Here is a 103,741-nt window from a genome sequence, read left to right as displayed (position 1 = left end):
GTCTATCTGTCTTTGAGACATTTGATTCAATTCTACAGGAGAAGCAAGAGACTTCTGTTTTGGGCCTACCCAAAACTGACCTCACGCAGTCTACATACCCGGAGTAGTAAACCAGGCAGCCGATCTCTTCTCCCGATCTGGGCCTCCCCCGGGGGAATGGCGATTACACCCAGAGGTGGTGTCTCTGATATGAGCCCGGTTTGGAAGAGCCCATACCGACCTGTTTGCATCAGCCGAGACAACCCATTGCAAGATGTCTTTTTCTCTGAGCGGCCAAGGTGGGCCTTTGGAAATGGATGCACTGTCTCACGAGTGGCCGGGACGATTGTTATACGCTTTGTTGGGACATTGCAGGATCTTTCTGATTGCCCCGAAGTGGCCAAGTAAACATTGGTTCTCACTTCGCAACGTCTGGTTCTAGACCTTCCATGGCTGCTAGTGCTACCAATCAGAGCTGACCTTCTCTCTCAAGTGGAGTGTCAGATCTGACACCCGAAAGCAGCCACGCTAAAACTCTTGAGTTAGAGGAGGCAGTAGTGAAAACCATAAACCATGCTATAGCACCTTCCACTTGGGATAATTACTCAAACAGATGGAGTGGCTTCTCTAATTGGTGTCAGGACAGAAACCTGGACCCCATTAATTGTGGTCTTGATTCTATTCTATGCTTTCTTCAGTCACTTTTAGATTCAGGAAAACAAGTCAACACAGTGAAAGTTTATGTTGCGGCTATTTCTCATTTCCACGGTATTGTGGAAGGCTTATCAATTGGTAAACACATGTTGGTGTCTCAATTTCTTAAAGGAGCACGTCGCCTCTATCCTGAAAAAAGTTAAGATCACCACCCTGGGATATTCCCATGGCTCTAAAGTCATTGACTAAATCCCCGTTTGAACCATTGGCCCAGGCAGATCTTAAATCACTAACGTGCAAAACAGTTTTCCTTCTTGCTATCTGTTCAGCAAAAAGAATGGGCGCAATGCATTCTTTAACAGTAAGTGAGGACTGTGAGGTGGAAAGCAGATTATTCAGGGGTCTCTCTTTGGCTGAACACGGCTTTCTTGCCTAGGTTCTTAATCCTCGCATGAACAAGTAATTCTCTTTTAAGTCATTTTTTTAACTCTTTTAAGTACAGGGCTTGATATCTCTACCTTGTGTCCAGTTCGAGCACTTCGCACTTACATTGAGCACACACAGTCGTTGCAACATTCACACGCTTAGCTGTTTGTGTGTTTTGATAAGAACATGATGTTGGACAACCTGCCTTGAAACAGCTCCTATCACGTTGGATAGTAGACAGTATTGTACAAGTGTATTCCAGCCAGAGCTTACCAGTTCCAGGGAAGTTAGTGGCTCATTCTAAGTGTCTGGCCACTCGGCACTGAAGGAAGAGGCACTTACGGACATATGTGCAGCGGCCTCATGGAGCTCATCTTGTACCATTGCCAAGTATTACAGGGTCAATGTGGCATAAAGAAGTATTCAGTACACCCGGATGTTATAAAGGGAACCAACCACTTAAGGTCAGTCATTTGAATTAGTTTACATTAGGTCTCGAGGAAAGGCAGCACAATAGCACAAAATATGTGTTCTGCAGAAGAAAAATGCATAAAGGTTTGGAGCAACATGAGGGTGAGTTAATTTCTGGTTAAATATCCTTTACATTGTAATTTCCACGGTCGTTATAGGGTTTATGTTTACGTTAAATCATGTAACAGTTGCACCAAAGTAAAATTGTATATAACTTGACAGAAAAAAGGGTTACACTTTATTTTACAGTATACTTACAGTGTACTTACCCAAGAAAGTATTGGTTATTATAAGGTTAATGGGTTAAGGTTAGGTTTAGGGGTAGGTTCAGGGTTAGTACCTAACCCAGTTATTGTAATTGCTAATAAGTACATAGTAATGGACATGCGGAACAGGACTGTAAAATAAAGCGCTACTGAAAAAAGTTACTAAGATAAATCATTTTGTATATCTCTTGTTGCTATACTATTGAAACTATTGAAATTTTTACCAATTGGCCCCATTCACTTCAATTGTAAATGCATCACTATAAGTTTTATTTTTAAAAAGAAAAGAAGGGACAAGTAGAAATTAAGTGAATACGGAATACTCTAACAATGCTATTTTATTAACTTTTTATTTTCAGTTGATAGGTTTTAAAATATTAAAAGTAATGAGTAAGCCTTCCTCTTTTTTCATGGTTTTCTTTGGTAAATCACAGAACTGACCATATGTGAACTTAATTGGCTTAGTATCTGCTCCCATTGTGCGTGTAACACCCATCCCCTCTCTTTTTTGTTTCTCTTTCTCTCTCCCCTTTTTCTTCTTCTTTTTTTTTTGTTACCCCGCAGGCTCACAATTAGGGGAAGCAATTAGTGTCTCTCTTCCGCCCCATCTCGTTCAGAAGGTCATTGTGTACAGCGGGACTCGGAGGGAGGGGCAGAAAGCTGATAACATCTGCTTCATCTCTGATTCTCTGATGAAATAGAGATAATAAATATATTGTTTTGGGTTTGTCTTATGTAACCTTTTAATGTGTTTAATGCAAATTTAAGCATGTAGAAAACAACTGTTCTGCTTCAGCAACAGGAAAATGATATGCTTCCAGATATCAGTCCAGACATATTAATCTAACAAAGTAGAACGTATAACTGTTTTTTTAATAGACAGAGATATTTTTTGTTCATGAATGTTACATTTCAGACAAGATATATGACATGGAATTACAAAAAGGACATGATAGTATACAGTATTTTGTATAATGATTTTTTTGTGGTGTCACAAAGAAATATTTGGTAAAATGCAAAATGTATTAAAATGCAAAAGCTTCTAGTAGACATTGTGCTGTGCCTGTATAGTGCACTGGTCTATTGCAATTGTTCTAAATACAAATAATTAAATAATAAGATATAGTATGGAGATTATCAACAAAGGAGGGAAAATCTATCATTTAAATTTGTATAACTTTGTTTTTAATTCATAAATGCACTTTTTCTGTCCTTTAGCTAGTAGGCCTACATCAAATTTTATTCCAAACAAGTGTTGTATTTAAATGAGTTATATTGTAAAGTTGTTGTCCGAGTCTTATTTGTAATTTGTGTTATTACATTAAACACTTAATGATGCATTTTCTTGGTATGAAATACAAAAGAAGAGACATTTTCCAAAGGTAAACAGGTGATTTTAAAATTGAAAATGAAAATTTAGTTTTTTTTCTTAATTTCCAAGATATTACCCAGAATGTATACAGAATGTACCCAGAAACATTAATCATATGTCCGCTTAAAGGAAGAATGTGAACATTGGTTTACAAATCAATAAAAATATATAATCTCAGAAGTCTAAATGCAAATTCCAACTACCAGCTCTTTATCAAACATACCAACAGAATCATTTATTCATGGCTTTTTATGCATCAGCTGATCATGAGAACTGAAGGTGAGCGGTGGACCAACCATGACCTTCAGAAGTTCTGTCAGCCACAATGCAAATGGATGTCACATTATAGGGTGGAAAGAATACTCAATGTTGAAGGTCATGTCAGCAAAAGTGGCTTGGGTGACCATTGAATTGAGCTTTTATAGTTATTTTGGGGATATTCAATTATAACAAGTCAAACCCAAATAGACTGGGAACTAAATGAAGCCTTAAACACCTCTTGTTTTGCTGCATATTTTCCCTGTGACAAGAGTGCACAAGCAAAAAGACAAACAGGGTTTTCGATGTAAACCCCTATGCCTAAATGTAACCCCACCCATAAGTTATCCCTAAAACCAGAGGGAAATGATATGCAATAACACTGATGTTGAAGCACCTAACCCTGATTACTTGACATAAACTGTAAGCTTGTCCTTCAAATCTGATTGGTTGATTAGAATGTTGTTCCAGGATCAACAAAGATATTGACCCAGGAACATGTTGCACTTGGTGAAATCAGGTTCTGCTGGTTACAAACCGGTTGGGATAGTGTAAAAGGCTTCCTTACAGTAAACTGTGGATTTTTGTCCTCCGTGGTTCTTATATGCATCTCGGAATTGAGATCAGATTTGCTTTGAGTTAAATATTTGCTTTCACAGAATTTCATGTAATTCGAAAAGTATAAAATCTGTTAGTTTTATAAGGACATTTACATTGATACATTTGATTACATTTACTATATAGGTTTCTACAAATTTATTTAAATGCACCGTTCAATGCGTTGGGACTCTTTAAAGTCTCTTCTGCTCACCAAAGCTGCATTTATTTGATCAAAAATATAGAAACAGTGAAATATTATTACAATTTAAAATAATAATTTTAATATTTTTAAAAATGCAGTGTATTCCTGTGATGATTTTCAGCATCATTACTCCAGTCTTCAGTGTCACATGATCCTTCAGAAATCATTCTAATATGCTGATTCAAGAAACGTGTCCGATTATTATCAATGTTGAAAACAGTTGTGCTGCTTCATTGTTTTTTTTTTGTTTTTTTTTGTGGAAAACACGATACATTTTTCAGGATTATTTGATAAATGGAAAGTTCAAAAGAACAGCATTTATTTGAAAGGAAAATCTACAATGCAACTGTCTGGAATTAAACTTTGGACATTGTCATACAGGGTTGTCTGATTGACCTCTCTGTTGCCCTCTATGTGAGTGAACGTGTGAAATCACATGTATTGATCAGCCTAATGCAAGAGGAAGAGCCTGCGGCAAGGTGATCAATGCGCTCTTAATTAACCCCTGTGAGTGAGTGTGTGAGTGTGTGTCTGTATGCTGGGGTTTAGGAAGGGTGCTAAACTTTGGACAGGGGTGTATAAATACACCCATCCCAGCTGAAACTTGTGACATTCATGCACATCATCTCGCTTACAGACAGCACTACATGAAAGGCTAACACACACAAACACACACATAGCTAAGCTGACAGTAGGTACTAACACACACTCCATATGATAACAGAACGCTTTCAAGCAAAATGTACCTAAAAATGACAACATTCCGTATCTGAACGATTTCATGGATGGAGCTTCAAAACAGTGAGTATATTGTGTGAGTCTGTGTGTGCTAATGCTCAATCTTTGTAAGTTTATGCATATGAAAATGTTGTGTATGTGTGTTACATCAACATCCTTATTGTTTATTCTTTTTAGAACCTTTTACCTGACCATTGGTCAGGTAAATTATTTAAAATATACACATAAATTACATTTACAAATTGGTAATTATAATTCACAGTGTCCTTTGTTACACGTTATATAGCAATAACAGAAAGCTATACATAGTGTATAATTACACTGTAACAAGGATACCTTAAAATAAACCTAACTTTTAGAAAAAGGGAATCAACCGCACAGCTGATTTGGCACGTTTTATGCCGGATGCCCTTCCTAAAGTTATTATATAAATGAACATATTAAATGTAAAAAGTGCTAGGTTTAGAGAGATCACTAGCTCAGTGTAAAAAAGAATAAGCAGTTAGTGTTGCCCTTTATTTCTTTCCCATCTAGTCTCATGTTTTCTAACTTAATTGCTGTTTCAAAGCTTCTCTGTTGTCTTTCAGACGCTGTAGAAGTTGATGGTGAGGTTCTGATAAGTCAGGGACTGTGTGATATGTTTGATATTCGGTTGCTTTCCTTATATCACGTCAACTAAATATCAGACATATTCCTACAGACTCTGGCACAAATCTTCACATTCGTGGCCTCTCTTCATTCATCATCTCGGGTTCATCAAATGTTTTGTTTTGATCACTTTCTTGATTGTTTCTTGAGCATGATTTCTAGCGTTTGAGCTATAAAATCTTACCTTATATAATGTTGAGAAGGACATGCAATAACAGACTAATTAAGTGAAGAATACAGTTTTTCATGTCTTTCATTTCTTAGTTAGTTACTTTGTTATAAATATAATTTTTTAGTACATCTTATAAAGTTTATAACTGCATGTCTTTAACAACTGATTCCTGAGCAATTAAGCCAAAATGTACAAATAAAGGATCCAAATGAGGGGTTTGAGCGGTGACATAAAATAACCATTTTGGGTTACAACCTTTAAGTGAACTTTTCATTTTTATTTTTTTAAAAGAACCATTTTTTTTTTGTGTAGAACAATTTAATAATACAAAGACCCCTTTTTCCACAACAAAGACCCTTTTGTGGAATAAACTGAAAGGTTCCATGAATGTTAAATATTCTTCATGGAACCCTAAGCCAAGAACCTTTCATTTTAACCCTCTGGTGCCGTTTGGTCATTTTTGACAGACAAATTTTACGTTTTAAATGTTTTTACTTCATCGGAATGGTACGAAACATGGTAAAGGTTTTGGCACCTGCTGGTTAAATGGTCCTGAAAAAAATAGTCACATATATTGTTTGTATGCATTGGAAATGAATGTCCCCTACTGGAAATGTTTGGTACTGCGCACAAACAAATTCTTACTGAAAGCTAATTTGTTTTTTAGATATCAACCTCACATTTGGAACACTTGTAGATTTATGGCTTTGATTTTCTCACAGTTTTAGAGTAAAACGTGTTTTGGAAAATATATATTTCATATACAAATTTAAAAATAGCATTTTTTGTGCCTTTTTCATAACAATAAATGTAAAATTTTATAACTTTTTTTCAAGTTCACTTTTTTAAACTCTTTTCACTTCAGCAATAATCTGCCAAGTGTCGTCTTTAAAACTAACCAAACTTTTAAAGCATTCAAGATTTATGACAGTTTAAGATGGAACTTTAATTTTCAGGTCTATGCTCAAAAAGTGAATAAATGGATTATAACTACTGCATAAATATAATTTAGTACCATACCATCCTCTAAAAATTAGAAAATATTGCTGAACACAAAAGAGGATATTTTGAAGGATGTGGGTAACCAAACAGTTAATGGGCCCCATTGACTGTGCATTAAATACTATGGAAGTCAATGGGGTCCATCAACTGTCTGGTTACCCACATTCTTCAAAATATTTTCTTTTGTGTTCAGCAGAAGAAAGAAATTCATACAGGTTTGAAACAACTTGAGGGTGAGTAAATGATGACAGAATTTTCATTTTTGGGTGAACAATCCCTTAAATTCTTACAACATACTAAAATCACATTTAAATAACTTGCATTTACTCATATAAGTTAGGCTAGACATGTATGTCAGGTTTCAATTGTCAATAAGTGAAACTCACATATGAGAAAAAACATGTGACAAACAGTTGTTGGTGTTCTCATATGCACAAATCAACCTAAATTAAAGTTATAATTGTTCAATACAAAAATATTAGGCTATATTTTCATTCAAATAGTCTAATTCAGGGCTATTCAACTTGGACCAAGTAATCAAAATGGCGTAGGTTGAGTTCTGTGACTTTTAGCATATTTGTCCACTATAAATTACCAGTGTTTATAGATTACATTTTTAACTTGTAATAAAAAAGATTTTCACCTATAGCAGGAAAACGGCCCACTGGCCGTCCATTTAATAATCTTGGACTAATTTATTAATACTACAATCTCACATCATTGGCATCGACTGTCTAACAGGAGCATTGGGTTTTACCAAAACTATAAAAGCTCACGATAGAATGACTCTATAGTTCAATTGCCATGACTGTCTTCGTTCATTTTTCGTTTGTTCTTAGCCAGTAGCGTTTGTGCGTGTGTGTGTGTGTGTGTGTGTAAGCGATGCTTAATGATTTTAACCTTTAACTCATGACTAAGCAAAGTCTCATAACTAAGCCAGAGTTTATGTGCTCAATTTACGTCAGCTATACGTTTTTAACAGGAAACTGCGTACATGCTATTTCAGTCTAAATAATGTTTTACATGACGCAGAGAAAGTACTGTATATGCCTCCAGGAACTGAACTTGGTCTTTTTTATTAGACATTATTACTGATAATTGGTAAAGATGAATTAACATTATCTGTTAACATATTTGCCAGTTTTACTGAGACTAGATGATGTGCACATGGAAAAAACTGCATATTTGAACATTTTTAGCATCAGATGTAGCCTATAAGAGCAGTACGTCAATAATTTGTTTAAAAAAGCACTTTATTAAATGTGTAAAATCTACTAATTCTCCATTGCAAAAATGCCACTGATGGGCAGCTGCATTACAGCACAAACAGATAGATTGTCATAACATTTCATTTCAATATTTTCATATCCCTAAGGATCTGTATGCTCGTGCAATTCACAACTTCTAGCACATGCAATATTTGTAAAAGTTATAAGTTACTATAAAATGTTATCGAAATGTCCTTTATGCAATATATTCACTATTTTTGGGATTATGAAACAATATATTTTAGCCCTGAATATGTGAGTGTATGATAGGTGAACACAAAAATTGTTAGAAAAGTATCTTTGCAAGTATTTGTTATCAATACACACAAAGATGAATTTATCATGTTCTAATTCACTGCTCACTTATGAGTATGGCTTGAAGGGCCAACATCATGCGATAGACATTTCCACCACAGTTACACATTAAATAACACCCAGATTAGTGTAATTACATTACATACATGATTACATCGATAAGATGAGGCCATATCGATTTTGACCCTGAGTAACTACTTGTCATGCTATATTTGACAAGCTTTTTTTTTTACTAAATGTGTTCATGCACAGTTTTACCTGACAGCTTGATACTTGTTTGACTAAAGAAAAAGGCCTTTACTCTTATTCCCTTCATTGTTGGAACCTCTAATGTTATCTGTGCATGAAAACACAAGAATAATGTGCATTGTCTCTTGAGATAAGTAACTGAATTCATTTCTATTTAAAGAAATAACGGTGTTGAAGAAATCGTGCTGTGTGTGTGTGTGTGTGTGTGTACATGTTTTTCTATCCCGGTGGGGACTTCAACCTGAATGCACACAGCCTCATGGGGACTCACCTAAATTGAGGTCCCCATGACGAAACAAGCTTATAAATCACACAGAATGAGTTTGTTTGAAAATGTAAAAATGCAGTTCAAGTGTTTTATGATGGGTAGGGGTAGGGGTAGGGGTAGTGTAGGGGATAGAATATACAGTTTGTACAGTATAAAAACCATTACAAAGATATAGTGAACCCGACACGCGTGTGTATGCGTGTGTGTGTGTGTGTGTGTGTGTGTGTATGCGTGTGTGTGTGTGTGTGTGTTTCTGTGAAGTAGGAGGGTCACAGAAGTATAAATATCAGAGATCATAGAGCATCATCACAATAAAACTGAAGAGACTCTGAAGGAATCCAGAGGACAAAACAGAAAACCTCTATTAAAACAAGATCCACAGGGTAAGGTAAGAACTGTATTTCCTCTTATCAAGTCTTAACTTTCTTTTTACATATCTGAATCTGTTTTGGATCCATTTCTTAGTGTGCCAGGGAAAACAGATAAAAAATAAAGATATATAATGATACAAGACGTAAGTATTGTATAAAGGATCTAAAGCAAAATAACTACAGTAATAATAATAAGAATAAAATAGTTTTAAAGTACATTTATTTTTGCTATATTTTTACTTTTCAATCCAAAGTCAAATGTAACTGTAAATGTAATGTAATACTATATTAGAGAGCGATGAAAGACCCAGTCAGTTACGGATGTAAAATATATTGTTTTTCATCAAGCAAAAGTATTCTCAGAGCATACGCTCAGAACAGTTAGATTTACAGTTCATGAATGTAAAACAAACAAACAAAAACAGAATGAAATCAAAGCTTTAAAACGAAGTGCGGTATACATACACTCTTAAAAGAAAGGATTCTGTCCGGTGCTTCATAGAGCCTTTTAGAGGTTTCCATCATGGAATCATTTTATGGATTTCGTTTTAATTAATTAATTTAGTTGTAATGCATGTTTTGTTTTAATTCCATTTTATGAAGCAGATTGTAAATACCTTATCACTAGAAAAAATCTGAATAACCCGTTAATCATGAAAGTATTATGCAAACATTTAAGACATTTCTCCTTAGAAACTTTGTGTTCTTTAAAACGGAGCTAGGGTTCTATATAAAACCCCACTGAACTTTGTTTCTGTACAAACATTATGGTTTACATCAATTATTCGTAATAAACACTGAATAATAATAATAAGTATTATTATTTTTATAGATGGGTTCAAATTTACTGCTGATTGCAGCCTTTCTGCTGAGCGCATTTGCTCCAACTCTCTGTGTGAACCGAGGTGGAGAGTGCACGTTCAACACCAAAGGTACTTCACCGGGCATTCGTGAGTTTGTGTTTAATGCACCACACGTAGAGAGATAAATCATCAATCGTATTTGTGTTATTTTTAGGCACCTGTGAATATCAAGGACAGGTCTTCGGCATTGGTGAGAGTTGGATTACTAAGGACTGCTACCAGTGCGTGTGTATGGAGCCCATTGGAGTGGGCTGCTGCGATTAGTAAGTACTGATAACTTATTTTTGAAATCTATACCTTATACTGTAAAAAAAAAAAAAAAAAAAAAAAAAATCTGTACAATTTACAGTAAAAAATTACTCCCAGAACTTTACCGTAAAAATTTAGTAGCAACATTTTAGGTTTTAAGGATGAAACTTAAATCTACAGTAAACAGTTTTTTTTTTAACTTTAAACTAACCTACTGAGGTACAGTACTGTTTTGTACAATGACAACCACCAAACAACACATCAGTTCATCACAGGAAGCTGAGGTACCTACATATTATGCAATAAACATTATTTAAATGCTTAACATGAAACCCTAACGTACATAACTGATTTAAAAAAAAAACTAAGAGACATAATTAGTTAAATAAAAAACGATCAAATTTTAAATGCCACACTGGAAATGTCACTTTTTCCACTGTAAATTATAAGATGGCTTGTTTTTCATTTCCAAAAACTGTATTTTACGGTAAAATTACATGTCCTGTTTGATTGCATTTTTTCACCGTATATAAGGAAACATACTGTAAACAGTTTTTATTTTTATCATACCATTTGTTGTCTTTTACGGTTAAAAGATGGAGCATATCTACCAGCACATATTCAGTGTGTGTTCGTTCTCACCCTGACAGCAACTCCCAACCATTAGATTATCCCGACTGGTGTGAGGTCATCAGAAAGCCTGACTCCTGCACCAGTGTGACTGTGATGAGAGCCAATCACAAACTCCCTTGTCTTTATGGGAAGTGGGGCCGGATGCGACCTGATACATGGAAGTCTGACAATGAATTAATGTTCTAGAAAGAATTTGAAATATCGCTAATTCACGTTTGCAATAATTGTTCATTTTATGTTTTGTGAATTTAAAAGGATGTACTGTTATACCATTTTTACCATTCTATTTCAGAGAATTATTAGTTCTCTGCATCAACATATTATTTAGTTTTAATGTTCAGACCTGAATTATATGTTGATATAGAGAAACAATAATGTTACTATAACTTTATGTTTAAAATCGGCATTAAACAGAAGTTGCAATAGTCTTTCTTCTCTATTGTGACATGTATAACCAAATGAAATGGCTTCTCGAACAAGAAAAATATGTAGGACGGGACTTGATTTTGTCTATCAGGATTTGTTTGGATGGTTGTGTTATTGCTGTGATGTCATGTGAGTGACAGGTTGCCTCGCCCTCGCACCAGTAAACATCATCAGAGAAGAGAAGAGATGTCACTGCAAGAGGGAGGGGAAGTTATTTTGATTAAAGATTATAAGGGCACATGCATTAAAAAATGTGCACAGATAAACAATTTAAAATAAATACTGCAATATTCCATAAAAAAAAACAGGTGTCAATTTTGATTTTATGTAACTTTAGATAAGGCTGCGATGCACAGTGATATAATTCTCAGCCATTTTAAAACTGAAAAGGTTTGCTTATCAATAAAACATGGCACTTTATAAAATTGCATTTAATCTATAATATCATTTTGATATTATCAATATTGATATTGGGAACGGCAGTTTTTTTCATGTGTGATATACATATTGGCAGCTGCAGCACTGAGTACAAATAGAATTGATCTATAATTGCACTAATTATACAAATTATAGATAAATATCACTGGATCGGTTCCATAATTGTCGATGCTCAAATATTTAACTAAACAACTGTTGATTTCATGTCACATTTGTATTGTTTTTCTTGTGGGTGTTTTATTTTCTAATCATTTTCCATGTGGTTTGCAATTTTTTAAATATGGGGTAGGTCTAAACACAGTTTGTGTGACCTTACAATATTTAACATTGAACAAACATTTAAATTAAATATACAAAATGTATAACATTTAGCCAAAATGGGTTACAGGGTTATAAAGTCAGCCTAAGCGGTCACAAAATATTAGCTCGTTTACTGATAAACTTTCATTTCCAAAAATATTTAAGCAACAAAATGGATTAAGGCTTAGCTTGACAAAAGCAGCCAGCATAAAAATTATAAATTGAGAAAGTTTTCATGACTAAATATGGCATTATTTTTCATTAGTTAACATCTCACTGCAATTAATTTAATATCAATTCAAAAATCATTTCAGAATTATTATATTGTTGTAAGCTTTTAATTTTAATATTGATCTAATATGTAATGGGCCAACAAAGTACCGTATTCGTCGAATGTGCCAATTAATATTTTTGTCTTGACTAGATGCCAGCAGCAGAAGATCTCTTTCGATTTCCTCTCCTCTGTCAAGCATGTGTGTTGAAATCTGATAGGGTGTCGATGCACGCTCACGCTGCCTGTGGTGGAGCGTTGCAATAAACATGAACGTAAACCTAAAAGCTGAAGGTGGTAAACTCGGTCAGAATAAAAACGTTCGACCTTTGATTACCTAGAACCTCTCGGACACACACTGGAATGCGAAATATTCAGCCAGGTGTGTTTTTCTGCCCAGGAGTCACATGATAAGCCTGAGCCATCACGTGTCAACGTTCAAGTTTCAGGAAAGTTTTCATTTCTTGGGGGGGAAAACACCTCCTATCTCTCGCCCCTTCTGCATCATTATTGGTTATTACTCAGCGCTGTTCTTTTTGATAGGTCCAAACTCACGTCAGTCAAGCGGCTGACGTTCTGACCACGCCTACTTCTTTAACCTGGTTTAGAGTAATTGATATCGTTTCTGAAGCGAAAGACTTGTAATTTCATCCGCATGAACTCATAGACATGGTGTCCGAGCCACAGTAATATGTAAAGGTGAGTTGATACATTTGCTATTACCATGATAAACGATCGTTTGGGGGTGAAATATCCCGTTGAAAAGACAAGTGTCAATGAACAGGCACACAGCGTTCAAGGTGTTTGCCGACGTTACTCACAGTTTTCTGTTGAATATAGACGTTTATGTTTGCACTTAATATTTATTAAGTGATGTTTTTTTTAGTCTGAGAGATGTGTTTGTCTTTCTGGGACTTCAAATGTGTGTCATGCATGTGTGTACACATAGTATGTGTCCTTGTGCTCATGACAGTTCTTGCTACAAGAGGCCAATTAACATGATGTTCTTGACAGTTGTTTTTATATTGGCCGCTTAAATGACATATTTACTAGCTTATTCACCGTTTACAGTGAACCACCACAGACACTAAAAGTGACAACAGAAATCTGCATAAAACGTATTTAATATTTACCCATATATAAAGCATTAAATTTGGGTGAGTTACAGAAAATATGATAGTTAGTTTTTAAACTTTAAAACTGCAATTAGACTTTGTTGAGCTTTGTTTAATTAACACATGTTTTGGGGTAGTTTACTAAGAAGATGGAGCAGATTTATGCTTACATATAAATGTATTGGAGAAACATATTTTAGATTGTGTAATCATTTTTCAGTTCAATTAAATAGCCCTCTATTGTGACAAATGAATGAATAAAAGTAAAAATATAGCTGGAAGCAGCAATTAAGGGGCCAAGCACCACAGAGGCAGGACGAGGAGCTAAAAATCAAGGCCGCAAGCATCAGACCAACTGGAAAAAAATGAGGAAAAACATTTGGAGATGGTTTTTAAAGCAAAATGGTTGAAAGCACACAAATACAATCACTTGTAATGTGACATAATTGCTTATTATTATTTGACCAATAGGTGGCACTGACACCAAATTGATCAGATGGGGTTCAGTGTTTGGTGACAATTTTTCGAATTTCTTTTTGTGTGTGAGATTTTTGGTCAAACTGTAGAAGCTATTAGAAAAAAAGAGCATATTTCGTGACTAACTATACAGGTATCCTCAGGTCATGGTTGTCATACACCAAGTTTGGTCAGAATACGCGAAAGCGTTGCGGAGATATAGCCTCATGTCCATTTTGGCGTGTTGTTCATAGAATTTTTTCTCACGTTAAATGAAAACGTAGGCTATTGAAAAATTGACTTGAATTCCATAGATTTTTTTCAGCAAGGTCTAAGAAGGATCTGATTAAATTTTTGTTAAAACCGGTGCAACAGTCTAGGAGGAGTGTGAAAAGTATGTTTTTCAAGAAAATCAAAATGGCAGGCAGGAAATTCACCCGACTATGGAAAAATTGGTATCTATGTTCTCACATTGACCCAAGGATTCCATTAAGATCCATTACAATATGAACAATTTATCAAAAACTATTAGCATTTTTAAAAAATCTCATTATAATTCTTGACCACTAGGTGGAACAGCCCTGAAACTTTTTCAGTACCTTCAAGGCATGGTGCCAATGACACATACTGAGTTTCGTAATGATATACGCCAATGCGTTTGTAAAATATAAGCCTGACTTCATCATACTCATATTCTAGTCAGAATGTGAGTCTGATACTGCTCCATAGGGCTTTGATTATGAGGCGTGTCTTAACCGAACTAGGAAAAAAAAAAAACTCTGCACTCAATTGGATATACCTACAACCAATCAGGGCAACGCAGTAAGTGTTTTTTTTATGAGCTACGCAAATTGTCAACAGAACTCAACTATACGCACGCTGGAAGAAGTAGTAAAATAATGAGTGTTGCTTATTTTTTACTCCTCCATGAGTGCGACCAAAGGAGAAACCACAACGACCACAGGGATTTCATTGTGTCCCATCTTCTTAGCAACCATTGGAGCCAGCTGATAAAATAAACTTTTGCTGAATCCCGTAGTAAGGACGGCAAACACATCTTTCCGATCGACAAATGCCTTGATTGCAGTTCTCTGTTCGTCTTTTAAGGTTAATGCGCTGTCGATTATTTTTACAACAGACGCGATAGCGGAATCTACCTTTCAGTTCTCCTGCTGCAGTCATCTTTGAGGGAAACCAGTTCAACCCAAGCGCTCTTTGATAACGTGATGATTACGTAACTGCAGATCATCTGTCCATCATCGTATAAAGCCCGCCCTGGCAATTTGATTGGCCCGACTAATTCTGAACCGATCATAATTACTCTTCAATGGATCGAGTCCAGACCGAACTTCCCGACCAAAAAATGTTGTGGGCGGGGTTCGGGCTGGCATCCAGGCTAGTAAAATATAGCATTTTACGACAAAATTATAAATGGGGTATCATCTATTTTCAATTTCAATAGCCTCAGGACATGGTTGTCATCATAACACACACCAAGTATGGTTAAAATTAGGGCTGCATGATTAATCGCAATCAACATGAAATCGAGCTTAAACCGATTTGGTTTATTGCGATTATGAAATCGCAAAGGCTGCGCCACTGTGATTATTTGTTATGCGCAGCTTGGCGGTGACGTATGGCTCTGTGATCAGTAGTAAATGCTGCTCCATCTGAAAGCACTGTGAGTTTGAGTCGCTTATAACGTGCATTTGAAAAAGCAACATGCATCATGATCAAACATATTTCCAAACATGAGAAGCATTTAGGAACCTCTTGACCAACAAAAGACAACATTTAATAAATCAATCAAAGCGTTTCAATCTTGTGTTTATTCAGCTACAGCGATAGTATGATGCCCATAAGGATTTCCTGGAATGACGTGCGTTGTCTACTTCTGCGGCGGGGCATATTTGGAGTGGCTGCGCGAGAGCGTCCTCTCAATTTCAGAAGGAACAGCATTTACTGCTGATCACAGAGCCGTACTTCACTGACAAGCTGCGCATAAAATAATCGCAGCCTTTGCCAAATTGCGTGCGGTTTCAAGAGTTAGAAAAAGTAGGTTTTTCAGAAAATTCAAAATGGACGAATAATTTTGTCACTAGCCTTTACGGTTCAAAAGTTATTAGCATAAATGTAAGTGAAACTTTGGACAGTTGGTGGGGCTAGAGGGATTGAGTTAGAGACTCCAAAATTGCTATGGTTAATGCTCAGACTGTTCTATATCTGTGTGCCAAATTTCACAACTTTTTACCATACGATTCTATGGGCTGTCATAAACTTCAAGAGTGGAAGAAGAAGAAGAAGGTGCTTTGCCCCTAAAGATTCAATGTAATTGTGCGGCCAATTTGGGGTTATAAATTGCATGCATAACAAGATGCTATTTAAAATGGTTTAGATGTACTAACACACATTACACTTCAACTTCTCTTTTCTCTCTTTTTACCAGAATGGACACCAAAATACCTCCAGACATGAACAGCGCCGACTTACCCCAATGACTTTAGTCAATTTAGTTTTTGAGAATGAATGTGAGACAGAAAACGAGAAGCATGGAAGAGGAGGAATTAACTGAAAATACCATGCGGCTTAAGAACATAGTTCTGTTTCTCAGGTAGCTATTTATAAGAGGAGGAAGAAATGTTTTAGTAGATGTACACGCCGTCACTAACACACTACCACTATTTTCATGCTTGATTTGGTAGACACTGAAACCATTTTAAGGTAGTGAAAACAGTGTGATAAAAAAGAAAGAGGTTTGGGTACAACAGCAAGGCTTAGTGTAGATTCAAAACATACTAATATTTAAAAAGCCAATCAGAAAACAAGGAGTTGTGAAACATGGATTTTGGTGAAAGCACTCTTTGTGGAAGTGGAGACCTGGAACTGGATCCAGATATCGTGAGTGAGGAAGCGGGGAAACTCTACTCTGAGCTACAGGTAACCAATCAAGAGTGTCCACCTTAACACGCTCGCCAATCAAAAGAACTTTAAGAACTTTATGAAACGGAAGTTGCAATAGTCTTTTCTTCCATATTGTGATGAATATCCGAGTGAAACGGCTTCTCGAATAAGAAAAAATGTAGGGTGGGGCTTGATTTGGGGAATTGTTCGGGAATTGATCGGATGGTTATGGTTTGCTATTGGTCGATCTGATGTGAGTGACAGATTGTCCCGCCCTCACGCTGAATAACACGTCATCAGGGAAGAGATGTCACTGCAAGTGGAGGGGGAGTCATTGTAGTTAAAGATTATGAGGGCACATGAATTTGTTCAAAAATAATATTTTTTAATTTATAATAAATACTGGAATATACTATAAATACTCGATTTCATGGGGACTTTAAAGCTTTAGAGCCATTTTAAGCATTTGACCCTCACTCAAGCATATAAAACAGAAGTTCAGAGCAGATGTTTTGCTGACTTTTCATAAGGGAAGTCAACCATCGTATTTTTTCCTTTACAAGCATAAGTCATAAGTACTGCTCTTCCTGTGAGTGCAACTGCCAACTAAGATAAGAGAATTAAATGTGATCGGGAGGGAAAAACCAACAAAAAACATCAGAAGCAAACAAATACAATTCAAACGTTTTTTTTTTCTTTGTAGTCAGTGGTGGAGACTCATGGAGCTGGAGTGGTGGAGTCTCTGCTGCCCATCCTCGTCTGGGTTCTGGAAGGGCTGGCGAGCTGCAGGGCTCAGCTGAGAGAGAGAGAGGACGAGGCAGAGAAGGAGAAAGGAGAGAGTGAAGAACTGCTGCAGAGATATCAGAGTGAGAAAACACTGAGGAGAGAGAGCCAGGAGGTGAGAGACAATCTGTGTGATGAACTGAAGCTCTTTTGTGAATTGCCTTTTTGGATTTTTAGAAATTTTAAAGTCCCCCTGTAGTCAATAACTTTATACCTTAAAACACATCTTTGATCACCAAAATGACATATTTAAATGTTGTTGTTTTTTATTGAAAAAAAAAAAATAGCTTGAATGTAACTCTACACCCTTGCATCATTTAGTATACGCGGTTCTATGAATATGCAAATTAGCCCCGCCTCCACTCACTCACACCAGTTCAGAGATCCACACCTTGACGTGATTGGTTACAAGGTAGTTTGTGACGTCAGAAACACCAGCGATTTCAAACTGCATTTTTTGAGACTGTCTTTGGTTCACTGCAGTGTTAAAGTCCCCCTGTGGTGAAAATCACGTTTTTAATGTTGTTTATATGTCTGTGTGGTGTTTTTAATATGCTTTAAGACAAATCATGTGTAAATTCACAAGTCAGCACCATTGCTGAGTGTTATAAATTGCCACTGCTGACACCTATTTGCATAGGATTAAATATATTTATTTTTCAATTTCTTTATTTTAAAACTTTTTGCAATGAGGAAAAATTGGACCTTTTAAATTTAAACACCTTTAAAACATTAAACCTTTCTGTGTACCGTCAGCGCTATTTGGAGTTGGATGACCAGTTTGAGCAAGAGAGGAGAGCAATGCGTGCGAGAGAAAAGGAGAGAGAAAAGAGAGAAAGAGAACTGGAGAAGAAAGCCAGAGAACAAGCTGACCAATGTGAGTCTCTCCTAATTAAACCTTGCACCCTTCTGCCCTCCCTCCCTCTCTAGACTGTTTATACACACATTAGCATGATGTATATAAATGTTTTAAATATATGACCTAAGTCTTTTCCATGTAGTGATGGCTTTGGAGGAGCAGAAAGCAAATCTGACCCGAGAACTAAACTCAATCAAACACACACATAACAAGGTCCGTCACCACTTAAGTCTGTGCGTCTGTTTTAGTTTTTGGTTACTTTACATTTCTATTTCTTAAAATAATTTTTTAATCCTCTCTTTTAAAATCCAGTTAGTACAACTGACACATCGAGATCTGCTGGAAAAGAAAAAGGAGTGGGAGAGTGAAGCCTCCACTTTCAGGTAACCCTTCCCCTTTTTTAACAGGTAATGGAAGCCCACAGTTTGGTACATGTTCCTTGTAAAAAAAACTATAACTTTCGCAGCATTTGAGTAGTTGGAAATGATCACTGTGTTGTCATGTCAGCAGGAATCACGTGCACGGCAAACACTCAGAAGCTGTTCCTACACAAGGCCAAACAGAAACCACCTGCACCGAAGAGGTGATTTTATTTTAAATTCAGTGGATAGACGCTTAACAGTCCAGAACAATTCTATTCTATTTACATTAATAGCTAGTATAAAACAATAAATATCTTGATTTTCACAAAGCATCTCTTTCAGCAACATGGTCCTAAAGCTGGCTTTGGCCCTGATTCCACTGTGTCAGAAACTACCATTACCAATGACAGCAACACGACTGATGCTGAGGTCAACCATAGCGATGAGCAATCCTTTGTCAGTGACATCATAAGCTCCACCCCTGAGCTGGCCCATTTGGAGGGCTTTATTGAAACAAGGTACAGTAATTTATAAGGGGAGACTGTATTATACTGTATCTTCCAGTTTTGATGATATTGAATATATAATTTCTGTATACTATATATATATATATAGGAATCCTGAAAAACAATTATCTATTTTTTCACAAAAGTATTAAGCAGCACAACTGTTTTCAACACTGATGATAATAAGAAATGTTTCTTGAGCAGCAAATCATCTTATTAAGGAATACATTACATTTTAAAATATATGTTTTTAAAATTTATATTTTTAATTGCTATAATATTTCACAATATTACTGTTTTTTTTTTTTTTTTGCAATATTTTTTATCAAATAAATGCAGCCTTGGTGAGAATAAGAGACTTCTTTCAAAAACATTAAAAAGCTTACTGAAAATCTTACTTGTAGAATTAAATGCCACAAAAATATTTGTGAATTCCATAGAAAATGTTCATACTGTAAAGCTCGTTTAAGGCTTGGGTGTCAAGTAAAAAGCTTTCTGGTTTTCTTTTCTTTCTTCTTTGTCATGCACTTTTCTTTTTGTCTTGCTGAATTCAGGAAGTGAGTGGGAGTTTGTTTATCTGTTAATGCCTGTAACATCCTGTGGATGTTCTTTTGATTTAATTTTAAGTCAAGTTAGATGATTTTTTTTTTTTGTCATTTGTCTCCTGCATGGCGGAGAAAAATATATAAATGCAGTCTTATCAGTTGATTGCATTTCTCAAATACCCATAATTAATCTATTTCCCTTAAACATCTGTTCTCTTTCTGTCATCTTTTCTGTTCGTCTGTTTGTCTTTGCTCTTTCCAGCTCCCCTGTTTGTTCGAAGACCGCGACCTCTGGACTAAACTCTAGTTTGTTTAAGGAGATGAAACATGCTCAGGAGGATAAGAGAGAGGTAGATGAAGACCAGAAGGTGAAAGATGGAGAAAAACCACAGGAGGAGGAAGAGATGGACAGCGACTCTGATTGCTTGGAGTGGGACTTGAGGAATACAGAGTCTGTGTTTTCAGAGTTATCTGAACTCAGCAGGGAATATGTGGAAAACGTCGACCAAGGGGCCAGCATCAGAGGTGTGTGTGTGTGTGTGTGTTAGAAAAAATTTTACATTTGAAAGAAGGAACAGGAAAAAGCATAAAATTCCTATCAACTGCAATCAAATGCAAAAACACATGAGGCTGGCGTGTACAATAATTGAGCAGTTGTGCTTAAATCTTTTTGCATATTTGTTTCGTTTGCAGATAGCACAGACCAGTTTGAGCAGATTCTTTCTCAGTATGAGGAACTAAAACACACTCAGTAAGTTTTTTTTATATATATGTCAATCTTTTTATTGTCAAATTTGAGGTTTTAATAAACCTCTGAATCTCTGATTTTGATCCATACAGTATGCGTTAACCATAACCACAAACGTTTTTTTTTTCCATGCATCCATCCACCCCTGTGCCTGTCTTTGTCTCTGTCTCAGTGAAATGGTGGATACTGCTCGTAAGGCCCTTATATCCCGTGTTGAGGAGCTGACCAATGAAAGATCTGCACTGAATTTGGAACTCGCTTCTTGCCTTGAAACCATCACTCGGCTGGAAGGGAAAACCAAGGAGATGGAGGAGGAAAGCAAGCGGTAAAACAAATGATTGATTCTCACGTAAAACCTTAAATTTATCATAACTTAATTTAGAATTAGCAGTTTACTGAATACTTAACCAAGCAGTTCTTTAAAACGGTGGGAATGATACCGTTTAAAGTCATAAACATTAAATGGCACTGATCCGTATTTTCAGGAACAAAGCATGTGATAAACATTTCATATAGGACTATATGTACTGTCTGGGCTTCTTCGTCCGAAAATGACCGAAAACTTTTACGTTTTGAATTGTTTAATTTTTTTTGCTTCATCGGATGGGGGTGAAACTCGGTGACTTTTGTTGTATTACCTATATGAACACACAAAAAAATCAAGGAGATTATTCTGATATGTTAAAGGGGACATATCATGCTAAATCCATTTTTTTAGCCCTTAAATGGATTTTGTTGTATATTTGAAGTGTTTAGAAGTACAGAAAAGTTTAAATTATTCTCTTCAGGTGCTTCGTTGATATCTTTATATTCTATTTTGGTCATATTTTTCAACCTGTTCCGATTTTTCTGTTCTCTATGACGTTTTTTGAACTATTACGTCACAGTATTTGCAGCGGAACTGCCAAATAAGGACATCGACTTCCGGCCCACCACTTCGAGCAATCCGCCATTTTTATTTCTCGCTGCAATTTTGTAGTCCAAGCTAAAGGATGCAGAACTTACGAGAGGGTAAGTTAAAATGTTCGGTTGTTGGATGTAGTAACCCACACGCTTCATTACACCGTCTAATGTAGATGAACGGCCGTGCTTGTGTTGTGACAGGGCGCATGTTTTTTAACTGAAAGAACGAGCAGAGAGAGAGACCCGGTCGCGCGCGCGCACTCTCTCTCTTCGGAGCCAGGCGAAAGTTTAAACAAGACTTCACCGTCTCCAAACTAGGCGCTGTCTTGCTCTCTCTCCCTCGCACATATTAATCAAAATAAATCGACACGGTGGTAAAAGGTCGGAAGACCAAAGTTTCATGTGTAAATACAGTAACACACCATTGCGATACATCCATATGAAGACGTTGTTCTGCAGGTTCGTCGTCTTCATTTTCATCTCGCTCCGGCTCCGACTCTGGCTAGAACATGTAAGGCTGGCTGGACAAGTCTTCCGTTGCTGACATTTTGTTAATAACGTGTGAATAAAACGTTTCTGTGCCGCTAGATAATCATATCTCTGCTATCAAACTACAAAAATGGCCGAACGGGGTGGAGTTGAACCGAGTGTTACCGCTACAACCTGGAGAGGGGGCGGGGTATGAAGTGTCTCAATTGTATTTAAAGAGACCGCACCAAAACGAGTTGCTCTCAGACGCACATCAGAAAAGGGGTAGAAAAGGGGCCCGTGGAGCTATAATAATGAGGAATTCAGACCCAAGCATTGCAGTTCCGCTTTATATAGACTACAAATGTATGATTTATGTGTAAAAAGGAACGATTTAAAAGCATGATATGTACCCTTTAAAGGGTTGTAAAAAAAAAAGTCACACTTAGCTTCCTCCTGGTCAAAAATGACCGACATAGGAAATTAATGGGAAATACTAAAAAATAGGAAAACTCAGAGAACCTTTTGATGATACAAGCTACAGATCAGCCACTGTGAAGAAAAAAAGTGTACAGCAATGAAGGGGTGACACTCTAAAACATCAAGAGTGCAAATACGACCCCCCCCCCCCCCACACACACACACACACACACACACACACACACATCCACGCACACATACACAGATAAACTGGCAAGACTGCAACAGCAAATTTGTAGAATATGCAAAATAAAATCAATAAATGAAAAAAAAAATCTTGCTCAAATACACACACACAGAGAGAGAGAGAGAGAGAGAGAGAGAGAGATTAACTGGTAAGGCTGCAACAGCAAATTTTGAGAATATGCACAAAAAAAAAAAAAAAAAAAATTTTTTTAGCAAAATGTCTGTATAAAGTGTTTTGAATTATCACTAACCATCCCTTATTTTGTTCAATTATTTGAATGATCAAATACGGAGTAAAAAAAATGTTTGCATTGTGTTCCCTTTCTAACCAAATGCTATAGTTTGATTTTAATCATAATGCAAAACCTGATACTTATCTAAAAAAAATAAAGAAGTAGTCTTTTAGAACATCTAAATGTATATCTAAATAAAAAAAACGAATAAGATAGAGAAATCATGTCTAAAACAACAAAAGAAATCAAAAAGCCTTTCTATGTATTTAAATAGGAAGCTATAGGCAGCCTACAGGCTGGTACAGGACATTGCACACATTTAACTATTTTTTAAAGCCACTAGATGGCGCTCTTCTACTTGAACATTTTTTTTTTAGGCTGGCACTCTATTTTGATGTGAAATGTTGCATTTATTGAAAACATTTTTTAATAAATATAAATTAAAAATATATATATTAATTCTAATGGAAAAAATACCTCATAGAAATTATATAATTAATGCAAAGTATCATAAAAAATTCTAAATAATAATTAGAAAATATTATAGAACAAAAATATATTTGATTGGTTATCCTGGGAAAAAATAAAGTTAAATTAAGGCTTCGCAAAAGGGAGGAAGCTAAGTGTAACCCATTTACAAAGAAGCCCAGAGGGTTAAAAGTTTAAGGTCAGAAAGATTTTATGTTTTTGAAAGTCTCTTATGCTAAGCAAGTCTGTATTTATTTTATCAAAAATGCAGTAAAAGCTGGAAAATATTATTGCAATCGCAAATAACGATTTAATTTATTGATGTAATTTATTCCTGTAATTTCTGCAGCCATTCAGCAGTCACATGATCTGCCAGAACAAAATATAATTTAAAACCGAAATCTTCTGAAACATTATAAATGTCGTGACTCTTTTTTGATCAATTTAATGCATAAGAGTGTTTGTTTCTTTATAAAAATGAAAAATGTAATAATGACCCCAGACTTTTGAAGTGTAGATTAATAGGAAACAGTTTGTGTTTTGCTTTTTTGGATATTTATTTATGAAATAGCCTTTTATATTTCACAACAGGTTACGAAAAGAGCTAGAGGCAGTCCAGTCAGAGGACCCTGATGTAAGTCTTTATCAAAGATTTCAGGTGCAAGGCACAGGATGCTTATGGATATTACTATTGTGAAAACTCCACTACTAACTCTACTTCCACTTAAAGAAACACGCCGACTTTTTGGGACTTTAGCTTATTCACTGTATCCGCCAGAGTTAGATAAGTCCATACATATCCTTCTCATCTCTGTGCGTGCCGTTACTCTGTCTGACGCACCCACCGCTAGCCTAGCTTAGCACAAATACTGGATGTAAATGGCTCCAGCAAACATACTGCTCCCAATAAGTGACAAAATAACGCCAACATTTTCCTATTTACATGTTGTGATTTGTATAGTCACAGTGTGTAGAAATAACAAGGTCACATGAGACACTGCCATCTTCTAACCTTATACATACATTCTCAGAAAGCGAAGTATTGCAACTAGGATGGAGTGATTTGCTCGCAGCACCTGAGATCACCAGTCACGTTCGCTACTAGCTAGCTAGTCACATTGGTTTTCTTGACGGAAGTAACAACGGTGCTTTTCAGGTGTTGTGCTAATCAAGTAGCAGTGCTTCGCCTTCTGAGAATATAGTTCCCAGTATGTATACGGTTAGAAGATGGCTGTGTCTCATATGACCTTGTTATTTGTACACGCTGTGACTATATAAATCACAACATGTAAATAGGAAAATGTTGGCGTTATTTTGTCACTTATTGGGAGCAGTAGGCTAGATGGAGCCGTTTACCTCCAGTATTTGTGCTAAGCTAGGTTAGTGGTGGGTGCGTCAGACAGAGTTACAGCACGCACGGAGATGAGAAGTGTATGTATGGACTTATCTAACTCTGGGGGATATGGTGAAAAAGCTAAAGTCCCAAAAAGTCGGCGTGTTCCTTTAATCCTAAAACATTGCCTAACTCCTGCCTCATTCTTTTTTGTTCGCCCCAGGCCTCGCTACCGACCTCCCTCCGTCGCTTCTCTCGTTCTGAAATGGCCCGGGTCGTCATGGAGAAAAACCAGTACAAAGAGCGACTGTTTGAACTGCAGGAATCTCTGCGGCGCTCTCAGACTCTAAGGTGTGTTAAAGGGGGGGTGAAATGCTATTTCATGCATAGTGAGTTTTTTACACTGTTAAAGAGTTGGATTCCCATGCTAAACATGGACAAAGTTTCAAAAATTAAGTTGTACGTTTGATTGAGTATTTCTGTTCTCAAAATACTCCTTCCTGGTTGTCACAAGTTTCGGAAAGTTTTTTTCGAGTATGGGCGCGTATGACGTCAGATGCGCCGGAATTTCCATATACGGTCCTAAGGGCACTTCTCTCGGAAGGGCGCGCGCGCAGCTGTAGAGCGATAGCCGTAACCTATGCCCATCAAAGCGCTGTGTGCATCGGCTGCGCTCAATATGTCACCAAAGAAGTGTGTTTTCGGTTGCCAAGGCAAGACAACACTGCACAGATTCCCAAAGAATCAAGCGTTAAGGGACCAGTGGATGGAGTTTGTTTTTCCAGAACATCAACACAGTTGTGCAAGTGTTCTTGTTTGCTCCATGCATTTCGAGGATGATTTTTTTTATAAACAAGGCCCAGTTCGAAGCCGGATTTGCTAATCGTTTAGTTCTCAAGGATGGAGCAGTCCCAACACTAAAGGTTAACGGTCTTGCGTTGAAACTGCAGGCGGTGAGTAGAACTGCTTCAAATATCTGTGTGTGTAACTTAAGCACAGCAAGTAGGCTAAACAACATGATAACGTATAGTTAATGTATCTATGGAGCATGCGATGTATGGTGTGTGTTTGTTTAAATACATTTGTTTAGGTGGCTACTGTAGGTGTCTGTTTGTTTATTGTAAAACCAAATCATGTCTTCATAAACCACGAGTAGACACACACAAATGATCTAAAACTCGCGCATGACATGGTGTTCTAAAAACACAGCGCTCAAGTTCAAATCATTTATAATTTTTAAAAACACTCGATCTGATTCTGGATCAAAAATGTATGGCTGAATTTGATTGTTAGCCATTGTTTGTTTTAGGATGTCACAGCTTCCAGAAGCTCTCAACGTAAAAGCTTCGCGCGCTCGTGATTATTTAGCTCCGCCCACACGGCACGCCTCCACCCGCTCGGCTTTTTCCGGAAAGACTCGGTACAGCCTATCTTTCTTTTATAAATATAATAAAACTAAAGACTTTTTGGAGATATGATGGATGCAATATTACTCTATAGGTAAGATTAACATGAGATTGACTGAAACTGAGTGTTTCACCCCCCCTTTAAACTTCCTCTCCCAGGATGCATATCTTCATCTTTAACAGGTCGTATACGGTTAAACATACAAGTTTGACCCATGCTTTTTTGCTTAAAGGTGAAGACCGAACTATATGCATGTTTTGTAAGATTCCCTTAACTGTTAAACATATTTTATTAGATTGTCCTGGACTTAATACAAGTAGAATGCTTTTTTTATGAAGTTACCTCACTTAAGGACTTATTTAGTAAGATTATGCCTGAAAAGGGTTTGGATTTTTTTTATCATATGTTAATTAAGAAAATCTTGTATAAAATGACTTGCTGTTTTTGTTTGTTTGGTTTTTATTGTATTTATATGATATTTGTATTTTTGTAATTTAATTTTTGCCATGAAAATAGCCTTGGATGCTGACATGGCACTAAATAAAACAATCTGAATCATCTTTAACAGAAACGTTCACCTGTCATTCAGAACTGTAAAGTCAGGAACAGGTCGGTTAACCTTCATCACAAGTGGTGCGTTGTGAGCATTAAAAATGCAACAAATCGTGTGGAATAAATCCATTTAGGTAAATATCTACCCAGACCTTCTGAGAAATGACATGGCAATGCTCTAAAAATCAGTCAAGTCAGAGCACACAAATCATGTATGGCCCTATCATTGTGGCAGTGACTTCTGCACAGGCAAACGCACATGTTTAACACAGAACATGTGAAAATGCAGTTAAACTAATTTGTTTATGTTGTCCTCTAGAGTTAACAAAGAAGAGCGCCCTCCTGTGGAAGGGAAGGGTAGTGTGTGGAGCAGGTGAGGATACTGTATATAATACAACCAGTACCTAACAGTCAGTTTGTGCATGGTATTTCCTTCTCTGAGCCCTTTGTTTTCTTGCAGGTTTAATCGTTTTCTAGGTTTGACAAAGGGTCAGTTAGCACCAGCCACAGCTTTAGCATTAGCCATCTCTCCCACGCCAGCGCCTGCACAAACACCAGTGGGGTCTCCACAGCATCTCTCCACGAGACCGCCCCAAACTGAGTGAGTCCTCTTGCATTGGCAGTTTTTTGGCATACTTCCTAATTGATAGTCTACCTGCTAATTTTTCTATGTATTATAAGTGATACATGATAGCTTGAATTTCAGGTCTCTAAGACCTTTGTTCATCAACAAATGACTTGTGGATCATTGACATTTTAAGAGCGTCCAAAAAAAAAAAAAAATTATCTCGATCTAAAAGTTCCAAAGTAATATGATTATGTTTTTGGGGAGGCGCAATACATTACCTATTTTACAACCTGAGCTAACCTCGCCGCCTTATGAAAAAAAGTAATTAGCTGATATTTTAAGAAACTTGTTGATACAGTCATGACGCTGTCTGTATTTCCTGTTTATACATTTTCTTTCTGCATGTTGGTTACACCATATGACTTTGATGATCACTCTGCCTGACTTGATATTTTTCAAAGTGAAGCATTTTTTTTTTTTTGCTGTTACATTTCACCCTGCGCGCAAAAAACTTCAGAGATTAAAAACATGACAATCACAGAAGAGATATATTCAAGTCATTGTATGTGTGAATTGCATTTTAATGTTCTTAAATGTAATAAATGTAATATATCTGTATGAATATAAACGTCATTGACTCAAACATACATTACCATTCAAAGGTTTTGGGTTGGTAAGATTTGTTAATGTTTTTGTAAGAAGTCTCTTATACTCACAGAGGCTGCATTTATTTGATCATAATACAGCAAAAACAGTAATATAATGAAATAGTGTTACAATTTAAAACAACTGTTTTCTATTTTAATATATTTTAAAATGTAATTTATTCCTGTAATGTAAAAAAAGCTGATTTTTCAGCATCATTACTCCAGTCTTCAGAGTTATAAAATCCTTCAAAAATCATTCTAATGTTGCTTAATATTTTTGTGGAAACTGTGATAAAAAAAAAGTCAGGAATCTGTGATGAATAGAAAGTTAAAAGAACAGCATATATTTTAAATATCCAAAGTTAAATATCATATTATATTATAAATGGACACTTTTGATCAAGTTAATGCATCCTTACCAAATAAAGTTATACATTTCTTTAATAAAAGAAAATATAATTGACCCCAAATTTTGAACAGTTGTGTGTATGTACTTAACCCTTAGTCACTGTTTGGGGTCATTATGACCCCACTGGACTTTTCCTTGATTTTTAAAAAATGTTCCCTTCATCTCAGGGCCATGAAACTCTGTGACTTTTCCTACATAATCAATCTAAATATGCACAAAAAAAGTCATTTTTTTTCATTTTGTTTGTCAAAAAAATAAAAGTAAATCCATTGTAAATCTGAAATGTTCTACATATAAACCAAGGTCTGGTCTTAGAGCATAAATAGATAGTAGAACAAACTTTCTATCTCATACACACACAGAGACACACACACACAAACACACACGTCATGACTGCAACAGAGAGCATTTTTACAGAAATTGGCAAATAAAATAAACAAAACTGGCATAAATCTAAAAAAAATAACATTTAAATCAAGGTCTGGTCCTAGAGCATAAACACAAAGTGGAACGAGCTTTCTATCTCCCACACACACACAAACACACACATGTATGCATATGTATGCATCCTGTTCATTACAGTTTATTGGTGCTGTTGTTTTGTATTATATTGGTTTATTTACTTGGTTTATTTAATTTATTTTGTTCTAAAATCTCTTGTTATAAAAAAATAAATAATTGTTGATAAATAATTTTCTGAAATAAATAGTGTGTGATTACAGTCATGTCATAGTGCTGACTTGTAATGTTTATGAAAATGTATGTATAATAATTTGCAAAAACAAATAATTCAAAATATATCAGACGACAACAACAAACTCTAACTTTGACATATATATTTTGTGAATTGCATAAAATATTTTTATCATATATATCAAGTTATGAGGGGAATTTGAAGCATCAATACAAATGAAGTGAAAATGAATGAGTCTCTATGGACCTCTATTGGACAGGTGTGGTCATTGCACTTTAATTCCTTATCTATAAGAAAAACAATTTTTCGACTAACCACCAGATGGTAGTATTTTATCCCTAACACATAGAGCAATGTCCAAAAACTATGTAGATTTAATTATCATCATCATTTAAGTGATTTTTTCTTTAAAAAATCATTTTTCATGTGCCAATTTATGGCCTAGTTATGTAATTGTGCAGTAAATATGTAGAAAACCTAAACATTTCCAAAAAAACACAGCATTATTGTATAGTTGAGGACTGAATAAAAAAAATGATATATAGAGTTTTCCATATAAAAAATTTATATTTCCTTATGCAATCACTCTTTAAAAGTTTGGGGTCAATACGACCCCAAACCACATAAGCGTTGTCCTTTTTAAACAGTGATTAAGGTTAATATAACTTTGATTACTTAGTGTGTTGTTGTTGTTTTTTTGCGCAGGACTTCTCCTTCTCCTTCTCCCAGGTTAAGGAAAAGAGAGTTGTACAGGGAGATCCGTTCTCATGTGTGGGGTAACCTGGGTAAAAAACAGCTCCATGGATGGAGCATGCCTCTCGCTGTTACAAACATAAAGGTAAACACACACACACATTATTCTTTAATTCAGTTGGTACCTATAGAAACAGAAGGACTAAAGCTGGCCGTCCCCAAAGTGTGACTTGCGAGTCTACTAATTGGGTATATGTCTAAAAATGTACAGTACATCATGAAAATGGCACTCTCAACAATACTGCTTAACTAAACTCCTCTTAGTGGGTTAATGAATCTGTTTGTTGTGTGTGTTTATGTGGAGCAGGACTCTGAAGCCCCTCCTGAGCCCAAAGACGTGCCCGTCCTCGTCCAGCTGAGACTGCTGGACCAGAGAGATGCTACAGCGAAGGTGAGGCTCACTCTTCACTCACTCAGGCTTAGCTTAGTGTTATTCATGTAATATTATTGTATTTATTATTATTTTGTAGGCATATTGCATAGTTGTGCTAGGAATTGAATTCAATTGCTTTATTTGTGAAACATGCAAAAACAAGAGAGAACCAACGAAATATTAATAATTGATTATGTTGCAGTAAATTTATGCTTTTTCCTGTTTTTCTATGCATTTAAAAAATAAGTTTTTTGCATAGTACAATAAAACCTTTTTTTTTTTTTTTTTTTGCCAAATCACTTTGTCAGATAAACACCTTAACCAAATTTAGAGTTTTGTTCTTCGCTCATATTTAAAATATTTTCTTCATATTTTGATGGTTTAAACTTTAATCAAACTTATCATTAAAAACAAATATCCTCTCTGAGTCTGGACATTACTGGCTACTAACTGTATATTTTATTATATTTTAGCTTTATTAAAATACAGATTACCGGTAACAGCGTTGAGCGCACCTACATACACACAGTTACTCAGAGTATTACTACGTTTTATGGCTGTCAATTGATTAAAACAATGAATCATGTTCTCTGCATTAACATGAATTGTCTTGAACCGGCTGAAATGTTCCTATAAATATATATTTTTTTCCAACTGCATTCTGAATAATAAATAAAAATATTTCCCCCACTAATCTGCAGCGGTCCAGTGCTCGTCTTCTCATTAACAGTGTTTTTCTCTTGACTTATTGATCATATTTCATACCTGTTGATTTTACATTTTTAAATGAATTTGACTGATAAAAAGGATTGCTTGTGTGCGCTAGTGCTCTTATTCCAGTCTTTTAAAATAGTTGAATGAATGAATGTGCTGAATGAATGAATGTGCTGTACATGCCTTAAATAAATGTAATGTTGTTAAATATTGAATTAATCTTAAACAGTAATGCACACAGTGTAGAGAAGAATGACAGTCAACTTCTTTGAACATGAATTAGGAATTTTGGCATAAACATGTCATTTTTATACAGTGAAATGATTGACAATGAAAAACACAGAATAAGGATTCAAATCTTTAATACAAATAAATAAAGTTTCGTAAGGATTGTATTCATCAGGTTTCACACAGTTCAGCATCATGTTCACTAGTTTAGACAAGCACTGACAGTGCTCAGATCGGCTTGGGTTGGATTCAGACTTCATGCTCTGTTGAGTTTGGAAAAATCTTTACACAGAATATCTCTTCTCCTGTCTCTAAACATGTCCAGATTTTTAAGTCTTCTTGCCGACAATAATTTTAAGTAGCATTTAGTCAACTAGGTGACTACAGCACATTGAAAACATAAATAACTGGAAGTAAATTAGTACTATTTCAAAATGGAAGTGCGTCACGAAGCTCAATGCAAGTAGTCCATTCAGGTTAACTTAGGATATGGTCAATAATGCTAATTGTTTCTCAGGTTGAATATATTATTTTTAAGGTGCTTAATGTCATACGTCACCATAATCTACAGTTTTACTATGTTTTCCACATTCCTCTGCTGCGTGTCTAGTCCTTCACTGATTTTAGCCCGTTGAGAGCAAGGGTCAGGGATTTACAAGACATGAATTTATACATTTTCAATTTTTTGCAGCTCACATGTGCTGTTGCGGTTCCTCCTGAGATATCAGGAGAGCAGACGGTATGTTCAAAAAAACATCAATCTTTTACGGCTGATTAACATATACATGGTTTCCACCCCTTCATTTTTATGAGTTTTATAGTCATTTGTAATTACTGGATAAGGGTTTTTAAAAATGATTTCATACACATTACACTCATTAAGAGCCAATTTTCTCGGTTTAAATATTTTAGAGACTGAAGTAACTAGAATGAAACTGTGGGGAAAGGTTTGACTGGAAATCCCAGTTTTAAAGTATTTTCAGGTTTTTATGAATGTGGGAACCTTGTATTACAGAGCAGGTTCTTGGCTTGTACAAAAATGCATTTAATCACCACCTTCATCTAATTACCATGTTGCGTCATGTCAGTCATTGTTGTAAACATTTCACCCCCCGCCTCCCATCCTCAGTGTTCTGTGTGGGCCGTCACTGGACCTGCTTCCAGCAGTGATGTCACTGTGATTGACCCGGCTCGCTCCAATACCATTCTGGATCAGTTCAGCCTTCCACCCACGTCCCCTGCATTATGCATCTGTGTTGTGCCCCCTACCGGTCAGTCTGAATTTACACTGGCGTTCACACCTGGACAGTTCTGAAGGCAGGGGTGTAAGGCGCTTTACTTGAGTATTACTGAAACTGAATGATTCGTTTTTGGTAGGGTCGGTAAGATTAAAAAAAAAATGTTTTTAAAAGAAGTCTCTTATGCTAACCAAGGCTGCAATTATTTAATTAAAAATACAGTAAAAATGTTGTGAAATATTATTACAATTAAAATGAACTGCTTCCTATTTTAAAATATAATTTATTCCTGTGATGGTAAAGCTGAATTTTGAGCATCATTACTTCAGTCTTCAGTGTCACATGATCCTTCAGAAATCATTCTAATATGATGATTTTGTGCTTAAGAAACATTTCGTATTGTTATCAATGTTAAAAATGTAAAATATAGTAAAAAAGAAATCAGTATTCTTTGATGAATAGAAAGTTCAAATGAGAGCATTTATTTGAAATATACATTTTATGTAACAGTGCAAAAGTCTTTACTGTCGTCCTTAATGCGTCCTTTCTGAATAAAAGTGTTAATTTCTGTATAAGAAGAACTTACTGAGCCCAAACTTTTGAACAGCAAGTGTACATATTTTCAAGGTCATTACGACTTAAATCAAAATCTTATTTGGTCTTTCTTACTGCTTTACCAATCAGTTTCATTTTACTTGTATGTAAAACAGCCAGTGAAGTCAATTTTACTGTAAAATGTAAAGAGTAAAGTGTCCTCCTGAAAAGACCCCAACATAGTATTTAACCTGAAGTAATACAGTAACTTTATATAGTGCATTTAGTTAGTAACCATAATTGGAATAAAATTTAACAATGAATCTATAGTATTAACAAATTCTTATTTTAACTACATTTATAGTCTGAAAGACATACAAAGTCTGGACTTCTGAGAAAACTATTTACAACAGGTTGCTTTACAAAGTTTATGTGTTACTTAAATGGCAAATTCTCCTCGGCCTCCTGATTTCTACTGTCTGATTTCTACTGTCCAATTACAACGCAATTACACTTAATTCTACAACAACTACACTTACCTTTTAAATACTTAAGAACATTTATTTTGTGGCTTATTTTTTTAGCTAGATGTTTCTTTGACATTTTTTCTACACTTTATGTATAATTACTATACCTTTTACACCCCTGTCTGAAGTTAATAGTTTCATATTTTCATGACATTTAGCTGCTTTATTAAACTTTCATGGCATATTGCTTAAAATTGTATTCATATCTACTGCCCCCGCAGTTTGATATTGTCAGAATGACGTAATGTTGGTGAGTTGTACTGATGAAGTCTTAACTCTTGTGTTAGGAGACACTGCAGGAACTGTGTGGATTGGAACACAGGATGGAGGGTAAGTGCATCTCATTTTGATACATTTGATCTTATTTTAGTGGTTTTGTTTAAATCTCTAACATTTAGTATTAAAGTTTCATACATAGCTCATTTTATGGAAATAAATAATAACTCGAATTGTCCGGCTTGTTGTGGAGAGCTATTACTATTCAAAGCAACTGGAAACAATTTTCACATGGTTGATAATGGAACGAGCAAAAAAACAAAAAACACCCAGAACATCTAGCATTTTCTTAAAGCTACACTTTGTAACTCTTTTTTTTTTTTTTTTTTTTTAAATCATAAAACCATCTTCCAAACCATGTTTTTGCCTTACCGTAAATCACTATGGTAAGTCTAATAATTATATATATTTTAGAGTTGTCAGGACATATTTATTGGGAATCTGCATACTTTCATAAATCGTCCCTGTTTTTACAGCATATCTGTAAATAAAGGAAAGAAGGTATGCAGTGAACTGAACTTCTAGCCAAAAATTGTTTGCAAGCAAAAAGGGAAAGCGGCAGACCCCGTAATAAAACATGAATCAACATACTTTGCATCACATTTGCTGTGCATTGACTAGGTTCACAAACAATGTATATGTTGGTAATTATGCCAATCTCTAAACAACTTACTACTTTGTTTTGTTTGCCTATAAATAGCCCAGGCAAGTTATAATAGCTTCCACCATTTTGTGAAATAAATAACAGTCATAATGTCTAATGTCAGCGTTGACAATCTTTTGTAAGGTTACTTTAAGTAACAGGTACAGCATGGAAGAGGGGGTTTTGGGCTCAGTTTAGCTCCTCCTAAATGGCACAAGGCAGGCCCAGCTCAAAGGAGGAAGCTGGTAGTCAACGAGGTGCGAAAGCAGGAGGAGAGGATGAGGTGTATAAAGGCCATTTCCCAGGCCAAGCAGGGAGAGTGGATGAGATGGGAGAGTGTGGAACAATGCAAGATGGGCTGGCAAGACCTTTGGTCAATGGAAGAGAGTAGGATCAGTTTCCTTATTAGGTCAACATATGATGTTCTCCCATCACCGCAGAACCTAAACCTCTGGGTAGGAGAGGATCCCTCTTGTCCTTTGTGTTCATCACCTGCCACATTAAGGCACATTTTGACAGGATGTAAGGTGGTTCTTAGCCAAGGTCGGTTTACTTGGCGCCATGACCAAGTACTGCGATGTTTGGCTTTAGCACTGGAAGGCAAGCGTAGTATGACCAATAAGTTGCCGCCTGTTCTAGCAAGACATTACACGCAGAAGACAATATTCCTCCGCCCAGGCGAGCAACCACCAAGAAAAGGTGCTAACACCAATTCTCGCCCAGGACAACTGGAAGCTGCTAGGGACTGGAAGATGCTGGCTGATCTTGATCAACGGCTTATTTTTCCACCTGAGATTGCCACCACTAACCTACGACCAGACATTGTTTTGTGGTCTGGATCAGCACGCATTGTTCAACTGATAGAGTTAACAGTGCCATGGGAGGATGCGGTAGATGAGGTATATGAGAGGAAGAAACTGCGGTATGCTCATCTGGCCACTGAAGCAGAACAGCGAGGATGGAGAGTCCAGGTTTATCCAGTAGAAGTGGGTTGTCGAGGTTTTGTGGCACACTCTACAACCCGGTTCCTCAGAGACGTCGGATTTAGCGGCCAAGAGTTGCGTCGCACAGTAAAGAACTTATCTGAAGCAGCAGAAAGGAGAAGCAACTGGCTGTGGTTGAGACGGAAAGATTCTGGCTGGTTGTGTGCAGGCCGCCACGCTACGGTTTCGTAGAATTCTTGAAAACTTGAAGAGTCTGTTGGTTTATTTGGATAGGTTGTATAGTATTTACAGTCATTACGTTCCTGTGGATATTGCGTGAATGACGGGTGGTTGGGCAGATATTGTGTTTTGCGGTAAGTGGTATGCCATACGGAACCGTTGTCCACTGAAACTGCATATTAACGCACCAGTGGGGCTCGACAGCCTTAGTCAAACGGGTTGGCGCCTATGGTCGGGTTGCGGAGAGATTGTGGTTAGGTCTCAGCAGCAGGAGGGATGTAGAGGTCAGTAAGCTGGACTGAGTTGAGTGGGGGACGGAGAGGGGTGACTCTGGGACGCCAGAGTCACTGTCGAGCCCTCTTGAGGTGTCGTGGGCTAGTCGACGAAACACTGAGGACGGAAGGTGCCCACTTGAAGACCCTAGAGATGTCCCCTACTCGGCTCAATCCAGACGTTTGTTGTGCTGGTCCACTAGGGAGACCACACTGTAGTTGCAGCCGTCGTGTGTGCTGACGCGCCAAGTACACTGCAGTCGTTAACGCCGGACAGAAGGGCAGTCACACCACCACGTGGAAAGAAGCGTAAATGGATGGAGAAGCATAGTTTACTGTAAAGCTACGTCTTAGTGTTGCTTATCTTGGCGAAAGCCGAGTACAAATCAGCATGAAGTTTTTAACATCTACTCTCGTGTAATGGAAATCATAAAATAATTGATTACAAGTTAAAAAAACACACAACTGCTTGCTCATTGGACAAATTTTTCAGATACATCAGATTCATATCAGATTCATCCGTGCAGAATAGCAGATCCAAAGCACAACTCACATAATGATCTAAACAATGTTCCAGCGCAAGTAACTTGTAGTTTTATGCTTCAACCACTAGAGGCCCAAAAGTATGGAAGCTTGTTTTCTCTACTATGGAATAATATATAATAATATCTAACAGTTCAGACTTTTTTTTTCAGAATTGCGAGATATAAAATTTCCTTCTGAGGAAAAAAAGTCTGAATTATGTGAGATAAAATGTCGCAATAACTTTTTTTTTTATTATTCTGACAAACTTCCATAATAGGGTACATATAGTAGCTTTAAAAAAAAAAGAAGTAAAATCTAGTTGTCATCAGAAGTTGTTTTAGGCAACATAGCAATTAAGATGTTTCATCATCTCCTGTTGTCCTCTTGCAGAGTGCTGATTCACTCATCCTCCAGCTCCAGGCGCCGCTGTCTGCAGTCTGCCAGTCTCTCTGAGGGGGTGCACTCTCTGACGTCAGTGTCTTCACAATGACTCGCATTTATTGTTATCTTTGATGTAAATGGAATGCTGGAGGTTCCTGATTGAATTCCTTCTGTGTATAAAGGTATTCTCAGGGCGAGGTGATCGCTGGCTTGGCCAATGGGACGCTTGCATTCTTCACCCATAATTCAGGTGTGTTTGTGCTTTCATCTGTCTGGGTGTGTTATTTAGATGTGAATTGTAATGGCTTGTATTGACCATATTTACAGCCATCTGGAATCTTCAGTCTCAAGAGGTGCTTTCTCTCGGCACACCACCTTTGCAGCCCATTCGCTGTTGCCTGGCAAAGGAGGGGTGTCTTTGGGTGGGATACTGGAATAAAGTTTACATGATCAGTACGAAAAATCGGAAAGTAGAGGTTGGTCACGAATGGAATTGTTCATCTTGTGCTTCTCATCCCTCACCCTCATCCTGACTCTTTCACTTACACTTGTTCTTTCTGTCCATTTAGAAATCGTTCACAGTGTCTGAGCGATGTGAGCAGCAGGTGCGTTTTCTGTGCGCAGCAGGAAGTGGGGTTTGGGCTTCCTGCCGTTTGGATCCCATACTTAGGCTTTTTGATTGGACAACTGGCCGTCCACTACAGGAAGTAGATTTATCATCTATAGTGACTAAAGCTTTAGGTATTTGAATTGTATTCATTCATTGATAGGGATATTTTATGGAATTTTACATGCATGGGTGTCACGTTTTTTAGATATACTGTATGCTACCATTAAAACGTTTCAGGTCATCGTTTGAGGTCTTTTCTTCTTTCTTTTTTTACCCCTCTCCATTTGACAGGTTCTGCGTTCCTGTCTCTGTCTCCTCTTCAGATCACAGCCTTGTCTGTGGTCAGCGGGCGGCTGTGGGTGGGCACGGGAAGGGGTGCAATCTTCTCAGCTCCCCTGTCACTCAGTAAGTGTTTTTTCACACTAAAATAAACTTTTCTTGTGTGGTTTTGAATGATAAAACTTCTACATTGTTTGAATTTACTTTTTTTTTTTTTTGTAGGTTCAGAGTCCTGCTCTATACCATATTGTTCTCTTGCATCAGCTCAGCTCTGTTATCATGGCCACCGACAAGCAGTTAAATTCATTATTTCTGCTCCAGGTTCGAAACTTGTTAACTTTCAGTAAAGCTGTGTGTCAAAAAAAGCAAAACCTTTTTTTCTTGAGGCTTGCCTATGTTTCAAAATGCTTTCAATTATGGGAGCGTCGTGTTTTTTAAAACAGCAGCAGCGTGACGAGGCGCTGAGCGCTCAGCGTTTTTTTACCGGTCGCCTAGAGTTGAAGAATGTCCAACTTTGGGTAAAACGCAGCACTCATCACTGTCACTTTTTATCCAGCCATCCAATCTCAGTGGAGAAGGGGCGGGTCAAATGCAACACCGACCAACCGTCACATTCTGCTTGTACAACGATAACAACAAGCACATCTCTTCATCTAAAACTAGTGGCAGAACAAGTGCATTACATTCAGACTTTTTTTTTTTAAAAGTCAGAAACAAACTATTTGCAAAATCAGATACTAGTAACTGTTCGCGGATACTCCGTATCCGCACATATAGAGTCTCGACTGAATAAAACGAGGGCACTTCGGCGGCGCAGCAAGCGTCCGCAGAGTGCTGGTGTTTTCAACTGGCTAAAAACGCTTTGGTGGACACATGGCCTTGCTCTGGCACTAGTTTTGGATGAAGAGATGTGCTTGTTGTTGTCATTTATTATTGTTGTACAAGCAGAATGTGATGGTTGGTCTGGATTTGTCCCACCCCTTCTCCACTGTGATTGGACGGCTGGAAAAAGTGACAGTGATGAGTGCTGTGTTTTACTCATAGTTGAACATTATCAACTCTCAGCGACCGGTAAAAACCAAGTGGCAACCTTCCGGCCGCTAGGGACAGGCTGCAAAAGAGAGTCAATCCCATATACTCCCTATGTTAAAATGCCCAACTTTACAGCAGAAAAAAACATGTTTACAGCCTGGTACAAAAAGTGGTTTTGGTCTATAAAGCTAATTTTGCCCTTCATGAAAACTGTGAGGGGGGTGAATTTTTTTTATTACTCATCGGTTTAAATTATATTTAGCCTTAAAGTTTTGCATAATTAAGGGCGTGGCCACTTGAGTGACAGGTGGATTGCCGCTGCTGTCACTACTAGCCGTTTGTCTGCTGTCTCAGCTAATCACGCCTTTTTGCCCATTTTTGCTTATCCAGAAGTGACGCGCGGCCAAGATGGCGATGGCCGGCTCTGCCCACTTTGGGCTTCAATAAATGCGCTTCAGAAACCTACGGGTGTCTATATTTTTTTTACAGTCTATAGTAAAAACCACCGAGCCTCGTCACGCTGTTGCCGTTTTAAAAACGTGGCGCTCCCATTGAAAACAACTGGAAAAATACGATAGCCACTGGGAAAAACTTTTTTTTTTGGTGAACACGGCCTAAGAGTAGATGGAAGACCAGTATTGACACCAGTTTAGGGTGTAATATTTACAATTGCCTATTTTTAACCACTTTGTTTCTTTCTGGCCTTTTTTAATCAATGCAGGCTGCCGTAGTTCCTCCAGTTCAGCAGATGGCGCTGCTACTACCTCTCTGCTCATTCTCAGTGGAGGGGAAGGATATATCAACTTCCGAATTGGTGCGGCTTTCCTCTTGGCACAATTATTATATCACAGCTTTATGTATTTATTTTATTCTTCCATTGAGAATGTTTTATAAAGATGAGAAGTATATAATTAAATATTTGTCCCTCTTTAGGAGATGATGGAAGTGATGGGGCCAGTGAGAGTGTCCTACAGAGATCAGAGCGAAGTCACATGATTATTTGGCAGAGCCCCACCCCCTCCATCCCAAGCCCCGCCCTCTGAAAGCACTTCAGCTGTTCACTCAAACTGTCTTTGAGCTCTGTCAATATGATCAAGCGCACTACATAGTACAATGCATTACTGTTCTTCTGTTCCCTTTCTATAGATGCTCCCAAAGGGAAGCCTGAAGTCAAAGTAAAGCAGTAACATAAAGCATTTTCTAAGAAATGTTATAATGTAACACTCAATCTGCACTTTTATTTTACTTGTTTTGGGGTGAACTGACTTTAATTGGCATTGTCTTTTTTTTAGGTTTCATAACAGCTCAACTGGCTTCTCTCCAGTGTGCCTTATTTTTTGTGGTTTCAAATTCTGCCCTGTATTTGGCCGGTGTTTTTTTTTTTTTTTTTACACAATCCTAAAATACTGGAACAACTGGTTGTGACTGTGATGCTTGGCCAGGAATTATTACTATATTTTTATTTATTTTTTTATTTCAAATCAAGGGGAGTGATATATTTAAACCAATATGCTGTTGGTCATGACATGCAGTGCTCTGAAAAATACTCAGTGTTGGTTGCTTGTCATGTGCATTAGATCAATTGGAAAATTTGCACACACAAAAAAAACAACAATGACAAAAAGCTGACCTAGATTGACACACTACCTACATTTTGACTTTTTTTTTTTTTAAACAAATTAGGTTTGGTGTTGAGGGTAAGGTTTTATTTTTAATTTTATTATTGGTTGTTGGTTTCTAAGTTTGTTGTGAAATGAATGGAGGCTTCTGTATGGCAATTTTTGCAGTATTTTTTGAATGAGGAAATATGTGGCTCTGCCTATTTAATGAAAGCGAGAGAAAGAGACTAAATGTTTAGTTAACTGGAAAACGTTGCATATTGTAATATGGAACTTTGTAAATAAATAAATGTTCTCTATAGTTAAAGTCTGAAAAGTGTTTCTGTATTGTTAAAATAACGCACCAAAGATTGAATGTATCATTTTAATTTATTAATTTATCAGTGTTTTGAATTTGATCAAATTTCATGTTTTGTACACAAGAAGAAATATTAAAAGTTTTACAGCAAAAAAAAAAAAAAGTTGAAATAGAAAAACAGTTTTCACTGTCCTAAATAGTATACAAAAATATACACATTTTCATCATTTTTTCTACAATGAGAGTTGCACTACAGTACAGATTCTATAAAATGACTAATTTCGTGGTAGTAGTAATTGGAAACACCACATTGTAACAAATCTGTCAACCTTCAGATTCTTTTCCTCCTCTTCCAACTGAGATTTTAGCCTAAATGTTGGTATCCCAGCCCTGTGTATGTGCTCTCTGCCATGCCCAGGGGTCAGGATGTGCGGTGGTCGCGGTGGGGTCTCCGTATGCGGCGACTGAGGCTGCGAGCGAACCGCTCCACAACAGTGTGTTTGTCTGTCAGCTCCTTCTCTGATATTAAACCATCAATATTCCCACTGTACCACATGACCCAAGCCCCCATAGACATCAACACCAGCAGAGCTCCAGAATACACCAACAGATCACCAAAGTCACGACCACCTATTTCAAGCGGGACGAAGATGCCGATCAAGAGGATAGAAACACCGAAAAGATCCATGAGGACTGCGAACACCAGGAGAAACTTACAGTGGGTCAGTCCAACGTGGTCAGTACTAGACATGGTGACCATCCCTCTGACATGTAGCCTAAATCAGAAATGGAAAGAAAAAAATATGTAAAAATCAGCAAGACTAGACTAAAGAATAATCTTTAAAAAATAATCACTATTCTAGAAGGAACACATTTAATATGGCTAAGGTTTTAACATTCTAAGTAGGCTATGCACTCTTTACCTGAAGGAACTCATTTTATTTTACATCAATATACATCTAAAAGTAAAGTAGCTAAAGCACTAGCTAATAAAAAAAGAGATCTTGGTAACACTTTAGGCTACTATAAGGTTAATTAGTTAATGTAGGCTATTAACGTTGTTAGTTAGTTAATTAAAATACAGCTGTTGTTTGTTCACAGCGCAATAACGAACGCTAACAAATACAGCCTTTGATTTTAACAATGTATTAGGCTACATGTTGAAATTAATATTAACTAAAGATCAATAAATGCTGTAGAAGTAGCCTATATTGTTCATTCTTAGTTAAGGTAGTTAACTAACCTTATTGTAGTTTTACCGATCTTTTATGCGAGAAGAAATGGGGTGGAAAACCGAGTTCAACTGTTGAACCAACCGAACACTGCTTTCCAAAAAGAATAAAACCAAGTAGCTACGCTAGCCTATACTAAATAACGATTATCATTCTACTTACCTTTTATCGCGGAAATTATGTTCGTTTGCAAAACTGACAAGGAAGACTTATTTAGATGATAAACATTTTGGTGGTTTGTGTTTTTCCTGGCTTCTTCACCTGCGCTCCAAATAACTTCGACGTCACGTACAGGTGATGTCACATGACAAGCTCGCTCGCAAGCGCTTTAACGGCTGCCATTTTACGCGTTTCATTATTCAGTTTTTTGCTTATTTTAATTGCAAAATATTTTTTTGCGTTTTAAATTAATTAACAATTCTTTAAATGATATCTATCTATCTATCTATCTATCTATCTATCTATCTATCTATCTATCTATCTATCTATCGGCTTAAATAACGACTCTTTGTGTGTGTGTGTGTGTGTGTGTGTGTGTGTGTGTGTGTGTGTTCTTGTTTTTCTATCCCGGTGGGGACTTCAACCTGAACGCACACAGACTCGTGGGGACTCGTGTCACCGTGGGGACCTAAATAGAGGTCCCCACGGGCAAAGCCCCTCAGGCACCTCCCAAACAGTGTTTGGACACGCCCCATGTAGTTTTTTTTGAAGTCCTCATGAGGGCCATTTTCAAGACAAAAATCTGTGTTAGTGTATATCTAGGCGCCCCTGGTGGTCACACAGAGTATTGCCGTCCCCACAAGTCACATTGTTCCGGAAAAGTGCGGCACTCTCTAGCTCCCTATTGGGGGTATTGGTCAATAATAGAATTACAATTTGGCAATCTATTTTAAAAATGTGTCTTTTTACTAAAGATATGAATTAATAGGGTTTTTAATTATTTATATTTATACATTAGTATAATATTTAGTTATTTATATTACTTTATAAAATAAACTGAATTAAATAAATGTGCTGTTGGTGCACTAGAATGAAAATTCTGGAAAGACTGAGTCACAAACAGAGAATTTTTTTTTTTTTTTTAGCAAATTCTTTGTTTTATTTATCGTAAGGCATCAAATGATTAGAATATAACTGATCTGTTAAAAATGCCATTTATGTAATTTATCATGGATCTGTCTATATTCATATAGTCATTATTGATGACAATAGGAAAGAAATCTAAACGAGGTTAGCCAACTCCAGGTGTTTCAGTCTCGCTTCTGTGGGGACTGGTTTATGTGAGAGGATCATCTACAAAATCTACATGAATTAATTGTCAGTTTAGGTTAAAAACACTTCAAAGTGATTTTGTTAAAGTAATTAATACATTATTATATCATTACTCTAATATATTATTATCATTTAATTATAATCTAATTAAATCATGATCAGTAAATGATATACAGATTTTTCACTCTGGGCTACCCCTCTGACAGAGCCTTTCTGCATACATTAAACAGAATTCAAAGAATGTACTTTCAACAGATCACTAATAAACTTTTATGAAATAAACTCATATGAAATTAATAAATGAACAGGCCCTGACTATATACAATCTTGTTTCTAAAATTGGCAGCTGCTGTTTATTTAATCTTCTGGCTTTCTTTTTAATATATCACTACATACAACTGAGATTCAACAGATTTGGTCATCTTTTTTAGTCATTCCTTTGCACAAATGGTGTAATATTTGATAACTACAAACATTCTACAAAGCTCTGTGCTCTCTCAAAAGCCTTAAAAGTGAACTACTAACACACTATTTTTATATAAATGTTTCATGACTTTATTATCTTGTAAATGCTACCCGCTAGGCTAACAGAGCAGCACATTATACCCTCATCATACATCATATCTCACAGTTTTAGCAGCCTTCCAATACCCTGTACCCTACAGATGCTGTGAGATAACAGAGAGACTGATATTGCTTTAGCAGGACCTGGAGAGAGCTCATTGTGGGAGAATGGGACCAGATACACCTCTTTTCATGAAGCTAATGGAAGTGAACAGTGCAGAGTGTGAGAGAAACAGATGCTGGATCAAAAGTTAAGAAATAATCTCCTGATCCAGCATCAGATGTGCTGCTAGTGAAGTAGAAGCGGGGCAATGATCACTTTCTAAAAACATGGCGAATGCCTGTGTAATTGCTGATGTAAGCATGTGCCAGCGTATGCACTCCAGTTCACAGTGTCACACCAGGAACAGCTAAAGGCCACAGTGGAGCACTGATCATCACCAATAGTCATGTTAGCAGAGCAGCTAATAGAGCAAGCATGGTATGAAGCAGAAATGCTATCAGCATCTGAGTGTGGTGGACCAGTACCTCTCAGAGCAGCTCCTAACACTAACCCTAACCTATCTATCAGCATCTGAGTGTGGTGGACCAGTACCTCTCAGAGCAGCTCCTAACACTAACCCTAACCTATCTATCAGCATCTGAGTGTGGTGGACCAGTACCTCTCACGGCAGCTCCTAACACTAACCCTAACCTATCTATCAGCATCTGAGTGTGGTGGACCAGTACCTCTCACGGCAGCTCCTAACACTAACCCTAACCTATCTATCAGCGTCTGAGTGTGGTGGACCAGTACCTCTCACGGCAGCTCCTAACACTAACCCTAACCTATCTATCAGCATCTGAGTGTGGTGGACCAGTACCTCTCAGAGCAGCTCCTAACACTAACCCTAACCTATCTATCAGCGTCTGAGTGTGGTGGACCAGTACCTCTCAGAGCAGCTCCTAACACTAACCCTAACCTATCTATCAGCATCTGAGTGTGGTGGACCAGTACCTCTCAGAGCAGCTCCTAACACTAACCCTAACCTATCTATCAGCATCTGAGTGTGGTGGACCAGTACCTCTCAGAGCAGCTCCTAACACTAACCCTAACCTATCTATCAGCATCTGAGTGTGGTGGACCAGTACCTCTCAGAGCAGCTCCTAACACTAACCCTAACCTATCTATCAGCATCTGAGTGTGGTGGACCAGTACCTCTCAGAGCAGCTCCTAACACTAACCCTAACCTATCTATCAGCATCTGAGTGTGGTGGACCAGTACCTCTCAGAGCAGCTCCTAACACTAACCCTAACCTATCTATCAGCATCTGAGTGTGGTGGACCAGTACCTCTCAGAGCAGCTCCTAACACTAACCCTAACCTATCTATCAGCATCTGAGTGTGGTGGACCAGTACCTCTCAGAGCAGCTCCTAACACTAACCCTAACCTATCTATCAGCGTCTGAGTGTGGTGGACCAGTACCTCTCAGAGCAGCTCCTAACACTAACCCTAACCTATCTATCAGCATCTGAGTGTGGTGGACCAGTACCTCTCAGAGCAGCTCCTAACACTAACCCTAACCTATCTATCAGCGTCTGAGTGTGGTGGACCAGTACCTCTCAGAGCAGCTCCTAACACTAACCCTAACCTATCTATCAGCATCTGAGTGTGGTGGACCAGTACCTCTCAGAGCAGCTCCTAACACTAACCCTAACCTATCTATCAGCATCTGAGTGTGGTGGACCAGTACCTCTCAGAGCAGCTCCTAACACTAACCCTAACCTATCTATCAGCATCTGAGTGTGGTGGACCAGTACCTCTCAGAGCAGCTCCTAACACTAACCCTAACCTATCTATCAGCATCTGAGTGTGGTGGACCAGTACCTCTCAGAGCAGCTCCTAACACTAACCCTAACCTATCTATCAGCATCTGAGTGTGGTGGACCAGTACCTCTCAGAGCAGCTCCTAACACTAACCCTAACCTATCTATCAGCATCTGAGTGTGGTGGACCAGTACCTCTCAGAGCAGCTCCTAACACTAACCCTAACCTATCTATCAGCATCTGAGTGTGGTGGACCAGTACCTCTCAGAGCAGCTCCTAACACTAACCCTAACCTATCTATCAGCATCTGAGTGTGGTGGACCAGTACCTCTCAGAGCAGCTCCTAACACTAACCCTAACCTATCTATCAGCATCTGAGTGTGGTGGACCAGTACCTCTCAGAGCAGCTCCTAACACTAACCCTAACCTATCTATCAGCATCTGAGTGTGGTGGACCAGTACCTCTCAGAGCAGCTCCTAACACTAACCCTAACCTATCTATCAGCACATTGACCTCTGTGGTTCCAAATGCTGGTGACAACAAGTGCCAAATCATTATGGCTACTCTGACAAGGTGAACTCAAATCCTGGAAATGATGAGCACTACAGTATATCATAATCATTAGTCTAACACATGCCAATGTATGGATGACGTAGGCTACATGTACGTGCATGTCCACAACACTTATTTCTGTTTAAGTGAGGTGTTGTATATAGTTTCATGTCATTTTGGGAGAATCTGAACCAGTAGCTAAGCCAGAAGGGTGTCCAGTGTGGAAAAACTGCATCATCATTTGTTGAATTATTTTTACCATGTGTTATTCTTACCCTAAATTAAATCATGTGCTAGTATTTGACAATTCATTTATATAGTTTGCAAATATAGTCTTTTCCCATTCTCCTCTAACTGGCGAACTGCTGTCTTGGTGAGTGCATTTACATTTATTAATTTAGCAGACACTTTTATCCAAAGCGACTTACAAATGAAATGAGGAATACAACAAGCAATTTGTCTGTAGCAAGAAAAGTGCTAGCAATACATGGTTTCAATCATTGTCTTGAACAGTACAAGCAAGGTGAGCAATTGTTGTGAAGATTGTTTATTTTAACAATAGTTAGGAGTATGCAGTTAAAGAGTTTCAGAATCAATATAGACAATTTCTAAGGACGGTAACATTAACAACAGCTCAACTCACTTTCTGTTTTGTACCTTTTGTAAACAAGCGGGGTCTTGTATCTATGACACCACAGTCTTGACATGTTTCACCCAGTTCAAATGCAAGAAACCATCCAAGAACAAAGAAGCATGGCGGGCCTTGTGTGGAGGCCTCATATCCAGAGTTTGGTCTCATGCCTCACTTCTTTCAAATCTATTTTATTTATTTTATCTCCTCGGCTCTCAGAGGGTAAACATAATATCTGTTCTGTTGATTACAAGGTCTTGTAATAGTTTATTTTTATTTTATGAATGTCAATCTCTCTGTGAGCTGTTTAATAGTTCCAAATTTGTTCATTCATTAATGTGTTGTTTTTTAATATTAAATATAATATAGGCCTAAATGTCTTTTTACATCTACACTCTGTCATTTTATTTGTACAAAAAAAAAACATAGGCTATCTGAATTTGAGCATAACATTTATTTATTTTATAACAGCATATAGCTTACACTATTTCAGAGCATATTATCAGAGCATATATGTCCATACATCATTTTATAAAGAAAACAAAAACCGCACAAGAAAAAAAAAAGAAAAAAAAAGCGCGGGTAATATTAATATAGCTATAGTTCGCCGAGTGAGTGTCAGTAATGGCTGATACATCACACAGAACCTGAGGCTTTAAGTCCCCACCGCGACTATCGCCTCCTCTCCCCGCCCCTCCCCCACCCCTGGACCTCTCACCTGCGAGTCACAGATGCTCGAGAGGGAGAGATGCTGCAGACACGGCGCGGAGGAGACGGGATCGAGATGGCCGACGAAAAAGTAGGTTTTTGACTTTTTGTGCAAGGCTCTCAATATAATATGGTGCTGTTTATTTAACTTGCATATTGTTTGCAACCTATATATCGTATTATATATCATATATCGTAACGTAAAGGTCACGTCACTTTTCACCTTAAGCATAACCACAAAGCAGCTTTGGAGAAAGTATAGATTAATGTACCAAAATGACAGTAATGATCATAATAATATATCCATTAGGGCTTTAGATTCCTAAGAGTCTTAAGCTGTTTTAAGGCCACAGTTAGGATTGCATAGGTGACTGCATTCTAGCGGTAATCCGCTTTTAAACTTCGCCGAATTTAAAATGTTGTTGTCTTTATGTTATTTCTGAAAGACATATTTTGCGTCCCTGTTACTTCACCTAGATGTTTAGCTCAATTTTGGTAACATTAATTAAAGATTGCCAGGAGTTGCATCTGTAGCGGCCTACACGTGCAGCCATGTGAGTCTGAGGCCTGCAGGACTCATGACGTTTTATCACTCTAAACACCAATAATGTGATTCAACAAAGCAAGAGGGAAGTTTAATAAATTCAGAACAAGTTTTTTCTACTTCTGTAATGCAGCTTTCAAGACCAGACAATAAATGGCATTTATTTTCAGTCAAAATGGTATGAAATTGTATTGGCTTATGTTACAATGTCAATTACTTTAATATATTGCCTAATTGTACCATTACAGTTTTAAATACAGTGCCATGTGATGTTAGACTATGATGTTTGACTGTCTATGACACTTGTGCTTGCAGGAAGATCAAACTAGGAATGGCAGCTCTGGATGCACAGGTGAGAATGAGAAGATCAAACAAAACACATTTTACTCATTTGTAGTATGTCAAATTCGTGTGCGTCATTTATTACTTAAAATAATTCTTAAAGCTTATATACATAGCTTAATGAATCCGAGTAACCGAGGTTTTTAAAAGCACAATCTTGAAGAAAAAGAAACATAGCCACGCTCCCTCCTTTCATTCTCTTGCAACACCATGCCAAATTCATGGTAGTGCATGAAATTTAATCTTTTAATCTGCTATCTTTTGTTTATAGGTAAATAATGTTTTAATTAATAACCGGTCAGTTTAAATAGAAGTTTAGAGGCCAATAGATTATTACAAAGTAATTAAGGGATGATTGTAGTAATTAATACAATCTAAGTTTAATTTATGTAAACTTAATTTTTTTGTTGCAACTTGATCTGTAACTTTTCTTTACGGTTTTATTAAAAAAGAAAACAGATCATCTGTTAGAATTTAAGGCAAAAACGTGATTATATCTGCATATTTTAGTGAAAATGTTCATTTAAAAAAACATTCCAGTATTTTTACTTTTTTGTTAAACATTTGAAACGCTTTCAAATGACAGAAAGTTTGGTATTGTGTCATTGAACAATATAAATATGTCTAGCCATATGATCATGTTATTGTGAAACCAAAAGTGTACTTCTCATGTTCAATATAAAGATAAAAAATACCTCGCTGATATCTTACATTTATTTTAACATGCATTCATCGTTGGTGAAAATTAATTTCTAATGGCTAAATAAATTTGGGTAATTATCCCTAAACTCTGACATGGTTCAGTAACTGGACAAAGATATAATTACTTAACTGTACGTGCTGAGTAAATACAACATGTTGTCCTGTGTGCTGTCAATTTCAACAGATACTGTAGTTAAGTTTGTTTTGTTGTAATTTTTTTATCATTGTATGAAATTAAAAGTCACAGATCACATTAAATTTAAGGTAACTACAGGTTTTGCCAAAATGGTGTCATTGATGTCAGCCTTATTTTGATACTTATTTTAAGTCTATTGGTTCGTTATTCAATTCTGGTGATTATCTTGGGGTTTAAGCCTAGAACTATAGTTAGGAGGAAGTAAAATGGAAAATTTACTTCTTTGTAATTTACATTTCAGTGGATGATGTGACAGATGCCCCCGAAGAGAAGAGAAAGGTAGGCTATATCCACACAGGGCTCCAGACTAACTTTTCCACTGGTTGCACTGGTGCTACCAATTTTCTCAGTTGGTCGCACCAACACATGATTTGGTCGCACTTTTTTTTTTTTTTTTACTAAAGCGTTGTCTTTAGCACTCGCAGCTCAAACGGCAATGCACGACTAATAATGACTATTATTGGGACTGTCATATTACGTAATATTATAAAGAGAACAATATTGTAATAAAACATTGTGAATTATTTGGGTTTTGCCGTGTCGCGTTGTTCCAGGAAGAGCGTCCACAACACGAGTCATTCTGAATGGCACGTATTAAGCCTAGTTCACACTACATGATTTTAAAACATCGGGCTGAACTGTACGGTTCACACTACATGACTTGCTCTCTGTGAAATCAGGAGTGTTCAAGTTGTTGAGCTGTTCACACCACACGACACAACGTGATTGATCCGCAACAGGAGGTAACGCTCTACACGAGTTGACAACAACTCTGTCACCCAACGATTCTATCTTGTCCACAAACCACGTTTTCTCACGAAAAATCACGCGATAAAATGAACCGAAAATGACGCGAAACAGCACGCGCGCCAATACCCAGGGAAGAAGAGCACAACACGCGTATGGGCGTCAGACAGAAACTAAAGCTGCAAACTGTTTGCGCGATAATTTGCTCTAAAAAAAAACACACACTCTACAACTTCATTTTAAAAAAGAACACCCAGAACATCAACATTGTGGACATCGGCAATATACAGTTGACTTTCCTTTTTCCTAAAAGTATTTTAGTAAAACCTATGATTACAAACAGGGATATTCTTCCCGAAAAGCATAAGTAATTATATTTTTATGTCTACACATACTTGTATGTTTAATCTCTAGTTGCTCTGATTGGCTGTAGCTCTCAACATCACGTGAGGTTGAGTCGCGCGACAGCTCTGGATATCTAGCATGCTAGATATTTTTCTGGGCTCGGTGACGCGTCTGCGAGCGTCTTTGATGCATTGTTGGCTCTTTCATACTAACAGATTGGCGAGCGTTCATCGCGCGCTAATCACCCGCGATTTGCACGCGATAACACCCTGACCTGTCGGCGAGCTCAACGATTTGCAAATCGGGCTCAAATCGGGCTTAAAATCACGTAGTGTGAACTAGGCTTTAGTTCAAGTTCACTTGTGGATTCACGTCATTTTGTGCAGATATGATTTGTAATATTATGTTTATTTTGTCTGATTAATCTCATATAGGATGCGTTTCTTTGAGTTAAATAACACGCTAGCAAAGTGCTCAACGGTTATTCATTCAGCGCGCTCCACTCAAGCAGCAATGCACGACTAATAATAACGATGAGTAATTTGGGACTGTCATATTTAGGGGTGGGGGAAAAAATCGATTCTTAGATGCATCGCGATGCGGATGTGGACGATTCTGAATCGATTCACAATTGTCAAAAATCGATTTTCAAAAAAAAAAAAAAAAAATTTAGATATATATTTATAATAACGTAATATTGACGGAACGCGAAAGACGGAACTCTGAAGCGCGGAAGTGCAGTGGCCGGACCGTCTGTGGCGTGCACATAACAGACGCGGACGCGATGGCTGAGCGCCAAATCCAAACACCCTCCTCGTTAAAAGCTGACGTGTGGAAATATTTTGGCTTCTGAAGTTGAAGGGGGAAAGGAGCTGGACAAGAGCCACACTAGTTGTAAGCTTTGTAGAGTAAAACTAAAATATTTCGGAAACAAGACACATATGAGAAGCCATATGACACGTTTCCAGCCAGAGGAGGAAAAACACTCGGCTGTAACGTTACCGGTCGTTGTTATATTATTAATTTACTACAAATATGCTGCTGCTAGTTCAGACACACATGTATTTTCCTGTTGGTTCTTTGCAATGTTAATAAAATATATTGTACGTTAATTCTTTATGGGTCATTACTTTGTACTTTTAAAGCAAAGTATTTATAGTCACACACACACAAAAAAAAGATTCTGATAATCGATTTAGCATCGAATCGCAGCCCTCTGAATCGTAATCGAATCGAATCGTGAGGTGCCTAGAGATTCCCACCCCTAGTCATATTACATAACATGAGAACACTATTTTATTAAATCATTGTGAATTCATTGGGTTTAGTTGCCGGGTTTAGTTGCCGTTTTCAGAGCGTTGTTCCAGGAAGAGCACGACCACAACAGTCACACATTCTGACAAGCACAAATCTGAGGCGGCGTTGGTGACACTTTCTATTAGTCGTTATATTTGATTATTAAATATTTAATTTAATTATTAATCACATCGAAACATTTTACAATCCTACTAGCTACTTCTCTCCGTCAATGTCTATGTCGAGTCAGGCAGTCACTGGGCAACTCCGCAGCTGAGCCGACCTCGGGATAAAATAGTCAGAATATAAACACTTATTATAGGCGTACCGTAGTGATTCAGGATAAGTCAAAAACACGGTTTGAAAAATGGATTCATGATGTACTCGTTCATTTTGAACATAAGTTACGGACTGCAGCAGCTGCTGATACAACGGCGTTCTGTTGCGCATGCGTGAATTTAACTGAGTCGTACATGACCATGCACTCGCACAAATGCGACCACATAAAATTTTAACTCGCACATTCTCAAAAAATGGTCGCAGTCTGGAACCCTGCCACAGATAAACATATATATTAGGGATGGTAAGATTCACAGATTCGCAATGGTGCATCGACATAAAAGCTAACAATGCGATGCATCGATTTAAATAAGTATGCATCGGATAAAAGTTGGCATTTGTATCGCGATGTATCTTTATGTATATTTCTATGTATATTTCTAACATATCTGCATTGGTAAAAAACTATTTGTTCATATATAATTATTAGTAGATGTGTTATACTTTTACTATTTAGAAAGTGACCAATCATTTGTGACCAATATTTTATTATGTAACTGCTGCGTTCACACCGGACGCGGATAGAGCGTCTGTAGTGGGGGACTTCCATGTTAAGTTAATAAAGACGCGTTGACGCGGGTCTGGAGGTCCTGATAGACGCGAGGATAGACGCGATTTCGCCTCATTCGCGCGTCCAGTTCGACTAGATTGATTTCTCCTTTCTGAACTGTTGCTGGAGCGTTCTCTCAGCACCACTGCTGACGCTGCTGTACGTGAATATGACGGATTACAACACTACAGAGTGCGAGGCGTGTCCTGAGCGTCACATACCGTTAATGTAAAGACACGTTGACGCGGGTCTGTATGATAAAGCAATAACCACTATCGTAATTCACGAGTTCACATTTACATCAATTAAACAGAGTAAAGATTATGCGTATTTGGCGTGCTGTCCAGGGGGAGGGCTCCGAGCTCGGAAATTTTTGCCCGAACCCAGAGTGCTCCCCCCTTGTTGTAAGAGTATTTAGGAGAAGAAGTGAGGAGATGGGGTGGTGGAGGGATGCTGTTAGACTGTCAATGAACTGAGTTAAGTTTGCTGAATATATACCTCTTACCTCATTGATTGGGAGTGTGCTCCACTCGTGTCTAATTAGGCTTGATTACCTGAATGTGCTCCACATGTGTTTAATTATCTGAACATGCTCCTCCCGAACTTTGTTAGGAAACATCATTAGTAGTGAATCGCGTTGCACCGCTTCATAATAATAGTGAATCGTGCTGCACCACGTCATAATAGTAGTGAATCGTGTTGCACCACGTCGTAATAGTAGTGAATCAAGCTGCACCACGTCATAATAGTAGTGAATCGTGTTGCACCACGTCGTAATAGTAGTGAATCAAGCTGCACCTCATCATAATAGTAGTGAATCGTGTTGCACCACGTCGTAATAGTAGTGAATCGTGCTGCACCACGTCATAATAGTAGTGAATCGTGTTGCACCACGTCGTAATAGTAGTGAATCAAGCTGCACCACGTCATAATAGTAGTGAATCGTGTTGCACCACGTCGTAATAGTAGTGAATCAATCTGCACCACGTCATAATAGTAGTGAATCGTGTTGCACCACGTCGTAATAGTAGTGAATCGTGCTGCACCACGTCATAATAGTAGTGAATCGTGTTGCACCACGTCGTAATAGTAGTGAATCAAGCTGCACCACGTCATAATAGTAGTGAATCGTGTTGCACCACGTCGTAATAGTAGTGAATCAATCTGCACCACGTCATAATAGTAGTGAATCGTGTTGCACCACGTCGTAATAGTAGTGAATCGTGTTGCACCACGTCGTAATAGTAGTGAATCAAGCTGCACCACGTCATAATAGTAGTGAATCGTGTTGCACCACGTCATAATAGTAGTGAATCGTGTTGCACCACGTCGTAATAGTAGTGAATCAAGCTGCACCACGTCATAATAGTAGTGAATCGTGTTGCACCACGTCGTAATAGTAGTGAATCGTGTTGCACCACGTCGTAATAGTAGTGAATCAATCTGCACCACGTCATAATAGTAGTGAATCGTGTTGCACCACGTCATAATAGTAGTGAATCGTGTTGCACCACGTCGTAATAGTAGTGAATCAAGCTGCACCACGTCATAATAGTAGTGAATCGTGTTGCACCACGTCGTAATAGTAGTGAATCAATCTGCACCACGTCATAATAGTAGTGAATCGTGTTGCACCACGTCGTAATAGTAGTGAATCGTGCTGCACCACGTCATAATAGTAGTGAATCGTGTTGCACCACGTCATAATAGTAGTGAATCGTGTTGCACCACGTCGTAATAGTAGTGAATCAAGCTGCACCACGTCGTAATAGTAGTGAATCGTGTTGCACCACGTCGTAATAGTAGTGAATCAAGCTGCACCACGTCGTAATAGTAGTGAATCGTGTTGCACCACGTCGTAATAGTAGTGAATCAAGCTGCACCGCGTCGTAATAGTAGTGAATCGTGTTGCACCACGTCGTAATAGTAGTGAATCGTGTTGCACCACGTGGTAATAGTAGTGAATCAAGCTGCACCACGTCGTAATAGTAGTGAATCGTGTTGCACCACGTCGTAATAGTAGTGAATCGTGTTGCACCACGTCGTAATAGTAGTGAATCAAGCTGCACCACGTCGTAATAGTAGTGAATCGTGTTGCACCACGTCGTAATAGTAGTGAATCGTGCTGCACCACGTCGTAATAGTAGTGAATCAAGCTGCACCACGTCGTAATAGTAGTGAATCAAGCTGCACCACGTCGTAATAGTAGTGAATCGTGTTGCACCACGTCGTAATAGTAGTGAATCAAGCTGCACCACGTCGTAATAGTAGTGAATCGTGTTGCACCACGTCGTAATAGTAGTGAATCAAGCTGCACCACGTCGTAATAGTAGTGAATCAAGCTGCACCACGTCGTAATAGTAGTGAATCGTGCTGCACCACGTCATAATAGTAGTGAATCAAGCTGCACCACGTCGTAATAGTAGTGAATCGTGTTGCACCACGTCGTAATAGTAGTGAATCAAGCTGCACCACGTCGTAATAGTAGTGAATCAAGCTGCACCACGTCGTAATAGTAGTGAATCGTGTTGCACCACGTGGTAATAGTAGTGAATCGTGCTGCACCACGTCATAATAGTAGTGAATCAAGCTGCACCACGTCGTAATAGTAGTGAATCAAGCTGCACCACGTCGTAATAGTAGTGAATCAAGCTGCACCACGTCATAATAGTAGTGAATCGTGCTGCACCACGTCATAATAGTAGTGAATCGTGCTGCACCACGTCATAATAGTAGTGAATCGTGCTGCACCACGTCGTAATAGTAGTGAATCGTGTTGCACCACGTCGTAATAGTAGTGAATCGTGCTGCACCACGTCGTAATAGTAGTGAATCGTGTTGCACCACGTCGTAATAGTAGTGAATCAAGCTGCACCACGTCGTAATAGTAGTGAATCAAGCTGCACCACGTCGTAATAGTAGTGAATCGTGCTGCACCACGTCGTAATAGTAGTGAATCAAGCTGCACCACGTCGTAATAGTAGTGAATCAAGCTGCACCACGTCGTAATAGTAGTGAATCGTGCTGCACCACGTCGTAATAGTAGTGAATCGTGTTGCACCACGTCGTAATAGTAGTGAATCAAGCTGCACCACGTCGTAATAGTAGTGAATCAAGCTGCACCACGTCGTAATAGTAGTGAATCGTGCTGCACCACGTCGTAATAGTAGTGAATCGTGTTGCACCACGTCGTAATAGTAGTGAATCGTGCTGCACCACGTCGTAATAGTAGTGAATCGTGCTGCACCACGTCGTAATAGTAGTGAATCGTGTTGCACCACGTCATAATAGTAGTGAATCGTGCTGCACCACGTCGTAATAGTAGTGAATCGTGTTGCACCACGTCATAATAGTAGTGAATCGTGCTGCACCACGTCGTAATAGTAGTGAATCAAGCTGCACCACGTCGTAATAGTAGTGAATCAAGCTGCACCACGTCATAATAGTAGTGAATCAAGCTGCACCACGTCGTAATAGTAGTGAATCGTGCTGCACCACGTCATAATAGTAGTGAATCGTGCTGCACCGCGTCATAATAGTAGTGAATCGTGCTGCACCACGTCATAATAGTAGTGAATCGTGCTGCACCACGTCGTAATAGTAGTGAATCGTGCTGCACCACGTCATAATAATAGTGAATCGTGCTGCACCACGTCGTAATAGTAGTGAATCGTGCTGCACCACGTCATAAAAATAGTGAATCGTGCTGCACCACGTCATAATAATAGTGAATCGTGTTGCACCACGTCATAATAATAGTGAATCGTGTTGCACCACGTCATAATAATAGTGAATCGTGCTGCACCACGTCATAAAAATAGTGAATCGTGCTGCACCACGTCATAATAATAGTGAATCGTGCTGCACCGCGTCATAATAGTAGTGAATCGTGTTGCACCACGTCGTAATAGGTAATAGTAGTGAATCGTGCTGCACCACGTCATAATAATAGTGAATCGTGCTGCACCACGTCATAATAGTAGTGAATCGTGTTGCACCACGTCATAATAATAGTGAATCAAGCTGCACCACGTCATAATAGTAGTGAATCGTGTTGCACCACGTCATAATAGTAGTGAATCGTGTTGCACCACGTCATAATAATAGTGAATCGTGCTGCACCTCGTCATAATAGTAGTGAATCGTGTTGCACCACGTCATAATAGTAGTGAATCGTGCTGCACCACGTCATAATAGTAGTGAATCGTGTTGCACCACGTCATAATAGTAGTGAATCGTGTTGCACCACGTCATAATAGTAGTGAATCAAGCTGCACCACGTCATAATAATAGTGAATCGTGTTGCACCACGTCGTAATAGTAGTGAATCGTGAAGCACCGCGTCGTAATAATAGTGAATCGTGCTGCACCACGTCATAATAGTAGTGAATCGTGTTGCACCACGTCATAATAGTAGTGAATCAAGCTGCACCACGTCATAATAATAGTGAATCGTGTTGCACCACGTCGTAATAGTAGTGAATCGTGAAGCACCGCGTCGTAATAATAGTGAATCGTGCTGCACCACGTCGTAATAGTAGTGAACCGTGTTGCACCACGTCATAATAGTAGTGAATCGTGCTGCGCCACGTCGTAATAGTAGTGAATCGTGTTGCACCACGTCGTAATAGTAGTGAATCGTGCTGCACCACGTCGTAATAGTAGTGAATCGTGTTGCACCACGTCGTAATAGTAGTGAATCGTGCTGCACCACGTCATAATAGTAGTGAATCGTGCTGCACCGCGTCGTAATAGTAGTGAATCGTGCTGCACCACGTCGTAATAGTAGTGAATCGTGCTGCACCGCGTCGTAATAGTAGTGAATCGTGCTGCACCGCGTCGTAATAGTAGTGAATCGTGCTGCACCACGTCGTAATAGTAGTGAATCGTGCTGCACCACGTCGTAATAGTAGTGAATCGTGCTGCACCACGTCATAATAGTAGTGAATCAAGCTGCACCTCATCATAATAGTAGTGAATCGTGCTGCACCGCGTCGTAATAGTAGTGAATCGTGTTGCACCACGTCATAATAGTAGTGAATCGTGCTGCACCGCGTCGTAATAGTAGGTGAGGAGAAAAACATTAAACTTGCCGCTGTTCTTCATTCAGCTTGTCTCGCCATCTGGCAAGTGGGGCAACTGGACATTTCTTCTCGGCTAGCTTGTTTATTAACAATAGCTTGTGCCACATTTGTGTGCTCCTTGCTCTTTTCATGTTTGTCAAATAAAGGATGGTTGAAATTCTTTGAGAATTTCCTTTATAAAACGCACCTGTTTTGTCTGCTAGATGTGGACTTGATCGGCAAATCTTGCACCACATTTCAGTGCACTCATCGTTAGCTTCAAGCAACAAAGTATTTTTTTTCGGCTCTGGCTCCAGTTGGCGTTTCTTTGTAGGTGGCGAAACGTCAAAGAAGCTGCTTAATGTCTGTTGCTTTTTGGACATCTCTGACAGTATAACTTAGTTGACAAGCAACATGTCATGTGTAAGATTAGATGAGAAGATCGGTTAAGTATGCAAAGGTGCGGAGTAACCGTCGCATTACGCATTCCTGATTTTTGTCGCACATGCATAGCTGCATACCAGTTATGTGCACCCGTGGTTATAGACAATATAAAAATATTTAGTTTGTTACCTATTAATTTTATCTGTATGGTTACTGTGTTTTATAGAGAAAGTACTGATGGACAGTGATGGATCAGACTCTGAAAATGAGACTGGAAATGGTGCTTCACCTTCAGATTCAGCAGGTATGTAGTCAGCTACTGAAAGGGAATGATAAGAAAGCTAGAAAAGGCTTCTTACGTCTTCTTAAGTCTCACCAGTTTAAACATTCACGTGATCTTAAACTATTCGGTAGGCTACTTGTGCGCTGTCGAGATTTCTGTCGGGTTTTTTTTCGTCACACATACAAGCCGCCTCACAAACAGCTCACGGGTAACAAACTTTATTTTTCGTGGATTATATCACTTTACCAGTCAAAAACATGCGAAAATCATGTCAATTTCGGTCTTGGTGAGTATCCTCTAAACACATTCGGTTATGTCTTAATAAGCATACATCGCACGTGACCGTATAATGTTGGTACTACAGGATCTGTGCACAAGCTCACAGTGACAGCAGCCATATGTCTAGTCTGTCAGTAATTTGGTTGTCAAAACAACAAAACATAGCTTTAATTTTAATGAATCAGGATTAATATCCTATGTATTTAATTTAGTCAGGACTAAAATACTACCCTGTGTTATTTTACATTTGATTAATTTATTCAGTCTCTGTAGTATTTCTGAATACTAGTGTCAGACCTAAGCAAAAACTTTTCTCTTTATAGGTATCTTTATTCTATTGTATTTATTTGTGCTACTTTTTTTCAATTTAATTCAAAGATTGAAATCAAGCTTCCTTGTGTTGTATAAATTCTTAAGAACAAAAATACCCCATTGTAAAAATGCAATGAGTGAGCATATAGGAGATAAAAGTAATTAAAAAAAAAGTCTAAACTCCCCCATCAAATAAAAAAAATATTTTTTAATTAAATACCCCCCCCCCCCCCCCCCCATAAGAATCACCTAAGGGGAGATTTCCAAAACGAAATTCAGGCCCTGGATAAAGACTGTAAAGACTGCACAATTTGTCAAGAAGAAAACACTGTGGGGTGCGGCAGCTTTAGTTAGGTCCTATAACTAAAATGTTTAGTTTCTAAAGGCTTAAACATGTAAAGAAAAGAATTTACTTCTTCAATTTCCCAAGCAGTATTTTATGGTTAAGACCAATAAAACCTAAATATTGTCACATTTTCAACCATGATAACTAGATTTTAGCAAACATGTATGTATAAAACTGTAAAGAAATGAGAGAAAAAACAAAGACCATGTATTTATTTGATATGTTATTCACGTTCATGTCGTGTGGGAATAAAATAAAAATAACTTTTATCCCAATCACAATTACTAATATTTATTTTTATTTTATTCAGTATCTTCACAAAACCCACGGAGAAAGTGGTCTAAAGAGGAGATCCAGGCTGTGGAAAACACTCTGATGAACAACATCCACTCTGGGAAGGTTCCTGGTAAAGCCCAATGCATGGAGTGCATTGAAAGGTCACCAGCAGCACTTCAGGGGAGAAGTTGGGAGGGGGTGAAATTTTATGTTAAAAATCATATGCTTTAAAGCGAAAAATGTAAAAGTCCTTTACCTAGATGGGGTTTTATTTTCTGTTTGGGCAACAAGTTCAAAATGTGTTTCAAAACTCGAGTGAAAACACTGGTACTTAAATAAATGTTCAAGAGCATTAAGAAAACATAGATTCTTGTTTTTTTTTGTAATAGCCCAAATGTCCAAACTTCTCTTGGGGAAGTTTATGGGGGTTCTACGTCAAATGTCTTCTACTCAAAAGAATTCGGTGTGGTCCCAAAATTGTGGCACACTTGCATAAAAAATATAGATGGATAAACAGACCGATATAAAGACATACAGATGCCAGATTGATAGATAATACAGATAGATAATACAGTTTTGTGTTGAGTTTAAGGATAAAAGATTTCCTCTTTTTCTCTTTTTAAGAAGAGAGAGGACAACAAAATCATCCTCACTGCTTAAAGACTGTTTTGTATTGTTTGGCGATTTTTTCCACAACGAATTAATACATATTGGACTCATGGGGCTTCCCAGGTTTCTGTACGTGACAAATTTGTAGTATTACGAATAAGAAAAACACAAATAGCAGTATATTTCGCAACCCTGTTGAATGCCAGGCATGTGCTGTTTTAATTCAGAGTTGATTCCAGTATGCGCAGATCATTATTCAGCAAACACAATTATACCCGTGGGATCAATGCCCCATGACCATTTCCTGCTTGTCATACAACATGACTGTCTTATTTATCAAAATGTGGACCTTTTCAGATTCTCAGAGTTGAAGAAAAATAGATTCCTGTTAATCAGGAAGTGAGGTGAGGCTGTTGTCACTTTTTACATCCATACAAATGGTCTATTCAAATATAGGGAATTAGTGAATTGTAAAATGAAGTAAAAATCCATACAAATATAAATATAGACAATTCTCCCTTTTAAACAATTCTTTAATGATTATCTAAACTTAATATTTATTGTTAATCTGGTACAGGTTTAAATTTGTGTAAAAAAATCGTTAATCTACAGATAACTCATAATAGTGCCACACAGTGGTGGTTTGTGGTAAGACACAATGGGGACGTCCCCACCAGAATAGAAAAACCTGACAAATATTAAGCTTTCTAAAATTAAGAATTTATGATAATAAAGTTGATTTTTGGGATTCAAAAATTCCCCCAGACACTTCTGACTTAAAATGATGGCTTTATTGTATTTAGAAATTGCTGTCCCCACGTGTCACCTTCTAGTCATGAGTCCCCACAACGTAGCAAAAACAAGTATGTGTGTGTGTGTGTGTGTTTTCGTTCCTGCAGTTTGGTTACGTCATTCAGTTTGTATACGTGATTCATTCAGCGTTTAGTCTGCTTCCCAATAGTGGTGTGACGCTATCTGGGTTGTTTTACCTGGTTTCATTTCATTGTAAACACCATTCATACCGATTTAGTGATTTCCCGAAAGCTAGAACAATTTTCTTCAAAACTAAACCAAAACCACTTACGTGGAAGCATAACAGATATAAGATAAGTGCACTTTCACTCATTCAATGTGAATCTCAAGTTTTACTTTCAGATTTAGGCTCAAATTTTTCACTCATTCAAATGTGTGTGAATCTCAAGTTTTCCTTTCAGATTTAGGCTGAACACACATAGCCTATTAAAAATGTGCCCTTTAAAGCTTGACACAGGCTATGAAATAAAGCAGAAAAGCATTTTTGGAAATGAATATATATTTTTTAAAATAGTTTGCATATGTGTTTCATGATTTACATCAGGCATACAACGGTCCAAATAGCATGATAGTGAGAACTTAGGGAAAAAACATCTGTTTAATTCAGAGGCCCGAACATACAAAAATATGAAATGCAGTTGTTATTTATATGTTAGTTGAAATTATGATAACTTGTCATATATATCAGTTGTCTCTATAGCTCCCAATAATATGTCTTGATGATCATGTTTAGATTCATGATCAAAGCTTTGCAAGTGCAAAACACACAACAATACAATACAATTATGATTGAGAGATGCACAAATAAACATTCTATCTGTTGTATCATTTGATACATACAATTTTCATAAGTTTTCTAAAATAATATAGCCTAGTAATAATAATATAAAAAATAATGTATACATTACTGGAAAAATGGCTGTGAAATCTACAGTTATTTACTGTAGATTTCACAGTAACATTACTCTATAAGATTTTTACAATAGAATATTGTAAAGTTTACAGTAAGACCTTAAAAATCACAGTAGTCCAAGTATTACAGTTGAAATCACAGTAGTCAAAGCATTACTGTAAAAAGATCACAATTTAGCCACTAGTACTGTAAATAGTAAAATAAACTACTGTAATTTTCCTTTTTTATCATATCTTTCTTTGTACCCCTTTCAACTATTGAATGACTAACAATTTGCTCTGTATACAAAACTTGTAATGAAATACCTCGTTTTGTAAAATTTTCTTCAGTCGTAAATTAAATGTAGCAACAGTAGAATAAGCGAGCTTGCATGTGGATTCTCTCTCCGCTTCGTCCTTGCCTCATCGTTACAATTAGACTATCCAAAGTTAACACACTCCGCTGGGCGTTGTGGCCACATTACAAACATAGAACGTGCGTCATTCCTGTTCACCAAATGTTTTTAAATAAATAACTGTTAACAATTTTCTTATTGTCTGCAGTTGATTGCAATGTTTTAGAAAATGGGTGATTATTTTAATGATGGCTAATATTAAATCACAGTGATACAGTATTTAAATTGTACAGTGAGAAACTGAATTTACAGTGATTAACTGTTATCAACTGTTTACTGTATTGCACACAATACATAAAAAACAGTGCTTAACTGTTTTTTTGTATATAAATGCAACTAAAATCACAGTGTTTAATTGTTTTTATTTTACAGTGAATACACAAAATACTGTAAATGTAAGTACAGTACCCTTACTGTAAAACGAATTCACAGTAACTTACTGGCAACATTTAGCCAGTAAGTTACTGTAAATACAACTAAAATAACAGTATTTAATTGTTTTTGACTTCACAGTGTATACATAAAATACTGTAAATGGAAGTACAGTACCCTTACTGTAAAAAGTATTCACAGTAACTTACTGGCTAATTGTTGCCAGTAAGTTACTGTACATTTTACGGTAATTCTTTTACAGTGTAGGGATAATCAAGCAAACCTACTTCAGTCTAAATGTTATAAACAATATAGGCTTTATGAAAAATAAATAAATATATTTATTTATTTCAGCACTTTTGTCAGAGGTAATTTTATTGCTTCATGCCAGACAGTGGTTAGAGGTAGACCTGTATACTTCAGCAATTACATTCTCACAATGTCTGGATTTTAGTCCTTTTCAAGGGCACACAATCCCATGAAATCCTGGATGAATCTGAGAACCCATCTAAGAACCGCATGCGGTGTCCTGGCTGACATCCACAAACTGTGTTATTTTGGTTTGTACATGGTGAAATCACCACTGCATGACCTGTCAGAGAACCAATCAAAGAAAAAGAGAAAAGGTTGAGTGAAGATCTAAAGAAAACCAACACAGCAAGATATGTAGTAGATATGTCATTTTAAGTCAAGTCATGAAAGGAAAAGAACACTGTTAAACACTTACGCTTGCTGCATTTCTGGCATCTGAAGCAGTTTGGGAAATAGTTCATGCTGTCTTGGTACGTCCCGTCTGAACATTTCTCACATTCAGATTGCATGCCACTAGAGCATTTCTTTATCAACTTATAGCCTGAAGAAAAACACATGACAGATGAAGAGACTGAACAGTCTATGTCTCTGAAAACGTTATGTTTGACTGTATTGGTTCAACATTTGAGACACCGTACCTGGAGCACATTTGTCACAGCAGAGCCCGTCACTCCAGTATTCATTTTTAGAACAATCCCTTTTGTTGCTGACACTGCGCTGCCCCGTCACAACGCCCACGATCTGTGGTAAAAGGTTTACACTTCAGGAAACTCAACTTTCGGTCTCATGTTGCTTAACTGAATGATGTCATCACATTGACCTTTATACAAATATTTATACAATGAATGCACATATTTGTAAAATTTGTTTCCAGTGACTCACCAATAATATCAATATACATGGCAGGAGTTTCCTCATGTTGTCCTCGGATGTGTTATATGGTGGTTACATATGTCCAATCATTCTTTTTTTCAGTTTTCTGGGAAATGAAAAATAGATTTAATATTACATATTTCAGGAGATAACTGGATGACTGCAATTCTGAAAGAATAAAGACCTGTGAAATTATTTATTTTATATATAATTTATATTATTATATACAAAATATACATGATTCAGATATAGCACAAATGTTAAGTACCTGGCACAAACAGTTAAAATAAATGATCATATAATCATGATCTTTAAAGTTATTTATCTTATTTATCAAGTTAAATGTTACATTTTGTTTGAGATATAGCCTAGTTGTATATAATTAGCTATGTCTTAATATAATATTAATATAATTGTAGAACTATTCTGACTGACAGAGAGAAGAGCATGATAACTTTACCTCTGTTCCACCCGGATCTATTGTAGAGTTGCTCCTGATTCCATCAAACAGAAAGAATGAATGAAGGAATTCCTTCCAGGTTTTCTTATATAGAAGACAGAGATTAGTCATTCACTACGTAACTACAAACAAACGACTATACAATTGCTGGGGCTCAAGTGATAATAAAACATGTCCAGTCAGGTTTAGTCATCATCACTTGCAAGAAACTAAAAAAAAAAAAAAAAAAAAAACTTCCCTAAAAAGAAGAATTAACGTGTCTAAGCTCTAATAATTCAAACATAAACAAAACGCACATTATTTGACATAAATTGTGTAAAAAGGAAAACAGTCACGAGGCATCAAAAAATAATAATTTTAAACATTGCCAAATATAAAGAAAAATAGTGCTTTTAAACATTGGTTCCACTACCCTTGTAAACTTAAAGGGATACTTTACTGGTTTTTCATATTAAACTATGTTATTCCCTTAACAAAGACGAGTTGATACCTATGGTTGATACATACCTCTCTTGTCTCAGTGCGTGCACTAATTCGCTGTCTTGCGGCGAAACTTTGTTCTTATCTCAGCCCTGTTCATTCAATACGGGCCAAGAAGAGAAGCGACCAAACACCTCCACGTTTTCCCTATTTAAATACAGTTACTAGAGTAGTGTAACTCGACCGAAGACGGTGACACAAAATAAAACGTTGCGCTTTTCTAAGCGTGTAAAATGGATAACTATATTGTATAGCAAAATACCATAGCAAGTGCTTGGGAGCACTTCGACTCGGCGCAGTAATATCATCACTCGTGAAAAGTCCGCTACCGTTGAAATGAGGGAGCGGGGGGAGATGACTTTTCACGAGAGATGATATTACTGCGCCGAGTCGAAGTGCTCCCAAGCACTTGCTGTGGTATTCTGCCATACAATATAGTTATCCATTTTACACGCTTAGAAAAGCTCAACGTTTTATTTTGTGTCACCGTCTTCGGTCGAGTTACACTACTCTAGTAACTGTATTTAAATAGGGAAAACGTGGAGGTGTTTGGTCGCTTCTCTTCTTGGCCCGTATTGAATGAACAGGGCTGAGATAAGATCTAACAAAGTTTCGCGGCAAGACAGCGATTTAGTGCACGCACTGAGACAAGAGAGGTATGTATCAACTCGTCTTAGTTAAGGGAATAACATAGTTTAATATAAAAAACCAGTAAAGTATCCCTTTAAAGATTTGTGGTCATGATATGTGGCTTATGAAATATTAAATATCAATTAAATATCAATCATTACATTAATAATGTAAAAGTTATTCATTTTGACCCCAACTATGGTTAGGCATTATAACTGGAAATAGAGGTTATTACGCATTCCCAAAAATCCCATATATTTTCATATTTCTTACACATTTCATGCCAAATGGAATGTACAGTAAGCCATAATGTGACTTATTCCAGTAAACCATTGACCCTAAAGGGAAGTTAATCTCTGATACCACACAAGTTCCCTTTTTAGAAATGCTGACTAAAGCCATATATTTGGGTATTGTGGATCACTGGTCTCATAATTTTCATGAAAATTTGAAAATTCATAATTATCTTCCCATCATTGTATGAATGATATTGTATGTCGAGGTCTTTGATGATAATGATGGATGAACAACACATGTTTCATTCAGCTGTGGATAGACCTCAAAAACATTTTATACTGTATCTTTACTGTTTATATTGTAACTTGTCTCAGTATTGAACTTATACTATTTATATTTATAATGTATATTATATATATTATATTATTCTACTGTATACCGGTATATTATAGTATTTCATTCCTTGCCATAGTTGCCTTATAGGGGACAAAAGATAAGAGTATCATGGCATGAATTTCAGTCAGCTTCAATTTATACACTTTTGGTGTTAATATAATTTTGGTGTTAACTTAATTTCCATTTTTATGAAACAGGGGTTGAGTTTTTGAACATATTCACTCAAAGAAAAAAAAAACAGAAACAGGTTTGATTATACCATTGACTTAAGTTGTATGGATCAAACGAGACAGACATTTCCCAGAATATCTTTTATGTCATTCCACAGTAGAAAGAAGTCACACAAAGGAATGAGGCATTTATAAGGTGAAAGTGACATGAAGTGAAGGCCAAATATGGTAATTCGGAATTTATCCTTTCAATTTAACCCATTCAGGTTATGCACACACATTAGGAGTAGTGAGTTTGAACACTCACACACACACACACACTCACACACACACACACACACACACACACACACACACACACACACACACACACACACACACACACACACACACACACACACACACACACACACACACACACACACACACACACACACACACACACACACACACACACACACACACACGCCCGGAGCAGTGGGCAGCCATTCACTGCGGCACCCAGGGAGCGATTGGGGTTAGGTGCCTTGCTCAAGGGCAGATCAGTCATTTCCTGCCGGAATTGAGAATCGAACCTGCAACCTTCTGGGATATTAGACCATGACTGCGCCTTACTATGTGCTACTGTACACCCAAAGCGCTTTACAATCATATCAGGGACTCTCCCCTCAATCACCACCAGTGTGCAGCATCCACTTGGATGATGCGACGGCAGCCACAGTACAACGGTTATAACGCTCACCACACGCCAGCTATAGGTGGAGAGGAGAGAGAGAGAGTGATAAAGACAATTCTGTGGATGGGGATTATTTGGAGGACATGATTGATAAAGGCCAATGGAGGGGATTTGGCCAGGACAATATTAATGTTTTTAATAGTTTGATAATTATGTCAGATACCTGCGGACATGACTTTAATAATGCCTTGAACACAATTAATTTCAGTTAAAACCTGCCTTAGCCTAATTGACTCTAGCCTGAATGTATGTTTATTATGTTCATGTTTTATCACTTGTTTAGGGTACTCAGCTAAAATAAAAAAATATTAGAATTTTGGTTCGTGGGGCAGAATAAAAAAAAAAAAGTAAAAAATAAATGATATAATATATATATATGTGTGTGTGTGTGTGTGTGTGTGTGTGTGTGTGTGTGTGTGTGTGTGTGTGGTCAGTATCTTTACTGACTTAACAAACTTTACAGAATTGAGCAAAGTATCCAGTATATATTAATTATCCTTTTGTACCCCTTGACAAGCTTCCTTGCTCAATTCTGTAAAGTTTGTTAAATCAGTAAGTCAGTAAAGATAATAAAATAGATTAGTAAAGATGACAAATGGTAGAAACGCACCAAATGTAGACAGATGATGCGATAAATCCAGCTCTGTGTCACACAGAGCTGGATTTATCGCATCATCTGTCTACATTTGGGCTTGACTCTTAGCAGCCAAGTTCAGTAACCATGAACTAAAGTTAACAAGTTTAAAAAAAAAAAAAAACTATCTAATAATGACTAAAGTAAATCAGTGAATTATAATGAGAGAATGCATAATCTGAACCATTTTTTGTGAGTGATGTGATGTTATTTATTTTTTTTTAATATGTGAAAGCATCTCTTGAATGTTAACATCTGACACAGAATGTGTTGGATAGGCTATTGTGTACAATAGCCATGTAGTAGCTTACGTGTGCATTCTCTGGAAGAACCCTGAAGAAAATCCCATAACCGTTTCCCACGAATTTGTGGTGATGATGACGTTCATGTGCGCGACGTGATATTTCCGACAAAGTCTATATGGGATCAACTCAGGGGCGTTGCTAGACATTAAGCTCTACTGGGGCACAGGCCCCCCATTGTTTGTCTGAGATAGCAAGCGTAACTAAGGAGGGCGGGGCTTACCGATAGATAAATTAAATTTGTTTGGTTCAAAAACACCATGCTGGGTATAGAGTAACTTAGGGGGGTTCGGGGGCATGCTCCCCCGAGAAAATTTGGATTTCTCGGACCTACATATGTGCATTTTAAGGTGTTTGAATGCCAACAAATTGGATAACAATAGCTTTAAAATCATGTTACACGAATTTCTTTTTTTTTGTGCCATAAAAGGCAACACTGTATGAAAATAGAAAACTTTAGAAAATAGAAAACGGAGAGAAAACGTTCTTGCACATTTGCATTCTTCTACATTGCACAATGTTAATAATGAATAATTAGCCTTTATATTTTTCAAGAATTTACAATTAGATCATTTCAATAAATCAATAAAGAGTTAATATATACTATATAAAATAAAGAGCATGTATATTCTAAAAGAAAACAAAGTTCCCCAGCCAAGTCCAAACTAAGTTGATTTATTTGTTGAGCATTAAACTGTAGGCTATACCGCCTATGCTTCATTTTGGCAAAACGGTCAATCACTTGACTCTGACTCAATTTTACTTTTAAGATTATTTGTATTATTTAGAAACTTTTGTTTCGTCATGTTTTCATAGCCTACCTCGCGTGCCAACACCGGACTTCGGTGTGCTCAGATGTGTGCGCGCTGCTGTTGCTAGGAAACACAGACGCGCGCGGATTTCTGTCGCGTGGGTCAGCTTCTGTTTCGGTTAAACTGCGTTGCTTTTACAAGCATTGATTGGTTTATTACTGCGTTGCAAATAGATCATTTCTATTACCCTATAATATAATTTATATTAAATACACTGACAAATAAAATAAATGCTTAACTCAAACTTCAGATTTACTGGGGCACAGCAGATTTATACTGGGGCACGTGCCCCAGTAAAATGGGTCTAGCAACGCCCCTGGATCAACTAATCCCTTTTGTAATTTCACCCAGATTTTTAAACAGTTAAATAGACTTACTATTACTATACTACATACTATATATTATACTACTGTGTATTTTGTGACATTAAAAAAGCACGTACCTTATAGGCTTTTATTTTGAACGTGACGATTTTAAGGTGCCGTAATAGTGACTTCCTTCCCGTTGTTTTTAGTGCTGCTGCTGAGGGTAATTTACTTGTTATTGTTCGCAAGCTGGTTCTTTCACAAACACAGACAGATGATAGTGCACTGAGACACGCTTCAAATACGTGCAAGGAAGCGCGCCCACGAGCGAGCAACGGTTTGTACATGTTTTGTCATCACGTGACAGAAATACTGCGCTTAATTGTATTTTTTGTCTGGAACGGTATAACGATTAGCCAGTTTGCTAGTCATCATAATGCAGAACAAATGGTGCATTATGCATGCATCACTACACTACATTTAAGAAGAATGCAGCCCATGTCATAACCTGGCTTGTTGTTATAAATGTTTTGATTGTGGATGGTGTGTGTTAAAGTGAATGGTAACGTTAGCTAACTTACTGACTGTTTTACTATGTTGCGTGCGTGTTTAAGAGAGAAGACAGATGCTGGTCATCTGACAGCTCGTTAGTTATTTCATGCAAGTTATATCATGTATGTGATATGTAGCCGCATTCGCATCTGCATTTGATACTCTGCAGAGAAATTAAAGTATAGATGTCATGAGTATGTTGGGCTGACAGACGCTCTCTGTGTCTAAACTCAGATCATAAACTGAACAGACGGAAATATGAACGATGCGGATTCAGCCACGAGGAAGCACGCGAGTTCCCGAGAGTTACAGAGTGAGTGCACGGGCTCTAATCGCAGTTGGTATTTATTGAACGTTACCTGTGAGCTGTGAATTATTTCCCAGAAGAATAATGTGCGTCCTACGTGTTTTTAATCATCATTCTTCAGCACCCAAGAACGAGGATTCCTATGAAATCTCCATTCCCTTTGAAGACAACAACTTTGAGCAGCAGGGAGGCTTCTACAACCAAAATGACCAGAACTTTGATGGTCAGTTCAGTTGAGTATCACTTCTTTTTGTTGCAAGCTGTGACCCACTATGTACACTATGCACTTGTCCTTTAACTGTTCACGCCAATTACGATAACTGTACCAATAAATTATTAATTAAAAAAATGGTTATACATTTTAATGAACATCATAATGATAACGATATTATTGACCCTTTTCACATTTCCTGGTTTCTCAGAACCGGAAGTCGTCATAGTTGGGTAAACTTCTATAGGTGACTGAGAGAATACATTAATATATTTTTTGTGTTTCCTTTTGGTCAAAATAGCAAAAGAAAAACTCCACAATAGTGTTTTCACAACTTTCAAAAAGAGAAAGAGAATAGGTAACAGCAGTCAGAAGAGAGAAAGATGCATTAAATCGTTTTTTTTGTAATTTGATGCAAAGGTAAATAATAAAAAGTATAGTGTTATAAATGTACATGCATTTAAAAAAAAAAATGTAAATAGAAAAAACTTTGCAAGCTGATGATCGAACGCATCATCACTTCAGATTTTTTTTTCCACCAATCAGAATCCACCTGATTTTAAAGAGATCGAGCATTTAAAGTGGCAGCCATCATAAAGCGTGCGCTTATAATTATTGTCCGTTGGTGTGGACTTTAATATATTTATCTTTATAAGGACCTTTACTAACCCGAATATCGTTCCAAAACTATAAAGGCCCATTCACACCAAGAATGACACCTCTAGGCTATAACGATAAAACCAATGTCCAAAACCAGTGTTCAAACCAATGTACAAAATGGTTCTGTCCATCATAATCACATCTGTTGCTGGATTCTGATTTGCTGTAGATGTTTTTATTGTTTATCAGCTGAAAAAAAAAAAAACATTCTGAAAGTGATTTCAACAATATTGTTTCTCTTTGCCATTATCCTAATAACTGTGGTGTAGGCTTCCCTATTCTCACAGGATTTAAACAATTATTAAAACTTTATTGTTGTAGATATCATTTATAGTTTTTGTCCGTGGTGTGAACCGTCCATAAGTCTTTAGTTCATCTTTGGGTACACAAATTAAGATATTTTTTAATGTTCTCTCATATTGATTTTTAATATTGAATGTCATAGGTTCTGGCACATCAAGCACACACAGTTGAGCTTCTTTGTTTGCCATATTTAATATGCCCTATGTATGTCCGTTAATCAATGTTTGTTTATATGAATATCTTTTCATTATATAATACAATTGTGTCTCTTCTGAAGACTTCAGAAATTCCTATGGATTACTTTTATGTCTTTTTGTACGTTAAGTTTTTGTTTGCATGAACTTTCAATGGATGGTCAAAAAGGATGAGAGAAAATTAAAAATATCTTCATTTGTGTTCTGAAAATTAACATGTATGTCTTATGGGTTTGAAACAACATAAGCGTGAGTAAATGATGACTGAGTTTTCATTTTTGGGTGAACTATCCCTTTAAGTGCTGTATGTCAATGTGGGATGATATTTGCTTATGTTGTGATACAGGTAGTGATCCGCCAGCACCGAGCAACTCGTATCTGTTGATCACTAATTTGCGGACACAACTGCAGATCTCGCTGGAGAAAAATTCCTGGCTGCAGAAGCGCATTGAGGACCTGGAGGAGGAGCGGGACTTCCTGCGCTGCCAGCTCGATCGGTTCATCTTCTCAACCAAGAGTCAGGAAAGCAACGGTGAGACGAGGAGAGAAGTGACTGAAGCTGTGTCCCAATTCAAAGGCTGCTTCCTTCAAAGGACGTAGACATCAAATGCCACGCCTTCGAAGCCCGCAAAGGTCGAACCGAGTGTTGTTAAATGGCACGGTCTAGCCTATGGAGGACTGTTCTTGTCGCCTAGCAACTTGACAGCTACTGTTGATAAGTGACAGTTACTTTTTTGAAAGTTGGATTCAGCTGTCTGAAAAAAACAGGGTTCACAACTTACCTAAATATATTCACCTTGGTCTAGTTATTTACCAAAATGATGTAAAAATATATAATCGCATCTTAATAAGATATAATATAAGTCAACATTTAAAACACTTTAAAGATTCTTATCATTAGATATTCGAGTAAGCTGAAACCCAATTTAAAGGTGCAATAGGTTGGTTTCACGTGACGTCACGCTGCTGCATCGCGAGAGCGCGAAAATTTAGATGGAGGGCAGGAAGTGAAATAGCTGAGGATCTGCCATCAATGTTTTGTGTAGTTTACGGCGGCTCTAATCGAGAAAAGGGAAAGGGTTTTTTATAGAGTACCAAAGATTGTCATTCATAAAGGTGAGAAATGTAAAAAGCTCACAGAACAACGCCGTAAAAAGTGGATTTTTAACGTAACGTTACGTCTGCGGTTTGGGAGGAGCAGAGTCTGTTAATGCCGTGTCTCTGCAGCGACGGTATGTTAGCTAGCCAACGTGTTTTTTTGTGTCTGTGTTTATATAGCATTAGGTTGTCGTTCAGGGGATCAGTGGGAATGGGACATTAAATGATCAAGGTAAATTAGACTCAATACGGACTCTCCGTTTCCTCCATAGACGTATTCTCCATGTTTACTTCCTGATCATAATCACGTGACTGAAACCCAGCTATTTAGACTGAACATGTAATACACACACGCATGACATCAACATTTTCACACATTCCCGTTTTTGTAGTTTAGATTGTAGACGATAAGGGCCCTCAGCATTTTCAGGTGTAAATGAACGGCCAAAATGCATAAAAAGGTTTCCTTAGTTTGTGTTCCTGTAAAACAGATGTTCATGTACATGTTCTTGTGATCATATGCTGCAGAAGTCGGCCTGGGTATTGATACAGATTTAGGGGACTAAAAGAGTAAAACTGAATTTCTTTTTTCCCCTGCAGGTAATGATTCCAGGAGTTTTTCTTGGAGAAGGAGAAGAGAAAATGATCGGGGTAAAGTGTTATTTTAGTATTTATATACTATTATAGTTTTTTCATATTTTGAAATTGTTTATTTCTACATTTTAAATTTTCTTTTTTAATTTGTTTTCTTTTTCTTTTTATTTTATGTGCTTTTGTCTTTATTTTTCCTTTTTAATATTAATATTTTTGTTTAGTTTTAATTTTAGTTTTTGTTCTGTTTTAGTTTTTATTTATTTCCAGTTAGTAATTTTATTGCTTTCAGTTAATTTTTTCATCTAATATATATATATATATATATATATATATATATATATAATTGAATTCAGCTTTATTTCACTTAACAGAAATGTTTTAATAGTTTTGGTTTTAGTTAATTATAATAAACTTGTGAAGAACATGAATAAACCCTTATAAAACATCATACTTTAATAATTACAAGATGTTCCTTCTGGCCAAAGTCTGTTCTGTGTACGGTAAGAGGAGAGTGTTTACTGTAATATAAAGATCAGAATCAACTATAATCATTAACGTTTCAGATCAACAAGCAGAGAGCCAGCGGTTGGCAAACCGTCAATCATTCCAGCAGAGGCCAACCCAACAGACTTCAGCCAACTCCAAGGCCTTGAGCTCTGTTCCCGGTGCCGTCAGTGCTCAGATAAGTTCCATGTTCGGACCCCCCCACCCTCAGCCGCTCCTGCAGGGCCACGGTGGCGGCAGCACCAGCAGCAGCTGCAGTAGCAACAACAGGTCCCTCAATGAACTGCAAGGTGTGTCTGAAATGTGTTTAGTTCATATTGAAGGCTATGGAAACGAATATAGTGAATGTAGCCATGTAGGTTAGCAGATGCGCTTGGGAACTACTGTATATCGATATAAACGGTATCGCCTCATCCCATATAGTTTATAAAAAAATATATCGATATATTGTACAAACACGATATATCGCCCAGCTCCAACGTTTTTGCTCGACATCGTCATTGTGGTTGAAATATTCATGCCTAAAATTAAGAAAAAAAAGCATATTTAGTTTATTTACTTTTGTTTTAATTTCAGCAATCAACATTCTGCATAATTTCCCTGGATCTAATGTATTTTTGTAAATAATGTGTTGTCTGATCATCAATGATGAAGAATTTGTGTCTGGTGATCAAATCTTTTGATGTAAGGCTCAAGCTAAAAATATAAATGAAAATATTAATAAAAATATAAATTTCTATACGCAACTAACATTCTAATTTTAAACAATGTTTTGAAATGGATGAGTTGAAATGGAAGGAAATATTGAAGGCTACTTTGGCATACCTCCATGTATATTATTTAATGTTTAATATTAAGAGATTCATATTTTTTTCTAAAATGTCACCAGAAAATATTAATATTTAAAAATGAATGGGTGTGTCTAAAATTTGCCTTGTAGTGTATGCATGTCATATAATTACAAAATTTCTGTAATTAACACATTTTACATGATATCAACTCAAAATCAATAATCTGTCATGTGGACATGGTTATTATTTGGCTTTGTTAATATATGACATTACACAGTACCGTTCAAAAGTCTTTTATGGAACAAAAATACAGTAAACTATTTAAAATAATCATTTTAAATGTAATTTATATCTGTGATGCTGGATTTATATGTATGAATGTAAAGCTGGATTTTCAGCATCATTTACTCCAGTCTTCAGTGTCACATGATCCTACAGAAATCATTCTAACATGCTGATTTGCTGCTCAAGAAACATTTCTCATTATTATTAATGCTGAAAACAATTGTGCTGTTGTTTTTGTGGAAACGCTCTTTTTTTTTTCCGAATGATTTGATGCATAGTGAGCTCAAAAGATATGTATTTGAAATGAAAATATTTTGTAACATTATAAAGATATATTACAACGTCTGACTCAAGTACATCTACTTGTGCTGCTGCAGAATCCCTCTCTCTTCTGGGAGATGAAGAGGATGACTATCTCGAGGATAGCTACCTGGAGGAAGAGGAAATGATGTCAGGAGAGGATGTGATAACAGACAGCATGTCCCTCCGGAACATCGGCGCAGCTGGAAGACCCTCCGGCAGTCATCCAGCTCTGAAGAGGAGGAGGGTTTTCAGAATTGCCAGAGGGAGGGAAAGACAGAGAGGTGAGCGTGAGCATTCAGTGAGGAAACGTGACCGGCAAGTGATTTTTCTCTTTCTGAAGGCTTGTTCCTTTTTCTCTTTCTCTCCTTTTTGCTGCTGTTCCAGTGAAAGACGCAGCAGGTGTATTGTTCCGCTATAAAAAGATCCTGGTGACATACCAGAGGCTAAAGAATATGTCCAAGGCCTTCCAGATCCATGGTGTGGATCGTAATACGGTGGCCTCGACCACACCCATTGCTGAGCTTCTGCTGGTGGCCCCAGAGAAGGTGGCTGAGGTGGGCGAGTTTGACCCGTCTAAAGAAAAGCTTCTGGACTACGCCCGACGCTGTTACATCGCCCTCGACCCACAGACTCTCGGCAAAGTGCAAGCTCTGAAGAAGAACAACCTTCTCCTACCCATCTCATACAGGTATTAATACATGCATACATACAGGCGCTTAGCAATCATAAGCCCCTTTCACACAGCAAATTACAGTAATAATACCTGAATGATTTTACAGTAAATGCACAAATGTGCTGTTTTACCGGCAAGATCACACATCATTACTAAGATACCAGTAAACTCTGCCATGTCAATCATTAGAAATCATGTTACATGTACTTACCATAGTATTAACAGCATATTATGCATAATTACATTCAACTAACCCTAAACCAAACGCTAATTATATACTAAGAAGTACATGTTGTTAATTATTATTACTCAAGTGTATAATTACACTGTAACAAGAGCACCTTAAAATAAAGTGTAACTTTTTCTTTTCTTTTCTTTTTTACTTCTGAATGACAGGCATAAGAGGATGATCACATAGAACTCAGTTTTGCTCTTAAAAACATGATACGCATAATAGTCAATATAGCACTGCAGTTACTATAGTACACAATAGTAATTGCAGAGTGGCAGTGCTGATGAATGGAAATGAAGGCAAGGTCTCAAACGCGAGATGCAGCGCTACGGTCAGACGTCTGTCTAGCGCATGTTTATATTATGTCCAATTCCGACAGAGCTTTATGATTGGTCCAGAGCAGACTTCTTACATCAGCATGTTCTGACCCCGTATCTGCTCATACCGGTAATCTTGTTCTTTGTTTAAACACCGCTTTATACCAGGAATTTACTGGTAATAGTATTTTTAAAGGTCCTGCTCACACATGTAATTTACTAGTAAAGACTGTATGTGTGAAAGGGGCAATTGTAACACTTAAAATGTCCTTTTTTACACATTTTCTAATATAATCATTGTACATAATTAATAGCCTAAGTAGTTCACATTAAAAATATACCCAGCCGATAGCGATAAACCAAAAACTGTTCTCATGTTTGAAATTGCAGATATTAATTTAATTTAAATACATTTTTTCTAGATAAATAAAAAATAGCATACTTAAATTTAAAATTATAATTTAAAATGTTACAAATAAACTTATAATTTACAGTATGAAAAATTAATATTCATTTTGAGATTTGCTAAAGATGTACGTTACTATTAATTTATTGTGTTTTTAAAGATTACCTTTGCTGCCATCCAATGCTTAAAGTTAAGCTTAATGTAAATAATGAAAGTAGTGGAAATGAACATGCACAATTTAAAAATCGTATAAATATAAGTATTGTATAAATATTCAATATGAACAGGTACTGACAAAGAAATAAACTTACTAACTTTTTCCTACTGTTACTATTTCTGCCCTCTGATTTTTATATAGCTTTATGAAAGATTTATTGTTATCAGTGGGTCTTGATCAGGAAACATGAGCAGAATAAATTTGTGTAAATCATTCATATAACCATTCTTACAGAAACGGTTACATTTTGAAGTTGATGTGAGTTTATATAAGAGCAAGTTTATAAATGATTCAGAAATGCACATTCTTACATATACATGAGGTGCAAAATCCTGTTTTAAAAAACACTTTCATAAGCACATAAAAACTGACCATTGGATTGTCTTTTTTTATGCTCCTTCAGGTTGAAAGGAACGGATAATCGATAATTAGAAGACTTAGTGGAGTGATTCTCATCCTTCTGTACAGTGAAACCCCTTCACTATTTTAATGTACCACAGAACACACATCTACCATCTCAATCTCCACATTGTGCTGTTCAGATCCACTGTGCTCTGAACCAAGTCTACTATTATTACCTCTGTTTCCTCACTCATAGAGCTAGATGCTCACAGCTGCGGTTGGGCTGCACACTTATGCTTTCAGGTTCGCTATTTTTGGAAGAGAACTTGGTTCTCAAACCCACAAAATGGACTTCATAGTATCTGTTCAGGGGTGCGTTTCCCAAAAGCATGTTGGTAACGATGGAACTTGCGACCATAGTTGTTGTCGGGAAACGCAGCCCTGATTGATTGTTGCTATGGTTGAAGCTAGGGATGCTAACGATTAATCGACAATACATTAATTGACGATAATAATTGAATCGATACAACTTGTCAATGGTGGATTAAGCAAAGGTCATCATAATCGCGACGTAATCGGATCCTGAAAATCCTATAGCTTTAGCCTAGCAACATGTCATGTCACTGTGATCTATGCATTGTCTTATGTGGGTCAAAAGCATCAAGTGTATACTGGTTGCACGTGCGTTGATGGCGCTTTTTCATACTAATACTTTGTCTTTAACTGAAACAGATATGCTTGTTGTATTCTGCTGGTTGAGACCTTTTCAACAATATGTGTATCTGTTATACTGTACGATGATTTTACAAATCGCATTTTAATTTAAAGCAATTTTTTTTTCATGCCATGAAAATAGATCACTTATATGTCAGCAAATTTAAAAGCACTAAGTGATGGTCATATTCCCTATATTCACCTATTTTGTGTTGGTTAAACAAGTGGTTGTTAAGTAACGTGATACTTAGTAGCGCCCCCCGCTTCGGATTTAAGAGGTTAACGATTAATCGCTTAGTTGACCGTTACTTTAAACAAAGTTCGATTATGGGAATTTATGTAAATTGACATCCCTAGTTGAAGCTCAAGAAATTCCCTTCAGTTAAACATCAAACTGTAATGTCCAGTGATGACATCAGCCCTCTGTGCCGAGCAGTCGGCCTATGTGTTGCGCAGAAGTTCTCGGTTGGGTCATGTGATCCACTCAGTGGTCCCAAGTGTGTGTCTTTGTTCTCTGTATCTCATAGCACTCATACCTGACAGACTTTTGGGTTACACTTTATTTTGATGGTCCCCTTTAGACATTCTGTTGACTCTAAGTTACACCTACATGTCGACCTCAGACGTGACGTCCACGGACCGGTGCCTGAAGGTCTGATGCTTATGGCACACATAACTGGAAACACTTCAGTCATCGTAGTCGTCGTCTGGCTGGTTAAATTCTACAGGATGTCCGGGAAACGTGTGTGTCGCGTTCTTTAATGGTCCGCCTGGAAACAAAGATGCCGTGAAGCCAAACCCCCTCATGGAAGAAGAACGCCGTCATGTTTACAACTGTGACAATGAGCGCTTATTAGGATCAACTAAATGGTCTTCAATGAATAATGTATTAGATGCATGCCGGTCTGTTATTGTAGGGACATCGACTCTACATTTTCACGCCCCTAAACATGACGCGGAACAAAACTAACTGTGATTGGTTGCTTTACATGTCAGTCAGATGACCTCTGGGCGGTCGTTGGCTAATGAAAGCTGTGATGGAGTCCAGACATTCTGCCGTCAGTCTGAAGATCTGGCTACGCGAGACTACATGTCAACTAACTATCATTCGATTATTCGTTCAGTATTAGGCTACGTTCAGACTGCAGGTAAATGTGGCCCAAATCTGAATTTTTTGTTCACATGTGACTCAGATCTGTTTTTCTTGTGAACAGCACAAACCACATCTGATTCAATCTGGAATGGAATCTACCAATCTAATCTCTTCAATTGCAATTGGTATCAGATATGGGCCACATTTAAAACAACAATAGCTGCGTTTCCGTTACCCTTTAAATTGCGCAAATTGAAACTGCGAATTGAAAATACGCCCAATGGAAACACTGTAAATGGTTTTTACGCTCACATGAGGTGGTTTTTCAGGCAATTCGAAAAAGGAATATTTCACAGAACTGCAATGGAAACAGTTTTTCCGCATTTACAGGTCACATGGCGTACGTAAAATTAGATGTTTGGACAGAAGACGAGACAGAGTTCTTTATTAAACTCATAAAAGACAAACGAATTACAGGAATACTGGATTCTAAACAACAAAGAAATGCCACAATTTATCAAGACCTCAAAGCAGATTTGAGAGAGAATCACCCAGGAACACCTCCGCTCCCAAGTATAAGGGGCTTTCCTTGCCATTAAAGCTTGGATAACATGGCTAAGTCTCCTTCGATTAAAAATAATGACTAGTGCGGTGGCTGAGATATACGTAAACTTACCAACATCCGTTGACATGATTTTTGGAATGACATATCGCAAGAGGAAAAAATTCTGTTTCAGTCACATAACATTGATTAATGGAAACGGCGTTATTTTGCAATAGTTTTTTATCGACATTTAGAAAATATCACAAAAGTTTTGCGCAAATCTGTAATGGAAACCTGGCCAATGTGAACAGCGGATCTGAGCAATAAATTGGATATTGAGCGCTAAGGCAGTGTGTTAATAGAATAAGGGGTTAGGGTTAATAGAATAAGTTGACACATAGTTGCAAAGTCAGTAGAATGTCTGTTGGGGGAGCATCACAAAGTTTTAGCAGATATTAAGCAGTCTATTAATACTCTAATGATAGTTAGGTGACATGTAGGTGCAACGTTACTTCTAGTCTACAGAATGTCGAAAAGGGATGATCGAAAAGAGAGTGTTATAGACTTTTGAAATGCTGGATTTACTAGAAGCGGTGCACACACAGACCCATGCACTCCTCCCGGTTTAACACTGTGCGACTCTACACAAGCGGCGCCTGTATGTTCTCATTAGAACCACATTGGATTTGATTTGTGGGGTGTTTGTGCATGTGTCTCCCTTAATCAAGCCCCGATTCCTATTAGACGACACTGACTGTTCAGCATGTGAAAAGTTTAAATAGTGTAAATCAGTGATGATACATGTTAAAACAGTTGGTAAAAGTTCTGGTCTAGTCTAGTTCCACATAGTGCAGACGATAATGGTGTGTGAGGTGCATCAGTGGGTTCCTGTCTTACCTGGTGCTGAAGCTCTCATGAGTGTTTGTCGAATTCACTGTGTATGTCAGGATGCATGTTGGGTGTTTGTTAGTATGCAGCGAGTTTGAGATTAGACTATTCATGGCTCCTTTGAGCACGTATTTAAAGCTCCAAGTGGCTAATAAAAAAATGGCAAGTTTCTCTATCACAAACTTCCTATTCCTTACCATCAGATAATGTTTTCAGGAACACTATAATAAGTTTCAGTTTGTTAACATTAGTTAATACAGAAGTTGTCAACTAACTAAATTTGAAGAATAATTTTTATAGCATTTATTAATGTAGGTTAATGTTAACTTGTAAATACACTTTTATCCATTGTTAATTTTTGCTCATATTACATTGTGTATTTATACAACATTGTGTATTTATACAACATTAAATGCTAAAAATGTATTACTATATGTGGAAAATAACATTAACCTATTTTGCCCTTTTACAAAATCTTGATTTTGTTTTTGTGGTCTATTAGAATAGGTTTTCATGCTTTCAATGTTCAAAAACACCTTATTTTTCACATATTTTACTGTGGATGCATCTCAATCAGCTCCCTAGTACACTAAAGAAGGTTGAAAATATAAAAAAGCATAATAATAATTTGAAAGAAAATCCATTGTTAGTTCATAAAATCTAATGTTAACTAATTGAACCTAAATGTTTTGTTCGCATTATCTTGTACTTTTAATGTCATTTTACTCTGCAACCTTTGATTACGGGTCAGGGCTCAAGTAGATTTCAGTTTTGCCTCAGGAACCAATAATTTGTGGATATTTCATGTACAGTTCAGTTGATCCTAAAGCCATTTTTCACTGTCATGTTTTTTCCCCCTCTCTCTCCATGTAGCCAATAAGCTGTTTATGGTCTGGTCTTTTCTTGTCATACTGAGAGAAACATTTATGAAATGAATTCGTATTGATTCTGCGTACTGTAGATGACACTAAAACCTTTGATTTCCTATTGAATCCTGTGCCTCTTTACTCTTTCATTCTGATTCCATATTCCTTGAGGTCTTGCATAATTACAAGTAAAAATCAAAGTGCACTTGATAAAACTAAAAATCTCATCTGCTAAACTATTAAATGTTCTTTCAGGAAACAAGTAAAAAGTTTATTTTTTAAAGCATATTACAGTGATATGCCACTCTGTTTTGAACAGGGATGAAATTATTCCCTGGAAACATAATACTTTATATCTTTAAAGTTAAAAACCTATATTATGTACATTGCAGGAATTATATACATTGTTATAACCTTGGGTGTTCCACCATATTTTAAGTAGCCATGTATAATTCATGATCCTGAATAAAATTATCACAATTTGTTAAAGGAAAAGTTCACAATTTGTTAAAATTTGTCCTTATAGCATCTTGTGTCCTGGAGCACAACAATCTCCTCTTTCTCCACGAGGCTGCAGTCAGAACGATTTAATATTCCATGTTGAAAAGGACCGTATTTCACTGATTCCACCGTCTTATATCCAGCTGTCCTTGGTCCTCAGTGAGAGAACTCACTCATAAAAGGGGAAAACGGACAGATTTTCTGTCCAGAGTGACACCCCACTTCCAAATTATAAGACAAGTCTTTACACGATGCTTACATAAACACTTTGCATAGACGCTCATTTGGAGCAGGTAATGCATTTGGCTGTGCCATTTGCAAGAAATCCTGAGATATCCAAGAAGCTCTGTTGGCACAATTCAGCATCATCCCAGAGTCTTTCTCAGGGTGTGGAATACCCTGACATATCGCCCGCATCACCCTTATCAGCTCGAGTATATCCACAAAATAAATAGAAACTTCCCACATAAGTCCAAAGTTCTTGAAGGTCTTTTTACACAAGACTTTAAAGTAACATTAAAAAACTGTGGTTGAATAAGTCTGCCTGAGAACCTTGAAGAATGTACATATGGCTTCACAATGCAGCTGTAGCAATTTTCATGGTGTCCTGCAGGTTGCGCTTTCTTGTTTTGTCGCTGACTATTGTCTCCAGGTGAGATTCGGGGGCCCATCCACGTTGCCTGTCTGACAGACGGGTTCCTTCCACCCAGCCTGAAGGAAAGGAAGAGAATTCCATTCAAGGAATTTTTGTCAAAACATTCATTTCCAATTCAATAAGTCTCCTTGTAACACAACATTAGCATCATGCCCGGCATATCTAATAGGAACTGGTTTTGTTAGTAGTTCCTAAGAATAAACATACAGTATGCTCAGTGGAGTATTAATTCATTTATCAGTACTGTCAAGTCTCTTTTGTTTATATAGCGCTTATACAATACAGATTGTTTCAAAGTAGCTTCACTTAGGAAAATAAATAACAATCAATGATGTAAACATCATCTCATAGACAAATTCTGCTGTAAAGTTCTGTATTATTTAACTCAAGTCGAGTGTTGATTCCTTTCAATTCAATACTGGCGTAAAATTCATTAATTATGAAATGTTCAATTCAGCATTAAGTACAGAACACAGTGGTGTCATCCACCTCAATTCAGTTCAAGTTTTGTTCTCAGCTGACAATTACTAATTGTCAGTACAGTCAAATCGATAATATTGGTGAATAAGTGTACAGGACACCTCATCAGATTCAGCACTACCCGTTTACATAAACATTCTTTCACGACAAGAATTTATTCCTAATTGCCACAGTTTATTAGCCTGAGAAAACCCAGACAACTTCCGGCAAATTTAGATTTGCTCTGAAAGTTAGTCTGGCAAAGAGCTCATTCAAGCCCATTTCCAATCCGTCGAAATCGAGGCACCAATCAGAAACGTTGGGGCGGGCTTTACACGATGACGTCAGCGCTGGGATTTTGTAGCCTACATTACAAATATGGATGCCGCCGTCAAACATCACTCGTTCGAATCAGCTATCGTGTCTGTTTTAAACGATTTAAACGTTTCCTTTTTGTTAAAAACCGAGCAAAGAACAACACTCGGAGATGTTTCTCCGCCGCTCTGCATACGTCATCTCCTTCATCGCTCTGATTGGTTTTAGGTCTATCCGCGACGTCCGTCGGTGACGCCCCTCTGGAAATGATTTGTCTATGACGCTTTGCCAGACCATAACTCAGTTACAACTGAGAATGGTCTGGTTTTAACTAAGGCTAACAGTTTATCACACCTGATGACCCTCTAGGGCAAATGACAAAACGTCTTGATTAATAGCCAAATCCAGTTTCTGAATTTTACCAGACATTCTACAACAGGGGTATTCAGTCTTGCTCCTGGAAGGCCACCTTCCAGCAGAGTTTTGCTCCAGGCCTGATTAAACACTCCTGAACTACCTTATCGAGGGCTGCACCGGATATCGCATGCTTATTTTTTGAAATAAGTACCTACTCGAGAGTAATGGCGCTTTTCCATTACCAGTACCGACTCGACTCGGCTCGCTTTTGGCTCCGTTTTCCATTGCAGACAGTACTGCCACAAATAGTACCCGGTCATCATAGCGACGCCGCAGGATACTGCCGTGACACAATCTTATACGCGAGTATACGAATCTTATACAAAGGAAAGTCTGCACCTCCTCGTTTGACCACGGCGTATTCTTCCGAGTTGCCATAATAATAGTAGTAAGTTTAGTAACTATCTCTGGCCAAACTATTTAAAAATGGCGGGGTTATACTGGATACTCCATCTGGCGCGTGCAATGATGACGCAGTGAATAGTGACGATTCTCTCTGACCAATCAGCAGTCGGCATTGTTTTCACGTCACATTTTAGTATCGCCTCAGCTCGCTCAGAACCTCGCCGGAGGTGATACAAAAAAAAGTACCCGAAAGCAGGTACAGGTACAACTTTTACACAGTGGAAAACCAAACAAAGTCGAGTCGAGTGGAAAAGCGCCATATGTGATTTCGGACGCAGCTGAGGTCCTCAGGATCACAAGAAACTTCCAGGCAGGTGTTGGAGCTAAACTTTGCAGGAAGGTGGGCCCTCCAGGAGCAGAATTGGACATATAGAAAGTAAAAAAGTACTTGCGAAGTAACCTACTACTCCAGAGAGTATGCAATTTCGGACATAGCCACTTAGTTCAGTTAAAGGAGCTCTTGCCTTTTGAGCTAATGATCTGAATCAGGTGTTGAATAAGGGTGACAACAAAATGTGCAGAGTGATGGGTCCCCAGAAGCTGTGTTCAAAATCACCCCATATACCCTCATTCACTTTTCCCTACATTACTCCACTAATATAGGAGTGAATGGAAACCAGTGAGCAAATTTGGACACCGAGTGCACTGAAAGGGCTGCCACTTTTGCATAGTTTGAGCTTGCTGTTTAATGGTAGGTTCAGTAATGAATAGATTTATTGTGAACTCTTGACATGGAAAATCTGTATTCAAACTTTAAATAAACAATTTAATACTCAATTAAAAATGTTATACCCGGATGATATTTTGATATTACGCTGTAGCCACCTTGGACCAGCAGTTTAGAAAATGGATGGATGGAGGATTCACCGGCGGGCACCATATTCTGGCGAGACCCGGGAATTCATTCAGCGCAAACCTCACAGTGCGTTATGGGTATTCTCTGGCCTTTGAGTGTACATCAGTTGTACACTTGTTATTCTGGTGCATTTTGGGATTGAATGAACATACTCGATAACGTCCACACAAATGGCTGTTCCCTCCAATAGTGCCTTATTTAAAGCTCCTGTAGGTAACTTTTGAAAACATGTATTTGCTAAAACTGTCATTATGTCCTGACAGTAGAATATGAGACAGATAATCTGTGTAAAAATCAAGCTCCTCTGGCTCCTCCTAGTGGTCCTATTGCCATTTGCAAGAAATACACGCTCCCTGTCAGAAACAACCAATCAGAGCCAGGAGGAGTGTCTTAGCAGTGTCAGTCACGCTCGTGTATGCGCTGATCACACCCCTCTCTTGCACAGCGCGAGCGCCAGAGCGCGAGCCGTCGTTCAAACTCAAGATTGCCGGCGAGCTGCAGCTGTGCTTATGACGGAGAAACAACCTAAACGGCCAATTCTCGAGTGACACCTGCTCATAAAACAAAGAGGTAAAAGGAAAAAGACTGATGACGATAAACAAGCGAAAAAGAAAGAATTACACAGAGCCCATTGACTCGGTGTCAAAACTCTAGCCGCATAACATGTAGATAAAATGTCACGCACTCTGCTAAGCAACAATTGAAACCTGCTAATTCACTGGCTTGTCATGTTGCTGAAATAATGTACTAGCACACCTTATCTAGCATTATATATCGCTAGAATAATTACTTACATGCTGTAACGTTAGTTACCGTTATATTAACGTTATCTTACTAGCTATTTATAACTTATAGAAAGAGTGCAACGTTATAAAGTTACATGTAGGCTATTGGAAAATACATAATGATTTGAGGACCAAGTTTGTAGTCAAAGTATGGGCAGGCCATAGTCAATGTAAAGCATATTGTTGACGTTTAGTCTCTATTAGTGAATGTGCCATATAACTTTTTATCCGCTGTTATCGGTGGCCGTGTTTACTAGCCTGCGCGTTCACGACAGGCTCCGCTGTGGAGGACGAGCTGTGGAGGGAGGGCTGTAGCGCAGCAGAGAGCAAGGGGGTGGGACCTGTAAGCTGTGCTTGTTCAAATTTTCAGGCTAAGTCAACGTTTTCTCAAAACTCCCTACTGCAGCTTTAAGAGTATAGGGGGTGATTTCGAACACAGCCCAGGATTGAAACCCACTGCCTTTAGCTCAATCCTCAATCAAACACACCTGAAACCTAACTCTTTAGGATTGTTTGAAAATTACCGGCAGGTTTGTTTGATTAGGGATGGAACTAAGCTCTGCAGAGTGGCCATCCAGGACTGAAGTTGCCCATTCCTGCATTAGGAGAGATTTGATATGTCAGATAAGGGAGGCATCCTAAATGTGCACTGTTGGGAGTATCCTCCAGGGACAGGGTTGTTAAACACTGATCTAGATGGCTTGAAGCAACAAGCTGTGAAGTGATCTGCTGAGGACAAGACCATTCAATTCAACTGGTGGAACAGGGAAACACAGACAATGCTCGATAGTCTGTTTTAGCTGACCAGGCGAGATAAGAGCCAGTGAACCTTTGCAAATGTTGTTAGGACTTGTAGAATCATCGCAAATAGGCTTAAGGCATTTTCCAGACTATGTTCTGGAGGTCTTTAGTAGTAGTTCTTAGTATAACTAAGCCAAAAGAAGTTGCTCTAAATTTGTGGACTGTCACTTACCCTATTCACAGGTATAGATGATGATCATGATCTACAGTACATGAACTCACTTGAAAAAGCTTAGGAAGTTGTAGTAAGTTCTTGGACCTTAGACTACTACAAAGAATTGTCCCATTTCCCTTTTTGTTTATGGTCTACACTGCAGAATTCTAAAACAACATAAGCTTATACTACTAGTTCCCCAAAATCTCTTCTGCATCAACAGTGGAGATTAGTCTCACAAGTCTCATAATGTTGGTTATATACTTCCAGTGGAAGTTCCAAGACTAGACAATAACTGTATGTACTATACAAAAAGGCCAATCCAGGCTCTGCTGGCAATTCTGTGCATCATCACCACGACACTATAGTTCTTAGTGCTACAATCTTGTGGTTAAAGATGAGCTTAACCAAAGTTGTAGGTTCAAACCATTTTGACTTCTGTGATCCATGAACTATCACCATTGTACCCTTGAGCAATGTGAACAAAAGCCGAATTTCAATTCAATCGTGTCTCTTCAGAAAATTTGGACTAAACCTCTCGTTTCATATGAATTAGATTTGCAATCTCTTAAAGCATCAAAAAGTAGTTGCGTAGCTGTCAATAAAGGGACAGAAAGCTCTCAGATTTCATTTGTGTTCTGAAGATGAAACGACATGAGGGTGAGTAAATAATGACAGAATTTTCATTTTTGGGTGAACTAACCTTTTAACTTTAGGTTGCTCCAGAATAACTGGCCTTGTAACTGTACAGCAATCTAAACGTGGTATTGTTCAATAGTAATGTTTTGCACGTGGTAGTGTACTGTTGTAGAAACCAAATAGAGGTGGCCTCAGGTGTAGCGATAGAAAAATAAATTCTATTCATGATGCGTTAGAAAGGAATCTTTCCTTTATGTGCTCATGTGTTTAGCGTTATAACTCACCATCACTACTCTGCTGGTGAATTAATAGAACGTCAGCTTTCTCTAAACTAAGTTCATCTGGCTGCTGGGCAGCAAAGGCTCTGATGCACTGCATTTGTGAAAAGTCTGCAAATGGGAAAAGAGATAAATTCAAATTGTTAGCATTAGAATATTTATTTTGAAATTGCAAGAGCAGGAAGTGGAACATACCCTGAACTGCACTGAAGTCAATCTCAGGATAAGGACGTGAGAGTGCTGATATCCAGCGCAATTTATCAGCTCTGAGAGAAGAAGGGTACAGATTAGTTTAATGCATAATTCTGCTCAACCAGATAGCAAAACACTAGACTGCCTGATTGAACTACATATATGCAATAAAGTTTTCCAAGTAACAAATTTTACAAATGACGAAAACCTACAGCAGGGATGTCCAATTCTGCTCTTGGATGTCCACGTTCCAAGAGTTTAGCTCCAACACAGTTGCATGAAAGTTTCTAGTAACCCTGAAGAGCTAGTTCAGGTGTGTTTAATCTAGGGTACGTTTAATGACAACAATGATGTACTAAAACAGGAAAGTTTTATGTTTTTCGCATACAGACAATGTTGTCAAAATGATCCCCATTCACATGGATCCGCGAAAACGAGCGCACAGCCATCTTTAGAATTTTGTCTTTGAACTTCCGGTTTTGCGGTATCTCTATATATTTCTATGGCACCGCTGTCGAAGAGTAATTAGCTGGTGAAGTGGTTTTACTTCTTGAAGAGTTATCGAAAGTTATCATGAACTTTGTAATGTTTGAAGCGGATGTCATAATAAATGTCAATAGACTGGGAAGATTTTCAAACGAGTGTTTCATTCATAAATCCGTAAGATCTTACCTTCATGCTGTGGAAATACAAAGCGGAAAACAGAACACAACGACTATTTGGATCGCAAGCATCTTGCGGGCTATCATTTTTAATAACAATTCCAGTTTCGCCATGATCTTGCGTTATTTCGTTATCACTTATTGCGTGTGTTTGGTTGTTAAACAAAGGCTGAATCTGAAATCGCCCCCTATACCCTCAAATAGGGTGTTATTTTGAGGGGACAGCCATTTTTAGTGGTGTTCGAAACCATAGTGGATGTTATTGAATGCACTCCTGCAATAACGAGTGTACACTGATGTACGCTCAACAGCTGTCCGAATTCGCTCACACGTTTTCATTCAGTCCTTCAATTGAACTGTATTAGTAAACTAACGTAGGGAATAGTGAATGAGGGTTTAGGGGGCGATTTCGGATTCAGCTGTAATTTGCGGACCAGACAAAGTTGTCGGAGATTCTTCCTATTGTAAAGTCATGCAATGTGTAACCTCCTGTCTCTGATCCATTGTGCAATGTGCACACAGCAGCAACCGAATGCTAACCCAGATAGTCGTGCAGTGTGAAAAGAACAGTGATCTGAAGACTTTGAAAATCGTGCAATGTGAACTCGGCATAAGGCTAGAGCCAAACTCTGCTGGAAGGTTCCCCCAAAGGAGCAGGACTGGACACCCCTGCGCTACAGCCTTGTAAACATACACATTGTAAGACTTACTGGGTGTCTGTCTTCAAAAGCAGGGCTTTTTGCGACATGTGCAGACGGAACAGGTTTTTCTGTAAGGAATGCAGTTTGAACCTGCAGTTCTCAACCCGCAGCTCTGACACAGGAACATGGTCGATAACTGTAAACCTACCCCCTCTGCAAAAAGGAAGTTAAGCATAGTTGCAGCATAAAAAACATTTATCTTTTTTTTAAATAATATGAATGACAATTGAGAAATGGATGTTAATGAAGGTCAAACATACTCCTTCCGCAAAGAGAGCAGGAGATAGTCGTTAAAAAGGTGCATATAAGCACTTCTTTCATCTTCCCTGTCTCTCAGGTAAAAGTCTATCAGTTCAGTCACAGGTCCCTCTCGTACAAGTCTGCGGGACTGACTGATCAATGGAAGAGTCTAACAGACACAAATAAAATACAGTCATTATAAATATCATTACTTAAATGGCATACAGTACAAATGAAGTTGCTTAATGTGTCATGCTCACCCTACACTCAAAGTCAACTTTGGCATTGAGAGTCACAAGTGACTCAATGTTCTTCATTTGAGAGATACTTTCATTACTTTCCTGGATCATCTGTAAAGCAGCAAATAAGCATGGGACAGTGGTAAGAGAGAGAAACTGAGAAAACTGATAAGAAATTCCAATGCAGAGATGTGGGTGACATAACCACATTGTTTCAAGTACATAAAGAGTAGTCTCACCTTTTCAAGTAGTTTCATGGCCTTAATGGCCTGTGCTTCATCCTTGGTCTTTGGAGCGGTTCTCTTTACTATATTCTACCGATAAAGAAAAGAGAGCATCGATGATCATGTTGATATACTATTGGCTTATTTGGACAACATTCGAACATAGATGAAGAATGTGAGAGGCAGATTTAAACAGGACCGGTGAAGACATTACCTGCACTAGCAGTTTGAGGCGAGTGATCCTTTGGAACGGCAGAATGAGGAAAGATCGTAAAGGCAGTCGTTGACAAACCGGGTTACGCTCTAACCTTTCCACAACTTTACGGAATTCATGACTCTCGTCCCTATGAGAGATGGTGGAAAGAATCAAAGAAATCGTATGGACAAGAATAAAAGAAGAAAAGCATGTTTCCACTTCAGACAATTGCAAACAAATACTCACATTAATCTTTGATACGTCTTGTCCTGATATGATTGGTTGGTAAGGTATGGCACATACATGTTTCGGAATTCTGGACAGTGTTTGATAATGATGTTGCAGACGGTAAAGTGCATTATGTCCTTCTCTACTGTTTCTTCCAGGTGAGACAGAAACCTAAATTAAAAGAAGCATATATTAGTGGCATAATTCAGATTTCAGAGCAGACGATTTAGAATTGACTCCAGGATGTTGTCAGAGTTCAACTGGAAGACGATTGGCTGGAGATGAAGATTTCATGCACATTTAATGAGTCAAAGTTGTCAAATGGTGTCAGCAGCACACACAGTAGATGTAGAGAACTGAACATTTTTCTTCAGTAATTCTGTTATTGTTCAATGACACTATTCTAACCTGTGACTGATGGTTCTAACATCATTTAGCCTGGAGAACAGCCAGTTTTTGTCTTGTGAAGACAGGATAACATTGAGCTGCTTGGACATGACAAAGTTCTCCACTACGATGTCCAAACTGCGGCAGTATGATGCCTCAGAGGTCACGACCTCAAACCTCACCTGAAAAATACAGATTATTTGTGGTTATGTCCTTACTAGTAAAAATGAATATCTCACAATGTTGTTTTATATCTTATTGACAAACCTTTTCTCACAATTCCATATTGTCCAGATTGTGTGTACAGTGGACACTTAAGTCAAGCTTAAATATGTATGAATTTCATCGCATTTGATAACAAAATATTCTCTTTGGTAAACTCTTCTGATTGTTTTGTTGAAAAGCATGCCTGTGCTGTTTGTCTTTAAAATATATGGCACTTGGTTTGAAACGTTATTATCTAGCAAAATGGCATGTATATATTTTTAAGTTTATGACTTAGGGCACTTTTACACGCCAACGATGTACTAAAAGCGGGCAAGTTTAGCTTTTGTGTTTTTCGCGTACAGTTGATAACGATGTCAAAATGATCCCCGTTCACATGGATCCGCGAAAACGATGAAAAACACTCTATTCTGCTGCCAGGCCAGTTGTTGGCAATGTCAATTTGTAAAGAAACACTACGCATTTATAGACTTAACACGTAATATACATGCGCATTGCATCACCATTTCACAAATTGGTGTTTTACACAGAGACGATAACGATATCGCTTTCAAAAACTTGCACTTTGAAACCCGTTTTCAAAAGTTTGTGTTTTCAGGCCTCCAAAACGTTATCATGTAAATAATAAAGCGCATACAATTTTTTCCGTTTTTAGTTGAAAATGGTGTCGTGTAAATGGCCCTTAGTTTTTTATGGCAACTGAGTTTTGTGCAATGTTAGGTGATACTGAATTAATAATTCTACCTCCTGCAGACGTCTCGCATCTTCATTGAGTTCCCCAAAATCTGGGCTGTTCCTCACTCCCGGGAGCTCCTGCCACAGTGTGGGTGAGGAAGCAGAGATGGACAGGCGAGGGGAAGGTGGTCTGTTTAAGGATTGCTGAGGCACATTAAGACTTTTAAAGGAGTTGGTTAGAGACAGAGTGTGGTGGATGACTTGAGGGAGAGGTGGGAGAGGTCTGTGTGATAGCTTAGGGGAATGATTTGGAGAAGAAGATGAACGGATATTGAGATTGTCTCCACTTATTGATATAGAATCGGTATGAGACAGCAGGATCTCTCGGTTCTGGACCACCTCACTGTATTCCTGATACAACTGAGAGTCTGCAAGAGAAAGAGACAAGAGATATCATTATCTATATGGTTCTAGAGCAGTGGTTCTTACCTAGACTCTGATTTTATATTGGATATCACTGTAAAAAGTGATCAGTTGACTTAACTTTTTTTTTTAAAGGTAAGGAAAACCCATTGGTTTATTTACTTAAAGTCCCCCTGTGGTGAAAATCAAGTTTTTAATGTTGTTTATATGTCTGTGTGGTGTTTTTAATATGCTTTAAGACAAACCATGTACAAATTCATATCAGCCAGCTCCATTGCTGAGTGTCTTCTCCTTAAAACTGCAGTGAACCAAAGCCAGTCCCAAAATTGCTCTTTGAAATCGCTGGTGTCTCTGACGTCACAAACTATCTTGTTACCAATCACGTCAAAGTGTGATCGTCAACGAGTGGATCTCTGAGCTGGTGTGAGTGAGTGGAGGCGGGGCTAATTTGCATATTTATAGAACTGCATACACTAAATGAGGCAATGGTGTAAAGTTATATTCAAGCTATTTTAAAGCATGAAGACATTTTTAAAGGAAAAAACATTTAAATATGTCATTTTGGTGATAAAAGTTGAATTTAAAGGGATACAATTATTGACTACAGGGGGACTTTCATTTTAAGGCAATGGGTTTTCCTCACTTTTTTAAGTTAAGTCAACTGATCACTTTTTAGAGTGAGGTACTAAAATGTTTAATCACACAAAATAAACAAATGTCCTTAAAATCAAACAATGCCATTTATTAATATTACGAGGAACTTCATAAGCAACCATTAATTCGTACAAAATACATTGTGGTTGGCACAAACCAGCCATGTTTATTTTCATTGCAATTGATCTTGTGTTTAATGCAAACTGGGTAATATCTTTTACCATGGGTTGAGAGTTTTTCATGGTTTTTTAGGATGAGGGCATGTCATGCAACTTGCCTATGCTGGCATTAGGCATAGCTTTTACCAAAAAAACAGCTGAATTTGCACCAAACATATGGGAAGTGTTTTCTCCTGCCTTTAAAACGTGACTACGTCTATTTAATTTGTTTTAACTATGCATAACTTTATGTTTAGTTGCATTTTGTATTATTTGGATTTAGCATTGTTTTTTTCTGCTTTCCACAACCCTCCCCAGAACAGCAGGTCAGTAAATTAGAATAGCTAAACAAGTTGTACAAGCACAAACATCCATGAATGTTTTTTTGTTTTTTTTTTGTAATTGCAAGTTAGTATTTGCAGCTGTTTATCTGCAGTTCCAAGTGATGTGCAAGCACAAACCTGTTCTTTGCCTTGAGGCCTAGCAAAGTAGCATAGTTAGGAATGACAAAACTTTCACTGCTCTGAACATCTTAACTATAACCCATGTAAGAACCATGTATTTAATAGATTTTACACATTACATCCAGTTACAATCATATTATGTACAGTACAACAATGAGTACAGAGGGGCACGTAAAAAGGTTCTTGTCATGTCAACAAAAAAAGGGATATATGTATGTTTTTTATGTGCCTTTGTAATGTTTTAATGAACTAATCATCTGTTATAACCATGTACATATACATTGTCATGTACATGTAAAGATCAGCCATGTGTTGCATAACAAGAAAAGAAAAAAAACCCAGATACTTACTGAAGAATTTAGAATTCCTATTTTTTGTCCTCCCAAGTTTCCTGAAAGTAAGACAGAGAGAGAGAGAGAGCAAATGATAACTGAGATATTATGGTCATTTGTAAGACTTTCCACAAACAGAATACTGCCAGAGGTGATGGACTGCATTAAGACCCTATATGTGGTTGGTAACCCCTATTTTGGAATATGGGACATATACATGCTGTAAAGTCTGGTTCTCCTACCTTAGATCCATTTCACTCCAGGTGGAACTTAATTCATCCTCCTCACTATCTATACAACCAAAAACACAGAAATCAGCACATAACACAATGCTTTTATTTGGCATCATACTTCTTAATCTTCCCTTAACCAAGATAGAATTAGAATTTAAGCAGCCGAAAACAAGTAATATGTCAACTCAAGCAAAACAGATGGGGAATGCTTTACATGGACCTACACATTTTGTACAAAAGGAAAACGCTTCAAGATCTTGCTTTCCAGTGAATAACTGAACATAGACTAGACTGTAAGACCTATGGCGCAATTCAACAGCTCTAATGGAAATGTGGCAATATACTAATAATAACCCTAATGCAATAAAAACAAATCTGAAGAAACAGGAAAAGGTACTGTGGGAGGACTTGTTAGTGATCACATGAGAATGGTTTAGTTTGTGAAACAACGGAAATCTGTCAGTTAAAAATTCTGCCTCTTCCAAGAAATGCTGCTGTTTAAGGAGTCTTCAGTGGTCATGACTCAAACCCCCGCAAGAATCCCCAGGAGCACCTAGGCTATTAAAATGAGACCACACACACAAAAAAAGTACACACATTTCTTTAAAATAGTCCTAAAGGTTTACCCTTTCTCAGGACTAGTTTACAATCAGTTGTGTGTTTCTGTTGTCACCAAAATCTGTCTGTGGCTAATTATGTCAGGCACAGTCAATATGAATGAAAACTGTGAAGCAAAACGATAGAAATGACCATGGCCTGGCCGGTTTGTGCTCCCTTTCTTTAAAGTGTTTATGTGCACCATCAATCCATTTGAAAATTTGGTATCAAATCATTTCAGATTTCATAGAAAAACTGGATGTTCAACAAGAAAAAATGTAGGGGCCATATTTTTATCCATGCGCTGTTTAAAAACATTGGTCACACTTTAGATTCACGTCCAAATCTCAATATTAACTAACTATTAACTATGACTTTTGCCTCAATAAACTCCTAATTACTGCTTATTAATAGTTAGTAAGGTAGTTGTTAAATTTAGGTACTGGGATTAAGGGATGTATAATATGGTCATGCAGAATAATATGTGCTTTATAAGTATTAATATGCAGACAATATCCTAGTAATATGCATGCTAATAAGAAACTAGTTAATAGTGACAATTGGACCCTAAACTAAAGTGTTACCAAAACATTTAATACAGCCCTGCATGCCCTGGATATGATTTCTGGACATTTTTTATCTATTCCATGGCTGAAAAATATAAATAAAGATCTAACAGTCTCAAGATACCTGTCAGTGAAATGTTAGGGATTCTCAATTGCATGACAGGAAAATAAACCTGACCCGCCCATATTGACACTTATTTATGGGAATATGACTCATGGAATTCTGTGTTACACTCTTGCATAAGCACATTCAGTCTCTCTACTTGACATTACAGCACGATAAAATAGGTTCAGCAAGGGTGGAGCAAGGGGGTCATTGAATGTCCAATTTACTCTTCTTATGTTAATTCTCCTCTCACCTGATATGTTGAATATTCTCGTCCTGCGGTCCCTTCCAACTCCTTCTCCCTCTTCCTCCTCTTCTTTCTGATTCTCTTCATCTTCTTTGGTTTTCTCCGCTGCCTTTCGGAACCCTCGCCTCTTTATGGGAGACTCATTCCCCAAATCTTGAAAACTACTAGAGCTCAGAACGACTTCCTTTTTACAATCTTTCTTCTTAGAAACTTGTTCTTCTACCTTCCTGTCTGCCTCTCCTTCTAAGGAACAAGGATCAAGCCGGTCATGTTCCTCACTCAACTCTCTCTCCGTCCCTCCCTGTCTTTCTCCTCCCTCTCTTAGTTCTTCCTCTTCCCTTGATTTGACCATTTCTCTCTCACCCTCTGTTTGTGTGTTGGTTTGCATGTCTATGTGTGTAACACTACCTCTCGTATTTTCTGTGTCCACCGCATTCAGACCCAGGATCTCTTTCACCACGTTCTTGGCCCATCTAAGATGAGGAGCAGTAGAGCATCGCTTTCGTTCCTCGGTTGTGCCCCATGTGTCATCTGAATCAAAATACTTCACTGTTTCTCCAGTAGCTTCTTTTTCTCCTCCTTGTAATGTGTCTTCAATATGAATTTCTGGAGCTCCATGACCATTATCCTCGCATGGCCCTAAAGTTTCAGAAGGCTGTGTTGGGAAGAGTTGGGTGCCTTGTTCTGATGCCTCATTGGAAATAATCGTTTGGCCTTCCAGTGATGTTACACCCTCTTTTGCCAGGTCATTAATTGCTGTTTCCTCCCCTTTGTCCTCATTAGGAGAAAGAGTGAGGTCATCCATCGCTCTTTCAATGTCTTGTTCACTATGTTCAACCTTTTCAAATGCATTTGCAGTGCTCATTTCACCTTGGTTGTCCACATCATGAGTTGAATGGTGATTGGCTGCTTCCTCAACAGTAGTATCTACATGTGCATTCTGTTTGGTTTGGGACTTGGGAAGGGTCTGACCAATCACACAAAAAACTTTTACGGGTCCTTTTGGAGCCCTACGATCTGCTCTCTCGTTCGATGTTTGGTTTTCCAGTTCTTCATCTTTTCTGACCTCTCTGCCCTGAGCAGTTTCATCTTCAGCAACTCCACCATCCCAGAATTCTTTGCAGTCTTCAAAATTCTCTTCCTCAGCATCATCCCCTCCACTGGAGACTGTCACAAATCCATCATCTGCTGACATTATTCTGTCTTTCTCTGGTTCCGATTCTCCCTCACTTCCTTCCTCGTTACCCAAGTACTCGCATCTATTGTTTTTTTTCTGTTCCTCTCTGCCTTCCTCTTCCATGTTATCGGTCACATTCTCCATTTCCATCTGCCACTCTGTTTCCAGGGCTTCTCTTTCACAAACCACGTTCCCTTCCATGCTTTTCTCCTCCCTTTCTACATCCACATCCCTCATGAACTCCCCAGCCCTTTCAAGTTCTCTATACTTGTCCTCAGGGCTCTTTTTCTTGTTTTCTTTCTTTCTCTCAGGTTCTTCTTCTTTACCAGTTGTCTTGCTTTCTTTGTATCTTTGGATGTACATCTCTCTAGCTCTGTCTCTCTCTCTGTACTTCTCTTCTAAATGGGATTCTTTTCTCTCACTTCGAGGTTCCAGCCACATTTTCCGTATCCTGATCTTAGCTTGCTTTGGAACTGCTTCCTCAGCAGCAAAGCGTTCACCCTCCTCTTCTTCCCTCAGTGCACTCTTTACTTCCTGCTCTTCCTCTGTTTTTCCCATCAGTTTCTCTTTATCAATCTCAGAAGTGTTTTCTCGTTCTTTGTCATTAGGGTTCTCTCTCATTTCCCTCCCTTGTTCATTCTCGACAACACTTCCTGAAATCAGCTCTCCACTACTTTGTCCGCTCTTCTCCATTTTACTTCTCTCTTTCTCTCTGTTCTCTCTCCTTCGCCTCTCCCTCTCTTCAATCTCTCTTTCAGAATACCTATCCCTCTCTCTTATCCTTTCTCCATCTCTATACCTTACTCTGTCAGTTGTGTATGAGTATGCATCTCTGTGCACTATTTTCTCTTTGGAGTCTCTAATTTTATCTCTTAGTTTATCAGTCTCTCTGAGTCGCTCCAAATTTTCACCTTTTGGATCATGAGAACCTGTTTCCCGGTAATCTCTTTCTCTTGGCATCACCATGTCTTGCCGTCTCTCTGCTTCTCTATCTCTACGTCTGTCTCTCTCTCTAACTCTGTGTACCCTTCGATCTGCATCGCTGTCTCCTTCACTCTTGCAGAGTTTGTGTCCATGTTTAGCATCCTCTACTCTCTCCTTTTCCTTAACCCTGTCTCCATCACTGTCTCCTTCGCTTTTTGTATCTCTTTTCTTAGATCTCTCTCCCTCTCTATGTCTCTCAGTCCTCATTTCCCTATCTGAAAAGCTCTCTATCTCTCGTTCCAAGAGTCGAGGATAATACCTGTCTTCTCTGTCTCTTTTTCTAAGTTTGTCTCTCTCTCTGTCTGTCTCTCTTTCCCTCATGCCTGAAAGTTCAACAACACCTGAGTAACTTTCTCTCCTTCTTTCTTTCCTTCCAGAGTCAAACTCCTTATCTCGTTCCCTTCGTCTCTCTGGCTCCTCCTTCACGGGCCTTCTCATTTCATTTTTCTTCTCCTCCCTGTATCTTGTGTTTTCTCTTTCACTCTGTGTGTCCATTTCTCTGTATCTCCTTCTTTCCCTCTCTCTTTCATCTTCATACAAAATGTCTTTCTGTCTTCCTAAGTGATGCTCCCTTTTATATTCTGAAAGTGGCATCCTTCCATCTCTCTCTTTGCTTGGTTTTGTCATTCTTGGAAAAGTGTCCCCTTTTCTCCTCTCATTGTCTCGGTCTCCATATTCAGCATGTTCTGACACTGATGACTTTCCATTTGCATGGCGATCTCCATCTCTCCGCCTGTCTCTTTCTCTCCTGCCAATCTCTCCATCTCTTCTTCTGGTTGCAGGAAATTTCTCCCTCCCCCTAGTCCAATCATATGAGGCTGGCTCCATTTCTCTTTCTTTGTCTCTTGGTCTGTCCATGTTTTGGTGTTTCCAAGTCTCTTCACATAGGTCACCTTTGCTGATCAGCTGGTCGCTGGTCTTGCGTTGATTGACACAACCTGTCTAGTGCACCTTAAGAAAACTCTATTTGCACAGTGTCTTGAATGGCCAAATTAGTTTGACAGGTTTCCATGTCAAAATAGAGAACCTATAAGGGGTGAAATGTTGTGAAAATTCAAAAAATAAACCAACCAAAATTCATATTCCGAGAGGATCACAGTCAAACATATTCTGGGAAATCTTTAAAACTTTAGAGTATCTTGTTGCAACATGTCAGATATACATCTTGGCAGCTTACACAGTCACGATTAACGTGGCCTGTTTTAAAAATGTGTTGAGCTGAATATCTAACATTAATTTGGCAGATGCTTATCCAAAGTTACCTGCGATGGATTCAAAGTATACATTTTATCAGATTTTGTATTCCCTAGCAATTGAACCTATTAACATGCCATTTTCTTGCGCAAAACACTACCGGATAAGTTACAACGCAACAGAAATACAGTTCTTGTCAAATAAGTCACTTCAAATCAGTGTTATGATGCATAATAGCCTATATATTGCCAATTATACTAAACTTATACACTCCTATAAACTAATTTAACTAATAAGAACTGTCACACTATGAAATATTAATGCAGTTGATATGCAAAACAGCCTGATTGTCATTTCAGCTAAATGAAAACGAATCAGTGCTTACAAAGAATGCAGTTGAACCAACTACTGCCCTATGCTATTCTTGTACCTTGTTCAGAGGCATTTCAAGTAATTCATGCATAGGAATTGAAGGAACACAGCCTCAACAAAGCTGACTCATGTCAAGATGTAATGAATTATATTAACGCACAAAAGCTTTAACAAATTCTACTGCATAAACACAGATACATATTCCCAAGCATGACAAGGCAATATTTGCCTGTGATATGCATGTTTGTTTACAAGAACTGTTTGTTTAACTAAAGTTAGAAAAAAAGGATAGAAGAAAACGTTTTGGGAATAATGCAGAGGACTCACCTGAGAAGTGTCTTGGGGGACGCTTCTCTGTCTCTCCCCCTCTTTTTCTTCGCTTTCCAGACAAAGTGAAGCTAGCAGGAATTGCACAACTCATAGACATTCCACATATCAGTGTTTGCCCACTGAGAGAACCAAAGTCAAGTGAGATAAATGATCTACTGAAAACACTGATTTAATTATCCGGCCTGTCTCTGTCCTACTTAATCTGTTCATGTAATCAAAAATAGTTTTCAGCACAGTAAAGTTTCTCACCGTGTTCCTCTCTCTCTCTTTTTCTGTTTCTCTCTCTCGTCCCCTCCTCCCGCCCTTCTCAAATTCCCAAACAAGTTTGAACAGATTGACACTTATATTCCTCCCTCCTCCTGTTTCTGTTTTCCTTTTACTTTTCCCCTCCAGCACTGTCTTAAAGAGGCATCCAAAAGTAAACGTCTGTTTAAGCGTACACGCAGCTTTTCTTTGCTTCTCATAAACTCAGTAGACTCACAGTGATTGCGTTACAGCTTGTTCCAGTAATTCAGCCCTTCACTCACCTCACCCTCACTGGCACTGCATGCTTCTGCACACAGCAACAGGAAGTTCACAGTCTGCTTCTCTCTTCTGTGCTGTGATTGGTGGAGTTGAAGATGCTGGGTGTGTCTTTTTTCCCAGGTAAAGGCATGAGAAGGAGTGAGAGCAAAGGGGGAGGGGCGGACAAGTATGAGTGTGTCCATACACCGTAACGCCGTCAGCAGCTTACGTAACACAAAAAAAGTAACAGTTCTCAGAAAAATCTGTAAAAGACAGTGGGAACCACATTACACATTAGGAAAACGCATAGAACAATGATGTATTATAAAACTTTAGAAATCTATTTATTTTTGCTCTTTATGTGCAAAGCCTTTCAAATTATGTTTAATTAGTGTATTTCTGGTATAAACTGTTTAGTTTAAGATAATATTTTTGAGAAAATATTTTTGAGTGGTCAGTCAGCAATATTGGATGCAGATTTTAAAAATTGTAAGCATTATCTTTGTAATCCAAAAATGCTCAAGTTTAATTGATTATTTTGTTATAAATAGTCAAGTGTCCTGTCATCATATTGAAGCATCTGAATAAGCTCAGCTCCAGAGTGTGCTGTTATCTGAAAGCAAACATGCAAAACTTAATCTAAACAAAGCTGATACAAATCAATTGAATGTCCTGGACAAAGGTTAAGACAAATGATCAATCATCAACATGTTCTATTCTAAGGCAAAAAAGAAAAGAAAAAATGGCGAGGGAAGAGGGGATCCAGACAACAGAGACTTAGGAGAATGAGATTTAAACCGTGTCTCCCCTCTCTCATCATGGGCAATGTGAGATCATTGGTGAATAAGATGAACGAACTAACAGCATTAGCCCGGATTGTTGTTTACATTCCGCCATCGGCAAACCCGACGTCAGGGTGTAACGTTATCTACTCCGCCATAGCTGAACTCCAGACTCAACACCCAAGTGCCCTCATAGTGATCTCCGGTGACTTCAACCATGTTAATATGAACACCACACTAACAAATTTTACTCAGTATGTAAGATGCCATACTAGAGAAGAGAGAACTTTGGACTTGCTGTATGCTAACGTTAAGGAGGCATACCGCTCCCCACATATAACATGAAGGAGGTCTGGAACGGCATGAGGAACATCACTGGCTTCAGACCGACTGGCAACAGAGGGGTTGAGGGCAGTTTGGACAGGGCCAATGAACTTAATCTGTTTTTCAACAGATTTGATAATGTGTCTCCTCTCAATCTGTCTATTAACTCAGCAGCAGTCACACCTTCAATCCAACTACTCTCCCCTCCTCCTCCTCTACCTCATTGTCCTCCCCCCTCTCCAGGGGAGATTCTTACACCTCCATCCTCCAGCCCTCAGATTAATGGCTCTCTTCAGGATGATGACTCCAACTCTCCACCTTCTCCACCTCTGATTTCTGTGCATCTAACTTTGGACCAGGTAAGAAGACAATTGAGGAGATTACACTCTAATAAGGCTGCTGGCCCTGATGGTGTGCGTCCCGGAGTGCTCAAAGCCTGTGCCTCCCAGCTATGTGGAGTGCTTCATCGTGTCTTCAACCTGAGCCTGAGTCTCCAAAGAGTCCCTGTGCTATGGAAAACATCTTGCCTCATTCCTGTGCCAAAGACGCCTCGTCCAAGTGACTCCAGGGACTACAGACCTGTGGCACTGACCTCCCACATGATGAAGACCCTGGAGAGACTGGTCCTGGACCAGCTGCGGCCCATAGTTAAATCTTTACTGGACCCAGTCCAGTTCGCCTACCAGTCTCGACTGGGAGTAGAGGATGCCATCATCTTCCTGCTCAATCGCATCTACGCCCACCTTGACAAGCCGGCTAGCACTGTGAGGGTCATGTTTTTTTACTTCTCCAGTGCTTTCAACACCATCCGGCCGGCCTTGCTGAGTGAGAAGCTGACGGCAATGAAGGTGGATGCCCCCCTCGTGTCCTGGATTGTTGACTACCTCACTGGTAGACCACAGTATGTACGCCTTCAACACTGTGTATCAGACATCATGATCAGCAATACCGGGGCCCCGCAGGGGACTGTACTCTCTCCCTTCCTCTTCACTATTTACACCACCGACTTCAACTATCACACTGAATCTTGCCATCTTCAAAAGTTTTCTGACGATTCTGTTGTGGTTGGATGTATCAGTAGGGGTGACGAGACTGAGTATAGAGCTGTGGTGAGGGACTTTGTTACATGGTGTGATCGGAACCAACTGCAGATCAACGTGACAAAGACCAAAGAACTTGTTGTGGATCTTAGGAGAACAAAGATACCAGTGACCCCTGTTTCAATCTGGGGGGTCCCTCTGGACATTGTGGAGGACAGTGTTGTAGTCGAGTCACCAACTGTCGAGTCCGAGTCGAGTCTCGAGTCCCAGTGTTCGAGTCCGAGTCCAAGTCCGAGTCACCAAAGAAGAGTCCGAGTCGAGTCCAAGTCGAGTCACCATTACCTGAGTTCAAGTCCGAGTCGAGTCTCGAGTCCCGTGTTCGAGTCCGAGTCAAAATTATACACTTAAGCCAAATCAAGCAACATTTTTCAGGCACTCTTTCTTGCAGCTAGAAATGTGTATGATAGCCTATCTCACTAGAATTGCCTTTGACCTTATCAAATCATTGTCAACTACCTGTGGCACGATTATATTTATTTAATTGTTTAAATACATTTTTGGATGATCAGTCAACTGGAATGGATAAAGAAAACAAAAAAGAAAGCCTAATTGGACAGAGGAGGAGAAATGCATTCATCTTTACGAATATGGTAAAAGAAAAACAATTTTGAAATTTTGAAAAGTAGGCCTAAACTAAATCCCAAAGTAACTGCGGCAAAAACCCCCAGAAAATGCAGTGCTATAAGCAGTTGTAACTCTGCAGGAAAAGAGTGGTTGCAATGTGTGACATAGTCAAGGTCGCCGTCTAGTTTGTTAGCTAAAATAAACATAATTGTGTTATTGTATGATAAGCGGGATTAAGCGCTGAGCGCGCCAGCAATAGCACGAAAGCATAGTTTAAATCTGGCAGTTATGTCACGTCACTGTACGTTCGCTCCTTAGTGGTCAGCCCAGCTGCTGCAAAGCGTGCCAAAATCGAAATTGCTGATTAGATGTAGAGGAACTTATCTAGTGTTAAATGAGTGTTGCGTTATCTCTCTCACGAGAATGCAGCGTAAAGTGAGTGACGTCGTGAGTGTGTTGTCAAGCAAGGAGAGCGAGCGGTAGCAGTGTCTGTGAGGGAAAAAAATAGATCACGGCCGGTCTTGGACCTCGAAACAGGAAAAGTTTAACATCTTATATCAAATTTTTATAACCTATTTAGTCAGAAACAACGTCATTCATTTGATGAATGCTCAAGTCCGATTTTATATTTTCGAGTCCGAGTCCAAGTATAGTCATCAGTCCGCGAGTCCAAGTCGAGTCACGAGTCCAGAGCATGGAGTCTCGAGTCGGACTCGAGTCCAGAGAATAAGGACTCGAGTAGCCTACTCCATCACTGGTGGAGGATTATAAATATCTGGGAGTGCACATAGATAATAAACTGAACTGGGCCAAGAACACTCAAGCACTTTACAAGAAGGGCCAAAGCCGCCTCTATTTTTTGAGGAGGCTAAGGTCCTTTAACATTGACAGGACGATGCTGAGGATGTTTTATGAATCGGTGGTAGCTAGTGCTATCCTATATGCGGTCGCATGCTGGGGTAGCAGACTGAGGGAGGCAGATGCGAATAAACTGAATAAGTTGATCCGTAAAGCCGGTAATGTGGTAGGGGTTGAGCTTGACTCCCTATCGGTGGTGTCAAAGAGGAGGATGCTGTCCAAACTGAATGTCATCTTGGATAATGTCTCCCATCCACTATATGATCTGCTACTCAAACACAGGAGCACTTTCAGTGCAAGACTTATTCTACCAAAATGCACCACTGAGCGCCACAGGAAGTCATTTCTGCCAGTGGCCATCAAGCTTTATAATTCTTCCCTCTAAGTATCTGACACAGGAACCATTAGTTAGTTTTTTAATTGTTAATATTTAGGTTGCTGTGCAACATTATCTGTTTAATCTGATCTGTTTTTAAAATGAATGGGTAATATTCTCGTTGTTATTTATTTCCCTGTTCACTTGAACATTAGATTTAATGAATATATTTACTATAACAAATCCAAATAACGGGAATGTTTTTATATTTTTATTGTTGTTTATTATATATGTGGGCAATTGCGACAAAGAATTTCCCCTTGGGGATTAATAAAGTATTACTGAACTGAACTGAACTAAACTGAAAAGAAACGAAAAAAA

At 38.0% G+C, this 103,741-nt stretch overlaps 5 protein-coding genes across 9 annotated transcripts; 3 read left to right on the top strand and 2 right to left on the bottom strand.

Annotated features, from left to right (window-relative positions):
- The first annotated feature begins 9,134 nt into the window (after positions 1–9,134).
- On the top strand, positions 9,135–11,467 carry LOC130070496 (prostate-associated microseminoprotein-like). 2 transcript variants are annotated; one of them, XM_056234911.1, is made up of 4 exons: positions 9,135–9,271; positions 10,092–10,191; positions 10,277–10,385; positions 11,022–11,467. In XM_056234911.1, the coding sequence occupies exons 2-4, from the start codon at positions 10,092–10,094 to the stop codon at positions 11,188–11,190; spliced, it is 378 nt and encodes a 125-aa protein (XP_056090886.1). In that variant the 5' UTR covers positions 9,135–9,271; the 3' UTR covers positions 11,191–11,467. The 2 variants fall into 2 exon arrangements, with proteins under 2 accessions (XP_056090886.1, XP_056090885.1); XM_056234910.1 differs by having other exon boundaries at positions 9,136–9,276.
- A 1,527-nt stretch (positions 11,468–12,994) lies between these two features.
- On the top strand, positions 12,995–40,249 carry si:dkey-17m8.1 (C-Jun-amino-terminal kinase-interacting protein 4). Of its 2 annotated transcripts, none has more exons than XM_056234864.1 (28): positions 12,995–13,138; positions 16,457–16,947; positions 17,615–17,809; positions 18,451–18,571; positions 18,696–18,766; positions 18,866–18,936; positions 19,064–19,136; positions 19,258–19,433; positions 20,229–20,491; positions 20,660–20,717; positions 20,887–21,039; positions 24,044–24,086; positions 25,009–25,136; positions 27,064–27,117; positions 27,205–27,345; positions 29,768–29,900; positions 30,123–30,206; positions 31,822–31,869; positions 32,260–32,401; positions 33,717–33,759; positions 36,699–36,779; positions 36,872–36,939; positions 37,017–37,165; positions 37,259–37,430; positions 37,591–37,704; positions 37,801–37,899; positions 39,332–39,424; positions 39,544–40,249. In XM_056234864.1, the coding sequence occupies exons 2-28, from the start codon at positions 16,849–16,851 to the stop codon at positions 39,651–39,653; spliced, it is 2,982 nt and encodes a 993-aa protein (XP_056090839.1). In that variant the 5' UTR covers positions 12,995–13,138; positions 16,457–16,848; the 3' UTR covers positions 39,654–40,249. The 2 variants fall into 2 exon arrangements, with proteins under 2 accessions (XP_056090839.1, XP_056090838.1); XM_056234863.1 differs by having other exon boundaries at positions 19,061–19,136.
- A 475-nt stretch (positions 40,250–40,724) lies between these two features.
- On the bottom strand, positions 40,725–63,654 carry tmem238a (transmembrane protein 238a). The gene is made up of 5 exons (XM_056234916.1): positions 63,595–63,654; positions 63,351–63,453; positions 63,128–63,253; positions 62,839–62,992; positions 40,725–41,303 (listed from the first exon to the last, which is right to left on the bottom strand). Exons 1-5 carry the CDS (start codon positions 63,628–63,630, stop codon positions 40,949–40,951), a joined length of 774 nt encoding a protein of 257 aa, XP_056090891.1. The 5' UTR covers positions 63,631–63,654; the 3' UTR covers positions 40,725–40,948.
- A 5,270-nt stretch (positions 63,655–68,924) lies between these two features.
- ccdc106a (coiled-coil domain containing 106a) lies at positions 68,925–77,226 on the top strand. 3 transcript variants are annotated; one of them, XM_056234883.1, is made up of 9 exons: positions 68,926–69,084; positions 69,534–69,612; positions 69,728–69,838; positions 71,321–71,506; positions 72,673–72,723; positions 73,230–73,460; positions 74,624–74,830; positions 74,934–75,237; positions 76,798–77,226. In XM_056234883.1, exons 2-9 carry the CDS (start codon positions 69,558–69,560, stop codon positions 76,820–76,822), a joined length of 1,170 nt encoding a protein of 389 aa, XP_056090858.1. In that variant the 5' UTR covers positions 68,926–69,084; positions 69,534–69,557; the 3' UTR covers positions 76,823–77,226. The 3 variants fall into 3 exon arrangements, with proteins under 3 accessions (XP_056090860.1, XP_056090858.1, XP_056090859.1); XM_056234884.1 differs by having other exon boundaries at positions 68,929–69,084; positions 69,728–69,829; XM_056234885.1 differs by lacking the exon at positions 76,798–77,226 and having other exon boundaries at positions 68,925–69,084; positions 74,934–75,244.
- Positions 77,227–81,538: 4,312 nt separating this feature from the next.
- On the bottom strand, positions 81,539–97,909 carry arhgef5 (Rho guanine nucleotide exchange factor (GEF) 5). The gene is made up of 14 exons (XM_056234838.1): positions 95,264–97,909; positions 93,349–93,397; positions 93,125–93,165; positions 91,145–91,503; positions 90,197–90,357; positions 89,807–89,959; positions 89,579–89,708; positions 89,380–89,454; positions 89,162–89,251; positions 88,922–89,070; positions 88,671–88,814; positions 87,302–87,372; positions 87,113–87,217; positions 81,539–82,053 (listed from the first exon to the last, which is right to left on the bottom strand). Exons 1-14 carry the CDS (start codon positions 97,872–97,874, stop codon positions 81,917–81,919), a joined length of 4,275 nt encoding a protein of 1,424 aa, XP_056090813.1. The 5' UTR covers positions 97,875–97,909; the 3' UTR covers positions 81,539–81,916.
- Positions 97,910–103,741: the final 5,832 nt, after the last annotated feature.

The sequence above is a fragment of the Rhinichthys klamathensis genome, unplaced genomic scaffold (assembly GCF_029890125.1).
Source record: "Rhinichthys klamathensis goyatoka isolate OS25496 unplaced genomic scaffold, OSU_Roscu_1.1 h1tg000407l_1, whole genome shotgun sequence".
NCBI lineage: Eukaryota > Metazoa > Chordata > Actinopteri > Cypriniformes > Leuciscidae > Rhinichthys > Rhinichthys klamathensis.
This window is presented reverse-complemented; position numbering and strand designations above follow the sequence as displayed.

Excerpts from the sequence above, each read along its gene's own strand:
- LOC130070496 (XM_056234911.1), top strand. The coding sequence starts at position 10,092 with ATGGGTTCAAATTTACTGCTGATTGCAGCCTTTCTGCTGAGCGCATTT. Across the intron at positions 10,192-10,276 it reads GTGCACGTTCAACACCAAAG|GCACCTGTGAATATCAAGGA; the intron begins GTACTTCACCGG and ends TGTTATTTTTAG. Across the intron at positions 10,386-11,021 it reads GGAGTGGGCTGCTGCGATTA|CAACTCCCAACCATTAGATT; the intron begins GTAAGTACTGAT and ends TCACCCTGACAG.
- tmem238a (XM_056234916.1), bottom strand. The coding sequence starts at position 63,630 with ATGAGGAAACTCCTGCCATGTATATTGATATTATTG. Across the intron at positions 62,993-63,127 it reads ATGCCAGAAATGCAGCAAGC|GTCATGCAGTGGTGATTTCA; the intron begins GTAAGTGTTTAA and ends GTTCTCTGACAG. Across the intron at positions 41,304-62,838 it reads AGGACTAAAATCCAGACATT|GCTACATGTCAGAGGGATGG; the intron begins GTGAGAATGTAA and ends TTTCTGATTTAG.
- ccdc106a (XM_056234883.1), top strand. The coding sequence starts at position 69,558 with ATGAACGATGCGGATTCAGCCACGAGGAAGCACGCGAGTTCCCGAGAG. Across the intron at positions 69,613-69,727 it reads GAGTTCCCGAGAGTTACAGA|CACCCAAGAACGAGGATTCC; the intron begins GTGAGTGCACGG and ends ATCATTCTTCAG. Across the intron at positions 74,831-74,933 it reads AGGGAGGGAAAGACAGAGAG|TGAAAGACGCAGCAGGTGTA; the intron begins GTGAGCGTGAGC and ends CTGCTGTTCCAG.
- si:dkey-17m8.1 (XM_056234863.1), top strand. The coding sequence starts at position 16,849 with ATGGATTTTGGTGAAAGCACTCTTTGTGGAAGTGGAGACCTGGAACTG. Across the intron at positions 18,937-19,060 it reads AGTGAAGCCTCCACTTTCAG|CAGGAATCACGTGCACGGCA; the intron begins GTAACCCTTCCC and ends TTGTCATGTCAG. Across the intron at positions 31,870-32,259 it reads AGATATCAGGAGAGCAGACG|TGTTCTGTGTGGGCCGTCAC; the intron begins GTATGTTCAAAA and ends TCCCATCCTCAG.
- arhgef5 (XM_056234838.1), bottom strand. The coding sequence starts at position 97,874 with ATGGACAGACCAAGAGACAAAGAAAGAGAAATGGAGCCAGCCTCATAT. Across the intron at positions 91,504-93,124 it reads TAGGAATTCTAAATTCTTCA|ACTCTCAGTTGTATCAGGAA; the intron begins GTAAGTATCTGG and ends TTTCTCTTGCAG. Across the intron at positions 90,358-91,144 it reads ATGCGAGACGTCTGCAGGAG|GTGAGGTTTGAGGTCGTGAC; the intron begins GTAGAATTATTA and ends TGTATTTTTCAG.